Source organism: Diceros bicornis, chromosome 26 (genome assembly GCF_020826845.1).
Source record: "Diceros bicornis minor isolate mBicDic1 chromosome 26, mDicBic1.mat.cur, whole genome shotgun sequence".
NCBI classification, from domain to species: Eukaryota; Metazoa; Chordata; class Mammalia; order Perissodactyla; family Rhinocerotidae; genus Diceros; species Diceros bicornis.
The window spans coordinates 20,675,128-20,817,351 of NC_080765.1; the positions used below are offsets into that span (position 1 = coordinate 20,675,128).

At 46.5% G+C, this 142,224-nt stretch overlaps 3 protein-coding genes and 1 long non-coding RNA gene across 11 annotated transcripts in view; 2 read left to right on the forward strand and 2 right to left on the reverse strand.

Annotated features, from left to right (window-relative positions):
* Positions 1 to 7,956: 7,956 nt before the first annotated feature.
* Positions 7,957 to 12,372, forward strand: LOC131422944 (uncharacterized). The gene is made up of 3 exons (XR_009224154.1): positions 7,957 to 8,095; positions 9,020 to 9,129; positions 11,959 to 12,372. It is a non-coding gene; the product is annotated as an uncharacterized LOC131422944 (long non-coding RNA).
* A 5,527-nt stretch (positions 12,373 to 17,899) lies between these two features.
* Positions 17,900 to 18,552, forward strand: LOC131422945 (cytochrome c oxidase subunit 6A2, mitochondrial). Its single transcript, XM_058570565.1, has 3 exons — positions 17,900 to 18,034; positions 18,181 to 18,317; positions 18,429 to 18,552. Exons 1-3 carry the CDS (start codon positions 17,962 to 17,964, stop codon positions 18,510 to 18,512), a joined length of 294 nt encoding a protein of 97 aa, XP_058426548.1. The 5' UTR covers positions 17,900 to 17,961; the 3' UTR covers positions 18,513 to 18,552.
* An 842-nt stretch (positions 18,553 to 19,394) lies between these two features.
* Positions 19,395 to 87,443, reverse strand: LOC131422369 (integrin alpha-D-like). Of its 6 annotated transcripts, none has more exons than XM_058569533.1 (30): positions 87,312 to 87,443; positions 86,617 to 86,722; positions 86,027 to 86,130; positions 85,650 to 85,720; positions 85,384 to 85,498; positions 83,576 to 83,706; positions 83,312 to 83,457; positions 82,915 to 83,068; positions 82,453 to 82,603; positions 82,171 to 82,244; positions 81,877 to 82,006; positions 81,621 to 81,763; positions 81,295 to 81,435; positions 80,992 to 81,201; positions 77,659 to 77,789; positions 77,384 to 77,541; positions 77,087 to 77,241; positions 76,234 to 76,365; positions 76,072 to 76,145; positions 75,712 to 75,853; positions 73,244 to 73,360; positions 73,074 to 73,153; positions 72,900 to 72,983; positions 70,840 to 70,918; positions 70,617 to 70,724; positions 70,422 to 70,505; positions 21,033 to 21,146; positions 20,789 to 20,890; positions 20,421 to 20,531; positions 19,395 to 19,933 (listed from the first exon to the last, which is right to left on the reverse strand). In XM_058569533.1, exons 1-30 carry the CDS (start codon positions 87,346 to 87,348, stop codon positions 19,820 to 19,822), a joined length of 3,498 nt encoding a protein of 1,165 aa, XP_058425516.1. In that variant the 5' UTR covers positions 87,349 to 87,443; the 3' UTR covers positions 19,395 to 19,819. The 6 variants fall into 6 exon arrangements, with proteins under 6 accessions (XP_058425516.1, XP_058425517.1, XP_058425518.1 ...); XM_058569534.1 differs by lacking the exons at positions 70,422 to 70,505; positions 70,617 to 70,724; positions 70,840 to 70,918; ... (21 more) ...; positions 86,617 to 86,722; positions 87,312 to 87,443 and adding exons at positions 21,349 to 21,426; positions 21,530 to 21,637; positions 21,799 to 21,877; ... (21 more) ...; positions 42,075 to 42,177; positions 51,153 to 51,349; XM_058569535.1 differs by lacking the exons at positions 70,422 to 70,505; positions 70,617 to 70,724; positions 70,840 to 70,918; ... (21 more) ...; positions 86,617 to 86,722; positions 87,312 to 87,443 and adding exons at positions 21,349 to 21,426; positions 21,530 to 21,637; positions 21,799 to 21,877; ... (21 more) ...; positions 42,075 to 42,177; positions 44,600 to 44,973.
* A 13,046-nt stretch (positions 87,444 to 100,489) lies between these two features.
* Positions 100,490 to 142,224, reverse strand: part of ITGAM (integrin subunit alpha M) — a 46,740-nt gene continuing 5,005 nt past the window's right edge. For all 3 annotated transcript variants that reach the window (XM_058569540.1, XM_058569541.1, XM_058569542.1), the window contains exons 6-30: positions 137,513 to 137,643; positions 136,929 to 137,074; positions 136,013 to 136,166; positions 134,837 to 134,987; positions 133,879 to 133,952; positions 118,333 to 118,462; positions 117,904 to 118,046; positions 111,610 to 111,750; positions 111,307 to 111,516; positions 109,017 to 109,147; positions 108,759 to 108,922; positions 106,885 to 107,039; positions 106,657 to 106,788; positions 106,421 to 106,494; positions 106,070 to 106,211; positions 105,856 to 105,969; positions 105,231 to 105,310; positions 104,319 to 104,402; positions 103,939 to 104,014; positions 103,301 to 103,408; positions 103,022 to 103,105; positions 102,748 to 102,861; positions 102,560 to 102,661; positions 102,219 to 102,329; positions 100,490 to 101,548 (exon numbers count right to left, since the gene is read on the reverse strand). In XM_058569540.1, coding sequence (XP_058425523.1) covers positions 101,489 to 101,548; positions 102,219 to 102,329; positions 102,560 to 102,661; positions 102,748 to 102,861; positions 103,022 to 103,105; positions 103,301 to 103,408; positions 103,939 to 104,014; positions 104,319 to 104,402; positions 105,231 to 105,310; positions 105,856 to 105,969; positions 106,070 to 106,211; positions 106,421 to 106,494; positions 106,657 to 106,788; positions 106,885 to 107,039; positions 108,759 to 108,922; positions 109,017 to 109,147; positions 111,307 to 111,516; positions 111,610 to 111,750; positions 117,904 to 118,046; positions 118,333 to 118,462; positions 133,879 to 133,952; positions 134,837 to 134,987; positions 136,013 to 136,166; positions 136,929 to 137,074; positions 137,513 to 137,643 — 3,011 coding nt within the window. In that variant the 3' untranslated portion in view covers positions 100,490 to 101,488. The remainder of the gene's footprint in view (positions 101,549 to 102,218; positions 102,330 to 102,559; positions 102,662 to 102,747; positions 102,862 to 103,021; positions 103,106 to 103,300; positions 103,409 to 103,938; positions 104,015 to 104,318; positions 104,403 to 105,230; positions 105,311 to 105,855; positions 105,970 to 106,069; positions 106,212 to 106,420; positions 106,495 to 106,656; positions 106,789 to 106,884; positions 107,040 to 108,758; positions 108,923 to 109,016; positions 109,148 to 111,306; positions 111,517 to 111,609; positions 111,751 to 117,903; positions 118,047 to 118,332; positions 118,463 to 133,878; positions 133,953 to 134,836; positions 134,988 to 136,012; positions 136,167 to 136,928; positions 137,075 to 137,512; positions 137,644 to 142,224) is intronic.

The window sequence follows — 142,224 nt, forward strand, 5'->3', positions numbered from 1 at the left end:
CTTAGCATAATCTCCTCAATGTCTATCCATGTTGTCACAAATGGCTGGATTTCATCATTTCTTATGGCCAGCTTTCTTTTGATTAGTGTTAGTATGACATATCTTTCTCCATCTCTTTAGTTTTAATCTGTGTCTTTATGTTTTGTCTTAGTCCATTCAGGCTGCTATAACAGAATGTAACAAACAGTGGCTTATAAACAACAAAAATTTATTTCTCACAGTTCTGGAGGCTGGGAGGTCCGAGATCAAGGCGCCAGCATGGTCAGGTGAGGACTCTTTTCCTTGTTCATAGCTGGTGCTTTCTCACTGTGTCCTCAGATGGCAGAAGGGACTAGAGATCTCTCTAGAGCCTCTTTCGTAAGGCACTAATCCCATTCATGAGGGTCCTACCCTCACGACTTAAGCACCTCTCAAAGGCCCCATCTCCTAATACCATCACCTTTGGGGGTTAGGATTTCAACATATGAATTTGGGGGGGACACATTCAGACAATAATATGTTTGAAGTGGATTTCTTGTACACAACATATGGTTAGGTCTTATTTTTGTTTTTGTTTTTGTTTTAATCTACTCTGAAAGTCTCTGTCTTTTAATTGGTGTATTTAGACCATTGACATTTGAAGTGATTATTAATATAGTGGATTAATATCTACCATGTTTTTACCATTTTCTATTCATTGCCCTTATTCTTTGTTTTGTTGTGACTGTTATTATTTTTTGTTTTTTGTCTTCCACTCTTTCTGCCTTCTCTGGTTTTAATTGAGCATTTTATATGATTCCATTTTCTCTCCTCTCTTAGCATATAAATCATACTTCTTTTTTTATGTACCTTTTTTTAGTGTTTTCCCTGGAGTTTGTGATATACATTTACAACTAATCCAAGTACACCTTCCAATAACACTATACTGCTTCACAGATAGTACAAGTACCTTATAAGAGAATGTTCTCAACTACTCCTTCCCATCCCTTGTAATATTACTGTCATTCATTTCACTTTTCTGTAAGCTGTTATCACCAAACACATGTTGCTATTATTTTGAACAAACTGTTATCTGTTAAATCAATTAAGAATATGAAAAATAAAATACTTTATCTTACCTTCCTTTATTCCTTCTCTAAATGCACTTCCTTTCTTTATGTATATCTGAGCTTCTGACCTATATAATTTCCCTTCTTTCTGAAAAATTTATTTTAACATGTCTTGCAAGGCAGATCTACTGGCAACAAATTTCCTCAATTTTTGTTTGTCTGAGAAAGTCCTTATTTCTCTTTTACTTTTGAAGGATAATTTTCCTGAACACAGAATTCCGAGTTTTTTCTTTCAACACTTTAAATATTTCACTCCATTCTCTTCTTGTTTGCATGATTTCTGAAGAGAAATCGAATGTAATTCTTATCTTTGCTCCTCTACAAGTAAGATGTTTTTCCCTCTAGCTTCTTTCAGGGTTTTCTCTTTGTCTTTGATTTTCTACAGTTTGAATATGATATGCCTAGATTTTTTTGGTGTTTATTCTCCTTGGTGTTCTCTGAACTCTCCCTGGATCTATGGTTTTGTTTCTGTCTTTAATTTTGGAAAATGCTCAACCATTATTAGTTCAAGTATTTCTTCCCTTCCTTTCTCTCTTTCTTCTCTTTCTGATATTTTCATCACACATATGTTATACCTTTTGTAATTGCCCCACAGTTCTTGGATATTCTGTTGCTCTTTTTCATTCTTTTTTCTCTTTCCTTTTCGGTTTTGTAAGTTTCTATTGGTATTTCCTCAAGCTCACTGATTCTTTTCTCAGCCACATTCAGTCTACTGATGAGCCCAACAAAGTCATTCTTCATTTCTGTTACAGTGTTTTTTATTTCTAGCATTTCCTTTTGATTCTTTCTTAGAGTTTCCATATCTCTGCTTAAATTACGCATATAATGCATGTTGTCCACTCTTTTCCATTAGAGCTGTTAGCATATTAATCCTAGTTATTTTAAATTCCCAGTTGATAATTCCAAAATCTCTGCCATATCTAAGTCTGGTTCTGATGCTTACTCTGTCTCTTCCAAGTGGGTTTTGTTGTCTTTTAATATGCTCTGTAATTTTTAGTTGAAAGACAGACACGATGTACCTGGTAAAAGGAACTGAAGTAAACAGGCCTTTAGTGTAAGATTTTATGTTTATCTGGCTAGGAGTTGGGCTGTGTTTCCTGTTTCCTGTTTGCTGTAGCTGCAGGTGTTTGAGGCTAAAATTTTCTCTGGTGCCCTTGTTTTTGTCTCCTCTTGTCCTTGAGTATTCCTAGAGAGTTCTTCTTAAGTAATGTCTAAGACATGCAATTCTCTAATTTGTATTCCGTTGTTGTTATCCAGGAATGCTATTGATGAAGTGATAAGGTGTGGGTGGGGAGAGAAACATTGTATCCTCCTATGATTAGGTCCCAGTCTTTCAGTGAGCCTGTGCCTCTGGGCTGTGACCTTCACAAGTGCTTCTCTGTCCCCCTTCCTATAGCTGTAGTTGAGGGCAGGCCTTGTTATGAAGAACAGAATGCTCTGAGTATATTTCAAAATGGCTACTCCCTACCCCAACAGAAGCACAAGAGGAGTTTTCTCTGACCTTTGCTAAGAGAGCTTCTCAAGGTAAAACTCATGACAGCGTGAGGGACCCTTAAGACTGGGCCCACCTCGAGGTTTTAACTCTCAAGTTTGTGGACACTGAGCCTCCAGCAATTTGTCAGTTACAATTTAAGTTTTCCTACCCCAGTGCCAGTTCCAGAGGTGCACTCCAGTAAAATGTGATTCTCTGGGTCTGTCTGTCTATCTTTTCAATTTTAGAGGCAGCAGTTTGCCCTGTGACTTCAATTCTTTGAAAGATCTAAGAAGAGTTGTTGATTTTCAGTGTGTTTAGTTTTTTACTTGTTGTTAGGACAGCGTGCTGACTTCCAAGCTCCTAACATGCTGGACAAGAAACTGGAAGTCACCTTTTTTTTCTTGTTAACATCCCCCTGCCTCCCATTCTTGGCCATATGGTTTGGGCAAGATTTATCCCACCTTTAGCTCCAAGGATGGGCCCTAATTAAGTTAAGCCTGTCAATGTATCCCATTCCCCTTGGTCAGTGTGATTGGTTCAGAGCCAGTAGTGGGATATGAGGAAATGTGTGCTAGGCCTTCTGAAACAGAGAAACTTCCTCTCTCTTCCATTGGGATTTGCTAGAAAAGGTGTTTTCTTCTTCCCTGGATGTGAGGCAGAGGATTTGAGTTCAGGACTTAGGGTACAGTCTGAGGGTGAAAACATCATGGAAGGCAGAGTGGAGATCAAGAAAAATCCTGGTAACATTGTTTGAGTGATTGGATTAAGCCTTGCCTGACCTATTGTTTTGGAAAGAGCACTAAACTGGACCAGATGTCAGATGATGCAGCCGTTTTATCTTGGACAAGTGTTTGGGTCCTTTTCCTCATCTGTAAATGAATGGACTATCCCTTCCAGCTCTAACCACTGAGTCTATGTAAATGTCTGTTAAGGATGCAGAAAAGCACAACACAGACCTGCCCTCAGGGAGTTCACAGTGCAAGCTGAGAGACAAGATATACACACATTCCCAGTCACAAAGCAATGATGGAAGAGGCACAATAGGGCAGATGACATGGGTATCAAAACAGTACTAGAGGAGGAAATGTCACCGAGGGTCAGAGATGGTCTCCTGGAGAAAGTGGCTTGAACTGGGCCTTGAAAGATGATGGTTACAGAATCATTTCAAGTCCCCTTCCAAGCTTTTTCACAACTTAAAGGGAAAATTTACCTAATCCTACTGTCTTAGTTTGGGTTCCCCCAGGAAACAGATCCAGAGACAAGGATTCAAATGGAAGAAACTTACTTGGGAGGTGATCCCAGAAACCCTGGTAGAAAAGTAGGGAAATGAGACAGGGAAGGGAAAGAGACAAGAGAGCATGTATTAACAAGCACATTACCACCATGGGCAACTAGGGCATAATCTCACTGGGCACCCCAGGAGATGATACCGAACCTCTTAATCTCAAATTCACGTGCCCAATGCACAGTAAGCCAATCACTGAGACATCAGTGCTTGGAGATGGAGAAAGATTTATTCGAATTGGCCAAAATGAGAAGGCAGGAGGATAGGTTCTCTCAAATCTGCCTTAATAAGAGAAGAGAGCAGGGGGTTTTATAGAGCTAAGGGGCTTGGCAGGAGGAGTTTTGGAGAAACAAAAGGGTATTCCATGTTTCTTTCACTGTAGATAAGCCCCTGGGCAATCTGACTTCTGGATGTCAATGGCAGCTGGGGGCTGGTTATCTGGTGATCCTGGAAGGCATTCTTTTTCTTCTGTAAAACAAGCTCATAAACACTTGTGACCCTTGAGTCACCCCTCAGGTTGAACAAGAAAATAGCAAATTGACTAGATCAACTTCTTTTAATAACAAGGGAAAAAGGTAATCTCATTGAATATTTACAGTAAGCCTCAGGTACCCGGCTTCAGACAGCACAGAACTTGAGCCTTATGGTTACCTGCCCTGAGGAGCAAGGGATCCGGATTATTAATACACCAACTCCTAGCACTCATGGCTTTCAAGCCGCTCTCAGGGGCATTAATTGTTTGGCACTTCTGGCCAACCAAGTAGCAGGCAAAGCTGACTCTGGAGTCCAGAGAGAGTCTTCAGTCAAAGAAAACAGGTGCTGGCAGTTAGAAAGGTGGTATGCACAGAAGTCGGTAACGATGAGGGGTTTTGAGCAGGGGATCAAAGCCTCAGCTACCCACTGAGCCTGAGTATGCCATTCCCCACTTTTAGGCCTTTTCTGAAACCACCATCAAAACACCTTCCCCATCTCAGTTCCCCAAGTTCTTCTGACAAGTAAACAACTCCCAGAAACTATTTTCTCAAAGAGGTTTTCTTGAATTTGTCAAAGAATACTATCAGCCAGACTATCATAGCTTTGTTGGCACAAAAGTTAGCCCAAACACTTGTGCCTTCCACACAATGATGAAGCTGTTTTGGGATCTTGGGTAGACACCAACTCTCATAGAGGGGCACGTGCAGTGCAATAGGATGCCAAGGATGCAGGATGGGTGGTCATGGAAACATTCCCCTCTCCACCCCTACTCTCCACCCCAAGGTCTACACATAACCCTCCCAGCTCCCAACATTTCCCTCCAGGCCTGCTGGCTCTCCACTTTCTCAAAGAGGCTGATACCTCTCAGTTTCTCTGATGTCATTATTATCTGATGACAGCAACTTTCTTAGAAATGTGAACCTTCTGATAAGAGCAAATAGCTGATAACAGATTGTTATCTTATTAAATTCATTTACTGGGTAAGCTTTCAAGGGGATTTGCAATTTGGAAAAAGTTAACCGAAATGTAAACTTCTCTAAGGAGGGGCCTGATTCTTGAGCATTCCCAGGACTGAGAGGCAGGCAGAAGATAGTTCTGAACAGGAGGACTGTGGAACCTAATGGGCCCATCAGGTTCAGTCCTTCCCTGGTCTTCACCTAACTGCCCATGTCCACTAATGGGTCATCAACCCAAGAGGACTGGGCAGGGAGAAAGTCTGGTCATTAAAATCCAGTGTGTGGACAAAGTGAAGAAGCCGCTGATGGTGAAGTAAGGAACTGCACCAAGACCCCAGATATTAGATCTAGATGATGTGGCAGTTTCTGTAACCGTGTAAAGTAGTTGGGCTGGAATTTCAGGATCATGTGGTTAAGGGATAAGATTTTTAGTAATTCCCCTCTTCCCCACCTCAAGGCTTCCTGGCAAGACCTCACCTGGACACCAACCCTGACGCATCTGTGGTAGTAAGGACTTGAGAACGCTTGCTCTTTGCGCTTAGTGCAGTAAAGTTTCACTGCTCTGCAATTTTCATCTTCACCAAGCTTCTGATCCAGGCCTCTGAGCAACGACTTCAGGGCTGTCCTGATTCTGCTGCTTACTTCATGACCAAGGGTCTGCTACAGCACCAGATTATTTCATTCATTTTTCAAATATTTATTAAACATCTACCATGTGCCAGGCACTGTTCTAGATACTTTCCTATCTTTTCCAGCATTTAAAAAAAATGTCCTACATACAGAAAAGCACATAAAACCTACGTGTGCGTTTTAAAGAATAATTAAAAGGCAGTATCTCTGTAACCACTACCCAGGGCAAGAAATGTTATGCCCCAGAGCATCCCCTCACACCCTCTTCTCTCTCCTAGGGCTATAAACACTACCCTGACATTTGTGATAATAATTTCTTGCTTGTCTTTATTGTTATTCATCTATATATGGATTTCTAAACAATAGTCTGTGACTTTGCCTGATTTTGGACCCTATAGAAATGGAACCAGAATGTATGTATTCTGTCTTGTTTCTTTTGTGCTACAGTGTTGGCAAGCTTCATCCCTATAGTTGCATATGGTGGCAGTCATTCATTTTGTTGTTGTATAGTATTCCACTGTTTGAAATACTATCAATTTATATATCCATTTGACTGTTGATGAACTGATTGCTTCCGATTCTTGGCTACTAGAAACAATGGTTCTAGGACCATTTTGTACTCATATACAGGTTTGTGAGCTTCTAGTGAAATTTCAGAGTCTTCATCTTTTGTTCCATCCTGTGAGAATCACTGCTTTTTAGAACCACCAGGACTCTCAATCATCTAGTTGGACTCTCCCTAATTTTACAAGGGGCAACTGAGGCCAAGGGGCAGTGGTGACTGGCCCAAGGTCACTCAGGAAGATGGTGGCAGAACTTAGATGACAATCAGGGTCCTTTCCAGATTAGTCCACTTCCATGTGCCAGCGAAGACATGTGGCTCCCAAAGCTGAAGGGACTTGGCAGAGGGGCACTAGGGTAAGATGAGTGAGGCATTAGCCTCTAGTGCAAAATTTAAGGGGACACAAAAATACTTGGTAATCAAGATAAATAATACATTAATGCAATTTTTAAAAAAATCTGCCAAGTATAGCCTGTGCCAGCCACTGGTTTTTGTAAGGTTTTATTGGAACCAGAGCCATGATTATGGTGAGGTGAGTCAGGCAGGGTCCTGAAAATACTGGGTTGAATCCCGTCTTTGTTTAAAATTGAGATATTTTTGTTCACCATGAATTTTTTGTATTAATTTTGATTTTTTGAAATATTGCATTAAAATGTTGTTTATGTTGATTACTGAGTTTTGGGGCACCTCCTTAAATTCTGTGCCAGAGGCCAGCGTCTCACTCGCCTCACCCCCATCCTAACCTTGGGACTCCTCTCTCTTCAACCTCGCCATCTTAACCCTCCAGCGCTTTCCAGCCCCGGCCCTGCATCACTGCCTCCTGCCCCTAGGGGGCGCTGTCGTCCTGCCCTCGGCACATCATTCCCTCCCTCAATTCCCAGGTGAGGCGCGCGTCCGGGAGCGGAGGGAAGGGGCGCGCTCGGGGACAGGTCCGGCGCGTGCGCGCTCAAAGCCGCTGGGCCCGGATGCCCGGGTGAACCCTCACCGAGGGTACCTTGCCTAACGCGGGGCATTGGGCTCTGACACCTCTCGCTTTAGGAAAGCTCGCCCCTAGCCATTTCCTTTCTAGTTGGGGACTGGAATGGCGGTTCCTACGCGGCTCTCTGTGGGGTGCTCACTTTGACCGTTTCGTCCCCTTCTCGGGAAGGCCAGGGCACAGGTAGGGGCAGTTTTTTTGGAAGTGAGAAGCAAGCAGGGCGGGCCAGGAATAGAGCGCCCCCTGGCCGAGGCTGGGTAAGGACGCCTGGAGCCCTCGGCATCCCGGTCTCGGGGGCTGGGGGGACTCTCTCGTACCTGGCTTCGTGGGCAGGGGTCAAGGCACCTCCTGCTCCTGGTGCCCCTTGCGGGGGACTACATTTCCCAGCAGGCCCCGCGGAGGCTGCCGGCGGAGGCGCCTCAGCGGAGTCCCTTTCCCAGAGCCCGGCGCCCAGCTGCGAGGCCTCGGCCTCGGAACCGCCGCGTTCCCTTGGGGGTCGGCCCTCGCGGGGCTGGGGCCCTCAGCAAGGCTTCGGCTGGCCTTCTCGGAGTTGGGGTCTGGCCCTCTTTGGAGAGTGGGGGTGACCGGCCTCCGCTCGTCTGCACCCCCGGGTGTCATGCAGGAGGCAGGCGGGCATGGGATCTCTCTGGGTAAGAGCTAGCGAGCGGCAGCAGCAGCCCGGGCCTGCTGCCTCCTACCTGGAGTAGGGGGCGTTTCTGAACACATGCTTCCGCGGAACCCTTTTGATGGGGAGCTCCATGACCCCCGCAAGCACACTGGTGGTATCAGGGGTAGAAGGGGCAGGACAAGCATCTCCACTGCCCTTTTCAGCTTTCCGCTGTCCATTCGCATCCTGGAGTCCAGTCATTCGATCAGCTAGCTCATCTCCCAACTATTCCCTCAAGCGACACTTGCTGCACTGCAGCCCCTCCCCTAAGAATCTAGGTTCCTACTATTCCCAAGGCCTCCCCTGCATTCTGCCTTTAACCACCGCACCACACACAAAATGTCATAAACACTCAGCTCCCTCAGGTCTAGGTTTCTCAGAACTTTCCACTAAGCCGCTGTGACTAAATGCCTGAATATCCCCAGCTCAGAGACACTCCTTTAGGCTTGGATGATTTGGTGAGGTTAGATTTTATAATGTAATATTGAGTCCAGCTACAGAGAGCTGCACACTCCTCAGTTCAGGGCCTTGACTTTAGTTTATTAATACCCTGGACCCATTCCTCAGAAGGAAGGAACTGTAGTGAAAGAAGGATAAGCTGTGGTTACTGAGGATAAACTGAGATATCCCTTTAGTTCAAAGGTTCTCAACCTTGGCTGTATGTTAACCCTTGTTACTCCTGGGTGCACCCTGGGCAAAAGAATTTTTTAAAACTCCTGGGTAATTCTAATGAACAGCCTAGGTCAAGACCCACTGCTTTAACCCCTAGGGCAGGCAGGGTGGGGCCTGGGAGGGCCAGAAGCACTGGGCCAGGCGCCTCCAGCTGGCAGCAGCCTCAACTTTTTATCCCAATGTGCTGCACAAATTGTTTTTAACATTTTCTGTGTGTCCCATGCTGTGAAAACAGGAAGCACTGCCCTACAGTAAGAAGCATATCTGACAGCCTTGTGCAAGAGAATTGGAGAAAAATAGTGAAACAACCAAAAAGGCCAACAGGAAGCACAATATCAGGAAGAGGTAAGGAAAGCCTGGACTAGATTAGTGACAGGAAATGTAGGAGGGGACAGCTGTGATAGTCACAGAAAGAATGATGGATTATGGTGGCTAAATAGATCAACGTTTTTGGAAGCCTGTGGTGCTTTTAATTGTCACAAGGGCTAACTGCACTAACACGTCCCAGCTGACTCCCAGAGGAGAGTTGCCAGGTCTGCTGTGGTCTTCCTAGGGCCCTCAGGAGCATGAATGGGCCGGGGTCATTGTGGCTGGCCAATCTCAGGCACTAGCAAATTGAACTGCAGCCGTTCATACTGTTAGAAGAGCTGCCTTGTGGAGGCCAGAGGCCCTTTCTTATATGAGGCAGCAGCTGTGCTCCTGGGATGATTCCTACACAAGAGATTCAACAGGGGAAAACTAAGCTCTGTGCATGGCATGAAGATGCTCATTAGAGCGCTATCTATAATAATGATATATTCCAATAATAAAGGAAATGAATAAAATATATTTTAAGCAAAAGAATTGTATGTAGCCATTAAAATATGATCATCATGAAAGAATATGAATGAACCAGGAAATGTTCATAAGTTAAAAAAGAATGCACATCTTCCTTTTAGAAAGCAAATTTAGATTCATCTTTTGCTTGGAGTAGTTGCCTCTTGCTCAGTATCTAAACTATGATTATAGAGTAGTTAAAATATGTAGGCGTGTTGGCAAAGCCTGAAGAAACATGCAAACATGAAAATATTTTTCTTAGGGGAAGTGGAATTATGGAGGAAAGGGGGTTTCTTTTTCAAAGTTGTCTTAATGAAAGGCATGGTGGCATAGAAATTAGCAGGCATCTCTCGAGCCAGACCCTTTGGGTCATGGTTCTGCCACTTACCATATAGATGACCTTTGGCAAGGTTAGGACCTTTCAGTGCCTCTGTTTCTTCATCTGTAAAATGGGGTAATAGTCTCTATCTTAGAGAGTTGTGAGGCTTAATCAATATGTGGAAACTCTTAGAATGGTACCTGGCACATAGTAAGTACTCTATAAGTGCTAGCTATTTAAACTGTTACTGTTTTATTTATAATTTAATAAAATCTTTTCAACATAATTGGCCGATCAGCATCGATAACTCCTGTCCACCCTCTACATCTTGGAAAAAGCTTAGCATATTTGTGCTGACAACTTTATTGAAGTTACATATAATAAAATGCACCCTTTTTAAGTGTACACTCTGGTGATTTTTGATAAATGCATAGACTAGTGTAACCACCATCACAATCAAGATATGACATTTCTATTACCCCTCCAAGTTTTCATGTCCCTTTGCAGTTAGCCACTCCCTCCCCAACCCAGCCCCATTGATGTGCTTTCTGTCCCTATAAATTAGTTTTGCCTATTGTTGAGTTTCATATAAATGGCACACAGTATGTACTCTTTAATGTCTGGCTTCTCTGATCTAACATAATTTCACCTATTTGTTGCATGTAACAATAATTGTTCCTTTTTGTTGCTGAGTAGTATTCCATTATCTGGATATCTCACAATTTGCTTATCTCTTCACCAGTTGGTGGACACTTGGATTGTTTCCAGCTTTTCCCTCTGATGACTAAAGCTGCTGTGCATCTTTGTAAAAACGTCTTTGTGTGGACGTGTTTTCATTTTTCTTGGGCAAATTCCTAAGAGTAGAATTGTTGGGTCATGTGGTAGGTGGACATTTAATTTACTGTGAACAAACTGTCAAACTGTTTTCCAAAGTGGCTGGACCATGTTACATCTCACCAGCAATGTGTGAGAGTCCCAGTGGCTCCACATCCTTGGCAACACTTGGTATTGTCATTCTAGTTAATTTTAGCCATTCTAGTGGGTGCGTAGTGGTGCTCCTCATGGTTTGTCATTTGCATTTCCCTGGTAACTGAGGATAGCACATCGCTTTTAAACAGTAGCTCACTCCTAGGGAAGAAAGGAGAGACATGAGTCAAAAGAAGTTTCTCCATTTCACGCTTAGATGTCCAAGAGAATGAAAACTAACGCCACTGACAAAGAAGAGTGAAATTGGGAATCAGCGATTACTTGGCAGAGGGATATTAAATCTGAAGTGATGGCAGGGCATTAAGGGGGAAGTATCTGGGGAGCAGCATGAGTTGCAGGCTTGGAGCTCAGGTGAGAGGTCAGGGCCAGATAAAGCACAGGCAGGGGGAGCACAGGGGGTGAACTGAGGGCCAGGGATCAAGTCTTGGGGTTCAGAGTGGCCAGAAGCAGCGTCCCCCAGTCCTCATTTCCAAGTAATGGGAAATCTAGACTAATAAGCTTGATAGGCCTAAAAACAGACAAAATTAGCATACTTCTGTATGAGCCACTGGGATATTTACTAGTCCTATTGCAAACTCTACTCTTGGATAATTTGATTATTGAGATTTAAAATTAGAAGTTTACCTATAGCCTCCTTTTAAAAATTAGACTTTCCAGTCTTGTTTGTGGCAAATTGTTTAATTATCTTCTTGACCTGAGTGCCTCCCTTCTATTAATCACCTTAGCCAATAAAACAATAATGTCTTTCCTTCTGCTGTTGAAGTTGATCCTTTCTTGATGGTTTGTATTCAGATGTTCCAGGCTAATATGAATGATCCTTCCTTGCAACACTTTCATTCAGGATGAAGATGACAAAGTCTAAGACTACTAAAACTCTTACAACCCCAAGTGATATTTTAAATTACATCTTACTATCAAGAAGCACTGACTAGTTGATTCTGAAAGGAAAGTCTCCTTTACAGTTTTATAGCAAAACTGTCTTCTGTGGTTTATTCTCCCTCTCTGGGGAGAATTATGGTGCAGGAATCTGAAATCTCCAATTTCTTTCACAGGAACTGGGAACAAGAATGAGGACAAGCTTATTCAAGAGGATGGGCCCAGTAATGGGGAACATCAAGAGATATGCCCAAGAACAGTGTCATCTACTTGTGGATTCAAAGAATCTCAAGAAACACCTTCAGGTGACATTGCCCAGAATCTTAAATTAGAGAAATCTCAAGACAACCCCTTGAAGATTGGGGGCTGGGTACCTCTCCCAGACTGTGAACTCACTGGCCACAGGAAACCTGTGCCTGGTGAGAGACCCTACAGCCACACTGACTGTGGCAAGAGCTTCCAGCATAGTTACTCTCTGACTCGTCATCTTCAAACTTCACAGTTTACAGAAGGATTTAGGGAGGTGGTAGGCAAAGGTACGTTACTGAAATGCGGGTATGTTCTCGGCATGGACAACGATAATATTAAGTGATGTCTTAATATCAGTGATTAATAAATTATTTCTCTTATGCTTTTTAAAATGTTATTTCAAAAATTATTTGTTGGTTTTCCCAACAATGTGCTATTAGAGTGAAGAAAAACTGAGTTCCTCTATGAGAATTCAAAGGGCATAGAAGTCCTTAATATCCAGTTTCCAAGCTCGCTACCCCAGTCCTTGATTCCTTTTTCTCCCATTGCTCTGCACCTCCAACTCAAGTCCCATCAGGCACCACATCCTATTTGTTCTGCTTCAGAAAGTTTTCTCAAGTTCACCCTCTCCTCTCTGTTGCCAGTTCTTCTGCCGTGAGTGCAAATCCTTGTCATCATTTGCCTGGATTATTGCAAAAGACTCCTAATCAGCTTCCGCTGCTTCCAGTCTCTGCGTTCCGGTTCATCATCCATAGAATCCACCAGTTAGATTCCTCTCTTAAACCCCAGACTCCAACACTAAATCTGAAGTCACTCCCCTGCTTAAAAGCATCGGCCCCCCAACATGGCCCACAGAATAGAGTTCAAATGCTTCCGCACTGCATCCGTGGCTTCTCAGTTTGGTTTGCCCAACCTCTGCAGCTGTACTGGCCATAGCCCTTCACACTTCTGGGCCTGAACACTTGTTTTGTTTCCCTCAACTGCCCAGAATATGCTCCCCCCCTTTTCTGTCCCCCAAATTTGTCCTACTGATCATGTGAGCCACAGCTCCACTGAAAGCTTTCCCAAACTCTCAATCACACTTGGTGTGGTAACTGCTGCAGTGGCATTGTGAACCATCGAGAATGTCTGGTCACATGTCTGTCTCCCCCAGTAGACTGAGCTCCGTGAGAACAGAGACCCTGACACAGTGCCTGACTCCCTGCAGGTGCTCAGTAAATATTAATCGAATCAAGGAACCACTTCCAGTTGCTCAGGTTTCTTTTAATTTTTTTATTTATTTTTTCCCCCAAAGCCCCAGTAGATAGTTGTATGTCATAGCTGCACTTCCTTCTAGTTGCTGTATGTGGGACACGGCCTCAGCATGGCCAGAGAAGCGGTGCATCGGTGTGCGCCCGGGATCCGAACCCGGGCCGCCAGCAGTAGAGCGCGCGCACTTAACCGCTAAGCCACGGGGCCGGCCCATCAGGTTTCTTTTATCCTTGTTGTCCTCCTGAGATATAATGTGGACATACTTGGAAAATTAACCAAAGTGACCATGAAAGTGACCACCCCGATCATTGATTCGCCTGCCATTCAATGATTCGTGGTTATTTCTACAGTGATAACAGAGAAAAGTAAATGAAAACAGTGCTGTTTACTTGAGTCCAGTGCATTTCATCCACACATTTGCAGTAATGAGATTACCACAAATTGTCAGAGTGGTCTCATCAAATTTTCAGCATCATTGATAGTACAGACAGGCCTCCAAGTGTATTTTCAGTAATCAGCATTTGTGGTGGCAAAATACCAGTTTAGAAAATATCTAAGATTAATAAGTCACCATTTGGGGGCCTCTTTATATACCGGCTGGCCTGGTGAACACAGCACGTAGGATATGAGATGAAGGTCTCATAATGAAAGCAGCAACTTCAAACTCTGGGGCGTGGTATAACTGCTGCCTGGGCTTGAGTTACAGCAGTCGTGCGGCCAACTGAGCACAAGTGTGCCTGGCTCAGCTAAAATCTTCAGTGTCTCAGCATTAGATACATATTCCAGAGAAATCAGGTCACAGCATATAGATTTATTTATTTACTTATCTGTTGAGTGAGTGAGTGAGGAAGATTGGCCCTGAGCTAACATCTGTTCTCATCTTCCTTTATTTTGTATATGGGACACTGGCACAGCATGGCTTGATGAGTGGTGTGTAGGTCCACGCCCAGGATGCAAACCCCGGGCCGCCAAAGCAGAGCGTGTGACCTTAACCACTATGCCCCCGGGCAGGGCCTGCGTATAGATTTATTTTGATACATAACACTACACTATTATTAAATGGAAGAAGAAAATAAAAGTACAAAGACTCAGCCATTAAACCTTTAGCAAGTTGGGTTATATCTCAATGTGTAATTTATTTGACTACATTTTAATAAATACTAGATCCCTTCACTTCAAGAGCCCATTAAGTTTAATTCATTAAAGCCGTACATATTCCAGAATGTTTATTAAAGACATTTATATCTATCATATCTACAAAAGAAGGCAAAAAACTTTCAATAAAACATGGATCACAGTACAGGGGAACAGAAATTGAAAATTTGCTGGTAAAAGTTTAGAGATGTGCTGTACAAGCTTCACAGAAAACGTTTTGAAATTAATGAAGACTTAACATCCCAACTCAAACTGCCTTTTTGTTCTTTCATGAAACTGAAAAGTCTAAGGGTACAGATCTTTCTCAATTCTGGCACATCTTGATCCAGGGGTTCAAATAATATTAACAAGGCTAGATCTCTCCCCAACATTCAGGTCTGCTCTGAAAAATGGCTTCAATATTGGCTTCAATCTGAGTGTCCAGCAACTCCAAGTCTAGCTGAAGTACTACTGTGTCTCAATAGTCCAAGAAAGAAGTCCCAACATTGAGACTCATGGACCTGCGCCCCTCCCAAACCAATCACTATGGCCAGGAGAACAGAATGCTCTGATTGGCTAGGCCTGGATCATGTGGCCCCTCTTGGAGCTGGAGGAGAGAGTAAACCCCACCTGAACTGAAAATGAGAGGGAGTGGAGGTGATTTCACAAAGAAAACCTGGGTTGTTATTATCAGAAGAAGGCATGCGTATGTTGGACAGATGACACAAAACAATAGATGTCCATTTTAACAAGCTTCTAGCCCCTTCCAAGGGCAGAGGGAGCTAATAGCCCCTCTTTAGACCCTATCATACTGTTGTCATTAGCCCACTGGTGGGTTCTACCCCGATTCTGTCTTATCTTCAACTCCCTTTACCATTCACCATAGCTAACCCATGTCCTGTATCATCGTTCAGTTGTCTTTCTGGGACAATTCCAATTTCAAATATTCTGTCCTAGAGCAACCATAAACAAAATTAACATTTAGTAGATCACATGTTGGATTGATCTTTGCTTTGGAAAATATGGTCAAGGTATGTAGCATCCCAGGAAAGTGGCACAAGAGAAACTGACTCGGAGTCAATACCCTTCACCACCAACAGCTGAGGAATGTCTGAAAAGGGGCTGGGATGCTACCCACTGGGGTTTACTTAACAACTGGTAAGTTTGTTCTTCCCTCTGCCTAAGGCAAAGAAAAACCTAAACATCTAGAAACTGGAAGCTTTGGCAGCAACTCAATTAATTAATTATATAAGCGAGAACTTATGAAACAATGATGGGTACACAGATGGCAGGAGCTGGCTCTGACTGCCTCTACAGAGAGGCAGCTAAGACAAAACCACGATCAGCCTGGACAAGCAGACTGCCTCACAGAGGTCTCTGGGTACGTGGGCTGGCGCACCACGTGAGGGCGAGAGCAACAGAGGATGGTGGCAGCCCTCAGGGCACTCACCAAGTACTAGCAAGAAAAGTTCTTAGCGGGAACTTCCAGCTGAGACAAAGGGGTGGGAATCCCTAGGGAACTGAGTGGAGCGAGGGGAGTTTTCAGGTAAAAACACCCCTCTTTATTTCTGTTTTCTCCAAGAGCCATAATCATAAGTAGGGAGGGGTTTGAGGGGACTGTGTGTGGAGGGAGATGCCAAGGAACTTTAACCAGAAAAAGGCCCCATCTTCTCAGCAGCAGTTCCAAAGTTCAACTGGGAAAAAGCAACTGTAGCAAGAATTCCATTATAGCTCACTGAGGGCTCAGGAATAATTTAGCAACACTGTATAACATCTGACTGTACAACATTGTGTAACATCTGACTGTACAATACTGTATAACGTTTGACTGTTCAATGAGGTTCCTAAAACAAGAAAAAAGCCAAAGAAAGTTAAGTAGAAGCTAAGATCAGTTTAGAACCAAGAAGAGGAAAAGGTATGGAGCCCCATCTTAAAATGTACTTTCCTCATTTTTCTTTTATATATTTAGATTAGGTATATAAAATTCATTTTTCTCATATATTAAATTCATGTCAGGTACACCAGCTCTTGATCAAAGCTGGAGGCATCCTATTGGATTGTAGTTCTGAAAAGGCATTTCTATAGGGTTAACCAAAGTAACATGGTTCAAGCATTCATTAAATACATATTTTTAGAATACCTACTTCATAACAGGTTCTGCGCTGGTGCTGAGGACAGAACAGTGAACAAGGCAGACCTGCCCTGTCTTGCAGCTTTCTAGCGACCTGTTTTGGTAGAGGGTTCATACAGGCCTGCCTAGGTTCCCTTTTTTTCCTCCAAGTAGTCAGATTTTTTCAGATTGAAATAACACATGTACTTGGCAGTAGATATTTGTCAAGTTTGTGGCCGTCCAGCATCTTTTGAATACTCTTCCTATATTCGGAGATTTTCTCGAAAGATACAATTCCTGCCTCCCTAAGGCAGAAGCTAGAACTCAATTTCTCAGCCTTTCTCAAAGCCAGGACACAGGCAATGACGTAGGTGTCACCAGTTGGTGCCCACATAATCCTCTGATTCAGAAGAGATGCCAGCTTCATGAAGAATCCATTTTCAAGAGGTGGGGAGGGTGGAAGAATCTGGCTTTCCAGGGCAACACTCACGAAGTTTCTGGCATCCAGCATCCAGCAATCTGAACTGTGGTGGTGTCTCACTGCAGCTGGCCCACAGAATGGTTTGTTTCTGGCGGTACAGATCATACGCCTCTCTAGCCACACCAGGGACACTGTGAGCTACCTAAGATTTTCAATTGCTTATCTTTTTTTTTTTTTTTGCAGGGAAAGATTCACCCTGAGCTAACATCTGTCGCCAATCTTCCTCTTTTTTTTCCCCCTCCCCAAAGCCCCAGTGCATGTTTGTATATCCTAGTTGTAAGTCATTCTAGTTCTTCTGTGTGAGCTGCTACCACAGCATGGCAACTGACAGACAGGTGGTGTGGTTCCACACCTGGGAAGCGAACCCAGGCCACAGAAGCAGTGAGCACTGAACTTTTAACCACTAGGCCATCAGGGCTGGCTCTTGCTTATCTTTTTAAAACTACTTAGAATGAGTTCTGTTCTTTGCAAAGAACTGTGGCTAATACATATACTGAGCTACTGTTAGGTGCCAGACTCTAAGCTGGCATATTCCTATGTTACTTTACTTAAACTTCATAAACATCATTTAAGGTACGAATTATTATACATTTTACAGATGAAAAAACTGAGATTTGAAAGGACACTTAATTCATTCCACAAATATTTAAGGCCTACTGTGTGCCAGCCACTGGGAATAGAGTATTGAAAAAAATAGTTCCCTGCAACCGGAAAAAGAAAGGCATATTGTGTTTTAAATGTCCCCTTACCAAAATAAGAGGCACAGCATAGCAGCTGTCTGGAGAGAAGGCCCTCATGCCAGTAGGCCCCATTTTAAATATAGAAAACCCCTAAAAATAGCCACCCATGTTACAGACTCAACAGGTGATTGGCCCAAAAAGAGGGGAGGGGAACCTAGGCCTCAGGGAAGGAGACTGAAAGGACAGTCTGCTGTTCCCAGCTTCTCTCACAGCAATGGCTCTCCCTCTGAGGTCCTTGAGTCGGGGCTTGGCCAGTGCAGCCAAGGGAGACCACGGAGGGGCAGGAGGTGAGTGGGGCCGGGGCCTGACCCTGTGGCTTCTTGACTTGCCCACCTGTCCCCCCAACCCGCCCTCCAGGGTCCTGGCAACACCCCCACTAGCCAACTCCCCCCGCCCCCCCCAGCTTCTCTCACCCCTGCCTTTCCCGCTGCAGCCAGCACCTGGCGCCTCCTGACCTTCATGCTGGCGCTCCCGAGCGTGGCCCTCTGCACCCTCAACTCCTGGCTCCACTCGGGCCACCGCCAGCGCCCCGAGTTCATCGCCTACCACCACCTCCGTATCCGCACCAAGGTACAAGGCCCCAGCACTGGGACGGGAGCGAGAGGGCGGCCAAGGGGGTGCAGGGGGACCCCGAGGCCCAGACGGTGCTGACAACTCGCTCTCCCCCCCCTCTCTCCACAGCCCTTCTCCTGGGGAGACGGCAACCACACCCTCTTCCACAATCCCAGAGTCAACCCTCTGCCTACGGGCTACGAACGGCCCTGAAGCCTGGGCGGATGCCCCCAGGTGCAATAAAGGTGTGGAAGCTGTGTGTGTCGGCAGGCTCTATGGGGACCACCGGGCAGGTGGGAGCCGGGAGGACCGGGGCGGGGGGGGGGGGACGTAGGAGGAACGGGGGAGCAGGGGGAGCAGCGCGCTCCTGCTGAGCGCATGCGCACAGTGCAGCTGGCGCTCCACGTGCTCTTCTAAGGCCCTGACTTGGGAGGTGCTAGAGGGAACATCCCTGATGAACAGGTGGGAGATTGCTGCTCCTTCTCTCTCACCTATTAATAATAAGGGCTCTAGACTGTAAATGGCTTTCACATACACAGTAACTCTGGGAGCAAGATATACTTTTTGTTCCCCTTTTCCAGAGGGGGAATTTGAGATTCTCAGAGATTAAATGACTTAAATTTAGGCAGCTCATCAGAGGCCCTGTGGGAACACAGAACTGCAGACCCTGAAGTACCACTTTTTGCCTGACACACATTGACAGCACCTGGGAATTCCAGCTATCTGGAGACAACCATGATTTCAAATATAGGATCTACTGCCCTATGTGTGAGGTTTCCTGACCTAATTCTGGATTTGGAATAATTCAGGCATTCTCTATGACCACCTTTAATGGGTCTTCTGTATTAGTTTGGGAAATCAGATGCTCCTGTCTGGAAGCCTGGCTCTCCTAGCTTCCCGGGACTCCATTCAAGGGGAACATTGGTTCAAACGAAGCCCTGAACATTTCCTTCACCTTCTAGGACAGTCTGCTCACTTGCCATTACCAAGGAGCCTGCAGCCCATGCTGAAACTCACACGCAACACACACACACACACACACACACACACACACACACACACAGAGCCTCCTTTGGCCTCCTCCCCTGACACGACTCACCGCACCATTAAGAAAAAATGATCACAGGCCCCAGTCACCTGAGAAAGTGAGAGAACATTTCCTATACCCACAAGCAGGTTCCCCCAGCTTTTCTTAGAACAGCACTCAGGTCCCTGAATTAGAGCTCTTTCATACGAGGAAAATGTGTGTAAACATCATTTTCATTTAATGTGACAATTCTTATACATATGAAAATTCATGCTGGCATCATGCCTGCTTCTGTAAATGTGGGTCATCATTGAAGACATCTGGCAGCTATGTAAAAATGTAAAAATCTTTCAATGCCTTGGGAAGGTGGCTTAGCACTTGGTAAGTTGCTCAGGCCAGTCCAGATCTATGCAGAAGTTATTCCCATGGAAGTAGATTTGTAGTCTGAGGCAAGACTGCCCATGGGGGCGGAGATAAACAGGAAAATGGATTATTACGACAAAGGCAAATCTGTGGCCTCATAGCCGAAATCCTCCCCACTGAATGTGGCAGTGTCTTCGGGCTTGTTATGCAGCATCTCTTTGTACTGACGTTTGAAGAAACCAAGCTATGAGGGGAAGTAAATTGGAAAAGCTGGGTAAGAGGGCAGGGAACAAAGTTGGGAGTAGGAAGAAGCTGAGAGAGAAGAAGGGAACTAAGCTGACTTGTATTTGTGCGCCAGAATGCTTATGTGAACAACAGCTGTTGTGTACTGAGACTCTACTGTGTGCCGAGCACAGTGGTTCTACACACAATCTATAGCAGAAAAGCATAGATTCTGTAGTCAGGCAGGCCTGTGTACGTACCCTGGCCTCATTTCTGTCTCACTTCAGCTACTCTGTGATGTAGGCATTATTATCATTTCAAAAATTAGGGAACAGTTTCAGAGAGGTTGAGCAACTTGCCTGACATTAAACAGTGAGTAAGACAGAGCCAAAGTGTGCACCCATGCCTGCCTGACTCCACTGACTGAGTTCTTCCCACTGTACTATCCTGTCTGTGGGAGGGCTTGGGTCGGATGCTGGTGGTGTCAAGAGTGGGATGAAAACACTCACCTTGTACAGTGTAGCTGTGATGAGAGCCAGAAGCAGCAGTCCTCCCACAGAGCTGCCCACAATGAGGGGGATAGGATCATAGACCTCATACTCTTCTAGCACCATCTCCATCTGATTTGGGGATCAGAAAGTATCAGGCCTCTTGCTGTCCCAAACTCTTCCTGGTTTCCCCAGTTATTAACTCCCTACCCTCCTTCATCAGGCCCTGGGTGAGATACAGAAACACTCATAGGCTTAGGGACAACTGTCCTGCCCAGGGACCTTCATCCTTCCTCCCTCCAGGCTTGCGAGCCTCCCACCCAGAATCACAGATTTAGCAGCAGGAGCCCTCTTACCAACCTGACCACTGCCTACCACACAGTCACTACCTGGGCTCTCAAAAATGCCTCCTGTCCTGGAAGCTGGGAATACACAGATCTGTCGAATGTGATTTCAGCCACACTCATGACCAACACCTTCTTCTGCAATGTCTGCAAAAGAGAGGGAGAGAGCTGGAGAACTAGCTCTGAGGAAGGCTCAGAGTTTGAGAAATGTCCTGACTTGAGGATGGGCACAGACGTATCAAGCGCCACCTGAATCCGGGGGAGGGACTCTGCTGTTGGGCCCACACACCTGTTTGACCCAGCCGAAGCTGAGGTTGCCTTTCAGGATGAAGTCAAGTTCCTCCTGGATGCTGAAGGAGGGGATGTCACAGCGGAACCTCAGGCAGTCAGCAATGGAGCAGTTCTAGGGACAGGAGAGGAATGAAGTTGAGCAGGGTCTTAACTTAGGGAGGAACCACAAGAGAAAATAAAGTCTGTCAGATTTGGGGTGAGGAATAGATGGACAATTACAGGCCGTATATATAGCTCTGAAACCTGGCAATACTTTTCCCTGTATCCCCCAGTGCACAGCTGGTCCTGCAGTGGGAGTCCAGGGCCTTTCTCACCAGCATGGAACTCCTTGGAATTTGGGTCTGGAAGTCAGAAAGCTGGGGAGGTTCCCTCTCTGACACACAGGGGAGACTCTAGTGAGAGAGAGAAATAGCAACCAAGTGATCAAAATTTCACTGGTAAGAGGCTGTGAGGCACTGTGGGATCAGACCCTGGAGATTGAGGAAAGGCAGGCACCTGTGAAGGGGCCACCACAGCCACTTCCCACACAGCCACACCATTCAGCAGGATGGGAACCCAGAAATTAATGCTGATGGCCAGATCTCGCTGACTCAGGTTATTCACCTGCAGAAAATTGAGACAGAACATTACTGTGGTCTGTGGAGCATCCCAAATCCCACTTCTTTCCTGGCACTAGCCCTTGGTTCCTCTCCATGTTTCTCCACCAGCTTCCAATGTTTGCAGCCCCATGGGAGGGCAGACATGGCTATTCCCTGGCCTCTTACACGATATCGATGCTCAGCTTCTCTCCTGCTCTTCTCATCAGAAGTTGAAAAGTTGAAGTACTTGGTGGATTCTTCCTGCCTGGAGAGAGAAGGCTTGTTGGTGAAAAACAGCCCTGGGATCATCCTCAGTTGTGCCCCAGCCTGCTGCCGAGTGCTCTGTTGGGCCCAGGAGATGACCCAGGGAAATAGTGATGGTCCCCATATGCCTCTGCAGCCTCAGCTTCAGCTCCTCTGCCCCCATGTCCTTCGCCCCGGTCACACAGAACTGGTAGATCGTCCCTTGATACCTCAGCTCTTTCATATCACCATGACTTTGCTCAAGCTTTTTCTTCTGCTTGGAATGTTTTTACCCACTCCCCTTCCGGAAATTTTCACTTAAAGGCTCACCTTAAACATCACCTCTTCTAACATTTAAACATTTCCCATGGGAAAAAGGTGTTCACATTGCTTTGTCTAGTATTACCTGGCCTCAGGTAATGCTTGCAGAAGCTGCTGCCAGAACAAATAAGCCTAAGAGGACTCCAGGGGATGATGGCTGGATCACTCAGGAAAAAATGGAGAGCAAGCCCCTCCATGATGGAAATGAAGAAAGTGGATGTGGCTATCCTGGGGTAGTTAAATAAATGTGAGGGAATATAGTGCATGAACACAAGCCCATGGAGAGGACATAAATATTCCAGGCTGAAGGTGGCTTTCCACCCATCCACCCATCTATCCATCCATCTATCCATCCATCCATCCATCCATCCATCCATCTATCCATGGCCTCCTTCAACAAACATTTACCATGTGCCAGGCTGTGTGCTTGGTCCGGAGAGTCAACAGTTAATGAGCCATAACCCCTGCCTTCGCAGAGCTTAACATCTAAGGTCTCAGTGGAATCAGGCAAACAAGCAGAGGGACCTGCAGGTTTCACCAGCAACTAGCGTACAGAAGCCAGGCCAGCCATACGGAAACTCCATGGGCCCCCCAGTTTCCCACCAGATGTGACGGTCAGCTTGATGATTAAGAACATGAGGCCAGACCGCCTGGGTTCACATCTCAGTTCCACCACTTCCTACCTGAGTAACTTGAGGCAAGCTGCGTAACCTCTCTGGAGCCCTGTAGTTTTTTTTCTCTTTAAAATGGGGATGCTAATAATAGTGCGTACCTATAATAGAGTTGTGATGAGGTCTGCAGCAGTGCCATAAATGTTAATATTTTTTTTTCCCTTAGTATGCTAGCCTTCCCCCTGCCTCCCCACCCCAACCCTTTCTCTCTCTGCTTCAGTTTTCTCACCTTAAAACCTTCCAGTTCTAAACCTCTTTTCATATTTGAGTAAATCACTCAGCTTCCCCTGCCCTTGCAGAGGCGTGTAGTATATGACCGTGGGCACAAGCTCTAGAGCCAGACCACCTGGGTTTGATTCCTGATTCTGCCACTTACCAGCCGAATGACAGGGCAAGTTATTTAACCTCTTGATTTCTTTGTTAGTGAAAAGGGGATAACAGTAACTATATTATAGAGTTATTAGAGGATTAAATGCATGTAAATACATGTAAAGTACTTAAAACAATGCCTGCCACATCATAAGTATATATAACTGTAAGCTCTTATTATAAGTTTCAGTATTTCCCAAGGATAGAAGGGGAAATTCACACATGGAGTTTGGAAGGGGATCATTGCTTGATCCTCCCCTCCCTAGTTCCTCTAAAAATTTGTACAGTAGCAGCAGCAGCAGCAAACTCTGTCCCATGGCAATATGATAAGCTTCTGACCAACTCTTTAAACCTCTAGAGTTTAGCCAGGTGCGTGGGGCTCCTTGCTCTGCCTCCAGCCTAGCCCACCCCTGCTCCTCCCCCCACCTTCAGAACCCAGAACAGCAGCCCTACACTTGCCTTTCCTGTGGCCTGCCTCGGCCTTGGGCTCTTAGTGACCTTCCCGACAGTTTCTCACATCTCTGCTCTCCTCTGAGTTTTGTGAAAACCTGACCTTTTCTTTCCTCTGTGTAGTGACAGACCATATCCTGTGGGGCACATGCTCCCCGCTTCAGAGTACTCAGAGAAGCCTCGGTCTCAGTCTGGTAGCTTTGCTTCAGCACATTTGTGTTTAGCACAAAGGAAAGGACTGGCTTCCTGTTAAATGAGCTTGCATCTTGGAGGGAGAATGGGAAGTACATGGTGGTGGCAAGGTGTGTGTGTCTCATCAGCAGGCCAGTTCATCAGAGAAGCAAGAATTTCGGTATATGGTATTATGGTATAAATAGATGGCTGGTCACAAGTATTCTCATGTAAGGAATCAGAGGGGCTGGCTTAGATACCCAACCACAAAAGAGCAAGCTGGGCCGCCGGAGGAGATACTAGGCTTAGAAGAAGGTCAGAGGTCCAAGGGGAGGGCTGGGGATTAAGCACCTGCTGATCACTGTGTAGACGGCGTATTTCACCGGGAGCTCCAGCTGGAAGGTAGTCTTGCTGCTTGTAGGCTTATTATTCTCACTGGAGAAAGAGAGAGAGAGCGGAGCCCAGTTGGAAAGGAATCCAGGAGAGGAGTCTCTGGCTGGGGCATGTGACCAGAGGGTGTGGGATGCATCATACCTCGCCTGGGCTCACCTGCTTGCATTGGCCATCAGAAGCAACTTGTCTCCCAGGTTGGCCTTGTAGGAGACATCAAATGTGACAATGAAGGTGCCCTGAGAGAACAAGAAGAAGCAATGGGGATAGGGAAGGTCATAGGGGAGTGAGGGGAGGAAATGGGTCAGGACAAGGGAGAAGAGTGACAAGGATTTGGGGGGAAGTACTGACCTTAGAGCCCTCACGGAAGATAGGGTGGTTGATGCTACAGCTGCAGTTCCTCAGGCCCTTGTTCTCAGTAGGCACTGCCTCACATGCCAGGCGCAGTGGGCGCTGATGGAGTCTCTTCCAAAGGAGGAGAATGAATTTTAAAAAGTTACCCGCATGCATATATGGGCTTGATATCTAACAGTGGTGGCACTTCAGAGCAGTAAAGAAAAAACATATTTTTCATTAAATGGTCCTGGGGAAATTGGCCCATACCACAAAAAAACAAGAAAAACATTGGATTCTCTACCTTACTCCATACATTAAAATAAATTCCAACTGGATTAAAGACTTAAATGCGAAAAGGCAAAATTATATAGCTTTTAGAAGCTAATATAGCAGAATATTTTCATAACCTTGGGGTAGGGAAGTATTTCTTAAACAAGATCCACACACAAAACCACTAAATACAAAGGAAAAGATTAGTAAAAATAAACCACAATCAAATTAAGACATTCTGTTTATTAAAAGACACTAAAAGAGACTGAAAAGACAAACAGCAGGATTGGGAAAGATATTTGAACATGTATAACTGGAAAAGGACTAGTAACAAGAACATGTAAAGAACTCTTACAACTCAATAAGAAAAAGATGGACAACTCAATAGAAGAATAAGAAAAAAACTTGGATAGGCACTTCCTAAAGAATAAATTCAAAGGACCAGGAAATATATGAAACGTTGCTCAGCCTCATCAGAGAAATGCAAGTTAAAACTGCAAGGAAATATCATTACTCACCCACCAGATTGACAAAAATTAAAAAGTCTGACAATGCCAAGTGTAAGAGTGGATGGAAAGCCATAGGAACTCTCAGACACTGCTGATGGAAGTGTAAATAAGTGAAAATGGTTTGGCTTTACTTATTAAAATTGAAGATACACATACCCAATGATCTAATAATTCCACATGTGGTATATACCTTCCAAATATTATGCATAGGTGCACCAGGATACATGCTCAAGAATGGTCATGGCCAAAATCAGGAAACAACTCAAATGACCATCAACTGTGGAATGGGTAAATAAATTGTGGTATAGTCACACAAAGAGATTCCATATAGCAATGAGAATATTCTAAAGCCACAAGCAACAACACGGATGAATTTCACAAACATAATATTGAAGAAAAGAAGAAAGACACAAAAGAACATACAACATGTTTCCATTCATATAAAGCTCAACTCTTGGCAAAACAGAACAGTATTATCTAGGAATACACTTCTGGATGGTAAAACTATAAAGAAATACAAGAAATTGATTATCACAAAGTCAGAATAGTGATTACTTTTGGGTGAGGTTATGATGAGGAAAGGCACATAGTGACAGGGCTTCTGGGGATGCTAGCAGTGTTTTTTCTTGACCTGGAGGCTACTTGTATAGACATTTGCTTAATATTATTCATTAAACTATACATAAAGCATAAAAGTGCTTTATGCACTTTTCTCTGTATGTGTGTGTTTTTTATATTTCATCATAGAAGAATTAAAAGAAACCTACTATAACCCAGGCCAGGGGAGAGGACCCAGCCAACTAGAGCCCAAAGGAGCTGTTTACCTGGGATCCTAATACTCGTCGATAGGACAGCCCTGCTGGGTAGTAGAAGTTGATCATGCTTCCATAGGAATCCTCGCCCTCATTCCACACAGTCACTGTCACATTGAGCTCCAGGGAGCTCCCCACCACCAGGGTCTGCAAGCTGAAGGAGGAAGGACAAGACTGGGAAAGAGACTCCATTGGAAATAGGTTGGAATTGGTTCAAGGGTGGGGGCAGGACTGTGGGAACACATAAGCTGTGGGCTGATAACATTCTAATCAAAATCATGTCTTTGTTAGAAGGAGAGCCAAAGGGCAACACAAGCACTTCTCATCCTACGAGGATGGGAGTCCCAAAAGCTTGAGTGTCTGGATATGAAAGGAGATAGAGCTCACCCTGAGAAGCTGAGGTTGATACTCAGATCCCCTTCACAGAGACGATCTTGCCCACAGTTCTTCTCAAAGGGGAGCTGCAGCAAAATAGTATATTCTCCTCCCATCCATGTCTTAATCCATCTCCAATCCCCCTCATTAGGAGCACTCATCAACATTGAGTATTACTGAGCACCCCCCTGCACCCAGCACTGTGCTAGACACTGGCAAATAGTGGGGACAGTGGGGGAAGGGCAGTTAGACTATAAGTGAAAGAGAAGACAAGATCCATGGCTTCAAGGAAGATAAAGTTTAGTTGAGGAGTTAAATCCAGCTCACACTGGAACAACTACTCAACAAACATTATTAAGTGTCAATAATGAGACAGGTTCTGGGTTGGGTGGGGGGTTAGGAAAGGTGGAAACTACAGGTGAATTAGACATGGTTCTTGTACCTCAGGAACCTACAGTTCCAAGAGAGCCACAGAAGTAGATGCAGATTGCTAGGATTCCAGTCATGTGATATTTGGATGGTATCCCTATGATATGATTAGGAGGCCAGAGAAGAAGTGACAGATGCTGAGTGTGGTTTTCAAAAGAGAGGGAGATAAGACTGGGGCTTTGGGGACCAGAGAAGATCTTTGAGGTGGAGAGAAGGAAATGTTTTCCAAATAAGAGATACAACGTGGACAAAGGCACAGAGGTAGGAATAAGAAAAGTTGGGAAGGATTTGCAGAATGAGAACCAAAGAGTTTATGTTGGGATAAAGTGGATAACCAGCTGGGGTGTGTGTAGGGGTCCAAGTTAGTCAGGGCCTTGGTAACTGGATGGTGGCATTCTGGACTTGATATGGTTGGTGGGCAATTGGGAGCCACTGTAGGTTCTTAAGCACATGGAGACACAGTGAAAGTCAGCACAACCCTGGAACTTCATTAGAAGACTTACAGAAGCAATGAAGAGGTCCTGTGAGCCCACAGCCAGCACAGGGCGAAGGTTCTGGAATGGGGGATTGGGCTCCCCCATCAGGGAGAAATTGAGGCGCAGAATAATGGGGCTCACCACGTCCTCCACACAGTCCTGAGAGAGAACGGGCTTTCAAGAACCCACTATCCTTCTCCTTACTTTCCACCCCTGAGGCTTCTCCTCCAAGGCATCCATTCCCCGCTGTCAGACAGCGCCCCATCCAAGCTGTGGAGCCCGGTTCTCTGGCCTCAACTTTCCTTTCTCTAGCCCCCATCTCCCCACCCTTCCCACCTCACTCAGCAGAGAGAAGGGATGCTAGAGGCTGGCCCTGGGCTCCTCCTCACTTTCCCTTTCCCAGAACCCAAAGTCCTCACTGGTAAAAGCAGTTTCATGGTTTTACAGTGATGCCCCAGCCCCAGGGTTTCTCTTCGAGTCAAAGTCCGGTTCTTGGTCTCATCAAAAATGGCACGAGAAATCAGACGGCCTGGGTCCAATGCCAGATCATACGTGACAGAGCTTTGGAGATCACCTGAAGTGGAAGGGGGAATGGAAGGCGGAAAGTCAAAGAGAATCTCAAATGTTGTTTTCATTTATTCATGCAATAAATATTTGCTGAGCACTTTCTACGTGCCATGAACTATAGGAGATGCTGAGGATACATGTGGAGAAGAAGATAGAGAAATACGGTGCCTGCCCTCGTGAGGCTCACAGCCTAGGAAAAGAGACAAGCGTGTAGGGCATAACGTCACAGCATGAGCAATGCAAGGGCGGGATCCTCAGACCTAGGGGACCGTGATGCCTTCCTGAACGGGCCTTCTGAGCTCTGCCCTGAAACATGAGCAGGAGTTGGCTGAAGAGTGGGGAGGAGAAAGTCCCAAACTGTGGGAACAATGGCTAAGACCAGAAGGGAGAGGGAGGCTGGAACATTTACAAAAAGTGTATGGAGTAAGTGGGAGTGGGATGAAGTGAGGCTGGAGTGGCAGGGAGGGGCCAAATCAGCAAGGCTGTTGTAGGGGAAGATTTGGTCTTTATAAATGAAAGAAGGGAGCAGTTGAGGGGTGTTAAGCAGGGAAGTGAGGAGCCTAGATTTGCATTTTAGGGCTGATCACTCTACTTCCTATGTGGAGAATGGGTGAGAGGGTGCAAGAAAAGATACCAGAACAACTCAAAGTGTAGCTAGGAAAGAGAAGCCATCTAAAGGGAGGCAGTGGCTGGGACCAGTGGAGAGAAGTGAGCAGACTCCAGATCTATCCTGGAGCCAGAACCTACAGGCCTGGGTGTGGGAAGAGGGGGAGAGAAGGGACCCAAGCTTCCAGTACCGGCAGCTGGTGGATGTGGAGGCGAGATTTTGGATTCCTGGCCCCGTTCTGTCCTGAGGATGGGCTGGAGGCCTCTAGGAGAATGAAGGACAGGGTCCACTGGGAGGAAACTTACCTAGCTGGTCCAGTGAGCTTTTGTGAATAGTGAGACAGACTGTGGCGTCTGCAGCTTCCAGGGTGGTGGGCACCTCTTCCCAGCACTGGTAGACAGCCTTCGCCACTTTTGAGGGCGTGAATCTCATGGCTACCCCCACGTTCAGCACTGGCAGGCTCCTGAGGGTGTATGCAGAGGCTGAGGACAGGACTCTGGCCTCTTGGAGGAGAACAAGGGAGGGGGCAGCTTGGTGAATCAGACACACAGCAGGCAAGGGTGGGATGGGGGGAGTTGTCACCTGAGCAGCAGCACGTGTCCCCGGGCCCCCACGGCCAAGTCCACCAGTCCATCCTGGGTGAGGTCCTGACCCCCACTCAGCGACTGCCCAAAATACTGAAGCCTGGGGGAGAGCTGGGAGCCTGTGATCCGCTGGCCGGAGAGGGAAAGAAGTGGAAGTCAAGGGGAGGTGATTGGAAAGATTTGAGAAGAGAGATCTGGAAAGGAGACTGTAACGAAAGCAGATCTGAATCGAGAAATTGAAAAGGAGAGATGATGGGGTATGAACGGAAAGCAAGCAGAGTGAGGACCTCAGGGACCCCGGACAGAGAGAGCCGAGCTCTTTTGGCCCACCTCAGCATGAGGGTGCACGTTAATGACTAAAGCATAACAATAGGAATAAAATAGATTCATTTATTCATCATGTGTATGTTCATTCATAAATATTTGATGAATGGAGTGCTTAGTGCTCCCATTGAGTTATCTTTACAAGAAGCCTGTGGAGCTGGTTTATCATTTAATGTTTCATGGAAGGAAACTAAGGCTCACAGAGGCTAAATCAGTCACTTGCCTAAGGCCACACAGCTAACATGGCTGGCCAAGCATTTGACCTGGGGCCTGTGGTCTCTTAACTATTATGCTGCCCACAAAAGATTGAAGTCTGTTTAGAGCCGAAGGAGAGAAGAGAGAGAGTTTGTGCTTAGCTGGGCCTGGTGAAATTCAGGGAAGTAAATCACTAAAAGAAGGAGGGGAATGGCTGCTGCCATGGCCAGTGATGGGAGGTGGCATCAGGTGAATCTAAGACATAGAAAAGGAGGTGAAACTAGAAGAGGCCAAAGACAGGGGGCCTCACCTGGCTGTGGGAGGGGCTGATGCCCGGTCCTGAGGTTCCATGAAATAGATAGACGGCACCCTGGTTCTCCTGCTCTCCTGGGGCCCCAATGGCCACATCTGTCAGCTTGTCCCCATTCGCATCCCCCAGCACCGTCAGGGCTGCCCCAAAGCGGCCCCAGGGGTGGCCCTGCTCCCCATAGAGAACAGCCTCACACTGCCACTTAGCCCTCTGCAGAACAAAACCAGTGTCAGGACGCAACTCAGGCAACCCCTTCACCCCACACCCAGGCCCCACCCAGCCCACTCTCATCAGCTACTCACGTCCTGGGGTAAAGAGCACACAGACACCTGGCCCCCCCGGGTTGGCTTGTAGTAATGGGGAGCCCCGATGAGGACCAGGTCGGAGCTGCCATCTCTGTCCACATCCACAGAGCACAGGGAGGCCCCGAAGTAGGAGCCGATCTGCAGGGCAGAGCCTGAAGTCATCCTGCCTGCCCCTGCCAGAGGAACCCCTTCTGGGCCAGGACCCGCCTCTACCCAGCCACCAGGACCTCCCCCCATGGGCCCCAAACCCCCTGCGTCTCCCCCCTCTCTGTCCCTGGAGACCCTGCCACCATCATGTTCCACTCAGCTTCCTCCACACCAACCTGGGTGCCTGTGATGTTAGCCTTCAGCATCCATTGCCTGGACACCTGGGTGAAGATGCCAACCATCCCGGTGTGCTGATGGCGGGGGGCCCCCAGGACCAGGCTCTGCACCCCCTTCCAAAGGGCCAGCTCGGTGGAGTAACCTGAGGGGGCCAGGCCTCAGCACAAAGGCTTTCCCTCTTGCCCCCTCCCCTGGGCTCCTGCCCCCCCAGGCAGCTCATCCCCCACCTGTCCCCCAACCACAGCCTTTTCTCACCCAGGTAAGAGTCTCTCATGTCCACATTCTTCTGAGACACGTAGATGAAGGTGGGGCTCATATTTGGGGGGTATAGGAAGGCACCTCCAGACCAGCCAAAGCTCCCCACAGCCCCCAGAACGGGCCCATCCTGGGAGGAAAGGATTCCAGGGCTGAGCAGGCCAGAGTGAGACGACAGCCTACTCCAGAGCCATGCCTGACGCCAACTCCATGATTTGGAATTCTCCTACTCCCTCTTCCCTAGCCCTCACCACAGCCTCTGAGTCCCTGACTCCCTATTTCCCTCAGTCCATCCCCACTGCCACTGTCCCAGTCAAGCCCATCGCCTCTCACCCACTGCCCCTTCTGCCTCCTAGCTTGCTCTCCTCTGCTCCACCTTCTACTGCCCAAGTTAGGTTTCCTCAAACCCAAATGTGCGGCACCACCCTGCTGGCAAACCAAGATGGCTCCCTGTCACCAAGTCCCTTAGGATGGCATCTAGGATCCTTCCCAACCAAATCTGTGGAGTTACCCTCGGTTCCAAAATGTGTCAAGCCTTTGGCCTGGACACTTCTCTTTCTTCTCTTTTTCTGGCACTCCTCACTGGAAGAGTCAACCTCAAAGGCAGGTGTCTCTGTGAGGTCCTTCCTCGGCTCCCTCAGGGAGCAATGGGTGTTTCATCGTTTGTATACTTTGTTTATTGCCTTTTTAAACTTTTGATTATGGACAATTTAGAATGTATACAAAAGCAGAAGGAAATGTATAATGAACCCATAATTACCCATGACCCAGCTTCAGTGATCAATTCATGACAAACCTTGTTTCATTTCTACTGCCCCCTTGCTCACCCCTCAAAATCCCTCTGGATATTTTGAACACACATCTACTTTCAGACAGGTCATGCCATGTTGTCATTTCTTTGGTCTGCATGGTCTGGTCCTTTCCCCCTCTCTGGCCCTCTCCTTCCACGCTGCCCCTCGCTCACTCTGCTCCAGCTATGCTGGCCCTTCTAGCTCTCTAACGCAGTAACCTTATTCCTGCCTCAGGGCCTTTGCACTTGCCTTTTCCTCTACCTGGAGCAGTCTCTCCCCAGATTTTTCCAGGACTGGCCCTTTCTTATCATTCAGCCTCCGTTGTTACTCCTCAGGCCTCCTCTGATCACCTCTCTTTCTCCCTCCCAACACTGAGCAGAATCTGAAAGTCTTTTGTTTGTTGTTTGTCATCTCTCCTACTAGATATGCGCTCCATGAGAGCAGGAACCTCAACTGTCCTGTTCTCTGCTGTGCTCCCAGCACCTACATACACTGCCTGTATGTCTCTCCCCCACTGGACAGTGAGCGTGAGGACAGGGTCTGCTTTCTTATTTACATCTGGGCCCCAGCTCCCAGCCCAGGGCTGGCCCAGGGTTGGTGCCTGAGATCTGTTGACCAAGCACATGCTCCACCCACCGCTGTGAGTACTGAACTGAAGCCTTCTTGTGACATCTCATGCTGGAAGGAACTACTTGTCGTCGACTGGGTTCCTGTGGGGAAACAGGTCACTTAGGCTTCCAGAGGCCATGAGACCACAGGACTCAGAACAGAGGGAGGAGAATGTGGTCTGGGACTTGGGTTCCGGGAACAATTTCGAGTGAGCTGTGAATAGGGATGGACACTCAGGACTGTGGAGGACAATGGGTCAGGGCCCTTTCAATTCCAAGACCCAAGCTTGTTCCCCATTTACCCTCGACTGCAAAGATCTTCTCCTGCAGCCGCTTCTGGATGCTGCTGAGTGCTGCAAAGTTGTCCACCTTGAACACGTGGTCCTCAGAGCGCTCTGAGCCAATGGTGTCCAGCTCCTGCCTGGCAGTGGGTTCCTGGAAAGCATCTCCCACCTGCGACAGAGAGGCAGCTGAGGAGGAGGAGCCTGCCAGCCTTTCTGCCTGGGTGAGGTGCAGGCTGAGTCTGGGGGAGACACGAGGAAGAGGACGCACCCCAATGGCATAACGGATGATGCCAGCTTTCTCTGCCTGAGGGATGACTTCGCTGTATTCCAGGGGGTCTTTGTATTTCTGCCCATCCGTGATGACAATGAGGATCTTCTTGGCACTTTCGCGGGCCCCATTCTTACTATTAAATAGTTCTTTCCTGTCAGGGAAGAAAGGGAGATGACTTTACTGAGATGGCATTGATTCTGGAAGGAAATCATTTGCTGCGCTAGAAGCTAATCTTGAGAGATTGGGGAGTCCTGGTGCCCTCAGACTCTGCCAGCATGTTAAGAAATCAATTCAGCCCTTTTTGAAAGTCATACTGACAATAATTAGTAAGACCAATAATAAAGGTACTCATATTTCTTGTTCCTATAATTCCATCCACTACGAAACCTCATTCCCAGGAGGCAGTATGGGTCAGGGTAGAAGCTTTGGAGTCAGACACCCTTGGGCAAGTTACTTTACCTCTCTGCACCTCTGCTTCTCTCCATGCAATATGAGAAGAACAATTGTGCCATAGCTGGTCTCCAAAGATGGCCCCCAACGAGCCACACCTGATTCTCTTCCCACGATGCCCCTGGCCTATGACTTGCTTTAATCAGTAGCATGCAATGGATGACACCATGGCAGTCATGGGCCTAAGAAGCCTAGGTAGCTTTCACACTTTTGGGAGCCCTGAGCCACCACGAGAGAAGTCAAGCTACCCTGCTGGAGGCACCCCATGGAGTGACCACTTGGAGAGAGAGGCCCACCCATCCCCGCTGAGCCCAGCCTTCCAGCCAGTCCTGCCAAGGCAGCAGCCATGTGAATGAAGCTCTCATGTTCCAGCCTCAGATGCCACCTAACCACAGCCACACTAGAGACACTATGCAAGGACAGTAGATGAACCATCCAACTGAGCCCCAGGATCTTGAAAAATAATAAGAGTTGTTGTTTAAGCCGCTAAACTTGGGAGTTGTTTGTTAGGCAACACTAGCTATCTGAGACAAACAGTGTCCGGTTATTCTGAGAATTAAATGAGGTCAAGTTTTTACAACACTGAATGGCCCACAAGTAAGCATTATATCTATGGCAGCTGTTACAAATGATTAAATCTAACTATGGGGGCCGGCCTGGTGGCATAATGGTTGTGTTCATGTGCTCCACTTCGGTGGCCCAGGGTTCACAGGTTCAGATCCTGGGCGCAGACCAACGCACTGCTTATCAGGCCATGCTGTGGCTGCATCCTCCATATAAAGTAGAGGAAGATGGGCACGGATGTTAGCCCAGGGCCAGTCTTCCTCAGCAAAAAGAGGAGGATTGGCAACAGATGTTAGCTCAGGGCTAATCTTCCTCACCAAAAAAAAGTAACTATATGCTCATGTAGTTCTACAAACTCAGAATAAACACACACACACGCCAAACAACACACACACACCAAGTATAATACTGGAAACAACCTAAATGTCCAACATTAGGGAAAGGGTTTAGCAAATCATGACCCAGCCCCTTGGTGGAAAAGCACACAACCATTTCAAAGGAAAACAACAAAAGCTGTAGAGAAACATGGAACAGGTTTATATAACCTGGATGGAAAAAAAGTTGCTGCCCTGATTATGACTATATAAAATAACGTCTGAACAAAGACAAAGATGGAAATGGCACTGTGCTTTGCAGGTGGGATTTATTTATTCATTTGTCTTTATCCCTTCTTGTTGCTAAAATACTGTGAGGTGGTTGGCTAAAGGGACTAGAGGTAATACTTCTTTTTTAAAAAACTTTCCTTAATGTTACTGCCATTTTGTCTTTTTTGTAATGAAACTTCTATAAAAAAAAGAAAATAGTCAGTGGCAGGGAGGGGCTGAGTCCAGCCCTGAGATGGGCTTGGCTCTGGGGAGCGGGGAGGCTGCTGTGCTGGGAGATGGGGAGCAGGATGGTCACACCATCACCCACCACTAGGAGGAGCCTCGGGGGCTAGGAAGGGACGCCACTCCAGTGTGACTTTCAACTGAAGGGAGAGACTTTCTTCCTGGTTGTCCAGTCCCACCAGTGTTCAAGGCAGAAAAGCTACACAAGAAGTAAAGAGGGTGCATTTTGTGGGAGCATCCTTGTTCAGCATTCCTCCAGCACCACCCCCAGCGAGGCACCCAGGGGTGTGCAGGTAGTCAAAGATCCCAGACATTCAGCCCAGCTCCTTCCCACAAGAACCACATCCTCTTCTGTTCTGGCCCCACCACCTAAGCCATTTTTTTCATGGACCACCTAGCACCCAATGCTGGGCAGGCACCTAGCAAGCACCCAGTTAACATTGAGGGCACCCATGGATGAGGAATGAGGGGAGGGAGGGAGGTGAGTGGGGAGAAAGGCACAAAGAAGACACTTGGTGACAATTCCTGAGTCCCCGCCAGGAGGTAAAGAGAGGCTGCACCATCCTGGATAAAACCCCAACCAATTATCCAGCACTTCCTGAGCAGAAGCACCTCACCTATGTTATCCCATTTAATCCTTCTAACCGCATTGTGAGTTTATCCTCATTTGAAAGACTGAGACTCGGAAAGAGTCAGTAACTCCCAGGGCTGCCCAGGTAGCAAGCAGGGAGCCAGGAGGGGAACCCAGACGTGTCTGAAGCAAAGCCCAGGCCCCTGCTGCCCCAGGTGGGCTCAGGGTCCAGCCAATCCAAGGCCAGGCAGAGGGGAAACGGGTGCAGAGGAGTCCCATCCTATGTCAGGGGGCACGCAGTGAGCAAGGGGCCCGGAAACACTCCCGGGAGGACTCTGCCTGCAGCCCCTGCGCTTCCCTTTTGAGTCCCTTTCCCCAGAGCCTCCCTCAGCCTCGCAGAGGGGCTGCAGACCAGCATGAGGAAGCCATGCGGCAGCGTATCCGCAGGCAGCAGGCGAGGGAGCTTACACCACTGTCAGGATGCCCGTGGCTGTGTACGTCAGGCCCATCAGTTGCTGGATGGGATCCACCAGGCTCAGAGGGCTCGAGCTGCTCTGGAATTTGGAGAAGGTGAAGTGGATGTCCTGGAGGTTTGAGTACTGCATCAGCGAGAACTGCGAAGGCCAAGAGGAGGGCCTAGGGCTCAGGACTTGCTTTATAATAAACTTTTAATTTGGGAATAATTTTGGATTTACAAACCATGTCCCATGTGTTTTTGAGGCCCTACAAATAATATACTGAAACCCAGAAAAAAATTTGGCCCCAAAAGAAAACTGGAAAATGGAAACCAAATAATGTTTCTTTCGTAATTTACAAAGAATAACCTTGCCAACTGCAATATTTGTTAAACTTAGACTTTTTTTAATTTTATAACACATGAAATCAATTTATAGGCTATATTTCCTTACGTAAGAATTTGTACATACATATCCACTAATTACTGGGAAATAAAATAATAAGATAAAGAAATCATGAGTTACATGGAAAACATAATTAAAAAATCAGCAATTATTTGGCCGAGTTATCTTCAGTCAAATTTCCCACAAAACAGCAGAAACATTGTATCTCCTGTGGCATGTGGGGACGAATTAAATACCATGGGGGAACCTCCAGGACCATACCTTGACCATGGACCCTAGCCTCATGTTGGCACAGATCCACTGAGCCAACCCCCTGGGATGCCAGGCCCCCTCCCAGGTTGACCTTCCCCAGAGGAACACCCGCCCCCACCGCACTCCCCAGGCCTCGGGGGCGCAGTCTTCACCAGGGTGTCGGTGCCCTCAAACTGGCCCATCATAGCTCTGACAAAATCCTTCATCTGCTTAAAGTCATTTGGGGTAATGCTGCCAGAGCCGTCGATCAGGAAGACGATGTCCATCTCTTGAACTGGACACTCTGCAGAGACGGAGGGAGGGGTCAGAGATGCACATGTGGGTCCCAGCCATCTCCTGGGGCCCAGAAACCCTTCCTGTTCCACACAGTCAGGGGGCCATTCTTGGCATAGGGATCAGTTCCCAAGGGGTTTCCAACACCATCCACAGAGGAGACCCAAATCTGTTGCCCCAGCCCCTTCTCCCCTCAGTGGGGTCCCTGTTGCTCCCCTCCTCCCACAAGGCCTGGAAAAGGGGAGGAAGAAGTAGAGGATAGGGGCTGGGTGGGCTCCTCATTCGTTTAGTCAGCAAATATTTATCGAATACACACTCTAGGGGTGCCGTAGAGCCCAGGGGAAGGCAATTTAGCAAAGTGGTTCAGAGTGTGCATTCTGGAGCCAGCGTGCCTGGGCTCAAATCCCAGCCCCACCACCTACTAGTGGTAAATGCAGGCAAGTTAACATAACTTCGCTGGGCTTCAGCTTTCCCCATCCGCATTAAATGCGGATAATAACAGTGCCTACTACATGAGATCGTTGCAAGAATAAAAAGAATTAATCTATACATAAAGTGCTTAGAGCCTGCCCTCGCATAAGGGATAGCTGTTATCACCATTCTCACCACATGCCAGACATTGTTCTAGGCCCAAGGACACACCTGCAAGACCCGCCCCTATCAGGATGGAGGCACGGATACCCAGCTGCAGGGAGTTGGCTGTCGATGGCTCCCAGCCGACTCTCTCCCCGCGCATTACCCCAGTCAAAAGGCAGCTGCCTTGCCCACGATTACACCTCCTGCTCCTGGGAGCAACTCGTATCCAGCCACACTCCAAGCTCCCCGTGGGTCGACTGAGGCCTCTGTTCTGATCGCTTTGCCATCCACCCTCTCCTCTGCCCAGTGCTGCTTCCCTCACACTCTCACAGGTACTGGTCCCGAGAACATTCCCAAAGGAGCCTCAGTCTGCTTCTGGGAAAATCTGATCTAAGACTATAGCTTAAAAAAAAAAAGATACCATCCCTGCCCTCGTGGAGTCCACACCGTAATGGAAAGACACACCATATGTACAAAACCAAATAAGACATTTCAGATTGTTCCCAGACTCTCGTGAGGGGTTGTGGCTTGTGTGCAGGACCCAGTTGGTGCCTCCACCAGCACCCCACATCCTGTGTTGCTCCCAGGGTGGTGGGAGATCAGGCCATCACAGCGCTGAGGTGTGAGGCTGAACTGTGGTAGCAGCTGCCTCCGGCCGCTGAAGCCGAAACGCGTTCTCCTCGCTCCCCGCTCCTCCCCCATCCCACCTACTCAACCAGCTGGCGCTTCACCGCTGCTGAGAAATGGAAGATCACTTCCCTCCCTGCTTGGTCGATGACTAGGAAATGCAGCCAGCCACACGCAGGCTGAGAAGCCCTCGAGTGCTCCCCTTCTTACCCGTTATCCCCACATAGCTAGGTAGCTGGAGTTCTCTGTCACCGCATCTTGCACTTGTGCCCACTTTGTTAGCTGTGTCACAAAACCACCCCCCACATCCTCTCTCAGGCCAGGCCTGTGGCAAGCTCCTCCATAATGTCACTTCTGTTTCTTGCTCCTTTTACTGTGGCTACTGGGCTTCCAACAGCAGGCGCCTGACTGTAGCTGAGCGCCATCTGAAAAAGGACCAAGCCAATGAGGCAAGGTTGGCTCAAGCTCTGGGCTCTGCCACCTCCTAAGAGTGGGAACTTGCCTCTCTGTGCCTCAGTTCTCTGAGGGAATCAATGGGGATCATCCTGCCCACCACCCAGGATCTTGTGAGGATGCAACATGGTGATGCACACCAGGAATCCAGCACTGCCTGGCACACGGTCCCTTCCACTTCTACGCAAACCTGCCACACCTGCCCAGGTCTACACCTGCCTCTGTCCCATTTTCATCAGGCATTCCACCCCACGAGCCCTGGAGACATCTAAGAGAAGACATTTACCTCCTAGTGTTCAAATGCCACAGTCCCTACCCTGGCCACAGACATCCCCATCTGGGCATGATACTCCGAGTCCTGGACATCCCTTCTCCACTCTCCCTGTCCCCTCTGTAGACCCTGCTCTCACAATTTGGTCTAGGGGTGTTTCTGCTGCTGCTTCGCCTTTGGCTAAAAGCCCACCACGCCTGGCATCGTGGCTTCTCAGGTCCAAATTATTGTTCTCAGTCAGCACCTTGAGCACCCAGCCCTCAGTTGGGGTCCATTTTCCCCTCTGATGCCACAGACAGGGCAGTTTATATCTTCCTCCTAGTCCAAGCGCATGGTCCTCAGCTATCACATATTATGTGTCAGGCAGGGGTCTAAACATTTTACATATATATTAAGTCTTTTAATCCTTGTAACGACCTCGATTATTAAGCCCCATTTTACCAATGAGGAAACTGAGGCCCAGAGAATGAAGCCACTTGCCCAAGGACACAGAAGACAAACTTAGGCAGACTGGCTCTCAGAGAGATGCTCCTGCTGTGTCCTCAGGCACCATTCTCAGTGGAAGACATCAGTGCTGGTAAAACTGTGCATCACACTTTCCACGGCCCTGTGTCTTCTCCCCTTAGAAGGGGAGGAGTTATTTTGGGCGTCCTGGCAGCTTAGCAGTGAACCATCCGAACTGCCTCCCTCTTGGATCCTTGGATCTATAATCCTCACCACACATTTTCACCAGCCAAGGCCCTTCCTCTGAAAGCCCAAGAAGCGTCCCTGCACCTGTTGGCAACTCTGAGACCCTCACACCTCCCGCAGCCAGCACACTGGGGCTTGCTTCTGCCCCATCAGAACTTTTATCCCGCAAACAGTTTAGGGCTCCTGCCATGAGCTGCCCTCCCTGCCGAGCCAGACCATGTTCCTAGCCCTTCTTGGGCTTGCTGAGGCCTCTGGGAAGGAACCATGGGCACAGGAGGCCAAGACCCAGGCCTGAAGCTCTGCCCACTCCTCAGTGCCAGCACGTGCTCCAGGCAGAATCGCTGTCTTTAAGGGACCTACCTGGCAGGGCAGCGGGGATTGTCCGGATGACCTGCAGGTGGGAGCCCAAAAGGAGGCAGGAGCCTTCTGCATGCATGTTCTCCCCACAGGCTCTGTGCATTGTCGGGCCGCAGGCCTGGAGGCAGAGGCCTGTGTGAGCAAGGGAGCCTCCAGAACACCCCTCCTCTTCTCCCCCAGCCCCAGCCACCTCTGGCTCCTCCCCTCGCAACCCTCCTGTGACCCAGGAAAACTCACCAGCAGCCAAGAGAGGTTGGTGGAGGCCACCAGCGACAGGCCCAGGGACATGTTCACGGCCTCTGGAGGGGCTAAGAGGGCAGACACACATGGTCACACTCACGGGCACACTCTTATTTAGGGAAGGAAACCAGGCCGGAGCTGAGGAGCGAGCACTCTGGTGGAGGAGGGTTGAGGGCCCAGGTCCTGGGTCAAGTCACTCACTGTGCAGCGAGATGGGCTGACATCGGCCTGTGGCAGCCATGCACTCGTACAAGCGTCCTGTTTGGTTGACCGCCACCACCTCGAGAGGGGCTCCCACCACGAGTCTGAAGGCACAACCATGACATACAGTTGCAGGAGGGGTGGGGGCACAGGGCGCTTTGGGCAAGGAAGTACCACTGTGTGACGGGAAGGCGAGACTTTGTGAGGGACACTCCTGGCATTTGCCACTTGTGAGGCTACTCAAACACCAGGGCCTGAGTTTAAGCCACAGATGCTGAAGGACCATGCTGGGCTTTTGGTTTATTTCTGTGCGTGCGTGTGTGTGTGTATATATGTAAATATATGTATATTTATGTATACAGATGGTTTAGGTTTGGTTTGGTTTGGTTTTAACATTCACCAAAAATAAAACTATTCAAAACAAAAACAGCATTCCTCAACCATGGGTAAGTACATTTGTTTCTGGGTTGCCATCATTCTGAGCCACCTAAGAAACATCACCTCAAGTCAAATGGAAAAATTTACTAGGGCGGGCCCCGTGGCATAGTGGTTAAGTGCACGCTCTGCTGCTGGCGGCCCAGGTTCTGATCCCGGGCGCGCACTGACGCACCACTTGTCAGGCCACGCTGTGGTGGCGTCCCATATAAAGTAGAGGAAGATGGGCACGGATGTTAGCCCAGGGCCAATCTTCCTCAGCAAAAAGAGGAGGATTGGCATGGATGTTAGCTTAGGGCTGATCTTCCTCACAAAACAATAAATAAAATAAAATAAAATAAAAAAAGAAAAATTTCTGAAGCCATAAGCTTTCAAAACAAATAGATGATTCCATAGTTAATTGGACAAATTAAATATAATATAAACAACTTAAATTGGACTATTTAAAGCAGCTGTATCAGAATCTATATCTATATCTTTAGTCACATAAATGCAACACTTCGTTTGCAAAACCTTGAGGGGAGAGAATTTTTTAATTTTGGAAAAATTTTATCACTAGCAACAACCGCTCCACTCAGATGAGAAAACTAGACAAATACCAGTGTATTTTAGTTAATTAGCTAAGCAAGTCTCGTTAAATTGGCATTTAAAGTTTCCTTCTAGAGAGCCATTTCTTCCTGGGAAAATGAAATCCCTGTGTGTCTAGACTTGCTGATGAAAACCTAAGCAGATGGCTGGAGATGTCGCAGTTTGGGACCTGCTGGCATAGATGGGTAACCAAACTCTTAGTCTTAAACTATTGATCTACATGTTTTTCTTTACATCAACCCATTCCTTACATGTAGTCTCAATCTTTTCAGTATTTGGATTACAATTCAGCAGAAACCAGGAAAAACAATAACTTTGTAGCAATCAGAATATCATCCAATATACAGTATTTACTTTCTTGTAAATACAGGTGACCAGTGGTTAATCAATAATTTTATACTCATTTTTTAAGAAATAGGGCCTGAACACAAATTGATGGCGAGGGAGAAAGGACAGTGGGTATCTCTGGATTTGTTGAGTCTTGGGGGATCAGGAAGGGCCCAAGGAAACCCAGGGGTTTTTCTCATGCCAGTGTCACTGGGCAGGGGGCAGGGGCCGGGCAGCTGAGAACCCTTCCCTGGGAGGCAGTAAGAGGCTGGGCCGCATGTGAGCCAAGGCTGTAAGCCCCCAGCGGGGTGGGGCATCTTTACTTACAAAACACGATTGCAAAGATGAAATCATTAATAATTTCAAGAGGGAGACTGCAAGTGCCAGAGCCCAAGCGCACGGGTGACTGCGCTGTCACATGCCGGGAAGCCAGCCCTGCTTGGAGGGCAGATTCAAGGCCTCCCTCCCAAGGCAGTGTCTTGCCCAGAGTTTGTGGCCCTTCCTGGGGTTCGTAGTGTCAAAGGCCTTGGAGGAGTCGTGGTCAGGCTTATTGCCCATGCTGCCCTTCCTCCAGGACACCTCCCGGGTGTGCCACACGCAGCCACCAGCCTGCAGGTCGAGGGGATGGAGGTGGAGGGAGTCGGGGGGCCTACCTCGATCTGCCAAACTGGGCCACACTCTGCCCAAAGCCAGCTCCGTCCTCCTGGAAGACCTTGGGCTCCTCCACATCCAAGTTGAATCCATAAGAAGCCAGGACTGAGGAATATGGGGAGGTGGGGTGGGAGGGGCAGTCAGAGAAGCCCCTTCTCCTCTGGACCCCTGGCTGCTTGGGGTGTTGATGCCCACCCCACCCCAGCCTTGGTTCCCCATCTGCCCTGGAGAAGGGTGTTCTCTTCTTTGTTTCCTGATTTGCCATCTGCGTGGTTCCCCTCTCTCTCCCTCCCTCGAAAAGAATCAAACCACAAGGCAAAAGGCAACAATCCAGAGAAATGCCCCGTCAAGGACACTTTAACAGACATCCACCATTTGAAATTAGGCCAGTCACCTCCTGGTATGTTAGCTCAGGAAAGTCTCTTAAAGATAAAGTGACCGGGGTTCAGCCCGGTGGCATAATGGTTAAGCTCGCGCACTCCGCAGCGGCGGCCCAGGTTTCACTGGTTCAGATCTTGGGCGCGGCCCTACGCACCGCTCATCAAGCCATGCTGAGGCAGCGCCCCACATAGAGCAACTAGAAGGATGTACAACTATGACAAACAACTATCCACTGGGGTTTTGGGAAGAAAAAAGGAAAAAAGGAGGAAGATTGGCAACAGATGTTAGCTCAGGGCCAATCTTCCTCAAAAAAAAAAAAAAAGATAAAGTGACCTTACAACTTACTGTCTAAACTGGGACCGTCTGAGAATGAATGGGGTACCATTAATAATGACACCAGGGACATTGGCACTGCCCCAGGCAAACCAGGACGTATGGTCACCCAACTTAAAGGCTGTCCTGCTCCATCTTTTTATTATACGGAGACCCTAAGGTCCAGATTGGGGAACAGCCTTAGAGCTCTGTGATTAATTGTTTATAATTACATATTTGCTATGTCCCCATCCCTTGGCACCAGGCTCTGACAGCCAAGGACAGCATCTGTCTTGTCTCGGTGCCTGTGCAATGCCTGGCCCTCGGCAGGTGACTAATTACTATTTGTTGTCTGACCCAGAACCACACTGACACAGCCAGGATTCCAACCCACTCTCCTGATCCTTGACCAACCACATGCCCCTCCCTGGTGGCTAAGCTTGAAAGCCTCAGGGGAAGATTTCTACATTTCAAGGGCCTTTTCTGACTCTCCTGCTGCCAAGTGGCCACCTTTCCTCCCCATTCCTCTTAGAATTCCCAGCTGTCTCTGGATTGAGGAGTCAACTCCAATCCAAGAGTAGGGAAGCTCTAAGGAGGTCAATCATCAGGCCAGGCAGTGACAGGGACGGTCCAGACACCTGAACCAGGGGTTCTGAGAAGAGGCCAGGTGTTTAGGGTGTCGGGACCCTACAATGGCCAGATGCAAGGGAGCCTCACGTCCTACGTCTTCCTCTCAAAGAATCCTTCTGTTTCTGAGTCTGAAAGCAGCCCCTATGATCTGACAAGTAGCAGGACACCAAGGGTCTCAGACCCAAGTGCCTCAGGGTCCAGGCAGGTGACCTCAGTGAGTGAAGTGGGTGGGTGTGAGCACCAGGAATGATGGGCACTTAGAGCTGTGGCCCTTCTAAAGGAGGGAGCCATCCCCAGGCTCTAGTACCCAGAGCCGCCAGCCCTTCTCATTTCTCAAGAGAAGCTGGAAATCTGGATTTCTGTGTGAAATCTGATTTTTAACTGACAAACGACTGATTTTTTTAAATGACACACAAATGTGGTCCCGATACAGTTTTCAACTTCTGGGTTATTCTCTTGGCAGCGGTGGGACAGCCTACCTGAAATCAAGACTTGGAGGGGGTGGGGGGAGCCAGCCAGATGGTGTAGCGGTTAAGTGTGCGCTCTGCTTAGGTGCCTCAGGGTTCACTGGCTCGGATCCCGGGCACGCACCAACGCACCGCTTGTCAAGCCATGCTGTGGCGGCGTCCGTATAAAGTAGAGGAAGATGGGCACAGATGTTAGCTCAGGGCCAGTCTTCCTCAGCAAAAAGAGGAGGATTGGCATCGGATGTTACCTCAGGGCTGATCTTCCTCACAAAAAAAATAAATAAATAAAACAACCATTAAAAAAAAAAAAAGACTTGGGGGCAATGCAGGACAAGGAGATGCTATCCAACCTTTTCCCTCCCTAATGACTTCTGTGGCCTTCCTCTCCCAGGGTGCTGAGGCAGACTCCTCTCACCCGCACAGCACCCACTCCAGGGTCCCCACGGGAGGAAGGGAAGATGGAGGCCTTGGAGAACATGGAGAGGCAGTTCATCCTCCGCCCAAGCATAACCCACGAGCCCATGTCCCACTGCTGCCAAGAGAATAGCTCAGGCATGCCCCTTCCCAGATTCCAGGCCATTCCTCCTTCCATACCAAACCCCAACCGGACACTAGTCCCCTTCCCTGCCTTCAGCTCCTCTTGAGAGCTGTATGAGCTGACCACCAGCCCCTAGGCTGCCCTACCAGAAAGAGACCCCCCACCAAGGCTTCTCCCAGCCCTGAGGACCCACACTCACCACCCAGGAGGAGCATAAATCCAAAGGCCACCACTGAGCGGTGCATTGGAGGAGAAGCAGAAGGCTGGGTAACAGAGCACTGAAAGGTGCTCAGTGTCTCAGGGGAGAGTTAAAATAATGACTCAGGGCCCCGAAGGGTGGGAGGAAGGCACAATGAGGAAGTCTTTGGTTAATCATAGAACAGAGGCAGGGGCAGGAGGCCAAAGACACCCTTGGGGAGGATCCCCCATACTCTCCCACCATCATCACCTCCAGGGATCTGGCTTCCTTCTTCAGGGCCTGGCTGTCCCAGAAGACCACCTTCCCCCAGCCCTTGAGGCCCAGTTGGTACCCAGGGGGTCCTGGTAGCTCTCGGATAGGTCCCTGGTAGCCTCAGAAGCCAAGCTGCGTATGAGTGGAAGGAGCAGAACAGATGGCTATAGAGGCCCCACTACATGGATGTGAGCCTGGAGAGAGGCAGACCACAGCCTCAGATGGCAGTGTTGGGGGGGTGGGGGGAGGAACGGCACAGGTGAGAGTGTTGTTTGAAAAAGCAGATGCCATCAAGAGGAGAACAGATGACCAAACTGGTAAATTTATACAATGGACTTACTAGTCAGCAATAAGTAACAGATCTATGTAACAACATGGATGAATCTGAACCTATCATAAGTGAAAGAAGCTGGACACCAGGATGCATAACGTATGATTCCTTTCATATGAACAGGCAAAACTAATCTATGAAGATAGAAATCAGAAGAGTGATCGCCTCTGGTGGAGTGGGGAGGGAACTAACATTTGTTAATTTTAAGATTCAACACTTAGTATTTTAGCATTTGTTAATTTGGGGAGGGTTAAATAAATGAGAGGTTGTTATTTACTCTCTGTAACTTTCTGCGTGTTTTCAATATTCCACAGTTAAGCATAATTAAATATTTCCCAGAAACGTGAAAAAAAATCCAATGTCTGAAAGCCCAGGAGTAGACTTGGACGGTTAGAATATATGACAAAATCCCTAACTATGGCATAAATTAGTTTAAGTGTATATGTGACAGTTATTTAAAACACTTAAAATGTATATTGAATGTATAAGTATAGACAATATAAAATAGTTTTCTAAACAAAAATTCTAGCTCAGTTTACTCGAGCTGATATTTAATGAACAGAAGAAACTAATTAGACACTTGGGAAAGGTATTGATGGTGCCCTTGTAGGGAACGGGGCCCAAGGTTGTGATTACTGACTTTGAGGCAGACTTATCTACTTTCTGCAAAGATTGTCAAGGCCAAGTTGGGCAATAGTCTTCTCCCTCTCCTGCTGAGGGATCTGTAACAAACAGCATCCTGTCATCAGTTCTGTGGATCTGTGAACAACTCTCTGTGTTTGGAACCACAAAATAATCTTTTAATGGTTCTCCTCAATCCAAATTTTAAAGACCTCTTCATTTCCTCCATCTTCACCACACTTCATCTTTTAGACACGATCTTGAATGATACCACATTTCATACATAATCCTTTTTTTTTTTTGGTGAGGAAGATTAGCCCTGAGCTAACATCTGTTTCCAATCCTCCTCTTTTTGCTGAGGAAGATTGGCCCTGGGCTAACATCTTTGCCCACCTTCCTCTGTTTTATCTGTGGGATGCCTGCCACAGCATGGCTTCATGAGCGATGCATCGGTTTGTACCCAGGATCCGAACCTGCGAACCCCAGGAGCCAAAGCAGAGCGTGTGAACTTAACCACTACGCCACCGGGCCAGCCCCTCTTACATAATCTTTAATTTTGGACTTCCCTTCATAAGCAAGGCTTGAGGCTAACATTTTGCTGATTTCAGCAACTAAAAAGATTTCCAACTTTGCCTCAATTGTATTATCACTTGTCTCAGCAAAAGTTTTTTGTTTTCCACTCATTTTTAAAGAACAATAAGGGCAAATTGCAGAAAGATTTTCAAGTACTTGCAAAAACCACACACTGCCATGAAAGTGTCTTTCTCCAAACCCCGGTGCTGAAGCTGCCAAGACTCGGACTCCTCCGACAGCTGCTGTAGGTGATGTGCCTCAACTCTGGACATCCTCAGGGCACTTAATGAGGTCTCCACACAGGAGAACCACCAACTCTCAGGAGATTTTTTTAAAGCTGGTGATCTTGTAATTTATAGTCAGAAATGTTTATTTGGTCTTAATCCTCATTTCTGGCACAGAGCTCCTAAACCTGTTGAAATTTTCTAAGTGATGAGAGCAATAAAGGTGTCTTTTGTTACATTAATGAGATGACTTTTGGAAAGTACCTAAGGATGGAGACTGGTTGCCAGTAGAGCCAACCATGTGATTGGAACTTTCAGTCCCAACCCTCCTCATCTTCTGGGAGGGGACAGGGGCTGGAGGTTGAATCAATCACCAATGGCCAATGATTTACTCAATCACGCCTATGTAACGAAACCTCCATAAAAACCCAAAGGGACAAGATTCAGGGAGCATCTGGGTTGGTGAACATGTGGAGATTTAGGGAGAGTAGTGTGGGAGATCAAGATTTGGCCACCCTGAAATATATCTCTTTATCTTGATTGTTTTCTCTGATGGACATTTGACCTCCCCCACTAACTGTCTAAAGAATTTGACATAGAAGATCTGTTCCAGGAAGGAGTTACTATCTGATGGCTGTAATATAATGTAAAATAGATGTTACAATAGGAAAGGCACCAACAAGCCCATCTTATCAAAAATTCTGTCTCTCTGGGCACATTCTCTAGATGGCCTTGCAAGGAGTTGCCAGACAAACATTTACATTTAAAAGGGAAATCTCCATTTGTAAAGGTATCTCCCTCTCTGTATTGGGAAGAGGGGAGATGACCTCATTTCTAGAAACTTATCAATGTGGAAGGTGAGGCCTTAAATCTGCATAATAACCTTACTCGTGTTTACTGTGCTTTAAGTGGTAATCTCCTGTAACTGACTCCCCATACCTCCAACATCCTCCTTTGTCTTTAGCTGAAGATGATATTTAAGATGAGAATCTCTGCTATTGTGTTAAGAAACTCAGTGTCCCTGGTTTCTCCCATGTATACATGTTATTAAACTTGGTATTATTTTCTCCTGCTAACCTGTCTTGTTAATTATTTGGCCAGCCATAAGAACCTTAAGGGAAAGGGCAGAGGGGGATTCTCCCTCGTCCCCCACAGTAGCATTCTTGGAGAGGACATGGAAGCTCTCACCCTTTCCCCATGCCTTGCCCTATGCATCTCTTCCAGGAGTTACACCCTTTTGTAATAAACCAATAATCTAGTAAGTAATATTTCTCTGAGTTCTGTGGGCCACTTTAGCAAATTAACCAAACCCAAGGAGGAGGGGTGGCTGGAACCTTCAATCTATAGCCGGTCAGTCAGAAGCACAGGTGATAACCTGGCCTTGCAATTGGCCTCTGAAGTGGGAGTGGGAGGTAGTCTTGTAGAATTGAACCCTTAACCTATGGATTCTGATGCTATCTTCAAGTAGATAGTATCAAAATTGAGTTGAATTGTAGGGCAGCCTGCTTATGTTAGAGAATTGCTTGGTGGTGGGGAAAACCACACAGACACACACACACACATCCCTCAATGGAACTGGGGTGTTCAGAACCCTTAGTTGTGTCAGGAGTGGGGTTTGCTAAAATGGCCCTGGCTCACAGAAACATGTGGTTTGGAAAAAGAAAGGATAAAAGGGCAGGGGTGAAGAAACTTTGATCCCTGGATGGCTCCCCTAGTCACCCATACTATGAAATTGCAGCTGTGCTGTGATTGGTTACTAAAGGAAAAATTTACCAATAGAATTTAGAAATGGTAGTAAACTCGACTCCTGAGGAGTTGGCTTGTTGAATATGTAAGGAAATGCAAAATAATAAGAAGCATGCCAAACATACAATCCCTTGGGTATTGTTATCCGTAACAGCTAAAATGAAAGTAAAAGAAAATTGTTTTGGGCCTTGATGCTAAACTCAGCTCAGATTTCAGTGAGTCTGAGCTTGGGCCACTAGCCTCAAAGCAGTCCCCCAATCTAAAAATTGTGCAGGGACAACAGAAAGTACCTCGAAGACCTCTGGTCACCAAGAAGATAGTCAATGCGGGGGAAGAACAAAACCAAGAAACTACTGAAACCAGGGGGTACAGTGTGAAGAAGTTGTTGCATTTCGCAGATTGGTATCATCATCAGCTTCCTGAGGGACCTTCACTAAAATGGACGGTGAGGGTAATGAGTTGGGGCTGTGTCTTTGGTTTTGGGTGCTGCAGAGTGGAAGAGCATGTTTGGGCTGGTGTAGGACCCGCAGCTCCCTATGGAGCAATCACCAAGGGCTATAGGTCACCCAGACACACAGGACTGTTACTGCCCAAGGGGGTTTGTCTGCCCGGCGCAAGACACGCCAATAGTCAAGAGGCAAGGTGGTAGGAGAAAAAGGACTTTTTATTACAGCTTGCTAGCAAGAGGGAAGATGGCTGACTAATGTCCGAAAAAAACAACTTACAGAACAAAGACTACAGGCCAGTTACATAGAGGGCTGGTCTCTTGTGGGAGGAGGCATCTGGTCTCAGGGTGGGGGCATCTATCTGGTCTTAGTTCCTGAGGCGATAATCCTTTTTGAGATAAAGGGACTGGGTGGAATCTGAACTGCCTCTACAGCTGCATTTCCAATCTTACAAAGATTTTTTAAGGACAATTGCTCTTGATTTCTCAGAAATTGGGTTGTAACTCAAATGACATTATAGGTTGATCTACCTGTCCAACTATATCACGAAGGCACAGAGAAACCACTCATGTTTTCTCCAAGATGGAGTTTTGGGGCATAACCCATCCAGTTGAAAGTGTTTCCAACTAGTTAAAATGCACCCAAGGGGTGAGTCTCTAGGGATGCTTGGGACATTCCCCATGGCAGTAAAGCCAGTGTCCCACTGACAGCAGGCCCAGAGAAGGGTGCAGAGCCCCACTGCAGGCATAAATATAGCTATAAGATTTAGTCAAGTCCCATTCAGCCCGGGCACTTAGTCCCTGAGCCAGCACAAGGCAAGCCAGGGAGGCAAGAAGCAAAAGCCCGGAGCAGGCTGGGGGCCAGGGCTCTCAACGCTGGGGTTGAGAGTTATGTCCCTGGCAAAGGTTTTCAAGTTTTTGATTTTACAGAAGGTCCAGGTTCTGCTCAGGTCCAGCCTGAACTTAACCTCTACTTGGTGACAACAGAGGAGGTGACGAATGAGACAAAGAAGGGAAAGAGGGGATCAGGTCTCTCCCTCATGGCCTCTTCCCAAGGATTATCAAGATAAGGGTCACACAAACAACAGTTCCCGTGCCGGGGCACACAATCCTGGCAGGACAGTTTACAGAATAAACTACAGGTCTCCTGTCCCCATAACTGACTCAGTAGGTGCCAAAAATTGCTCAACAGGTTTTTGACAGGAGACAAAACAGGGTTCCAGATTTCAGTCAAATGACCCAGAGCCAACCTGGAATAACTCCAGGTGCCCTAAAACCAGAGAAGAGTACCCAGGGGTGGAGCGTGGACTCTCTGAAACCAGAAGCCAGAGGAGAGCTCCCAGGGGTGGAGCGTGGACTCTCCAAAACCAGAAGCTGCAGCCTTGTCAGTCAAATGACCCACGGGCCAACCTGGAATCACTCCAGGTGCCCAAACAGATTAATAGAGACCAGAAACCAGAACCACCAAGAGAGGACCCTCTCTTGGTGTCGCCGGGGTGATCAGGCCTGGAAACCAGAGGAGAGCTCCCAGGGGTGGAGCCTTTGACTCTTTAAAGATTTCTTTCGGGACGGGCCCTGTGGCTTAGCGGTTAAGTGCGCGCGCTCCGCTGCTGGCGGCCCGGGGTTCGGATCCTGGGGGTGCACCGACGCACCGCTTCTCCGGCCGTGCTGACGCCGCGTCCCACATACAGCAACTAGAAGGATGTGCAGCTATGACATACAACTATCTACTGGGGCTTTGGGGGAAAAAATAAATAAATAAAATTATTTAAAAAATAATTTTTTCGATTTTCTTTCGAAATAATCTTTCTCGATTCCAAAACTCAACAGGAGCCCAAACTGGCCACTCTAACTTTAAATTATCCCAGGTTATCTTGCCAGCTGTTTACAGTTATCTCCATTTTAGGGGAATTTTCCCACGGTGGCCATAAAAAACAAGGTAATTTGTAGAGAGTTTGTTACGATCACCCAGAAACTCAGTCCTCAAACAGCCAATTTTAAGCTATTTACTGACACAGACACGGACACAGACACAGAAAAACCAGACACCAGCGAACTAGTTCCCAGATTTGGGGTATAAAGTCCTATAACTGTTCCCACTCCAAGTGAGCTCCCAGACAGTCCTATTGGACCCCAAATGGCCCTGCTGTAAGTGGAAGGACCCCAGATGGAGGGGAAGAACGTTCACGAGCGTCCTCAATGCGACTTACCCTATTCCAGATTGAGCCTGTCGACTCACCAGATGTAGCCATTTCTCTTCCTACCACAATCAGCATTAGGAGGCAGCAGGTGTCGGTATGGGAAAGCAGGAAGGGCGGTTCCCCGAGACAAAGAGAGCCTCACCAGCCACTAGGGACTTACCAACAGGTTGCCCGTCCGAGGTCAGCTGGCAGCGAGCAGGACTTAACATCCCATCTGGGTCGTCAAATTGTTACTGCCCAAGGGGGTTCCTCTGCCCACCGCAAGATATGCCAATAGTCAAGAGGCAAGGTGGTAGGAAAGAAAGGACTTTTTATTACAGCTTGCTAGCAAGAGGGAAGATGGCTGACTGATGTCCAAAAAAAGCCGTCTTACAGAGCAAAGACTACAGGCCAGTTATATAGGAGGCTGGTCTCTGGATGGGGAAGGCAGCTGGTCTCAGGGTGGGGGCATCCATCTGGTCTTAGTTCCTGGCAGTCCTTTGTTTTACTTGATATGCATCAGAGACTGGAGCAACGCCCTCTACCCTGACCTTTCAGTTGTCATTGATGATGGCTATCAGCATAGACTCTCTGCCCAGGGGTCAGCACATTCCTAAGGAACTCAGAAGAACAAAGTTATCAACTTACAGCAGCTGGGAGGGGCCATAAAGTCCAGAGTTAGTCAAAGGTCATCCAAAGTTACAATATGGTTTCTTTTCTACCATATGGCTTCCCTTATGTCAACTTTGTATTGAGCTGATATCAGGAGGTTAGTCCCAGGGGAATAGCCAGCCTGGTGGACTGGATAAAAGCCACCATACGGTCTGTTTACCCTGAGAATTGGGACTGTCCATCTCCTTCTACAAATGCCAAGTGAAATACGCGAGATAAAGCAGCTGATATGCTTCATACGCAAGCCACGTGGGACCGGCTTTATGATGACCGGGATATTCACCTGCTAAATATGCCCATTACCCAGGTGATGGTAAATGCTGTGGTTAAGGGGGCCCTTTCACATGGGCACCCCACATTACCTCAAGGTTGGAAACTGAGGGACTGTTTGGGAAGCTGTCTCATGGGTCTTACAGATGCTAATAAAAACATTAGTTTAATTAACAAGAGAAGGGAAGAGGCTGAGGGGAGAGTCACGGGACTTCCCAATAAAGTGGAAATTTTTAAATGGTTATTAAGAAATAAGGTGAATAAAGCAAATATTGATAGGAAGGAAACAAGGAGGAAACAGAAAGGGGAGAGTCACGGGACTCGTCCCAGCAGGGGGAAATCTTTAGATGATTTTGGAGAAATTTAAAAAGCCAGAAAGCAGAATTTACAATGAGAAATCTGACCAGCAATCGCTTGGGCAATGGTTAGACAGATTAACCAGGTTAAAGATTGGCAAAAGGGCCGGGGTCCCTTGGCTCAACCCTTCCCTGAAGACCCAAAGCCTTTTGCCCAAGAGTGAGTAAAATGGTCAGGGGGTGGGGAAGAGAAGTCTCCAGGACTCCTTGATATCGGAGTCCCATGAACTGTGATACCAAAACCCACCAGTGAAGCCCTCACTCGGGCTACAGTTAGAATGAGAGAATGGAAAAATGTAATGGTTGATGGGATTATGAAAGTTGGAATGTTTAAGCAGATATTATGCAAAGAAGTTATGTCAACTTTACCCGAATGTTTTATGGGAGTGCATATTATGTCTGGCTGGGGAACAATTCCCCTACCAGTATTGTAAGACCAAAACCTGTAGATGAAGTCCTAATAGAGGCTATGGTTAGGAAAGTAAGGGTTGATGGAGGTAAGGTAAAAGTTTGGGGGCCGGCCCTGTGGCTTAGAGGTTAAGTGCGCACGCTCCGCTACTGGCAGCCTGGGTTCGGATCCCAGGCGCGCACCGACGCACCACTTCTCCGGCCATGCTGACGCCATGTCCCACATACAGCAACTAGAAGGATGTGCAACTATGACATACAACTATCTACTGGGGCTTTGGGGAAAAAAGGAGGAGGATTGGCAGTAGATGTTAGCTCACAGCCGGTCTTCCTCAGCAAAAAGAGGAGGATTAGCACGGATGTTAGCTCAGGGCTGATCTTCCTCACAAAAAAAAAAAGAAAAAAGGTAAAAGTTTGTAGGAGAATTGGTATTGTGAAAGATGGCATGAGTAGAGACATATTAAAATAGAGCCAGGGTAGCCATTTCAGAGGAATTGCCTTGCACATTTTGTTTTCTTTATCTTCCAAACTGAACCAAATCACCAACATTCCAAGAAGTCAGTAAGGACAAGAATATCCTATTTGTAAGAACTGATGAAACTGAACTTTGCTGATGACTGAATCACTAACCAATCAATGAAGAACAAGTCTAGCCTTTTGCCTGATGACCGAATCTCAAGCCAATCTATGAACCAGAAACCTAGCCTTAGCTCATCTAGCACTAATGAACTCTTCCCTAATACAACTTACCTCATCTTCCTCTCTTTTTCCTGTAAAAACCCTTAGTGCCTCTCCTGTAATCAGGACATTATTTGGGTTTCTATCTGAATCTGTGCTCCCCGAATTGCAATTCTTTGATCCCAAGTAAACGCTTTGCCTCTTAAACGGGTTTCTGGTTTTGTAGGTGGGCAGTATGTTTGAACAGGCTTTGTGTGAAGTGGTTGCATCTGTTTTACCTGACTGTATTATGGGGATGGATATTGTATCATGCTGGGGAAGGTTTCCTCTACCTAACACTGTAAAACAGAAGGTATGTAAATCCACCCTTCAAGCAATGGTGATTGCCCATGCTAAACGGGAACCAGTAAGATTGCCCGGACCCACACAGTGTGGAAGAGAAGCTGGAGTGCTGGTAGGGACAAATTCTCAGTGCAATGGCCCTATGTGGAGCACAGGCTGGAGCCTATGGCAAAAGCCTGTGAGCACCTCCCAGCAATGGCTACTGGAACTTCGGATTCGAAAATTGAAACACTTTAATGGGGATGATGGTGCCCAGAAAAATTCCATAACAAAATGGAAATTTGTCATACAGAGTCTTGTTATAGGGAGAATGCAAGGAGGAGATACTCGTGAGCAGGGAGCCTCTTTTCCCCTAGGACTGACTCTGGAACCGTGTGAGGAGCTGCTGGATTCTGGTGTCACGTGGACAGTGCCCTGTAAGCAGCTCTTGACTGACAAAGAGCTGCTTGGCTGGTGGACGGCAATTCCACAGTGAATGGACAACATTCTGTTTGGAAGGCCACCACTCTGATCCAAGAAGGTAAAAACAGATCAGCCTGGTGGGTTGAATTGTGTGCTGTTTTCCCAGCAGTGATGGGAGGATTGAACAGTGGAAAAAAGCTCCTATGTTTGGGTTTTTACTGACTCATGATAATGGCCAACAGCCTGGCAGGAGGTCAGTGGAAACCTGGCCTATTAAAGGGATGCCCGTATGGGGAACGGCCCTTTGGAAATTAGAGGGTGCATTAAAGTAGGAGATGTCGATGCTCATCAGAAGAACTCCATTCCAGGTTTGGAAGGTGACTGGAATGGACAAGCAGACATCCTCGTGTGCTCCCTTGGGATGGCCACGTGGGTCCATGAGATGAGTGGACATGGGGGCACTGCCACAATGCAGAGACGGGCTGAATCAGACACGCTCCTCTTGCACCCTCTGAGGCACAAATGCCAAGAAGAACTCTTCTGTCTGCCAGCGAGAGAGACAGATCCTGCAGATGGCGATGTGGCAGATTCCCTGGTGGACGGCCCTGGACATAGCTGGCAAGTGAAACTGATGCCGGCAGCCCTCGGGGGCTACATATGGGTCCCACCAGGAAGAGACTCTGACCCGGGACTGGGCTTTGCTTACCGGGTGGTAGATGCAAATGCTCAGAGTATTAGGAAAGATCCAGAACAGAAGATATTGCAGCGATTTGGATGGCCGACCATCATTTCTTCAGACCAAGGAACTCACTTTACAGCCTATAATGTCCAACATGGGGCAGAGAGAGATCCTCCTCAGAGTACTAGTCTGATAGAGAATTGGAACGGGCAATTAAAACATTGGCTGTCTAAAAAGGGGAAATAAAGGCATGAAGGGCTGGCTGACACACCTTCAGGAGTGTGTGCCCACACCCAACACAAACATGAGTGGGGCTAAAGGAGTGTCCCCACTGGATAGATTTCTCTGTTTTTCTGATGGATCTGGGGAAGAGGAGTGGGAGAAGGTGCTGGTATTCTCTCTTCCCTGCATCACTTCAACTTTTTTCCTTTTTGCCCCTACTTGATGCAGTGGTCACAGGACCAGGGCTGCAACTACAAGGGCTGGAAGCAGGGATGACTCCTAAGCAAGAAACTTTAACTGTGTTTTTAACCTTTATGTCAGAATTCCTAAAGGCCTGATGGGGCAGGATGGGCCTTCACCACATCTGGCAAAATTGGGTCTAACAGTGAATACAGCTCTATTGCCTGGTGCTAAAGATAGCCCACTGGTTCTGCACCTGTGTCCCCTCACCCTATGTGAACAGGAGTGGACTGAGGGGAGGTGCTTGCTAGACTAGTGTTGCTGCTGCGATCTAGACCAACACAGTGGCCGAACCTCTCATCTCTTCCAAAGATGGGAAAATTCGGGATATAAATGAGGAAGGAAAAATAGTAGCTGAGGGTAAGAGAATGAATAAATGGGTTTGTAATGAGGGAGATCCAATATTACATTAACGCCTTGAAAGAGGCTCAGAGCTAGAGATGATACTGTCTCTCAGCTCGATTATACCAGATGTCTGAGAGGATGAAGCCATGTATTGCTGAGACTGCTTTTGGAACCTGACAAGATTGAACGGAAGCTGCAAACCTGAGTGGCCTCACCCTGGGAGACATTTTCATACCATATGATGATGGACTGAACAGTTATTACTGACTAAATGGGATTCTAGTAATGTACCAGTATCTTTTGACTTTTATGATTGTTTTGCTGTAAGGGATCCACATCCAGGAGTTGGACTGTGATATTGTGACTTATAATAAGAAATATTTAGGATCCGCCCCGGTGGCGTAGCAGTTAACGTGCACGCGCTCCGCTTTGGCGGCCGAGGTTCTCAGGTTCAAACCTGCTTGTCAGGCCATGCTGTGGCGGCGTGCCATGTGAAGTAGAGGAAGATGGGCACGGATGTTAGCCCAGGGCCAATCTTCCTCAGAAAAAAAGAGGAGGATTGGCATCGGATGTTAGCTCACGGCGTCTTCCTCACAAAAAAAAAAAATGGGCAAAGGACGTGAATATATGTATATCTAAAGATATACAAATAGCCAACAAGCACATGAAAAGATGCTCAACATCACTAATCACTAGGGAAATGTAAAAAACAAAACAAAACAAAACAGAAAATAAAGGAGCCAGCCCAGTGGCGCAAGCGGTTAAGTGCACGCACTCCGCTGCGGTGGCCCGGGGTTCCCCGGTTCGGATCCCGGGCGTGCACTGATGCGCTGCTTGGCAAGCCATGCTGTGGCGGCGTCCCATGTAAAGTAGAGGAAGATGGGCACAGATGTTAGCCCAGGGCCAGTCTTCCTCAGCAAAAAAAGAGGAGGATTGGCAGATGTTAGCACAGGGCTGATCTCCTCACAAAAAAAAAAAAAAAAGAAAAGAAAATAACAAGTGTTGGCAAGGGTATGGAGAAATTTGAACCCATGGGCACTGTTAGTAAAAATGTAAAATGGTGCAGTTGCCATGGAAAACAGTATGGTGGTTCCTCAAATAATTAAAAATAGAATTACCATGTGATCTAGCAATTCCACTTCTGGGTATATACCCAAAAAGTATTGAAAGCAGGATCTCGAAGAGTTATTTGTACACCCGTGTTCATAGCAGTATTATTCACAAAAGCTGAAAGGTATAAGTAACCCAAGTGTCCATTGATAGACAAATAAAATGTGAATGGAATATTATTTGGCATTAAAAAAGGAAGAAATTCTGACGCCTGCTACAATCTGGATAAAACCCGAAGATAACTATGCTAAGTAAAATAAGCCAGTTACAAAAAGACGAACACTGTTATGATTCCACTTATGTGAGGTACTTAACAATAGCCAAAGTCATAGAGACAGAAAGTAAAATGGTGGTTTCCAGGGACTGGGGTAGGTGGGAATAGGAAGTTGCTGTTTAATGGGTACAGAGGTTCAATTTTGCAAGGTGAAAGAGTTCTGGAGATGGACAGTGGTAATGGTTGCACAACCATAGGAACATACTTGACACTACTGAACTGTACACTCAAAAGTGGTTAAGATGGGAAATGTTCTGTTATGTGTATTTTACCAGAATTTAAAATAAAAATCAAAATTAAATTGGGGCCAGCCCAGTAGTGTAGTGGTTAAGTTCACCTGCTCCGCTTCAGCGGCCAAGGGTTTGCAGGTTCGGATCCCCGGCGTGGACATACACAGCGCTCATCAAGCCATACTGTGGCGGCGTCCCACATACAAAAAATAGAGGAAGATTGGCACAGATGTTAGTTCAGGGCCAATCTTCCTCACAGGAAAAAAAAATTATGTGACCATATTTCTCCCTGACATTGCTTTAGTATGAAAGTGATCCCCTGCTTACCTATTTCTCCATACGGCACTGCAAAGATGAATACCTAGTGGCCATGATTTAATCAGATTCACTATTCTCTCTCCTTCAGCACTGAATCAAGGGGGAAGGGCATATTGTTAACTCCCCCAACCTCTACGAATAAAGTGCATGTAGACTAGCCGCTTTAGGCTGGTGCTCCATCAGCAATGATCCCACCCCCTTTTCTGCCACTCACAAGATGAACATTAATTACACACAAGCAACCAATCTCCTTTTCAGTTATTGGAGTATCGGTAATAAACAAAAAATCATCAAGCACTTCTCCCCATATACGCACTGCAAAGAGCCTAGGGCTGCCTCAGACTTCCCACATCAGTGACTGAATCTAAGTGTAAAGTGACATGTTTACTCTGCCACACACGAGTTAGCCATTGCTATTCCACTGTGTACACAATGTCCAAGCTGTCCCTTGATAAAGGAACTTTGCCAACAGCTTATTCTTCAAGCATAACGTTTGCCAAACACTGCGAGTAGCCTACCCAACAGACACTAGCCCGGCCACCTTCTTCCTGGCTGTCGCAGATACCTCTACTATTAAGCCTGCAAAAAGCAAATACTCACTTTCTCAGCGCTCTATGTGATCAGGGAATGGAATTTGATTCAGTTCTGGTCAATGAGACCTAAGGGGGAATCAGAATCTGTGAAAAAGATTTACCTCCCTGATATACAAAGATATGAAGAGAAACCGTGTTGGTTCAAACTTTGGGAGTCCCCCGGGTGAAATTTGAAACTGGGCCCAGTATATGGAGGACAAAGAGAGAGAAAAAAAGGCACACTCTGCCAGATTGGTAGGTGGCAGGTTTAATAAACAAGGGGATTTACATACATACGAGGCTTGTCTCGGACAGCTGCAAGACAAGTAGAATCTCTCTGCACCTGCTCACCAAAATCTTGCAAGTTTATATAGAGGCCTTAACTCGGTTCTACTCATGTATATCGTCCAGATGGTCTCAACAACACCTTGCTCTCTCAAGGCTACATCCTTGAAAACATCTCCCACTTTGGAAACAGTGGGCAGGACACACATTCCAAGGAGAGAGGGGTAGTGAAGAGCCTCCTATTGCCTGGGTCCAGCTCGTGGGTCAACTGGTGGTCACATCCTCTTGATGACCTCCTCCAACACTCCACCCCTTGTGACCAGCTCTTGCGATCTTATGTGCCCCCCTCTTCTGCAATGTGCCTTGAGCGGTCAGCAAGGGGTTTCACCAGCATGGAGGTGACTCATTTGGCAGCTATCTGACTGCACTGGAGGCAGATACCACAAAAGTAAGAGGTACATGCAAGGGAAAATACAGATCAAGATAACGATTCCCAAAATAAGTCATAATTTTTTTCACCAAGAGCCCCATGATCCAAACCACTGATTTATTAAGTCCCATGAGCTGGGGGTTGGATCACTCAGGGCATTCACTTATGTCTTCATGTGATTTAATAAAGATGATATATTAGCAGACTCATCAGGTACGAACACTCAGCGATGTGTTTGGGTAATGACACGAGTGCTTCCTTGTGATGCCGTAATAACGCCCAAGGTCACTCTTCTTTGGAGGACACCTTTTCTCATTTGAGACATTTCTATGTTCAATAAAGATAGACTTTGTCAGCTATCATTTAAGCCTTGCTGAGTGAGTTTAGTAAGGACTTCTATGTGTGCAATGATGTCCTCCAGGCCAATGAAGGGAACAAAGATGGTGGACAAATGATCACACCAGTGGAAAACAGAACACGCCCATCTGGCCTTGAGGAGAGGGAGGTTGGCAATTTTTGTTACCATGGGGTGGATTCTGCCCTGTGCCCAGGGAAAACCCAGGATGCAGCGGCCCAACCACCCAGGTGGAAGCCACAGCCAAAGATTTGTGCCAGACAACTATTGGGTCCCATTTGGGGCTACCCAATAAATACCTGGGCAGTGCGATCAATCAGTGCCAAACCAGTTGCTATCCTTTCATGTGACAGAATGACTACAAAGTTCCAGTGATATCCATCCCATATCCCTGGTGCAATTGGTTCATTCTGTTTAGAGTGATTTTTCTATTCCCAACATAGAATTGCCCGGGTGCTCACATGTTCATAACTGAGGGTAAACCATGTGAACTCATCCCAAATCTGAGCATAGTCACCCATGGCTCTAATGGTGGTATTTTTAGGACTCTTCCAGTTAGCAGTTTGATGGGCTGCCTGTGTAGTTTGATTGACAGGAAAAAAAATACTCATGCCCAGCGTTACTGATAGTTTTTGCTACAAGCCAGGTTTCTGGATCAGTATTGGTAATATCAGTGGAATTAAGAGTACTAGTCCTAGCTTGTTCTTCTTTAATATACTGCTTTAGGGCCTTCCAATCCCCTCCCTGGAGTGGTGATACCCATCATGGCAATCCTGAAGAGCTAGAGAGGGGCAGCTGCCCGTATACTCAATGATTGGATTGATTCCTTTTCTGGGCATATAAGTGGGCCCACTGGAGAAAGATATTTCCATCAGGTGCCCGTCCTGTGACCACATACCACAGGAGCAGTAGAGGTCTAAGTTCAAAAAGATAGATATTTAGTAGGAAATTGTGTGGGAAGATCTTCCCCTTCTATAACAATTATACTTGTGGCCTTATCCTTAGATATTAATGTGGCTGCAGCTCTAGGAATTTGACCTGGTTGTGCATACCACACATGTTGGCCAGGGAAGGCAGCACTGTCAGGTGTGAGGAGATGGACTAGAGGCGGGATATGCCAGACCAGGACCCCCATCTCCTCCCCTCTTCCAATGGTATGTGTTCCATTCTAGATATAGTGTGTTTCAACAGGTTCGGCTTACAGCAGGACAACGGGATTCCAGAGGAGATTGAGTAGTTCCCCTTCACCCAGGGGTGCAAAGTCACTCACCCATCCCAGTGGGACATCCCATTGCCAATTCCAGTAGATAATGCCTCACCCAGGCGTGATGGGGCTTGGTGTTCTCAGCAGCACAACACGTTGATCCACAGTGAGAGTCAGGGCAATGGTTTCTTCCTGTGACTTCCATACCTTTATGGCATTGGGTGTCTCAGCAGGGGTCCCCAGTCTGGCATATGGGGCAACGGGCCCTGCTGGTTGGTCATTCAAATGTATTGAAGCCTGGGACAGTGCTTTAGTTCACCTGGTTTAATCTGCTGCTTTAATATTCCACTCTTTCTTTCTACCAATCTTGCTATTTATGGCTTATAGGGGAGATGGAATCTCCATTCAATGTCGTTTTCTTTTGCCCAGTCTTGCACATCATAACCTTTGAAATGTGACCCCTGATCACTGTCTATTCAATGAGGGTATCCATACATGGTACTCAGCATCTCTAATCCCCTAATTGTGGCAGCCTGGTTTGCATGGCAACAGGGGAAAGCTTGAGTTAAACTGGATGCAGTGTCCACACAAACCAAGGCATGTTTAGAACACTCACTAGGAGGAAGGGGGCCAATGTAATCAATTTCCCAATCACTCACCAATTGGGAGCTCCAGTGGATAGCCCCAGACTCCTTTGGCAGTTGCCTTAGGTGTTGTTTAGAACACACAGAACATGCTGTTACTGCGTTAAGTCACTGTATTTCAAGGGCAATCTGGCATCCTTGGCAATACTCCACCCCACCAGGTGCTACAGTGGCGGTTCTCTACGCACCCAATCTGCTGTATCTACTGAAGGGTCAGTTGCTAGGGCTTGTACCCAAGCTAGGGCATCAGCTCCCCGATTGCCTGGGGGCATCAGTGCCGTATGAGCTGGGATGTGGAAGACAATGAGGACTGCCTCAGGACCTTGCAGGTGAACCCAAACCTTTCCACGTATCCTGACCCCACAAAGGCTTATTCATGATCATCCACCCCTTGGCTTCCCATTGTCCAAACCATAGGGTTAATCCCGTTAGAACAGCCCAACCGTCAGTGCAAAGGGTTAACGACCAGGGCTTATGAGCGATCACCAGCCAAACCGCTCTGAGTTCTGCCCGCTGGCTGCTACAATTTGTTCTTGTTTTCATCCAGGTGGTATCAGTGTTGGGCTGAATAGCGACTGCAGTCCACGTGGACAGGTTGCCCCGACTAGACCCATCTGTATACCAGGTATCAGTGGGAATGTCTCCCAATCCCTCTCTACAGGGCCTAGTAGCACCCGCATTTCTAGAGACAGTGGGCTGGCGAACAGGGTGCTCCTCCGCTGCAAATAAGCATGGCACTTAGTCAACATGGGAGTATGAGGCACCCCTTAATAGGAAGGGAAGTTCTTACCATGGTATTCTGTTCCTTCATGAGAGGCTCTACCTGGAGGAGCACTGTGTACACTGCTAGGAGCTGTTGCTCTATGGAGGTATAGTGGGTTTTGCCCCTTTCCAGAGCTGGGACCAAAATCCTAGGGGTACTCTCTCCTTCTGTTATCTCTGCCCCAGCACCCAACCCATGCCTTCCTGAGTCACAGACATCAGAGCTTTAATCTGCTTCACTAGTATTTTTTGCTTTTTCAAAGGCAATTGTTGTTTTGATCCCCAGTCTCACACATGCCCTTTCTTCACCAGGCAGTATAACGGACTGAGGCACTGTGCCAGGTGGGGAACAAAAGTCCTTCAAAGCCCAAAAATCCCTATAAAGGCTTATATCTCTTTTACATTCTTAGGGGTTGGATAGGCTTGCCTCTTGTCAGTCACAGTTTCTGGGACAATGTGTGTCTTACGTGACCATACAATTTCCAAAAACTTTATGGCAGTGCCTGGGCCTTGAATTTTCTGTGGGTTCACCACCTATCCTCTTCCTCACAGATGTTCCAGCAAAGACTGCAGAGTATTCTGCAGCAAAGGCAAGTCTTCACATGTTAACATTATATTATCAATGTAATGGGCCCATTTTACTGAGGTGGGGAAGAACATGGACAGATCTTGGGCTACCATCTCATGATTTATTGTGTGGCTGTGCAGGTAAGCTTGGGGAAGCATTCGAAAAGTCCACTGTTGCCACTTCCACATGAAGGCAAATTGATCTCATGACTCAGCAGCCAGGGGTATACTGCAAAAAGCATTTGCTAAGTCTTGCACAGCATGGTACACTCCTAGGACCATGACCAAGGTATCTAAGATGGTGGCAACGTTGGGCATAGCCGCTTGGCTGGAGGATGGCTTTGTTCAATTCTCGGTAGTCATTTGCCATGAACCATCTGGCTTTTTTACTGGCCGTATTGGGCTATTGAAAGCACTATGGGCAGGGCATACAATATTCACCCAGTGTGGTTCTTGGATAGTTTCTCTTATTTCCTTATGCCCCCTCCAGGCAATTTATATTGTTTGACAGTTACCGCCTTCACAGGGGCGGCAGGCTTACTGGTTCCCAGTTGGTGTTTCCCCTCAGCACTGGTTTGATTACTCTAACCCGGAGGTGGAATTCACCAATAGAAGTTCGCAGAGTTTGACCTTGTAGGATATCAATGCCCAATATGTTCTCTGGTATTGGAGAGACACAAACCTCATATTCTCATGGGGGAGAACACATAATTTGCAGTGTCAAAGGGATCTTCCTGACCATAACTGTTTGCTCTCTGTAACCATCGATGGCACTGAGGGGGCCAGAAAACTTCTGAGGGTTACCATGTATTAGAGAACATTCGGCTCTGGTGTCAACCAGAGCCATCATCTTTGGTTTACTTCTGGAGGATCGGTGAATAGTGAGCTCAACATGAGGCCTCCGATAGTCTCCAATGGCCCTCACCCGAAGGCAATCTTGGCCTGCATCCTATACCCGGAGCATGATAGGCACCCACCCCAAAGAGTACTGTATCCCTGAGGCCTCTGCTGGAGCAAGTGGGGCATTAGGGAGGGTAGGGGCAAGTGGGGCAGATCTGAACTGTTGTTCAGGTTTTAAGGCTCTCCACAGGCTGACCAACACAGTGTTGGATTGTGGTCTACCTTTTCAGGTGGAGTCCCAGCCACAATGAAGTCAAACCACATTTGCTTCCGGGTTACTTTCACCAGACCCTTTACAGCTGATTGGGATAGCTTTTTGGCTTTTCTAGCTCTCTGTCTATCTTGAGTCTTTCCCACGGTTTGTACCATTCTTGGAATTTGTCAGTCTCCCATAATCAGCTATAGATTACCCAACATCATAAATGTTTTGTCCAATGGCTGGGCTCCGCATGGATATCAGCGTTCCATACCAGGTGGAGGGGGTGGACTACGGTATCTTGGCTTTCATTCCTGCAGTGAATGCGGCCTGATCAGAGCCTTCAAAGACAGGGATGTAGGTGGCCTGTCTCATTCTGAACTCCCTAAGGATTCGTTGTACCTCCTTTATAGATTTCCAGGGTGCCATATGCTCAGGGAGATCCCCCTCATTGGGCCAAGCTTTCCTGCAGGCTAGAATAATCCAATCTATAAGGGAACAAGTACCTTGAAACCCCCGAGCACCATGCAGGCACTACCAGAGGGCAGGGTGTGTGGTTATGTTGCTCATTTTCTCTGCCTCCTGCCCTCTAAGAGAAATGCCATTGCTCTCCCCCACCACGCCCCCCTCCCTCATATCCCATAGCCTCACTAAACTTGTCTGGGTACTTCCCCTGGCCTTTTGCCGGAACTTGGCAGCTATATCAATAAGCTCAGCGGGCATATATTTTCTCACATGAATCCTTCCCGGATCAGGGGCTGCCCTGCTGGCTGAGGTCGTTGTTGCTATGCTTTCGCTTTTCTCCGTATTAGGTGTCAGATGGCACATGGCGTTTCCTGCGTTTTACTGTCAATAACCACAACATCCTCCTCTTCACTCTCTTCACTTTCCCAGGGATTTTACCTCTTTAGCATCTCAATCAGACTTTATCACAAGCCCCAAAGCTAGCACAGTAGTGGACCACCCCACTGAAACTGGTAAACAGTTAGCCACTGATGATTAGGCAGCTAGTAGCTAAAGTTTTTTTGCAATTACTAATTATAGCTTTTAGTTGTTCACCCACCCATTGTTGACTGTGCTGCTTAGGCAATATACTATCAGACTCCCACTAGATTCCTCTAAGTAACGTCTCCTTGATGCCTGGGTCATCATAGTAACGGATGTTTGAGCTGTTTTTCAGGAATTAGGACTCCTTGTCTAGTGGCCAGTAGAGACCACCAAGCCATCAACCGGGCCTGCACAAATGCTTGACAAATGACGTTTTTGAGGTCAAGGAGCTAAAACTCCACCCTCAAATGATGAGGCTGCTGTCATTTTGTGAACATGCTTTATATGAAGAGGCACGAAGCTTGGCTACACTTGCGCAGAGCATCAATTACCTCACGCCTCCTTACCTCCAATCATCTGTTCTCACACTTCAGACCACCCCACCCCCTTATCCCGTGAATATCCCTTAGTACCCCTTTTTCAGGCGGCAGATTCTCCCACCTCCTCGCTTGGCCGCCTTGTGATTAAATCCTTTCTCTTTGCAAACTCATTGTCAGGGTGATTGACATAATCATGTGGCGCGCAAAATGAACCTGGTTCTGTAGCAGTGCATCCTTTTCTAACCTCAGTCTTCTTCCAACTTTCTAACTCAAGCTTTAGCCTCTGGTTGCGCCAGCCAAACTGCCCACAGTAGAGGCCAGTCCACTACAACAGCCATTCATTTCCCTTCTTTGCCTCCAGGCACTCTGTGCAGTTCCTCAAACAAGTGAATCAAACCAGCCAGCGTTTTCAGGGCGTCCCTGTACTCACATGGTGGTCCCCAAGCATCTAACACATGGGCCACCCCTCCTCACACAGAGGTCTATGGCCAACTCGAGATTTCCCCCACAGATGCCTCTTTCCCAAGGCCCATTTCTTTGGTCTTCTGGCTGGCTCACCAGTTGTTAATTTGCAACCTTGGGAGCTCCCTAGGGTGAAATTTAAAACTGGCCACCATACACAGAGGGCAAGAAGAGACTGAAGAAAGAGGCAGACCACTCCAGATTGGTAGGTGGCAGGTTTAATAAGCAAGGAAGTTACATACGAGGCTTGTCTTGGATGGCCACAAGACAATAGACCTCTGTGCCCACCTGCCATAATCTTAAAAGTTTATATAGAGGCCTTAACTGGGTTCAGTCAGGTGTTCAGTCCAGATGGTCTTAACAACACATTCCCCTCAAGGCTGCGTCCTTGAAAATGGCTCCTATTGTGGGAACGGTGGGCAGAGCATACATTCCAAGGACAGGGGAGGGGTTGAGGAGCATCTGATTGCCCGGGTCCAGCTCTCAGGTCAGCCGGTGGTCACACTCTCTCAATGACCTCCTCCAATGAACTGCCCTTCTTGCCTTTGGGCACTGTTATCTGAGGACAAAATGCCTGGAGCTATGGCAGCCATCTTGCAACGATGAGGGGATAGTCTAAGGACAAAACATCGTAATGATGGCCACATCTTAATGTCATTGTTGAGTCACTGAATTAACTAACGACTGTATCTGGACCTCTTGTGTGAAGGCCTTTTGTACCTCCTTATGCAGTTTGATTGTCTCCTGTTACTTGCAGCCATAAGCAACCTTCTAATACGGACGTTAACCTCACTGCTGGTTTTATAAGCTTCTTGGCAATTATATGACTCGTACATGCTTTTGCTATAAGAGCAACTTTGATTTATGCCACTGTAGTTTTGCTGTCTTCTTTGTATTTAACGACAAAATTAATTGACTTAAGATGGGAAAATGATATGTTGCAGTTGTTCTACAAGATCTCTGTTGCCCTATGTTAAGAGGTCATAATGCTCTGTTTGAAAATGACACAAAAGCTTTGATAGCTTATGCCACTATTTGACAAAGTTTCATAATGGACAACAGCCTAGCAACAAATAGATAGCTGACCCAACCTGTGCAGATAGCTGCACACCACCTGTTTTCAGATGGTATAATATTTTCTAGATATATTTTAATTTTTTGGCTCACAATCACTCACCCCAGCATTCCTACATCCCTATATTAAATGTGCATGGAAATCTCATTCAATTTTAATTTTGATGACATTATTCTAGTTGGAGCAATTATGTTTTATTTTTTTAATCATAACTTTCATGCTTTGATGAATAATTTTTGAGCCACTGATCTATTTTTGTTATTTGGGGATATAATACAACACAAAAGCAACCCTGAAAAATGCAAATATAATGAATGTTAAGCAATAACTCACAAAGGAAAATTGTGTGAAAACAGCACCTCTTGCCTGCATGTCAGACAAGAGCCCACTGCACTCCTTGGAGTCCATAGACAGCTTTAAAAACACAATTATTAAGGTTATAGCAGGATTTCTGTGAAAGTCACCAGTTTCAAATGTGTGAGATCTATGGGTTTAAAAGTGTTTCTTGCTTTCTTTCTCTAAAACTTAGCACTTAGGAGACCAACAGAGACCACCAGTGGTTCATAGAACACATTTTAAGAAACAACACTGTAGGGCCGGCCCAGTGGCTTAGCAGTTAATTGCGTGCGCTCCACTACTGGCAGCCCAGGTTTGGATCCCGGGCGTGCACCAACGCACCGCTTCTCCGGCCATGCTGAGGCCACGTCCCACATACAGCAACTAGAAGGATGTGCAACTATGACATACAACTATCTACTGGGGCTTTGGGGAAAAAAAAGGAGGAGGATTGGCAATAGATATTAGCTCAGAGCCGGTCTTCCACAGCAAAAAGAGGAGGATTAGCACGGATGTTAGCTCAGGGCTGATCTCCCTCACAAAAAAAAAAAGAAACAACACTGTAAAGATGGATTCTCATAAAGTCTAATCTGAAGCCCTACTTGTGGCTATTGCGTGATAATTGGTTTTTCTGGAGACTCCAAACCTTCAAAATCCAAAGGCATTTTGGACCCTATGATGGTGGATGGGGGAGATATTTTGGGGTGGAGGAGAAGGGCCACTTTCCAGCTTCCCCTCACATCACAGGGTCAACTGCCTCCCCCTTCTGTTTTTCTAACTAAAACATCAACGTGGCCTGAGCATCACGGTGGTGGCAGCAGCAGCGGGATCTCTCCAGGGAAGGGAATGGTCTGCTATGTATTGGTTCTCAGCTCAGTGCCAGGCACCATTTTGAGCTTTATGCTGAGATGAGTGGCATAACAGCAAGAATGAGCTTATTGGGAGCGGCAGGTCCCTGATCTAGGACTTCGAAGTGCCCTTCAGTCGATAACCATACGCAAATAATGTCCTCTTCACCACATCCCAGGATTTGTAAGAAACATCTGTGTATTGGTTCACTGCAAGGACCTTTCCAGCTGAGAGAACAGCCACTGAGAGCTTCCCCTTCTCCTTGTCCCCCACCCACAGCCCCATCAGCTTCCATCAGTGAAAGCCCTGAGAATGGAGTGAGTAGATTAAGGTCAGTTTACCCCCAAATAAAGGGGTGTTCAGGGTCCACCATGATTAGGGGACACCATGAGTGTCATTGTACAGGACTCACATCCATAAAACGCCTTAATTTTAGACCTTTAACATATTTCCCAATAAAAGTACATACATCTTTTTTGTGCAATATGTTAATTTATTAATTTTAAAACATTCAAAATACACAATTTTTATAATAATGTTCTGGCATTTCTTCACTTACTATATTTGGGACCTCAAAAAATGGAAGTGACCTGGGCCTCTTGATCTCTGAAAGATCCTGGAGCTGGTTGAGCCAAAGTCGCACTGGGGCAGTGCCCCTCCTGGGGTTCCACTCCTCCCTCCTAGCCAGCAATGCTGACCAATGCTAGAAGCCAAGGTTACAAATTCCAATGTGCAGACATTTCACTCTCAATTTCGTTTGGGAAATATGGACTGAGATTCCCAAGATGAAGCTAAGACCTAATACTGACAGTATTTTACTAGAAATGGGGATAACAGGGAGGCACAGAGCAACTCACGGTGTGTGCATTGAAGCCTACCTTCTAGAAATGGAATTGGATTCCTAACATCAAGCTAGAGAATTCAGATGTTATCCTGTGAGTAATAGAGAGCCACTGAAAATGGATGAGGATATGTGGCTTGTTCAGGACTGTATTTTAGAAAGATCACTGGTGGCTAGTGGGGGAAGAGAGACCAGGGCCTGAGGCTATTGTCAACGTATTTCTAGGAAGAAATTCCAAGTCAAGTCTTCCAGGAGGCATAGCAGGGATCCTGTCCTAGGGTTTCCAACTGGAGACTTTACAAGACAAATGGCCTTTCCCAGGCAAGACACTTTATGCAAACATGCTGAATCCTCCCAAAGGGAGAAAGCAGCCTGATCCCAGCCTCCTTTAATGGAACATTTCTTCCCCCCGCAGGCTTGTCTTAGGTGAGAGTAAGAGGGCCAGGAAACCTCTCAGAGAGTAGATCCAAAGGAGAATAGGAGGTAGTTTCTTATTGCGCAACTTGGGGGTCTGATGTCCCATTTTCTGGGACAGTCTGTCCATTTGCTTCCTCCATAATTTCCTTGTACTGACGTTTGAAGAAGCCAACCTGTGGGGAAGGAAAGAGGAGAAAATCAGGAAGTCCAGTGGAAAGAGGAAAAGAGATGACTGTGGGAGGGAGAGAGATCACCATTTCTGGAACCCCTATTATGTTCAGGCACTGCACTAGGAATTTTATACACATTGTGTCATTTAGACTTTACCACAATTCTGTGAGCTGGGTAGATCACCTTCAGAATGAGAAATCAAGACCCAGAGTAGACAAGGCATTTGCCTACAGTCACAGAAAGAAGCAGTGGTGGTGTCAACATCAAATCCAGGGCTGTGCTTTTATGTTATAATTTGCTGTCAAGGGAAATGTAGAGAGACAGAGAAGAGTGGAAAAGAAAAGGAGAGAAATTAGAGGAGTCCTGAGAATCAGATAGGAAGCCACAAACACGGGGGACAGCTGGGGACTGGTGATGTCATAGGTGGGAAGGGATCTCTCACATGAAGTGACTTGGCAAGAATGTGCATCTGTCTCCAAGGTAAGCTCTTTCTTACACTGCAGAAAGAGTGGAATCAAATGCTGTTGGTGTCAAGAGTGGGATGAAACACTCACCTTGTACAGTACAGCTGTAATGAGAGCCAGAAGCAGCAGTCCTCCCACAGAGCTGCCCACAATGAGGGGGATGGGGTTGTGGACCTCATACTTCTCCAGCATCATCCCCATCTGGAGTGAAGGTGACCCACCAGAAATTATCAGGCCTCTTGCTGTCTCAGTCTCTTCCCAGGTTCCCCAGTCTTTAACTCCCACTCCTCCTTCCCCAGGCCCTGCTCCAAGGGGTGAGATACAGAAGCATTCATGGGTTTAGGGACAAGCCCTCCCTCCAGGCTTGCAAGCCTCCCACCCAGCATCACAGATTTAGCAGCAGGAGCCCTCTTACCAGCCTGATCACTGCCTACCACACGACCACTACCTGGGCTCTCAAAAATGCCTCCTGTCCTGGAAGCTGGGAATACACAGATCTGTCGAATGTGATTTCAGCCACACTCACGACCAACAGCTTCTTCTGCAATGTCTGCAAAAGAGATGGGGAGAGCTGGGGAACTAGCTCTGGGAAGGCTCAGAGTTTGAGAAATGTCCTGGCTTGAGGATGAGCACAGACACATCAACTACCACCTGAATCCAGGGAAGGGACTGGATAGACCTACACACCTGTTTGACCCAGCCGAAGCTGAGGTTGCCCTTCAGGATGAAGTCAAGTTCCTCCTGGATGCCGAAGGAGGGGATGTCACAGCGGAACCTCAGGCAGCCAGCAATGGAGCAGTTCTAGGGAGAGAGAAGTAGCACCAGGCCAGAGAAAGATGGGTTTGAAGGTGGAAGACAGCATTAAACTGTCTAATTTGAGGGGAGCAGCCACATCACAATTCAGGAGGGATGTTCAGCAGATGGCCATCTGAACGTAACAGGGATTCCTGAATTAAATTCCTCTGATGTCTGGCTTAAAGTGGGGGACAGCGCAGAGCTCTCCTCACCAGCACAAGATTCTTCTGAATGTGGGTCAGGAAATCAGACTCTGTGGGCACTATTTTCTCCCAAGGGCACTGAATGGATGGGTTCTAGGAAAAGACAGAGAGCAAGCACCTCAGGGGGGCCGTCAGGGATTCATGAGGGACAGGGAATCCAGGTAAAGGGTATTAGTGGAGGAGCCATACACAGTCCTTGAGTACCTGGGGGTGGGAGACCTCCACCTCTGTCCACACGGGCACTCGGTTCAGCTCCACAGGCACCAAGAAGTTGATGCTGACAGGCAGGTCCCTTTGTCCCAGGTTGTTTACCTGCACAGAGGGCAGTGAGAGCAAAGACCATGCCAAACCCCACATTCCCCCCCCCGCCAATCTCTGGCTCCTGGGCCCCTGCCCCAGCCCACGTTCCTGAGTCAGCATCACTTGCCTGGTATCTATGCTGGACCCTGCTGCTTTCCTTCTCCTCTGAGGCTGAGAAGTTGAGGTACTTGGTGGATTGTTCATGGCTGGGGAGAGAAGAGACATGGGTAGATTTGAAGTTCTATGGGGGCCTCCTGAAGAGGCTCTGGCTGGGAGCATGACAAGACGGGGGTCACTGGGGCTTTGGAGTGGCCTAGAATGAGGTCTGTGGCTAACTTGGGGTAATGAGAGGGTGTAGGGACCAGGGCTACGCTTCCAGCTAGGCGCAAGGTGCTGGCAGAAGGTGCCAACAGAGGAAAGTACCAAGGGGGCTGTGCAGAGGGTGGAGTGAAAGGGACTGAGAGCTATGCCACTGACTCACTAGGGGAGCAGGGGCCAGGGCCTGCCCTCTCTGTGCCTCAGTTTTCCTTTCAGCCCTTCACAGGCATGGAGGATGTTGGATGGGCATGTAGGACACAACAAAGATTTAGGAAGACTCAGGCTGATGCTGTTGACAAATGTCTACTGGACACTGCCCCTGTCTGGTGTTTCACAGGCCTTCCCTGGGGCCCTTCTCTCCTGTTTCTTTGGCTTTTCTGGGGTGGGGCTTGGAGGTGAAGGAGGGCCCAACAGCAGATTCTTCACTGGGTTTCAGTGTAACAATTCCCTCTGAGGCCTGCCTAGGCCCATGCCTGGAGACTCAGTGGCCAGCCTGGCCCCTCACACGAGCAGCTGGTCTCACTTCTGCCCCTCCCTGCTCCTCTCCTTGGGTACCTGTCCATTGCCTGCACAGTCCAAATTCTAGACCACCACTCCTACTCTGAAGTCTCATCCTTCTTCTGTGCGGGACTCCCCAAAAGTGCCCCAGCCTCATCCTGGGGGACCTTCTGAGTGCCCCCACCCACAGGGTCACATCTGCAGAGTACAGCTATGCTGTAGGGTCACACACGACTACATGTGGTGTGCCCTGCCTGTGAGTGCCCTGCAAGGAAGTGTGCTAATCCCAGTGCACACTGCAGCAAGCAAGCTCAGAGCATGCACCTGGCTGGGCTGCTGAGAGCCCACAATATGAAGATGTGAATGAGCATGTGAAACTCTAGGCAGGAGGAAGACATCCAGTGAGTCATGTGGGCCAAACTAGCAGAGGAATGTACGCAGGCTAAGCCACATGGGCCTGTTACACCTCACAAATGCACACATCCCACAAGGGCAAGGGTTTACATCTGGTTTTGATTACACATAATAGAGGCTCAATAAATCTTTGCTGAATATCAAATGAATGCATGGAAAACAACCACAGCACTGCGTCTGGAACATAGCAAATGCGAGGAAGGTATTTGTTGAAGGAAGGCATCTGCTCAAACACTTGACTTGACTCCTTGGTTTCAAACACCTCGCCTATCCCTCCTTGGGCAGCATTATAGGGCATTTTCCTTTCATCCAGCTTCTCCCTGATATCCAGCCTCTGCAGCAGGCAGGTCATTTCTCCCTATCCTTCCCAAAGGAGACTGGGAAAAGGAGGAGTAGTGGTTCTAAAAGCCCTGCAGGGTGTAAATCTACTCCTAGCAATGAAGAATTGTACTGCCCAAATGCCAAGGGCCAAGTCAAATGCCGTGGACCCTTTAACCCTTAGCTGAGGCTCCTTTGACAGGAGGCCCTAGCCTCCTGGGAAACTCACACAGCTTCGGGGTGCAGAAGCACAGCCAGGCCCTTGGTGAGATTCTGCCTTGGATCGTGGTAACCTTGCTCCCCACTACGGCTGTAGGAACCTTGAAGACAGGGACATGTCTCATATCTCTTAGGGAATGTAGGACAATATTGGGCTTTTGAGAAAGCCTTCTGAGAACTATAGCCTCTATTAAATGTAGGAAGTATGATGATAATATCACAATTATTAGTATCATAGCTAGTCTGCAATAAACACTAGATGATTGATGAGTAAGTACAGCTAGCAGTATCATCTATTGATTGAAAGGGTGGCAATGAAACCTAAATATCCCAGATGGTTAGCTGCTGCCGGGAGTGAGAATCTCCCCCAGCCCCACCAGAGTGATGGAGAAGAACGCTTTTGAGGTCGTGGTTTGGCACCTGCTGATCACGGTGTAGACAGCGTACTTCACTGGGAGCTCCAGCTGGAAGGTGGTCTTGCTGGTCCTGGGGGTGTTATTATCACTGAAGAAACAGAAGGATCTCGGTTGACAAGTGCTCCAGAGGAGGAGGCTGGGCGTGAAGGGGCACTGCCTCAGGCCTGGCCCAGCTCACCTGCTCACATTGGCTGTCAGAAGAAGCCGATCTCCTAGCATGGCCTTGGAGGAGACGTCAAAGGTGACCATGAAGGTGATCTGAGAAAGAGGCAGGAACAGGGGGGAGGTCACCAAGGATTGAGACAGGGTAGGAGCAGAGGAGTGGGGGTGGGCAGAAGCAAGGCTGACCTGGGCGCCCTGGCGGAAGACAAGGTAGTTGATGCTGCAGCGAGTGCTCTGAGTGCCCTGGCCCCTGGATGGGGGACTGTCACAGGTTAGGCGTGGGGAGTGTGGCTGCAGCTGGCTCTAGGCAAGCACAGTTGAAAAAAGACAGGTGAGCATCTGTTAGTGTTCCAAAGAGACTCCATGAAGTAGTGAGAGTTTCCTGGAACCTATTTTAAGGTTATGTTTTACAAAATCCTTGGACACTACCTAGTCAAACTTCCTCCTAATGTAGAAATCCCAGATTTATTAGAGTTTCCCCCTTTTTTATTTATTATTTTTTAAAAGAATTTTTTATGGAAAATTTCAAACACACTCAAAAGTAGAGAGATTAGATAAATCAACCCCCATGTACCCATCGCTCAGCTTAAATTATCAACATTTGCCTACTCTTGTTTCATTCAGCTGCTCTCCACTTTTTTTTCTGAATAACTTAAAACACATTCCGAATATCATATTGTTTCACCCAGAAATATTTCAATGTATACCAACAACAGATAAGGGTATTTTTTACCATAACCACAAGACTCAACAAATCACACCCAACAAAACTAACAACTCCTAAATATCAGCTAATATCCAGGTCATGTTCAGTCTTCCTAGATTGTCTCCAAAAATGTTATTTTATAGCTCATTTTTAGATCAATATCCAACGAAGGTCCACATGTTGCATTTGGCTGATATGTCTGGAAGTACTTTCAATGACAGGGCGCTCACCCCTCACGCCTCTGGAGCTTGCCATTCCCAGTGCATTCCTTCAGACATTAATCAAAATATGTCTTCATTGGGAATACTAGCCTAAGAGAGACATAGGAGACCAACCAACCAAATGTAACATGTGGACCTAGTTTATATGCTGATTCAAATAAACCAGATGTAAAAAGATATTTTTGAGACAATTAAGGAAATTTGATTATAGTCCCCATACGAAGGAATCATTCATTTCATTGGGTGTGATAATGGCATTGGGGTCATATAAGATATCCCCACTATCCAGAACTATCTAGCAAAATAGGGAGGAGCACAATGGCATGATGTCTAGAATTTGTTTTTGTTTTTTTTTGTGTGAGAAAGAGCAGCCCTGTGCTAACATCTGCCAATCCTCCTCTTTTTTTGCTGAGGAAGACTGGCCCTGAGCTAACATCCATGCCCATCTTCCTCCACTTTATATGGGACGCCGCCACAGCATGGCTTGCCAAGCGGTGCGTCTGTGCACACCCCCGGGATCCGAACCGGCAAACCCCAGGCTGCCACAGCGGAGCGCGCGCACTTAACCGCTTGCGCCACTAGGCCGGCCCCATAGGATTTGTTTTAAAATACTTCAGCAAAGGGGGAAAAAAAAAACAGATGAAACAAATGTGGCAAAATGTTGCTAATTGTTGAATCTGGGTGATAAGTTCTCGGGAGGTTTGTTGAATTACTCTCTACTTTTGCAAATGTTTAACATTTTTCATAATAAAACTTTGTTAAATCTCTGTTTCTCTTTGACACCGGGCGGTCCTAGTTCTGTCTTCTAGAACAGGGATTGCCAAACAACAGCCCACCACCAATTTTTATAAATAAAGTTTTATTGGAACACAGCCATGCTCATTCATATACATATTGTCAATGGCTGCATTCACTCTACAGCAGGAGAGTTGAGTAGATGCGACGGACCCTGCACGGCCCACACAAGTGAAATATTTACTATCTAGCCCTTTATAGAAAAAGTATGTCAAGCCCTGATCTAGAGTAACCAATAAATTCAACTCCTACAGAATGGTGTTTTAAAATATTTGGAGGCTAAGATATGTTTTTCTTTTTTTTTTTTTTGTGAGGAAGATCAGCCCTGAGCTAACATCCATGCTAATCCTCCTCTTTTTGCTGAGGAAGACCGGCCCTCAGCTAACATCTATTGCCAATCCTCCTCCTTTTTTTTTTTTTTGCCCCAAAGCCCCAGTAGATAGTTGTATGTCATAGCTGCACATCCTTCTAGTTGCTGTATGTGGGACGCAGCCTCAGCATGGCCGGAGAAGCAGTGCGTTGGTGCGCGCCCAGGATCCGAACCCGGGCCGCCAGCAGCAGAGCATGCACACTTAACCGCTAAGCCACGGGGCCGGCCCTATGTTTTTCTTTAAAAGAGGAATATTGATATGATGTGGAATACAAAGAAATTTAAAGCAGGGTGCCCTCTTTCTCCACATTAACAGCCTCTTGGGTATTCCTTCTTGATAGCCAGTGTCCTTAAAACGCAATGCCTAGAGCTGAACACAGCTTTAGCCCACCCAGGTAAGTCCCAGACAGCACAACCACATCCATCCAACCATGAGCAGCCCAGACCTCTTGGCTTATGAGAGGCTGCTAAGCGATGGCAGCCCCAGCCTGAGCTTTGAACCCCACACAGGAGTCTACTGATCCCCAGTGGTCAGCCACTTCCTCCCCCAAGGGAATAATACCTGGACCCCTGCCACACGTCGATAAGACAGCCCTGGAGGGTAGAAAAAGGTGACTGCGGTTCCATAAGAGTCCTCGCCATCATTCCTCACTGTCACTTCCATGTTCAGCTCCAGGTTATTCCCCACAATCAGGGTCTTCAAGCTAGGTGTTGGGATAGAGGGCAGGATTCTGTGACTGGGGCTAGAAATGGTCTGGGGATGAAACACAGAGCGGGGAGGTCGGGGAGAGACGAGGGACAGGATGTCTGGTTTCCGAGCACAGGATAGAAATGGTAGTGAGGGCCGGGGCAGGAGCTCCAGGTTCCATGAGGGGGCTGGGGGACCAGGGCAGATCTAAGGAGGTCTAAGGTGGCTTCTCACCCTGAGAAGCCAAAGGAGATGCCAAGGTCGTCCTGGCAGACATGGTCGGCTCCACAGTTCTTCTCAAAGGGGAGCTGAGAGGGAAGGCAAAGCCGGGTTTTCCCTAAAGTCTGGAGTCCACACCCTCCACCCTCTCTGGAAGATCCCAACACGGGGACTCACAGAGGCCGTGAAGTATCTCTGAGCATCCACAGCCAGTATAGGCCGGATGCTTCCGAAGGAAGGGATGGGCTCGCCCACCAGGGAGAAGTTGAGACGCAAGATGATGGGAGTCACTGAGTCCTCCACACAGGCCTAGAGGATGGACATTGAAGACAGCAGGTGACTAAGGAAAGCACCCTCACATTCATTAGCTGTGTCCCATCTCCTCATCTGTGGAATGGGGTAACAACAATACCTACCTGCACTCTATAAACGCTCATTGCTACGATCCCACCGTGCAGAACCTCTGCTGTGCTTGTCGTCTGCCTTGAACTCCCTTCCCCCAGCCTCCCACAGGCTCACTCACTCTATTCAGCATCTTCTCAAACTTCACCTGCTCCAAGAAGCCTCCCAACACCCTCTTTGTTCTCTCCCTGGCTTTATCTTTCTTCATAGCATTCATCGCTACCTGACATCTATTATCCAGGAACCTGATTGTTTTTGGTCTTCCCCCAGAGCTCCCTATGGGCATGGGCTGTTTTGTCCACTGCTGTTTCCCTGGCACCTAGGATGGGGCCTGTCTCAGAGGAGCGGCTCGATGAAAGAATCCCGGCCCACCACCCCATAGTTCTTTGAAGCAACTCTCTTTCTTGAAATCCAGCTGTGTAGCCTCTGGCGATTGCAGCCAACCCATCCATTCATTCAGTCACTCGCTCTTTCATTCAGCTAACAAGTTTTAAGCACCTCCTGCATGCCAGGTACCGTGCTGCAGATGAGCCACAGCAAGGACCAGAACACACCCTGTTCTTTCCCTGCCCAGCCCACCGCCAGCCTCAGAATTGCCTCCATCCCCAGGACTCCGAGGTCCCCTCACCGGGAGGAGCAACTTCACAGCCTCACAGTGTTGCTTCAGCCCAAGCACTCGGACACGAGTCAGATTCCAGGTCTTTGTCTCCTCGAAGATGGCACGGGGACTCAGGCGGCCAGGGTCAAGGGTCAGGTCAAAGGTCACAGAGCTTTTGAGGTCACCTGTAGGGGAAAGTAAGGGATGGGGAGGGCTGAGAGAGCCAGGAACTCCTCAGGTGGGCAAGTGGCAAGGCAGGAGACAGGAGTCCTAAGCTGGAGGACTCCAGAGGTGAGGATGTCCTGGACTGGAGAGGAGAGGACTCACCCAGCCGGTTCTTGGGGGTTTCATAAATACGAAGGCAGACATTGGCGACACCCAGTTCCCGGCCAGAGGCCATCTGCTCCTGACACTCAAACACAGACCTGGCAATCTCTGCAGGTGTGATGCGGATGTTCGTCCACACCCTGAGCACAGGTCTAGTCCTGTGGATAGAACGCTGAGCTGAGGACAGGCTCTTAGTCCCGGGAGGACAACATGGGATGGGGAGTGGGGAAGCTGGTGTCCCACGTGGACTTAGGACCACCTGGGGAGCGTCTCACCTGAGCAGCAGCACGTGCCCCTGGGCCCCCACGGCCAGGTCCACCAGTCCGTCCAGGGTGAGATCCTGACCCCCGCTCAGCGACTGCCCAAAATACTGAAGCCTGGGGGAGAGCTGGGAGCCTGTGATCCGCTGGCCAGAGAGGGAAAGGCAAGCCGGGTTGAGAGGTGAGGGAAACAAGTTGGAAATCAGCAACAAGAGGAATAAGGAGGTAGGAATGTGGGAGACAGAAAGAAGAGGTAAGTAGTGAAAAGATGTTGCCAAGAAGTGCCTAAAAAGAGGAGGTGGGGATGGGGAAATGACGACTAGAGAAAAGGAAAGAGTCCTGAGACATAAATGAAGAAGTAGAGATTGAAAGACTGGCCTGGTGACCTGCTTCATTCGTTACTTATCTAGTTAGTCTCAGGTCCCAATTCTGGCTCCTCCACTTATGAGCCATAAGGCCTTGGGCCAGGATTCAATCTTTCTGTGCCTCAGTTTCCTCATCTTTCACGTGGGGATAATAATACCTCAGAGTTCAGCCGTGAGTAGTAAATGAATTAATTCATATAGTTCCTAGAACAGCACTTAGAATATGGTCACTAGTCAATTACTTATGATGATGAGTATTAAGGCCGGAAGGGACCTCGGAGCTCATCCAGGCCCACCTCACAGACAGTGCCAAGACCACACAGCCTTTAAGAGGCTGACTCCAGACCTGAAATCAGATCCTCTGACCTCATGCCCAAGGCCCCTTTTTGCTCCCCATGGCCATCCTGTCTCTTCAGAGGACTAGGAGGGGCCAAGTTGGAGTGGTAGCGCCCATGCACAGATTCTACACGCCCCTTGAGGTCCCTGCTCTTTTATTTCCATCGCTCCTATAATGAGGAGCAATTCCTTGCAGAATGTGCCCTTTAAAACTCTGGGTGCTACTGGGACTGGCAGACATTAAGAGTAGTAATAATAAAATGAAAGAGAAATTTACCAATTACTAAGAGAGTCTAGAAACGAAGGGCCGGCCCAGTGGAGCAGCAGTTAAGTGTGTGTGCTCCCCTGTGGCGGCCCGGGGTTCGCAGGTTCGGATCCCGCGTGCACACTGACGCACCACTGGTCAAGCCACGATGTGGAAGCGTCCCATATAAAGTAGAGGAAGATGGGCACGGATGTTAGCCCAGGGCCAGCCTTCCTCAGTGAAAAAAAAAAAAGAGGAACATTGGCATCGGATGTTAGCTCAGGGCTGATCTTCCTCACAAAAAAAAAGAAAGGAAGAAGGGGGTAGAAATAGTACAAACACAGTCAAGTGGCCTCACGCTCTGGGAAATTGATCTCACAGCCATATCCTCACATTGGTGTATGGGCCCATGGGGAACAAGGCAAGTCCTTCCCAGTCAAGTATGTGGTGGGATATGTCATGGAGGGAAGAAGGAAAATCATGGCGGGCCAGCGAATCTGGAAAGGTCTCCTCTTGGAGTCAGGCTTTGTGGGTATAACTCAAGTGATATTTGCAATTGGGGGTCTACGGAAATATGCCTCTAAGCTGCTGCAGCCAGGGGAAGATCAATAAGTTGGTGTGGACTGAATGTAGTTTCATGACAACAGGTGGCCTCTTGTTATTCTCAGAAAAGCCATTCACTCTCTTCCTAAAGTTCCAAGTTCTTTAGAACCCTTGCAGTTGTTCAACTGTATTAACAATAATGGATTTAATGATATAACACATATTATGTGCTAGGCACACGTGTATGTATGTGCTATATATGTACTCACTTCATCCTCACAGCAGCAGCCCAATGAGGTTGACTCTACGATTATCACCATTTTACAGATGAGGAAACTGAGCACAGAGAGGTAAGTAATGACCACGATCATGTAGCTGCAAAGTGACAAAACTGCACAGATTGTCTTTGACATTTTTTTCCAACAACTTTTTGAGACATAATTCACATACTGTATAATTTACCCTTTTAATGTACACAAGTCAGTAGTTTTTAGGATGTTCACAGAGTCATGCAACCACCACCAAATCAATTTTAGAACATTCTCATCACCCCAAAAAGAAACCCCATACCCGTCAGCAGTCACCCCCTTGTCCCTCACTTCCCCCTACTCCCAGCCCCCAGCAACTACTAATCTACTTTTTGTCCCTATGGATTTACTTATTCACATAAATGGAATCATACAATATGTGGTCTGTTGTGACTGGCTTCTTCCACTGAGCATAATGTTTTCAAGGTTTATCCATGTTGTAACATGTCTCAGTACTTCATTCCTTTTATGGCTGGGTAAAATTCCATTGTGTGGGTATACCACACTTTATTTATCTATTCATCAGTTGATGAGCGTTTGAGTTGTTTCCACTTTTTGGTTATTATGAATAATGCTGCTATGCACATTCATGTATAACTTTTGATGTAGAATATGTTTTCAATTCTCTTGGGTGTAATTGCTGGGTCACACGGTAACTCTCTGTTTAACTTTTTGAGGCAATGCCAAATTGTTTTCCAAAGTAGCTGCACCATCGTACTTTCCCACCGGTAGTGTATGAGGGTACCAAATTCTCCACATCCTCATCAACACTTGTTAGTATGTGTCTTTATGATTCTAGCCATCCTAGTGAGCATGAAGTGGTGTCTCATCGTGGTTTTGATTTGCAGATGACTGACAACTTATGTTGTTGAACATCTTTTCATGTGCATATTGGTCCATTGTATATTATCTTTGGAGAAATGTCTATTCAGATCCTTTGCCTGTCTTTCAATGGGGGCTTCTTTGACTTTTGCCAAGGGTCTCTGCCACATTAGTTGAAGGGCTCCTGCCTATTTGGGCATTTGGCAGGATAACTGACGGCAGGAGAGAAGAAAGTCATATAACATCTGAGGATGAAGGAGTGAGTGGACAGGCAGACTGAGCAGCCGGACCTAAACTGATTGGCAACAGGGAGCCACCAAGAGACCGAGTACTGGGTTAGCAGTCAGGAGATTGGAACCTCCCTAATTACCATTCCTGATCCACTATAAACCCTAGACAAGTCAAGTCACTTATGTCTTCCGCGCCCTAGATTTCACCTGTAAGATGGGTTTGCTAACGTCTGGCCTATGTACCTTGTAAAGCTGCTGCAGGATTAAAAGGTCTGGGTGGAGAACCCACTTAAGTATCAAGTCCCCACACAAAGCAAGGAACCTACCAGTCAATGTTTTCATTTCTCAAATTCCGCAGATTTTGCTTGCTGCCTACAAGGTGCTCAGTGCTGGCAAAGGAGGTAAGATGAGCTAAAGGAGAATTTCCCAGGTGCAGTGTAGAAGATGGGGAGAAGCAAAAGGAGGTTGTTGTAGGGACAGGATCTGTGACCAGGCCTCACCTGGCTGTGGGAGGGGCTGATGCCCGGTCCTGAGATTCCGTGAAATAGATAGACAGCACCCTGGTTCTCCTGCTCTCCTGGGGCCCCAATGGCCACATCCGTCAGCTTGTCCCCATTCGCATCCCCCAGCACCGTCAGGGCTGCCCCAAAGCGGCCCCAGGGGTGGCCCTGCTCCCCACGGAGAACAGCTTCACACTGCCACTTAGCCCTCTGCAGAACAAAACCAGTGTCAGGACCCAACCCAAGCAACCCCTTCACCCCACACCCAGGCCCCACCCAGCCCAGGTCTCACCAGCCACTCACCCCCCGGGGCAAAGAGCACACAGACACCTGGCCCCCCTGGGTTGGCTCGTAGTAATGGGGAGCCCCAATGAGGACCAGGTCGGAGCTGCCATCTCTGTCCACATCCACAGAGCACAGGGAGGCCCCGAAGTAGGAGCCGATCTGCAGGGCAGAGCCTGAAGTCATCCTGCCTGCCCCTGCCAGAGGAACCCCTTCTGGGCCAGGACCCACCTCTACCCAGCCACCAGGACCTCCCCTCACGGGCCCCAAACCCCCCGCATCTCCTCCCTCTCTGTCCCTGGAGACCCTGCCACCATCATGTTCCACTCAGCTTCCTCCACACCAACCTGGGTGCCTGTGACGTTAGCCTTCAGCATCCATTGCCTGGACACCTGGGTGAAGATGCCAACCATCCCGGTGTGCTGATGGCGGGGGGCCCCCAGGACAAGGATCTGCACCCCCTTCCAAAGGGCCAGCTCGGTGGAGTAACCTGAGGGGGCCAGGCCTCAGCACAAAGGCTTTCCCTCTTGCCCCCTCCCCTGGGCTCCTGTCCCCCCAGGCAGCTCATCCCCCACCTGTCCCCCAACCACAGCCTTTTCTCACCCAGGTAAGAGTCTCTCATGTCCACATTCTTCTGAGACACGTAGATGAAGGTGGGGCTCATATTTGGGGGGTATAGGAAGGCACCTCCAGACCAGCCAAAGCTCCCCACAGCCCCCAGAACGGGCCCATCCTGGGAGGAAAGGATTCCAGGGCTGAGCAGGCCAGAGTGAGACGACAGCCTACTCCAGAACAATGCCTGCGCTGACCCCACTCACTCATGATGCCCACCCTTGCCTTCCCTCCTCCCTTCTCTCCCTCATTCTACATCAGTGGCCTGAAAAGTGCCCCACTCACAGGCGTGAACACAGCACTGAAGCCCTCCTGGGCCATCTCCAATTCGAAGGAACTACTGCTTAGGGTCTGTGTACCTAGGTGAAGGCATGACACTTAGATTCCAGGGGGAAAGACAGGCTTTGCCAGGTCCAAGAAGTACACCTCAGCTGTAAGAGGATCTAATGTTGGAGACTAATACTGAAAGGGAAGGGTTAGCGCCCATGACATGGGTGTCTGGGTTCAAGAAGGAAAAGCGTTTATGGGTGAAGGTTTCTGAAGTGAGTAGTTTCATCTCGGACTTACCTTCAACGGCAAAGATCTTCTCTTTCAATTGGTTTTGAACGTCTCTCAAAGCATCAAAGTTCTCCACGGTAAATATATGTTCACGGGAGGGCTTCGACGCAATGTCATTTAATTCTTTCCAGGATTGTAGCCCTTGAAAAGCCGATCCCACCTGTCCCCAACAAAGACCAACTCCATGAAAATTATCAGAAATCTAATATGCCTACCGTGTGCTGGGTGCTGATATCCTCCAATAACCCAGCAAGGTCAATATTATTACACCCGATGTACAGGTGAGAAAAATGCGGTTCAGACAGCATCAAGGAGTTTAGGGAAAAGGATCATGGGTCCCCCAGGCTGGAATAGAGTTTTCCCCCTGGAGGTAATAGAAGCTGAGAGAGCTGGGGTTTCTGTCCTTGAGGGGGAAGTTGCCTTAAGAGGAAGAAAGGGGAGGAAGTGGTTGGAGGGCATCCCACATCCTACCCCGACTGCGTAGCGGATGATGCCCGCCGCCTCAGCCATGGGGATGACAGCCTCATAACCCAGGGGGTCGCCTTGTTTCTGCCCATCGGTGATGACGATGAGGACCTTGGAGGCATCCTTTCGGGCCCCACTTTGGGCACTGAACAGTTTGTTTCTGTCAGGAAAGACGAGAGTCCTGAGGCCTGTGAACAGAACTACTGCTAGTCCCTGTGCCTGTGCGAGAACAAGGAGATGCCACTTCCTCTGGGAAGCCCCAGTCCCATCCGGAGGGCCCCAGCTTGGCCAGGAGACCACAGCCGAATTTTGGTCCCCATCTGTCCCTTTCTCATGGAGCTAGATGAGGCCCAAAGGAAGACGAGATGCTTTGGGGAAGGATGTGGGAGAAGTCAGGACTCACGTGACCTCTCGGATGGCTGAGGCTGTGTGAGTGAGCCCTCCCTGCTGCTGTACAGATTTCAACAGGCCTAGTGGGTCTGAGCTGTGCATGAAGAGTTTGAAGGTGAAGTGCACCCAGAATTTGCTGGCGAACTGCATCAGGGAGAACTGGAAAAAAAACGTGGGGCTGGGAGCCAAGGCCACCCCACCAGAACCCCTGGGGCTCCTCCCACCAGCCTCCCCCAGCAGGCCCTGCATGCTCGCCTTCCCTCCCCCGAGGGCGCACCTGGGTGCTGGGTCTCTGGAACTGGCTCATGATAGCTCTCACGAAGTTCAGCATCTTGGTAAAATCTCTGGAGTTGATGCTGCCTGAGCCGTCAATCAGGAACACAATGTCGTGATCCTGCTTCGGGCACTCTGGGGAAGGAGGTGGCACCATCGGGAAGGACAGAGTCAGAGCCCAGGACCTCAGCCTCCTAGACTCAAAACTAACCCCCTCACCCCCACAGTGGCTTCCCTAACCCCGACCTAGAACAGGGCCCTTCCATCTCCTAAAATCTCTAAAGAGGCTACATCTGTGATTCAGCTGCTCAAACCTGCACAGCCAGCCTGGTTGATAAAAAAAGTGCAAGTTCCTCCAATCCAGATGGTAAGAAGCTGAGGGGCCCTCCTTCTACCTTGGCTGTCCATGCCCCTCCCCCTCGGCCCTACCCCACCTCTTCCCCCAACATCCTCACGATCCAGCATGAAAGGACCCTGCTCTTGCCCCTGGCCAGGGTCTGTCTTCATTGGTGAGTGCCAAACTGTACTTTTTTTTTTTTTTTTTTGCTGAGGAAGATTGGCCCTCAGCTAACATCCATTGCCAATCTTCCTCTTTTTGCTTGAGGAAGCTTCACCCTGAGCTAACATCCATGCCAATCTTCCTCTATTTCATACATGGGTCACTGCCGCAGCACAGCTGCCAACGAGTGGTGTAAGCCCACGCCCAGGAATCGAACCTGAGCCACCGAAGCAGAGTGCACCAAACTTAACCACTAGGCCAGGGGGCCGGCCCATTGTTAAATATTTTTAAGTCACCCATGTTGACAGCCACACACTGGCCCTATTCTGTTTTCAGCATAAATACGGGCCCCTACTCCCCTTCTGGATAAGTGTAGAATCTGTCCTCAGAAGAGGAAGCTCTCCCAGCTCCCAGAGAGGAGACCCCATTCCATTCCTAGCTCCCAGCTTCCCCTTTCTGCCCCAAAGGCCTCCCACCAGGTAGAGTGGTGTCCTGGGTGTTCTGACGGGAGCCCAGGCGCCTGGGGGTGAAGTCTAGAGCCCCATTCAGTGGCCGGATGTCCATCTCGCCAAGGGCCTGAGTGTGAATGTGAAACCAGGGAGGGGCCTTGGTCTGCTGTGGGCTGGATCTGAAAAGCTCACATTCCACCTCATCTCCCATCCCCACCAGCACAAGGGAAGCCAGATCCTATGTCTCAACCTCCACACACACACACACACACACACACACACACATACGTGTGCGTGCACACATGTGCACGTACACATGCATGTGCACACGCTTGTGTGCTTACACGCGCACACACATCCCTGCATCTACACACATGCACATGCACGCACACACTGTTTAGTGTCTGCACCGTCATCATCCTTTCCCAGGCTGCTGCACAAACCAATTGGTTACACCCCAGGGTGCACTGGGTGGAAATAAATTCCCTTCTCTCTAAAAATAATAGCAGCTGGCATTAATTGAGCCCTCACCACATGCCAGGCACTGTCCTAAACCCTGGCCATGGATCATCTCATGTTATTCTCAGCGCTGAGTGTGTTATTATCCCCATCTGACAGACGAAGAAACTGAGGCTCAGAGAGGCTAAGGTCATAGAAAAGGCCTGCAGTGGGATGGTGATGGGGCAGTGGGGAAGCAGGCGGTGACTCCCAGCCCGTGTTTAGAGCCACTACACCATCCAGTAAATATTTTTTTCCGTGTCTTGCTTTTTTTATCCACTCTGGCAAGAGTGCCTCTGGCCCCATTGCACCCCTAGTCAGCCATGCGTGGGCTCCTCAAAGGACCAGATGGCCCCGAACACTCACCCTGCAGGGCAGCCGGGAGCCTCTGGGCCTGCCAGGATGGGGAGGCCATCAGGAAGCAGAACCCAGTCAAGTACACGTTCTCCCTGCATGCATGGTGCACGGTAGGGCCACAGGCCTGGGGACAGAGGGGGCTGGTGGGAGGGGCTTCCCTGCTTCTGTCCCACCCTCCAACCCCAGCACCTCCACCCTAGACAAGACCCCAGCCCCAGCAGCCCCAGGTCCCCACTCCTCCCCTCAGGATGCTCTCGTGACTCAGGGCAACTCACCAGCAGCTGAGAGGGGTTGGTGGCAGCCGCCAGGGACAGGCCCAGAGACATGTTCACAGCCTCTGGGGGGACTAAGGAGACAGATATTTGCACGGTCACCCTCAGGACAGAGGAAGCTGTGTAAGATCTGGGCAGGGGGCACCTCAACCCTGGGAGACAAGGAGATCTAACAGGTCAAGAGGACTTTCAGGTCTTGGTGAAGCTGCGGGGGGGCAGGGGTATGTTGGGCAAGGAGGCCTTGAGGGGGTCAGGAAGCCTGTCTGAGGGTAAGGGTCTGCAGACAGAGCTGAAGCTGGGAAGTGGGTCTCCTATGCTCCGCTCAGGCCCCCAGATCATGGGAGCCAGGACCTGGGTCCCGGGGAGGGGCAGCGACTCACCCTGCAGGCGGATGGCCTCACACCTGCCCGTGCTGTAGTCACACTGGTAGAGGCCGCCTGTTTGGTTGGCAGCCTTTATCTCCTGGGGGGCTCCAACCACCACCCTGGGGGGAAAGAACACTACAGTTAAGAGTGTGGACACTGGAGTCAGACTTCACCTCTCTGAGCCTCCATTTCCTCATCTGTGGACTGGAGATTAACAACAATTTAAGCTCCAGTGGGACGGATTTTTGTCTGTTTTATTCTCTAGTGTATGCCTGGCTCCTGAGACATACAGAAGATGCTCAACAAATATCTGTTGAATGATTGATTACTACCTCATAAGGTTGTTGTGAGGACTAAATCATGGCCCACTAAAGGGTGCTTGGCACAGCGCCTGGCGCTTAGTAAGTGCTCAATAAACATTAGCTGTGATTGTTGAGATGGCAAGGCAGCGCCTGCTTTCAGTCCAGCTCTTCATGACCTTGGGGGAATTGCCCTACCAGACAGAGAAGAAAGTTTGTGAATATATGGAAGGGCATGGGGAGGAACAGGACTCTGTGCAGCGAGAGGCGTTGAGAGCCAGATGCCAGTCACCACCCGGGCCTCACCGAGAGTCGGCGTACTGGACCACGCTGTGTCCAAAGCCAGCACTATCCATGTGGAAGGTTGTTGGCTGGTCCGTGTCCAAGTTGAAGCAGAGAGAGGAAGCCAAGGCTGGGGAGAAGAGTGAGAAGAGAAGCTTTGGAGACGGGTCTTCCTCCTGCTCTATCTCCCTGGCCCCCAGCCCCCTGCTCTCCTCTCCAGGCCCAGTGTCCCAGCCTCTCCTGGTCTTCTGGACTCCCAGGCTCAGACCTCCCTCGGCCTTGCTTCTCCCCTTCAGATAGTCCAGAGACAGCACTTCACCCTGGCTTGCTGGCAAGTTTCAATTCTCCATTTCCACAGAGCAGTACACAAGCTCTGAAGATGCTCCTTCCCCACCCCCACCCCTGGGGTTCCTAGGAGGGAGAGTCCAGGAAAACTTGGGGCCAAAGGGACCCTGTGGACAGAACACAAGGTTGACTTGTTTTGCCTGCTTGAGAAATCTCTGGGTTGTCCAGGCAACCGGCATCTCTTCCAGCATCTCTTGAACTTCCGCCAAATTGGTTCATCAGTATTCTCTCCCTCCACAAACTAAAGACCCCAAACCCTATGTAACTCCAGATCCCTCCCCTAACGTCTTAGTCTAAAACATGTGCATTCTCAGCTCTCTCCATTACCTGGACCCCAATCCCCTTTTCCTCTTTCATCAGATTCCCCAGCTTACCCATCAGCAGAAGGAGAGATGTCCTGGTCCTGGTCATAACTGGAAGGTCAGACAAGTTCTTCTGAGCTCCTAGCCACTGGAGGCACAGCCGGACCAAGGTGCCAAAGGAGGAAGCGAGCAGAGAGGTGGTCAGGAGGCTGGAGGCAGGGAGGGAAGTTGTCAGCATGACTCAGAAGTAGAGGGTGGAGAATACAACTAACTAAAATAAGCAAAGAAAGGGGCCGAGGCAGCCCATGCACTTCAGGTCTAAGAGTCTTTCTAACCACAGATGACTTGGCTTGCTTCTCTTGCCTCACCAGTCTAGGCTTGTGTGGATGCAAATCCCCTGCCCTGTTCCACCTCTCCCAGGATCCTTTGACCTTGAAACTTCAGTTAGCCTGGGCAGAAGAAAGAGGCAGATGCCAGGGTGGGGTCAGGGCCCTAATGGAGACCTTGGTGGGAACCCTCCACTTCTGACCTGGAAACCTCTGGGCCAGGGAGTCAAGCATCTGGCTCCTAGGAGGAGTACAGAATGGATGTTCACTCATTTATTCAACAAGCCTAACTTGATGCTGATTATGCACAACTTCTGTTAGCAGAGGGAGAAAACACAAACCACAAGGCCCCAGCCCTGGGGTCAGAGGAGAACGCGAATGTGTAAACAGCAAGTCTCACTATGAGGGGAAGCCCATTGACCACAAGGTGCCTTACCCAGGGTAGGAAGGTGTGGATTTCCAGGAAGGCTTCTTGGAGGAGGTGGCACTTGAGCTGAGTCTTGAAGACAACTGACTATAGGGGAATGTGTTTCAGAAGAGGTAGCCAAATGTGGAAGAAGCACAAGACAGGAGGGCCACTGGGAAGATCAGTGATAGAAACCAGAGAGTGGGAGGTGGGAAGCGGCAAGAGATGAGGTCAGGGCAGTGGGGCAGGAGAGAAGGGGAAGCAGTCCCCCTGCCCAGAAAGCCACCTTCAGGCATATTGACTATATGCTGAGGGTAGAGGGAAGCACTGAAGTGAACTGGAAAGACAGACCTTCAAATTTATGTTTTAGAAGGCTAGAAAGAGGGGCTGTATGGGGCATGCTTTCTTTGGAAACTAGCTGGAGACAGATCAGTCAGGAGGCAGATGGTGGGGGCCTGTGGAATGAGCTAATGGCCATGGGAATAGACCGGAGGCAGACTGGTCCCTGAGGAGAGGACAGTGGTGATGGTCCTGAGCTAGAGAGTACTGGAGGAAGGGAGGAGAGGTGCGTTAGGCCAATTTTAGTTTTAAGAAAACCAAAATATAGTGTTTAAGAGCTTGGCTCTTTCAACCTCTCTATGCCTCAGTTTCCTCATCTGCAAAATAAGGGTAATAATAAAAGTATCCACCTCCTATTGTTGCTGGGAAGGTTGAGTTAGTCAATGTGAAATGCTTAGAAGAGTGTGTAAGAGCTTTAATTATTGGCTCTTATCATTACCATGCTGTGATGATTATTGTGTTAGATAAGAGGGGCCTGAAGGGCTTCCAAGAGGAGATGTCCTGGAGGCAGTTGGGTATGTGGGGCAGATCTCAGGAGACAAGTCTGGGCTGGAGATGAGTTTTAGAACCTTCAGCAGAGGTGCTGGATGAGATCCTGGTAGGAGTGTGAAGAGGGAAGAGAAAAATGGAGCTGGAGTAGGTCCCAGGGAAATGCCAATGTTGGTAGCAGAGCAGAAGCCCATGAAGATTGAGAAGGGAGGGGTTCTCAAAGAGGGAGAAGGAAACCCAGGAGAGAGAAGGGCCTTGTGGAAGGCAGCCTAGAGAGCCTGGAGAGAGTGTAAACAATGTCACAGGCTGCCAGACATCAAATGAGGTAAGAAACGAAGAAGGCCTAGGATCTGGCAACAGAGGCTGGCAGTGACCCTAGCGTGGGCCATGCCAGGATAGTGGGGGAGGGGCTGGGGCTGAGGAATGTGGGCAGCAGTATCACCTGGAGGTAGGCAGCCCTGAAGAGACCTCAGACACAATATGGCTGGAGAAAGGCCCTGAAATTCTCCCGAGATGAAGAAAATTTGAGAGAGAGAAGAGAGGGTGGGGTGTTCAATTCCAAGAAGGAAATGATGACAAAAAATCCCAATAAGGAGAAAGAAGAAGTTGCTAGACTCTAAAGAAGATAAAAGATGAGCTGAAAGTGACTCAAGCCAGAAGAAGTCTAGGAAACTCAAGGCTAGTCTTACAGACAAGGCGAGTACCAGAGAGGGCCCCAGCCCTCAAAGGTGCCTTGAATCCCCTAGCCTTTCCATGGCTCCCTTTCCTCAGGCTTGGGTTCCACCCTCGGTGGGTGAGGGTGGACAAGGCAAGAATGCTGGATGAATAAGACTCCATCTCTTCTTTCAAGCTGCCTGACGCACTTCCATAATACTTCAGAGAAAAGCCAAGGTAAGACACCTCACCTTTGGCAAGGATAACTTAGATCATAAAAGTGTAGACCAAGATGTATCCTTAGTTCAACCCACTCATTTTACAGATGAGGGAAGTGAGGCTCCAGCCGGGGACCTTAGGGTGTCTAAAACTCACAGCCCCATGTCAATGAATCATGGCTGTGACATTTCCAGAAAAAGGATGGCAGCTGAAGGGGATGATATAAGCAAGGAAAGGGTGGACACCCAAGTTACCCATCTCCTCAGCCCAGTTGGCCATGAGTCAGTCACGTCCAGCTCTGTCCATCTGGCACCCCTAGTGCTCAGAGCCCAGGCTGAGCCTGTGGGAAGAGATCAACGGCAGAGGGAAGATCTGGGGAAATTTGGAGAGGAGCCAGCCTTTACCACTGCCAGCATTCCTGACTCAATAAGTTTCTGCTCTGTCCCTGAGCTTAGAGGTACTGACTGAAGAAGATTCTGGCAGGGTGGTGGGGCAGAAGGAACTGCATCTGATCTGCCACACATTGGAGGTGGGGGAAGAGGGTGGAGAAACCAGGACAGAAGGTGCTTTAATTCAGGTCTGATTTGCCTGAGCTAAGTGGAAGTAAATAATTTGGGGTCTGTCTCCTGGGTTGCTTCTTTTCCACGAGAAGAAGAGAACAGAAATCTGGTGGGCAGAAACTCTCAGATTTCTCAGTCCATTTCCACACCCCCCGCCCCCGCCCACCCATGGGGCCTGAATAAACTTCCCCTAAAGTTTCTGCCCTTCCTCTTGCTACATGCAATCTGTCTCACTTCTCTGTCTTTGAAGGACAATTCCCTACTCCACCCTCAAAATTTCTCAAAACATAATGTATTTTAATTCTACACACATGCAGAGGTACTCAGGCAGAGGCTCCCCTCCAAAAGCATCTGGTTCTCCCTGCACACCTGGATCCCTGGGCATGGACTTCTGGTGTGATGGATCATTTGGGAATCCTGGAGGGTTTTAGCCAATGGTTGAGAAGCTTGGGACATGGAAATGTTGACTTAGAAAGTAAATTGGGAGCCCGGCCCAGTGGCGCAAGTGGCTAAGTGTGCGCACTCCGCTGCGGCAGCCCGGGGCTTGCCGGTTCAGATCCTGGGCGCACACCGATGCACCGCTTGGCAAGCCATGCTGTGACGGCGCCCCATATAAAGTGGAGGAAGATGGGCACGGATGTTAGCCCAGGGCCAGTCTTCCTCAGCAAAAAAAAAAGAGGAGGATTGACAGATGTTAGCACAGGGTGATGTTCCTTACAAAAAAAAAAAAAAAAACAGAAAGTAAATTGGCCAGTTGTTTTACCTGCAAAAGAAGTTTATGTGGGAATAGCCATGAGAATTGCAATTCACGATAAGCAGGGTATGGTTGACCATAGGCAAATCCAAAGAAACAAAGGAAGGGGCTTGCTTTTATAGAGGAAAAGGGGGAGTAAGGAGGGGCTGTAATAAACAAAGAGCCTTTGGAGGAAACTGGGAGCCCAAATGTTAAGATTTCTCATTGGTTGGATTGCTACAGTCTCTCATTGGCTGGGCTGTTGCCAGGTGGGAAGAGAAATCTTCCTTCCTTCTGCTGTATAGTAAAGTAGTAAACACCTGCCTGTCGGAGATGCAAGCTTCCATCTTTTCCTCCTTGGAATAATTGAGGACGTATGACAAGGTGTGAAAGCTCCCCCTACAGACCTTCCATTGGTCGAGCTTTCATTTATTAATTCACAGAAAGGAGAAGCAAGCACAGGGTAACAACCTCTTGATGACAGAACAAAGGAACTGTGGCAATACTAACATTGATATCACTGTGCACTTTGTGTCTATTAGCTCAATGAATCCTCACAACAGCCCTATGAGGAGGGGGCTGCTGTTATCTGCATTTTACAGATGCAGAATTGAGACACAGAAAAGTTGAGTCATTTGCCTCAGGCTGCCCAGCTAGTACAAAGTGAGCACAAGTTTCAAGGCACTGGAGTCTTTTTTTTTTTTTTTTTTGGTGAGAAAGATTAGCCCTGAGCTAACATCCAATGCCAATCCTCCTCTTTTTGCTGAGGAAAATTGGCCCTGGGCTAACATCTGTGCCCATCTTCCTCTACTTTATATGGGACGCCGCCCCAGCATTGCTTGACAAGCGGCCCGCCCACAATCGGAATCTGTGAACCCTGGGCCACTGAAGTGGAGCTTGCGAACTCAACTGCTGCGCCACAGGGCCGGCCGCGGCACTGGAGTCTTAATCGCACTGCTAATGATCTTACTTCCTCCTCTCTACCCCACCTGCTGCCTGGGCAGCATTTGTTCATTCAACCATTCATCCCACATAGGAGCTGCTCACATGACCCAGGCTGTGGGCAGGCTGCTGGGAAAGCAAGACAAGCAAGAAAGGGTGTGAGTGCTCAAGGAGATCATACCCTACAAGGGAGACTATTCTGATGCATTCGAATCCGAAGTTTTACCAGACAGCACAGTGACCCAAGTGACCTGAGTCACCCAAGGGAGGAAGTGATTAGCTCTGCTTTGGTGAGTCTCAGAAGAAGATGGTTGGGGCAAAAACATGGAATGCCTTGATGTGCCAGGGACTGGGGTAGGGACTATAGACTTCTTCAATCTAGGGCCTATGTCCTTCTAACCCCCTTATACCCAGCACTCAGCACAACACCTGACACATAAGAAGCACCCAATCAATACTCGGTGAATGAAAGAAGCTAAAGAATGGCAGAGCTAATCCCAGGCACGAGCACGAGTCTTTTTGTACAGAAGATCCAATAGTTCCAATCTCAGTCACTGTTGCAGCTCAGTTATGGGCCTGGGAAAGAGCACTTGCTGCTGTTTGTTGCTGCAGTTGTTAAAAGCTGAGGGCAAGGGGAGAGTTAATAATCAGCCTTCCTTGGTGAAGAATAAAAGGTGACACCCTCTCGATGAGAGTCCGCTGAGAGCAGTTACTCATTTCTCCTTGTCTCTCCAAGGATGCGCATTAGACCTGCAGTAGACACAACCAGGGGCATACACGTCCGTTGGGTGTATGGATGGACGGGTGGTGGGTGGGTAGATGAGTTCGTGTATGGACAGGTGAGCGGGTGGATGGATGGGTGGGTGAAGGGGAGGCTGCACAGACTTGAAGTCAATGGACCAAGTGCTCAGCCCAGATCACCCTGAGGCCTGCTCAATAGTTGCATAAATCAGACAGCTGCCTCAGAACGTGGCAGAAGCAGTCTTTCTAGGAGGCAAACTAACTTGAATTGGGGCAAATTTAGGATAAAACAGGGATTTGTTTAGGTTGAGTAGAAGGCCGCAGGAGATAAGGAGAGGAAAGCAGAGGGACATCAGGATGCACAGTGAACGTGTATCTGGTGGGTAAGGAAAATGAGGCAACGAGTGAAGGGAAGAGGACGAAAGAAGCACCAGCTGGCTCATGTACATCCATTGGCAAAACTTCTGAGAGAGCTAAAGATTTGTGATTTAGCCAAGCGATTTAGCCAGAATAAGAACATAGTACTTATTTTTATTTATTTACTTATTTTTTGGTGAGGAAGATCAGCCCTGAGCTAACATCCGATGCCAATCCTCCTCTTTTTTGCCGAGGAAGATTGGCCCTGAGCTAACATCTGTGCCCATCTTCCTCCACTTTACATGGGACACTGCCACAGCATGGCGTGACAAGCGGTGCGTCGGTGCACGCCCAGAATGAGAACCCACAAACCCCGGGCCACCGAAGCGGAGCGTGAGCACTTAACCGCTTGCGCCACCGGGCCAGCCCCCATAGTACTTAATTTGTACTTAAATTCTGTGAAATAGAGACAGAGGAGAAGAGGGGAAGTGAAGACCAGTGACTGGGAAACAGGGACAGAGAGCAGAAACAAGGTGGTCAGAGTCAGGGGTAGTGAGTCTGAAGTGTTAGTGACGGGCCTTATCTCCTTCTGGGTTTCTCTCGGAGAGAACACTCATGCTTTCCATCTGAAGACTCCACGGCGCTGCCCTCAGTTCCCAGGTGCCCACAGAAGTGAGCGGACAGATCTGGGCTGGAGCCCAAGCTGTGGGATGACTGCTTGGTCTTGGGCAAGTCACCGTAGCCTCACTGATCATCAGTATCCTCTTCTGCAAAATGGGGACAACAATATCCACCTCACTGGGCAGGTGTGAAGAATTTCATGAGAACTGGATTGGCCTTAAGGATAGGACTCATCCAGCCCCGACTGCACTAGAGTCTAGCTCAAAAAAAAAAAACCATGAACAACGGGCCGATTCCACCTGAACCGTGGCATGTAGGCCAAGACGCCCTTAAACCTGAGAAGACTGCAGCTTTCCGCCTCCTCCTCTCTCAGTTTGTAATTCAAAATAAACACAATTCTAAATTTTAAAAGTAAGTGCAAGAAAGGTCTTCACAGGGCTGGTTTTCCTTCCAATGATTACTTTGATATTCCTTTTCAAAAAAATTTTCCCTCCTTTTGTTGATGGCTCGACTTTGACGGTGCCTTAAGCACAGGGTGACTGCGGGTTCTGGTTTCCAACTGTTGTCCCGAATAAGTATTACCAGCGCCCCTTTCATTCTCCAAAGCTGCCCTGCCTAAGCATACAGTGAGCTGGGGGAGGCAGCCGGTTTAAGCAACGTGGGGAAAAAGCTGAAAGCTGTCATAGGCTTCTTGACCAGGGACTGCCGAGGTCCCCAGAAGGGCACCCCTCTCTCCCCACATACATATACCCACTTCCCCTTTCCAAGTTTGTACAAGATTTAGCATTCATAAAAAGCTGTCAGCTCCCTTAAAAAACGGAAAAAGATAAATACGTTTCTGAAAACGCAGAGGGGGTAAGTTCTCTTGCGGCTGCTGCAAGACAAGCATCAGTCAATCGTTCCTTAGTAAGTATCCAGTGAGCGACTCCTCAGTGCCAGGCTTTGTAGCCAGGGAAAGGACACAAATAACTCGACCTTGTTTTCAGAGAGCGATAAGGGTCATAGAGAAAACGAAACCACACACGGGCCAGAGAGTTCTTTATAATGGCAATTGCCTTGGGTCTGGTTTCCTAGACAGAATCTGAGGGGGGAATTTGGGTGCTGGCGGTTTGTTGAAGGAGGGTCTTAGGAGAAGGGGATGAGGGAAGCAGGATGGAGCAGGGAGAGAAGCCAAATGATGAGACTGGCATCTAGCTTCAGCCTGATCCCAGGGGGTGCTCTGCGGTAGGAATTGCCCCACAGAACAGGTCCCCCCTAAGGCCGGGGTCTGGTCCTTGGCACTTGCTGCGTCTGTCGGTCATTGGCCGCTGGCTGCTCCTCCACCCTCTCCCAAACCCAGGGACAGAGGCCGCTCCTGTTCAGCCGAGGACGATTCTCCAGAGAAGGGGGCAGTTGTGAGCCTTTAGCAGCCAACACAGCAACTGCGAAATTGGTGTTAACCCAGTAGAGGGATCTCGGAGGGGCAGAGACAGCATCTAGCGACTATAGAATGGTTTCATCTTTTTTTTTTGGAGGGGGCGGGAGTGAGGAAGACTGGCCCTGAGCTAACATCCGTGCCCGTCTTCCTCTACTTTATATGGGATGCCGCCACAGCATGGCTTGACAAGTGGTGCATTGGTGCGCGCCTGGGATCTGAACCTGTGAACCCCAGGCCTCCCATGCAGAGCGTGCACACTTAACCGCTACAACACCAGGCCAGCCCCAAGGATGGTTTCATCTTAATCTCTTTTTAGGGCAAAATGAAGGAGCAAAAGGTTCCTAGGGAGGTGGGGTGGGAGCACAGAACAGCAGACATCCAGTGTCTCAGGGAGAACGTGGGCCAAGAGGGGCTGTGCCTGGGAGGGGCTGGGCTGGAGATGACTGTGGGAATTAGGGAAAGGAGAATTCCAGACAGGAGGGGTAAGGCTGGGTCATGGCACTCAGCTTCTATATCTTAGCCTTGGCCTGATAGCAGAATTGTTCTTAACAGGCAAATGTATGTATGGAGAACCTGGCAATCAATGCATTCAATTCGTGTTTACTCAGAGGGATCTGGAACTTCAATGGGCAGCAGAGGATGGGGACAGATAAGGGGAACGATTTCAGCAATCATTTGTCAAAGTCTGTGCCAAAATGGGAATGCCCACAAAGAAACTGGAAAGAAAACAGCTGTATTTATTTTTTATCACAGTCGCTGGACCAGAGGATTGTGGAAATAAACGAAGACCAACCAAATGAGAACAGCAAAGTCTATTTATTCAGAGCCTGCTCCAGCGAGAAAGTCAGACACTATCACTTGCATCTTGACAGAAACTGAAAGGCAGGAAGAAGAGTGGATAAGTTTTATAGCAGAAAAAATGGAAAGCTTCAGATGTGCCCTAACTGGAGACTGTAGGTATGGGAAAGCTAGGGGTGGGCTAACTAGAAGGAGAACATCCTGTGATTAGTTAGGAGAGCACATTTGGCTTTCTGTGGTTGGTCCTAAAATTAGGACAGGGACGAAAAATTAGGGAAGCTGTGAGTTATTAATCGAGTCCTGGTCATTTTGAGCCAATTATTACAGGGGCTCTTGTTTGGCTTCCTGGACCATTTGCTAGAGATAGTAGCTGACCACCTACAAGTGTGACTCATAGAGAGCAGGCTGGTCTCCTGGTTAGTAAATGAGTTGGTTCCCTGGGCTGGTTGCTGCAGATGGGGGTCAGAGCTCTGTTTCTATATATGGTCTGCCCATTGTCCATTTACATATTCAGTCTCTCAGGATTTAGAAAATGTGCAGTAGTCACATATAGTCAGATACGATACAGTGCTGAAGAAACGTGTTGGGATGTAGGGAAACAGATTTTGGAGAGCTCTGTCTTCTGGTAGAGGGCGCAAAGATAACAGGAAATTGGGAAACCCAGCCTCTTCATTCATTCACTCGTTCATTTACTCAACACGTACATTCATGTTCCAGATATCGTCCTCGGGGTTCCTGCCCTCCGGGAGTGGACAGTGTCCAGGGGAAAAAACACAGGTTACTGGGGCAGTGTATGAGAGGTGGAGCTTCTCTCAGCTAGGGACTCGGGAGGATCTGGAGGAACTAACACTCAGGCTAAGACAGAATCAGGCGAAGGAGGAGAGGAAGTGAGTTCTAGGTGGAGGGTACAGCATGGGCAAAGGCTGGGAAATGAAAGGGAATGTAGGGAACACAGATACATCCTGATCTGTCCTCGACAGGTCGTGTGTAGGCCTGACATCCCAGTGTAATTATTAATCACACTCCGTTTCACTTTCAAAAGGGTCCTGGTTGGTCACCCTAAATATGGTGCACTTGAGAAATACGAGGCGGAGACAGACGGGCAGGAGCAGAAGGTGAGCTGTAGAGGTAGGCAGGGGCCATATCACGCAGGGGCTCAAAGGTCACCTTAAACACGGCCCTGGCCTCAGGCAGGAGTGCTGTATGGAGTGAACCTGAGAGCCACATCCTGCCTAACAAGGTGGCTCAGCCTTGCTGTAGCCTCATGTTGCCCAACGCCCTCATTTTTCAAGAGAAACCATAGGTCTGGATTTCTCTCAGAAATCTCTCAATTTTAAAATGTCAGTAACGAATCAAAAACAAATAAATAAATAAAACGATGTGGGCTAAATAAAACCTGAGGGCTGGATTTGGCCCAAGAATTGCCAGTTTGAAATCTCTTTTCTAAACTGTAAGTGGTTACGAGCTAAGGATTAAAAAAACAAAAAAGCCTGTGAGCTTTCTTTGGGAAAGGGCAATCCACACCATCAGGACACACATCTCTGGGTAATCTCTCAAGAGAGGGAGGGGAAATGCCTGCCTAGGAACTTTCTCCTGCATCTTTCTCATGCATCAGGGAAAACAGGTCAGTTAATTTCTCTATCGGGTCATTTTGTCACCAGGAAGGAAGAAATAGAGGGATAGACCCTCCCGTTGGTGCTCTCAGAGGTTGAAGATAAATCCTTGGAGATCAAACCAAGTGGGCTCATCAGGAAGGTCCCACAGATGGAGAAAGCATAACTAAAGCCCGTGACCATCCCAAGGATGGATAGAGGGGGACACTCCCAGGCCCTCCATTTTGGGTGCCAGCCATATCATGAGTTGTGATAAGGAGGGCACTGAAATGCTAGGAGTTGGGTAGAAGCACCATCAAGAAGCCTTCAGGCTTTACCACAAGGTTAGCTTCTTGGACCAAGTAGGAAAACAGAACCTTTGGGAAGGTAGTGGTATTAGTTACAACACAGGGGCAGTTACTGTATTGGAGGCTCAGAATACCAGTGTTTTAAACAAGATCAGTGTTCATTTTTCTCTTCTATAACAGTATGACAGTATGGAGTCCAGGGCTAACGTGGTGGTTCCGCAGAGTTAGAACTCAGGCTCCTTCTCTCTCACTCTGGCATTCTTGGGTGTTGCCCTCATCTGCAAGGTCCAAAATGGTGCACCATGACATTCACACTCCAGCTGGTGGAGAGATGGTAAGGATAAAGGGAAGACACTCCTTCTCTCAAAGGACCTGACTCCAAAGTAGTTCACTTACTCTACTCACATCCCATTAGCCAGAACCTAGCCACCTGGCCATCCCTAGCTGCAAAGGAAACTGGGAAATGTGCTCTTTAACTGGGGGGCTATATTAGTTATGCATTGCAGCATAATAAACCACTCCAAAACAAAGTGGATTGAAACATGAACAATTTATTATTTCTCAAAGTTCTGTGAAGTGACAATCTGGGCAGTTCTGTTGGATTTGCCTGTGGCTGCAGTCATCCAGTGGCTGGACTGGGCTGGAAGGTCCATGATGGCCTCATGCACGCAGTTGTGCTGCCTGTCAGCTGTGGGCCTAGTTGTCACCCCCACGTGGCTACTCATTCTCCAGTAGGCTAGACAGGTCTCAGCATGGTTGTCTCAGGGTGCTGAGAAGGTGAGAGCAGAAGCTGCAGTGCTTCTTACAAGCTAGATTCTGGAACTCACGCAACATCAATTCTACCACATTCTGTTGGTCAAAGGAAGCCACAAAACCAGCCCAGACGCCAGGGGGTGGAGTGATGGGACCCATCACTTGACGAGAGGAGCAGCAATGTCACATTGCAAAGGAGTGGGACTTCATTGGGGGTCATAGTTATAACAATCTTTCATAGCGGCCCAGATAAGAACCACATTACTAAGTATGCAAAGGAGGGAGGAGACTGAAGGAATTTATTCTGAAGCAAGGGACCCCACAAAGTGAAAACAAGGGCAGATCTTCCTAGGTCTGGCTGCTTATCACCAGAGATTTATGGCCCTGTTTATTAGTAACTTTGTGGTCATGCTAGGGTAATTTGTCACTAGAAATGATTTACTTTCTAACCCATCATATCTGGCTGAATTCTACACAAGCTCCCCATTTAAAACTGCTGATGTGGACTCTGAGCTCATAGGACCTTAACTGCCCATTCAGGGACAGATGCCTGCAGATACAGAGGCCCCCTCCTTTCCTGGGTCAATTAAGAACTTCTAGAGATATTGAGGTCTTTTGTCTTTCAACCCAAGGAAGAAGAAAACCATTTTTAACCCATTTTAAAGTCAGGAGAGGAAATTGTGTAGAACCATCTAAAGGTGACATGTGTTGTGGCACCCCCAAGGATACAAAGGGCCATTGTCTCATTAGTCACCCTTTGATGACATCTTATTGCACTGTGAATAAAACTGAAACTCCTCACTCTGGGTAAGTGCATATGTCTAAGCTCCTGCCCAGGCTTCTAGCCTCACCTGTGCTGCCCTCTGACTGGAAAATTCCTGCCCCTACTTGAGTCAGGTGTCGCCTCCCCTGGGGACCCTTCCCTCACCTTCCCAAGCAGGATAAGTTCTCTCTCCTTCGTATCACATCTGGAACATATGTCCCTCTAAGTCATAATTTTCTTGTATTTCAGTGAACCACATGACATTGCCATTTTTGTCAACAAATGTGTCAGCAATTTCATATGGTTCACCAAATATTATAACAGCTAAGTAACAGGCTCTGTCTCCCCACACCTCCCTCAGGCCTGCTGCAGGGCCATTCCTCTGAGGCCATCAGGACAGTAAAAGAGAAAAGCTTTGGAGCCAGAAAGAGCTGGGTTTGAATTCCAGCTCCACTCCCTTCTCAGCTGTATGACGTCAGGCATTCGGTATGATCTCTCTAAGCCCCAGTTTCCTCATAAGTGACATTCAGATACTATAAACAGCAAGTGGTGCCCACTTGGCAGACTGGTGTGAGAATTAGATAGGATGCATGCTAAAGCCAGAGTAGTGGTTACTGCATTGGAAAAAGTATGGGAGATGGGCACTGGGGGTACCCCCTTGAGAAGTGAGGGCTACCTAGATGCAGTTATCAAAACTTGACTTGCACACACCCTTGGTAGCAAGTGCTGTTGGTGCCCTGCCTGGATCCCTGTAGGCCTTGCCAGGGCTATACTCCCTGTCAGACTTCCAACTGGCAGCACCTATATCCCTTTCTCTGGCCACCAGAGCCCACTGCCCACATTCAGGGCTGGCCAGAGGTGCCAGGGAATTAATACCACCCCCACTCCCTCCCAAGAACAGCCCTCAGCCAATAACTACGTGGAATTGGTGTATACATACTCCAGCTCCTTCTCTCCTCAGGCAGGACAATGCCGAGGTGTGCATTCTACTCTGTCTCCCAGAACTCCCCATGGGGTTATGGTCCAGGGGCTCACCATGGTACCTCTGTTGATAACACACCCTTGAGCACATGGCTGCCTTCCCTTCCCCAGCTCACATCCCTCCCCATTGGTATTTCCTGGGGCCACTCTTAAATAAATTTTCACTCAAATTCTTATCTTGGCTTTGCTTCTAGGAGAACCTAAACTTCTGGGAATATATCCTATAAATTATTCTTACACATATGCAAAAATGATATATATTCAGTTTATTAATTCACCATTATTTGTAATTGTGAGAGGTTGGAAATAATATATCAAAAGGAGACTGGTTAAATGCATTATAATCCACCCACATAATGGAATACTATGCAGCTGTATAAAAGAATGAAAAAGTATTTTAAGTCTTGATATGTAACAATGTCTGGGCTATATTAATGGAAAAGCAAGATGCAGAACAGTATAAATGACATATGCTACCGTTTGTGTAAAAAAGCTTGTGTGTGTGTGTGTGTGTGTGACCCAAAAACACATAATCTTGACTGTCCTTTAGGAGGGACTTGAATGGCCGGGGGGACCAGGATGGAAGGGAGACTTTTCACCACACACCCCTGCACATCTTTGATTTTTGTACTGTGATAGTTTTATCCATTCAAAAAATAAGAGTAACATTAAAATAATAAATAAATGGATAAAGGGAGGTGCATCATTGCTCATTGGACGTATTTAGCTCTAGTGTGGAATGAGTTGGACAGGCCCCTCTTGGCTGACCAGATCCTGGTTCCAACACGGATTCTCCATGTGGTCTCAGTCCCAGCTGCACAGGCTGCTGCAGGTCTGCGTGCTCACTCACAATAGGAGGTCTCACTTCCTCCAGCAGGGAGAGGATCTGTTGCATCTCCCTTTCTGTTCACCCACAAGAGCTGCCATCACCTCTGTCCCAGAGGAAGGCCCAACGGCACCTTCACCCACACACAAAGAAGCCCAAGCAATTCCCTTCTGCCTGAGAGGTTGTGCTGAATGCACCTGTCCCCATGCAAGAGACATCTGAGTCACACATACAACTCACACAAACACTCATGCACACACTTGCACACACACACGAATGGAAACCCAAGCAGGTCTTTCCTGAGTGAGACATCACCGCCCCCCTCTCCTAATGGATGTGTCTGTCCAGCAGTCTGGGGACCTGCTGTTGGTCTAACCAAAGTCTTGCCTGCTGCAGGAGAGGCCACTCAGTGGGGAAGGAGCCGTTACTGGGATGACGAAGCTTCACTCATCATGTCCTTGTACTGCCGTTTGAAGAAGCCAAGCTGTAGGGGCAGAGACAGAGGAGTAAGGGCCACCGAAGCTGGTGGGTGGGGGGGTGGTATGCAGACCAGGAGCGGAGGCAGAGGGACCAAGAGGTGCAAAGAGTAATGTGGCAGAGTGTAGAAGAGACCTGGGAAAAGTGGGGCATGGAGGGAGATGGCATCAATATTGGGATGGAAAAAAAGGGAGGAAAAAAATATGAGAAGAAGAAGAAGAACTACTCCTTATATGGTGGTCACTCTGTACCAGGGACCATTCTAAGTGCTCTATATATATTAACCCAATTACCCTCACAAAATAGTTACAGTCATGCATCGCTTAACGACGGGGATACATTCTGACAAATGCATCGTTGGGCGATTTCATTGTGTGAACACCACAGAGTGTGCTTACACAAACCTAGATGGTATAGCCTACTACACACCTAGGCTATATGGTACCAATCTTATGCGACCACCATCGTATATGTGGCCCATCACTGACCAAAACATTGTGTGGGGCACATGACTGTATTTATATTTTCATTTTACGGCTGAAGAAATTGAAGCTCTGCGACTCGCCCAAGGTCACACAGCTGGCAGCACTGCTGGGAGTCAAACCCAGTAATGAGCAGCGGAGTGAGAAGCAGTGCGGGGGGATGGGGGCGGGCAGGAGGAAGGCCACAGGGAGTACCTTGTACAATCCGGCAGTGATGAGGGCCAGGAGCACCAGCCCCCCGACCGAGCTGCCCACGATAAGCGGTAGAGGGTCATGCACTTCATACGGCTCCACTTTCGTCTCCGTCTGGCGTGGGGGCGAGGGGCGTCAGGGGACATAGACTTTGGATTTCTGGGGGTTCCCCAGTCAGACCTTGTGCACTCCCTGAACCCAATGACTAATCCCTCCCTATGTCCCTAACCTCAGCCCTCACCCCTCCTCCACACCCCTCTCTCTCTAACTCTTTGCCCAGAGATCTCCACAAGCCCAGCCTCCCCTCCTCCCTCCAATAGTCCCTCTGTGTCTGAGACAAATACCTGAGCCCTCACAAATTCCTCCTGTCCTGGAAGCAGGGCAAATATCAAATCATTAAACAAGATCTCCACTGTGCTCACAACCTGAAGGTAGTTATGCGAAGTCTGTGGGAGAGAGAGGATGGGAGCTGGACCCGTGGGCCCTCGGAAGTATCATGTCTGTGTCTGGCTGAGCTTAGGACCCCATGTACCTTGATATACCAGTCAAACGAGAGGTTGCCTTTGATGGCGATGTTGAATTCTTGCTGGATGCCAAAGGACGGGATGTCACACTGGATTCTCTGGCAGACAGCAATGGAGCAGTTCTGGGGAAGGGAGGAGAGGAGAGAGATGACTAAGAAAGCTGGATGCAGAAAACACCTCGTGTACTCAGCCCACTTGGTTGAAAGACAGTATTGGGCACCAATAAGGGGACAGCACTGAGTCTTCATGTGGCCCGGAGGCTAGGGTTAGGCTTATTCTCACCAGCACTGGGGTCTTCTTAAGCTCTGCCAGGAAGTCAGAGACAGGAGGTTCCCTCACCTCGGTGTGGCACGTACTGGAAAAGTTCTGAGGAAAGAGTTTCATGGTGAGAAGAGAGAGAAATGAGGGTTCCTGGGTCCACCCTCAAGGAGGGCAAGATGGCCTAGGTCCAGGAGAGGTCAGATATGGCTCCAAAATCCAGCAGAGGAAACAGAGATTTTAGGAAAGCCAGGGCTGTGGAAGGAGGAGTGGGGCCCACTCCTCAGGCCCAGCTTGGCTTACCTGAGGGAAGGTAAGCTGGGGGTGGTCCCACACGGCCACCTGGTTCAGCTGGATGGGGACCCAGATGACCACACTGATGGGGGGGCTCCTCTGCCCCAAGTTTTTGAACTGCACAGTGGAGGGAGGGAGGGCGGCTATCAGGGCTCTGGCCTTTCTGCTCCCACCAGCAACTAGAGTCAGCCTGCCCACTCACAACAGCCCAGTACCACTGAGAAGGCCTCACAGACCCAAGCATCCCCCTCTTGATGTTTTGTGGGAGGCAGTAGAGTGTAGCAGTTAAACACACATTCAAGAGCCAGACAGGCCCATCCTAAGTAGTGGCTCCTCCACTTAGTAGCGTTGAGACTGTGGGCATGTTCTGCTAACCTCTCCAAACCCGTTTCTTCATCTGAAAACTGGGGGTAAAGATAGTGCCTCCATCACAGAGTCATTATGAAGGTAATATGAGTTAATTATGTACATGTGTGTACACACATACATATGTATGTGCGTGCTTGCTGTATAGGCAGTGAGAGCAAGCTTGGAACAGAGCCTGGCACATAGGAGGCACCTGATGCATGTTTCCCGTCATTATTTCTGCTTTCCCATCCCCTGGATATCGCCCCCCACCCGCCCCGTCCACCTTCTCAGCTCCCCACCTGATACTCATGGTTTATAATGCGGCTGATGTCCTCTGAGGCTGTGAAGTTGAGATATTTGGTAGAGACCTCACGGCTGATGAGAGAAAGAAGAAGGGGCAGGAGGTGACAGGACGTCAGGGGTGTCCTGGGAGGGGGTCTTGGGCTAAGCGTGTAAGGGGTGAATGGGCACATAGAGTAATGCAGCCCTGAGAAGGTGCAAGTGGGAGAGGGGCCACGTGTGTCAGATACACCGTGTGCATTTGGGCCACACACACACACGCACATATCCTCAGACACACACGCAGGCACACATGTGCACAGACGCACACACACAGGCACACAACGGGCCATGTCCAACCCAGTGGTGAAGGCAGAGCTAAAGCCCTGGAAACCAGCACCTGGTGACCACCATGGAGACAGCGTATTTCACAGGCAGCTCCAGCTGGAATTCAGTTTTGTTGGTCCTGGGCATGTTGTTCTCACTGAAGGGAAACAGAGAGCTAGGGCCAGCTCTTCAGAACCGAGAATCAGACTTTCCTTCTCCCTCTCCCTCACCCCCCACCTCCAACCAAACGCCAAGCCCTGTCCTGTCTGCACCCTAAACACCACTGGTCTCTCCCTCCTCCCCTACCAGCCCAGGCCCATCCCTACTCACCTGGATGTCTGCAGCACTTCTCTCCGGTCCCTGAATTCAAAACTACTCCCACCCCAATCCCCAATCCTCCTGGAGAGTGATCTTTCTAGCATGTCAGTGTGATCACTCCCAGATTAAACTGGAAATTTCCTGATAGCACCCATCAGTCATTTGATGACACAGCCCATATCTAACCAGCTCCCTAAATCCTGTAACATGTGCTTAGACCACAGTGAAACATAGCCTTGATATTCCAGTCTCCAGGCTTTGCTTGGTACACACTTACTTCTTTCTGTCCTCATGCCCACCCTCAATTCAAGCCTTTGCTTGGCTAACTCACAGCCTAAATACATCTTCTTCAGGAATCTTCTCTGAACACCAAGCTCCCAAGAACACTGGACGTAGCTAATTTCTGACTCTATTGTAGTCGCCAGCTTTCCCATCTGTCTTTGCCACTAAATTATAACCTCTGTGAGGGCAGGAACCACAGCTGTCTTGTCCATCGCTGTCCCCCAGCACTGAGCACAATGCCTCGCACATGGTGCGTGCTCAGTCAGTGTTTGTTGAATGAATGAGCTGAAGGGACAACCAGTGGGGAGAGGGCAATAGTCCACCCAGGGCAGGGGGTTGGGGCCTCAAAGGGGAGGATGCCTGTGGGAGGCCAGGCACAGCGCACCTGGTCACACTGGCCTTGAGGAGTAGTCTGTTTCCAAGAGATGCAGTAGAGTTCACATCAAATGTGATATTAAAGGTGACCTGGAGAGGGAGAAAGGACAAGAACAGGAGAGAAGAAACCACCAAAATGTCCATCAACTGAAGAATGGATATTAAAATGCTGAGCACCATACAACAGAATATCATTCAGGACTAAAAAGGAATGAAGTACTAACACATGCTGCAGCATGGACGATCCTTGAAACCATTGTGCTAAGTGAAAGAGTCACAAAGGACCACATACTGTATGATTCCATTTATATGAAATGTCCAGAATGGGCGAATATAGAGACTGAAAGTTGTTACCTAGGGCTGGGAGAGATGGGAGGACTGGGGCTGATGGCTAAGGGGAGCAGGGTCTTTTCTTGGGGTAATAAATTGTTCCAAAATTGATCGTGGTGATGGATGCACAACCCTGTGAACATACTAAAAGCCATTCAATTGTACACTTTCAATGCGTGAATTGTGTGGTACCTGAATTATATCTCAACAACGTTTTTCAAAGGAACCTTTACTTTGAAAAAAGAGGAAGAGAAGAATTCAGGAGAAGACAAAGGAGAGGAGGCGAGGAGGAGCAGCAGCCTGACCTCAGAGTTGTCTGGGATGATGGGGTGGTTTATGTTGCAGCTGCAGTTCTTCAAGGCCCCAGGCTCTTCGGTGGAGGTAGAGTCACAGTTCAGGCACGAGGATCGCTGTGAGAGCTGGTTGTGGAAAAGAAGGGAGGCAGAGGTGGTGATGTCAACACCAGCCATGGGGACGGGGAAAGTAAAGTCAAACAGAGCCTGAGAAGCATCTGGCTACCTGGATCCCTGACATCTTCCGATAGGACAAGCCAGACGGGTAGAAGAAGGTGACCTGAGTCCTGTAGGAGTCCTCACCCTGGTTTTTCACAGTCACTGTCACATTGAATTCCCGGGGACCACCCACCACCAGGGTGTTCAGGCTGTAGGGGGAACAAGACAGGTCATGAGGCGCTGAGGGCTCAGGTGGGAAGGAGGCGTGGACACCTAGACAGAGAAGACAATGGATGGGACAGCTACACAAACACCTCTGAAGCAGCCGTTCTGTGCCGGCTCCCTTGAGGGCCAGGAGAAGAACAGAGCACCGGGTCGTGGTGTGGGTTTGGAGGTAGCAAGGAGAAAAGAAACTCACCTCACAAAACTGAAGGTGATGCTGAGGTCATCCTGGCAGATCGTGTCATTGCCACAATGCTTCTCAAAGGGAAGCTGCAAAAAATAGAATATGATAAAATGAAAGGAAAGGAAATGCGAAGTGAAACAAAATAAAATATTGAAATAAAATTATGTGAAAGGAAATAAAATGAGCTTCAACAATCTTGACCTCTGGTCCCTTCCACACCCCTGCAGGACCCCAACTCCAGGACTCACCGAGGCTGTGAAGAATCTCTGAGCGTCCACAGCCAGCACTGGCCGGAGGTTCCCAAAAGAGGACAAGGGCTTCCCCACCAGAGAGAAGTTCAGGCGCAGGACGATGGGGGTCACTGGATCCTCTACACAATTCTGAGAGATAGTGGGGATTTGGGGGTCTGCCCTCCTCAGCTTCCCAAGCTTACCCCATGCTTGAAAGACCCAGGAGTGTGGTCACTGTCTGCTCACCTCTATCTGTAGCTTCAGAGTCTCACATTTCTTATTCAGCCCCAAGGTCTGTATCTGTCTGCGTGTGCTGTTCTTTGTTTCATCAAAGACGGCCCGGCGTTTTTGGCGACTTGGGTCCAGAGCCAGGTCATATGTGACGATGCCCTGGATCTCTCCTGAAGTGGTAGGGCAGCATGGTGGTGAGGAGCCCCGCTTTGGAGTCAGACAGACAGGGGTTTGAGGCCCAGCTCCTCTGCTCCCCAGCCGTATAACTTTGGGCACATTATCTGACCTCTTTGAGTCTCAGTTGCTTGTTTTTAAATTGAAGATAATAATTGTACCTTCCCAGTGGTGAAAATGAAATGAAATAGTGCCTATAAAGCATTTAGCACAGTGCCTGCCACATAGTAAGTGCTCAAGAACTAAATCGTAGCTATTCTGTTACCTACTAGAAAATTAAGTATATTTTTCCAGCTGCTTTTAGCTGTTTTCTCTCTGTGTCTGGTCTGCAGCAGCTTGTACCTTGGTACGGTGCAAAGTATACTGTTGTGTACATTGGTGTAATGTGCTGTGGTATGGTTTCCTTTATATTTATCCTGCTTTGATTTGGTGAAAAATCTTGATGTCTTTCATCAGTTTTGGAAAATTCTTTACCACTATTTATTTAACTGTTGCTTCTTTCTAATTCTCTCTCTCTTCCTTTTGGAATTCCAATTACGTGTTTATAGCTCTTTCACTATATCCCATATGTTTCTTATGATTTTTTTCTGTATCTTTCATCCTTTTTTCTCTCTGTGAGTTAATATGGATACTTTCAATTGACTTACTTTCCAGTTCACTAATTCTCTGTTCTGCTTCTAATCTGCTATTAAATCTATTTATTGAATTCTTAATTTCATTCAGTGTATTTTTCAGTGCTAGAGTTTCCATTTGACTCTGTTTTGTGAATTCTGGGTCTTTTCTGAAGTTCTCCATCATTTCCTCTTTTTTCTTAAAGATATTAATTATAGTTCTTTTTAAAATTCCTATCTGATAACTCTAATTTCTGAATCACCTGTGGGTCTATTTCTATTGTCTGTTGTTTCTTGGTTGCTGGTTCAATGGACATTGTCCCAGAGGAAAGACCAAAGTGTTTACCAAAACTCCTCTCAAATCTCTGTTTTCCCAGCACTGGGAAGTTACTGAATTTCTGCTCAACTCTCATTCTCCAGTTGCTGTCTTCTACTGAGTTTCTTGGAGTTTTGATCTGGATATGCATCACTTAGGAGTCAGTCAATGACTTGAGAGGAATTTCTATGTAGATTTTGGGGCACCTTCTCTGCAATTCTCTACTCTCCAAGACTTTGCTTTCAATTTCTAGCCATGCTGGCTGCCCCAAACTCTGCTGTCTCCTCAGCCCAGTGAGATTACTGCTAGAAACCTAATTTTCCCCCTCACCCTGTTTCTCTCTAGTTCCACCACTACTATTCCCACACCCCAACCACAACGCCACTCTTTGAGAATAGAGACAAGAGAGGAAGTCAGGCTAGTTGTAATAAAATGCACATATGAATGCTTCGTGAATTTGTGTTTAGTTTCATCAATTCAACCACCCCTTTAAATGAGTTATCTCTCAGTTTAAAAAAATCCTGGTTAGTTCACAGGTGTGGAGCCCTTGGTTCTCTGGAGAACTGAGAAAGTAAGGGAGTGCCACATGCTCACTTACTCGGTGGGCTCTGCTGGGCCTCCCCACCCAGCAGGGGAATCTCCTGCTCACTTCAGCCACACTTGGAGAAGGCTGTCAGAGCTTGTGAGAACTTTGCTCTGGACTGCCAGAAGGCTGGGAAGACTGCGCTGGGCCACCCATCAACATCCCCAGTCATTTACTCTCTTGAGACTTACCCACCAAGCCTCACCTTCTCTCAGCCGGTCCCGTGTGCTCTTGTGCACACGGAGGCAGACTCTGACCTCCCCAGCAGTCTGATTTCTCACCACCTGATCACGACATTCAAACACATTACTTGCCACTTCCGTAGGTGTGAACTCCATGGTCGCCTCGACTGTGAGCACTGGCTGGGACCTATAGGGACACCAGAGAGCCATCAGGGGCCTTCAGATGGCAAAGCCACTCCTAAAAGGGAAGATATCTGGTGTGCTCCAAAAGAAGTTCTCACCTGAGCAGCAGCACACGCCCCTGGGCCCCTACAGCCAGGTCCACCAGTCCATCCATTGTGAGGTCCTGGCCCCCACTCAATGACTGACCAAAATACTGGAGCTTAGGGACGAGCTGGGAGCCTGCAATCCGCTGAGGGTAGAAAAGAGGAGGGGAGAAAGGGAGTGGAAAAGAATAGGGAAGTGTGTAACTCAGTCACCCAGGGTGACCCAAGGAGAGGTTCTCTGGGCTCCACTCAAGTCTCATCTCCCACAGCTTCCCACAGAATTAGGGTAAATGTTCAGCTTTAGACCACGGCCTTGAGATGAGACTCAAAGTTTCCATTCATTACCTGGGTTTTCCAGGGAAAACAAAAAGTTTTACACACGGAAGAAGTGACACAGTGTACTATTTGTCTCTGCTGAATCTCATTTACATGATCAGGATAATGCAAACACTAAATATTGATCTAACCAAAATTGTCATGTAAATATGAGGAGTGGGGGGTGAGGTATGTGAATACGTGGCAACAGGGATCTGAGAGAGAACTCAGTCCTCACCTCCCATGGTGGGAAGTCAACACTAAAACAAAAATCAAGAAGCAGCAAAATAATCACGTCGTTGGGAAGTATGGAGAATCATTGAAAGAGCTGAAAGTGTATTCCTCAAGAGAAGGGAGAATGAAGAGGAAATCCAGTGTGGTATGGAAATTGTTGTTTTTCCTGACAAGCCTTTAAGAACTATTTTGACTCTTTAATCTATGTGCAAGAGTAACACTGAAAGAATAACAGCCAAATAATAAATTAAAGAGAAATTTTAAAAGTGATTTTGTCATGTACTTAACGCTACTGAAGTATACACTTAAAATTGGCTAAGATGGTAAATTTCATGTCATGTATATTTTACCACAATTTTGTGTGTGTGTGTGTGAGGAAGATCAGCCCTGAGCTAACATCCATGCTAATCCTCCTCTTTTTGCTGAGGAAGACCGGCTCTGAGCTAACATCTATTGCCAATTGTCCTCCTTTTTTTTTCCCCAAAGCCCCAGTAGATAGTTGTATGTCATTGTTGGACATCCTTCTAGTTGCTGTATGTGGGACGCCGCCTCAGCATTGCCGGAGAAGCGGTGTGTCAGTGCGCCCCCGGGATCCGAACCCAGGCCCCCAGTAGCGGAGCGCACGCACTTAACCGCTAAGCCACAGGGCTGGCCTTACCACAATTTTTTTAAGTGATATTGTCAACTGAAAGGAAGGATGAGGAAGCATGGGGCACTGGAAATGTGCTATATCTTAATCTAGGCGGTGTTTACTCAGGTTCACAGATATGTCAAACTTAATCACTTAAGATTTGTGTGTTTAGTGCATGTACATTATATCTCAATTTTTTTTTCTTTTTTATTGTTGTCATAATAGTTTATAACATTGTGAAATTTCAGTTGTACATTATTATTTGTCAGTCACCGTATAAATGCCTCCCTTCACCTCTTGTGCCCACCTCCCAACCCCCTTCCCCCTGGTAACCACCCAACTGTTCTGTCTGTGTGATAGTTTATCTTCCACATATGAGTGAAATCATGTGGTGTTTGTCTTTCTCTGTCTGGCTTATTTCACTTAACATAATACCCTCCAATACCTCACATTTTTTTGAGAAAAATGTATTGTATTCTGTTGGGCGGAAGTTTTGTTTTGAAATTAGGTAGGATGTGGTAGCTGGGAGATCCACAGTTTGTTTGCTTGTCCAAACACTGTCACCCCGAGCCCCATCATAGGAAAAAACAAGCAAAAATTGCAAACAGTAGAACAATAGGATAGCATGATCCTTTTTGCATTTGTTTTTAATTCCAAAGTCTGTGGGGGTGTGTGTGTGTGTGTGTGTGTGTGTGTGTGTGTGTGTGGACACCCTCAGTAGAGTGACCAACCATACGGATTTCCTGGGATGCAACTTTCAGCGCTAAAATCAGGGCAGATCTGGGCAAACCAGGAATATTGGTCACTCTACCAAGACTGAGATTTGGAAGAAAGAAAAGCCTAGATCCCAACACTTCCAGTTTGTCATTTACCACCTCTGAGCCTGTATATCCTCAGCTGTAAAGTGGGGGTGATGATGCCCCCATGTACCCCCTATAGGTGTGGTAAGAATTAATCTAGAATTGAGGATTCTTTGAGGTTTCTGTGAAGTGTGTGCAATTCTTTTTGAAGGTTCTAAAAAGGAGTACTGGGAAAATTGATCTGGCGGCTGTAGGAACCTTGAATTAGAAGGCAAAGATCAGTAAAGAGGCCACTGTTGTGATGGGGACAGTGACCAGGCCTCACCTGGCTGTGGGAGGGGCTGATGCCACGTCGTGAGGTTCCGTGAAATAGATAGATGGCACCCTGGTTCTCCTGCTCTCCCGGGGCCCCAATGGCCACATCCGTCAGCTTGTCCCCATTCACATCCCCCAGCACTGTCAGGGCTGCCCCAAAGCGGCCCCAGGGGTGGCCCTGCTCCCCACGGAGAACAGCCTCACACTGCCACTTACCCCTCTGCAGAACAAAAACAGTGTGAGGCCCCAACTCAGGCAAACCCTCCACCCCACACCCAGGCCCCACCCAGCCCAGGTCTCATCAGCCACTCACCCCCCGGGGCAAGGGGCACACAGACACTTGGCCCCCCCGGGTTTGCTCATAGAAATGGGGAGCCCCAATGAGGACCAGGTCGGAGCTGCCATCTCTGTCCACATCCACAGAGCACAGGGAGGCCCCGAAGTAGGAGCCGATCTGAAAGAGATGAGACCAAGATCACACACATCTTCCCACTTAACGCAGAGTGTAGGGGTTTTCTTCTTATGAAGAAAAACCATGCCTGCTGGGGAAAGCCCTCTGAAGTGGGTGCGATACTCTATATGATTCATGATAAATTCTCATTTGAATGTGCCGCCAGCTAGAGGACCATATTATAGAGTTGATGGGCAGTGGGTGAGGATTTACCCCCAAACGGTGCTCCAGGGAGATGACTGAGACAGTGAAGAAGTTGGATTGGAAAATACAGACAGAAAAGCCTAGAAGAGCAGACAGGATACACTTTCAATATATTGGAAGTCTTTAGAGGGGTACAAAATCAAAGCTGACAGTCTGACTAATAAGGAATTAACTAGCTTGGATTAAAAATAATGATTGCTACAGAAATTTTTTTGTGTTATACTGAGAAAAAATGTCTACGTTTTAAAAGGATTTTTAAAGTATGTTCAACGTCAATATGTAGAATTCATCCACAGGATTCATCCATTTAATCATCCACTTATTCATTTATTCATTCGTTCAACAAACAAGGGCTTGCTATTCGCCGAGCAGGAGGCTGGGTAGTAGAGACATAGTGCCTTCCCGGGCTCTCAGCGTAGCAGGGTGGAGCGGAGGGGAATAGCAACAGATAAACAGGGAGATGTACGAAGCAGTCTCAAACTGGGGCAAGTTCTAGGAAGAAAAAGCGCAGGGGGCATCAAGACATGACTCACTGCAATCTGATTTCTGCCCCACACACCAGTGAGGGAGGCCTCACTGACAGCCCAATGAAGGCATTTAAGCTTCATCCTAAAGTCAACGGGATTTTTTTGTTTTTAGGTCAAGTTTATTGGGGTATAATTTACACACAATAAATTTCAGCCTTTTTAGTGTACAGTTTCATGAGTTTTGATAAACACGTGAGCTCATGTAACCACCACCACAACCATAATATCGAACACCCAAATTATCCCCTCCTGCCCCACTGTAGTCAACCTCTCCCCTCAATCACCAGCACCTGACAACCACTGATCTGTTTTCTATCCCTATAGTTTTGCCTTTTCCAGAATGTTACATAAATGGACTTATATAGTATGTAGCCTTTCAGATACCTAGAATAACAAATTTAAGATTCACCCATTTTGTTGCACGTATCAGTTATCCACTCCTTTTATTTCTGATTAGTCTTCCATTGTATGGATATACCACAGTTTGTTTATCCATTCCCCAATTGAGGGACATTGGGTTGTTTCCAGCTTTGGGCAATTATGATTAGAGCCATTAGAAACATTCACATACAAGTTTTCATGCAAACACCTGTTTTCATTTCTCCTAGGTAAATACCCAGGAGTGGGATTGCTGGTATGGTAACTGCATGTTAAACTTTTAAGATATTGACAAACCTTTCCAAAGTAGGCATGCCACTTTCCATTCCTACAGCAATGAATGCGAGTTTTAGCTGCTACCCCCCTTGCCAGTTCTTGATATTGTCAGTTTATTTCTTGTTTATGTTAACCATCCTAATAGGTGTGTAGTACTATCTCATCGTGGTTTTAATTTGCATTTCCCTAATGATTAACATGGAACATGTTTTCCTGTGCTTATTTGCCATCCACAGATCTTCTTTGGTGAAGTGTCTGTTCAAATATTTTGCTTATTTTTTAATCAGATTGTTTGATTTCTTATTGTTGAGTTTTGAGAGTCCTTTATATATTTTGGATATATGTCCTTAGTCAGACATGTAACTAAAAAAGAAGGAAAAATGCAAATATTTTCTCCCACTCTGCAACTCATCTTTTCATTCTCTTGATAGTGTCTTTCACAGACCAAAACTTTCCATTTTGATGAAGTCTTATTTATAAATTTTTCCTTTATAGACCATGGTACAAAATATGGGTAGAGATATTTGTTTTGTTTTGTTTACCATGGATGTCCAATTGTTCCAGCACCATTGAACTTTCTATTGAATTGTCTTCATGACTTTAGTGAAGATCAATTGACTATGTGTCAGTCCATCTCAGGCCTATTCTGTTCCACTGATCTTCATGTCTATCCTTTTGCCAACGCCTTACTGTCCTGATTACTGTAACTTTATAGTAAGTCTGGAAATCAGGCAGTGTATGAATCCTCCACTAAATACCTAATGGTATTTATCTAAGTTGTTTTTCAAAACTGTTTTGGTTATTCTACTTTCTTTGACTTTCCATATAAATTTTAGAATCAATTTGTCAATTCTACAAAATAAACTTCTAGGATTTTGATTGGGATTGTGTTGAATTTATAGATCAGCTTGGGGAGAACTGACATCTTAACAATATTGAGTCTTCCAGTCCATGAACACAGTATACCTCTCCATTTATTTAGGTCTTTGATTTCTCTCATTAATGTTTTGTAGTTTTCAGCATACAAATAATGTACACATTTTGTTAGATTTATACCTAAGTATTTCATAGTCTTTGGTGCTATTGTAAATGGCACTTTTTTTTTTCATTTTAATTTCCAAATGTTCATTGCTAGTATAGAAATACAACTGATTTTTATCCTGAGGATGTAATTTATACAGTTGATCTTGTATCCTGAGACTTTACTGAAATAACATACTAGTTATAGTAGCTTTTTTGTAGAATCTTTGGGATTTTCCATGCAAACAATCATGTCCTCTGCAAATAGAGACAGTTTTATTTTTTTCTTTCCACTCTGTCAGCTCTTTTTCTTTTCCTTGCCTTATTGCACTTGTTACATCTTCCAGTATGATGTTGAATAGGAATGGTGCAAGTGGATATTCTTGCCTTGTTTCCAATTATAGGAGAAAAGCATTCTCTTTTACTTTTAAGTATTATGCTAGCTGTAGATTTTTTTGTAAATGCTCTTTCTCAGGTTGAGGAAGTTCCCTTTAGTTTCTAGTTTGCTGAGAACTAAACATTATGAAAGGACTTGTATTTTGTCAAATTCTTTTTCTGTATCTATTAAGATTATTATGGTTTTTCTTCTCTAGTCTGCTATTATGATGAATTACATTAATTGCTTTTTTCAGAATAGCTTTTTAAAATTGAGATAAAATTTACATAACATAAAATTCACCATTTTAAGGTACAAAATTTAGTGGTTTTTAGTATATCCACAATGCTGTGTAACCATCACCACTAATTCCAGAATATTTCCATCACCTCAGAAAGAAACTCCGTTATCTATTAGCAGTCACTCTCAATTTCCTCCCTCCCTCTATCCCCTGACAACCATTAATCTACTTTCTGATCTATGGATTTGTCTAATCTAGACATTTCAGATAAATGGAATCAAACAATACATGGCCTTTCGTGACTGGCTATTTTCACTTAGCATAAAGTTTTCAAGGTTTATCTATGTTGTAGCATATATCAATACTTCATTCTTTTTATGGCTAAATAGTATTCAATTGTATGGATATGCCACATGTTGTTTATCTATTCATAAGTTGAAGAACATTAGGTTCCTTCTACCTTTTGACTATTATGAATAATGCTGCTACGAACATTCATGTATAAGTTTTTGTTTGAAAACTTATTTTCATTTTGGGGGAGGGTATACACCTAGGAGTGGAATTTTTGGATCATATGGTAAACCAATATTTAACTTTTCAAGGAACTGCCAAACTGTGTTCCAAAAAAAGCTGTATTGTTTTACATTCCCACCAGCAAAGTGGGTTGCAATGTATGAGGGTTCCAATTTCTCCACAACCTCGCCAACATTTGTTATTTTTCATTTTTTTTACACAGCCGTGCTAGTGATATCTCTATTGTGGTTTTGATTTGCATTTTCCTAATGACTAATAATGTTGAATATCTTTTCATGTACCTATTGGCCATTTGTATATCTTTTCTGGAGAAATGTCTATTCAAATCCTTTGTCCATTTTTAAATTAGGTTATTTATCTTTTTATTGTTGAGTTGTAAGGGTTCTTTATATATTCTAAATACTAGACCTTTATCAGATATATAATTTGTAAATAATTTCTCCCATTCTTTTCATTTTCTTGATAGTACCTTTTGATACTCAAAAGTTTTTAATTTGATGAAGTCAACTTTATCTATTTTTTTCTTTACGTGCCTGTCCTTGCAGTGTCATATCTAAGAAATCGTTACCAAATCTATGGTTACAAAAATTCACCTATGATTCCTTCTAAGAGGTTTATAGTTTTAGTTCTTACATTTTGGTCTTCGATACACTTTGAGTTAATTTTTGTATATCATGAGGTAGGGGTCCAAATTTGTTCTTTTGCATGTGGATACCCAGTTGTCCCAGTATCATTTGTTGAAAAGAGTATTTTTCCCCATTGAATGAACATGGTACCCTTGTCGAAAATCAATTGACCATAGATGTATGGGTTTATTTCTAGGCTGTTGGTTCTATTTCATTGACCTATCCTCAAGCTGGTACTACACTGTCTTAATTACTGTAGCTTTGTAGTAAGTTTTGAAATTAGGAAGTGTGAGTCCTCCAACTTCATTCTTTTTCAGGGCTATTCTGGATCCCTTGCATTTCCATATGAACCTTAGAATCAGCTTGTCTACTTTTGTAACATCGTTGAAAAAGCTCTGCATTCCTGGGATAAACCACACTTGGTCATGATGTATTATCCTTTTTACAGATTTCTGGATTCAATTTTCTAATATTTTGTTGAGCATTTTTAAGTCTTTATTGGATACTGGTCTATAGTCAACAAACGGTCTTAAACTGAAGACTGATACAATTTCTCATCTAGAAAGTTTACCCCCCATCTACGGATTAGAGGGAGGTAAGAGTGGACTTTGGGAGACCAATAAAGAGGCTACTGCTGGACTCACAAGAAAGATGATGATGGTCTGGACTAGGCTGAGGGCAGTAGAAAAGGAAGGAGTGGATAGATTTGAAATGTATCTGTTTCCTACCCTTCTACCCAGTGTTTTCTCCCACCGCTCCCCCCACCTCCATACACACACACCCTGAACTCTGTCTCATGCTTGCTCCTTCCTCTGGCCCTTTTCTTTCCCCACTCTTCACTTCTCTAATTCTTCCACCTTCACTGTCACTTCCTCTGGGAAGCCTTCCCTAATGAGCTTCTGTGGGTGTCCCTCCCACTTGCTCTCACAACACCTACACTGTCCCCGTTCAAGTATTTAAGTATTTATTGTAATTTGCATGTGTAATACCTGTGTGTGGTGGGGAGTTGACCAGCCAGTCTTCCCCATGTGATCCTGGACCACACATTCAAACAGAGAAGTAGCATCACATTCACACTTGACTTCTTGGAATTCTCCTAAACAATCTCCCTCATCTCACGCCTTATATGTGCCAGGCCCTGATGCCATCAATGGTCAATATGTGTTGGTAAAACCTATGAAAAGACCATATGAAGAATTTGACTATTGGCAAAGAATTATGACAAGCTGTTCAGGTATCAGAGCAAAGTGGGTTTCATCCACATATGGTACATTAATTGCAGGCCAAAGAGAACCATTGATGACAATTAAAGGAATACACATAAAACTACAGGCACAATATCACAGGTGCAGTCCTGTTTCAGGAATTTGCAAAGATGACTTTGACTAGAGTTTTCCCTCACACACCACATAAGATGCCCCACACAAGACGCAATCATATTGCTTTTGCAGAGGTAATATTCAAAATATAGAACTACTGGGACTGCTCAAGCACTGACCAGGCACTTAGCTGGAGCAAGGTCCTAGAGGTCTCCTAAGGTGCCCTGCCTGACCTGATAGTTGCTGGATCATGGGAAAGTTCAAAGGGTACTGGGGAAGGGGCCAGAGTGCATGTTGGTGGTAGAGAGAAGGCATCTCAGGGAAGCAGCCATTCATCAACAGATATGGAATTATTTCAATATTTTAATATCTAATATGGCTATACTGGTTATATACTGGTCAAATACCAGCTCTGGGCACAGGCAGATAGAGAGCTCTGTACTGGTCAAGTGTTGTCAATTATTGTTGTTAGAAAAGTGAGGATGCAGTGTTCTCAAATGCAAAGCTGATCCCATGACTCTCCATTTCAAAGCCCTCTGAAGGCTCTTTTACAGAACTCTGCTAAGCGTGGCACCTAGTGATGCTCACTGTGGAATCTCTCAGCCCCCAGGGTGCCTCTGTTTGCACATTCATGCTCCACATGCTCTGCACTCACCTGGCTGCCCTTGATGCGACTGTTGGTCTGCCAGGCACCAGCATTCTGTTTGAACATCACCACCAGGCCAGTGTGCTGATGTCGAGGCGCCCCCATAACAAAGCTTTGCACTGGGCTCCGCAAGATGACTTCGACAGCATAACCTGAAGATGGTGATCTAAGAGGAGAAGTGCTTTCCCTCACAGACCCTGCCCCCTCTAGCAGGCCTATCCCTTGAGTAGGGGCAATGGGGCAGCCCCATGCTTGGTAGGTTGGGGTAACTGGGCCCTGCACTACATTTTTCTTTGTTAACATAAGTAAAATGAAATTTTGAAATTTCTGTCTTTAACACTATCTCAAGGGCCTGTGAAGGATCCAATAACATCTACACTAGTTGAGTTATGCCAGATCCAGGCCCCATCTTAGAGTAACCCCGCCCTCTCCACTTACCCAAGTAAGCATCATTCATGTCCGAATCTACCCTGGTTGTGTTGATGAAGGTGAATTTATCCTTTGATGTACGCAGAAAGGCTCCACCAGCCCAGTCAAAGCTCCCCACAGCGCCCAGCAAAGGACCACTCTGGGGAAGAGGACAGAACAGGATTGAGAAATCTACAGCTTCAATGCAATCCCTATCAAAATTCCAATGCTATTTTTCACAAGAATAGAACAAACAATCCTAAAATTTGTATGGCACCACAAAGGACCCTGATTAGCCAAAGCAATCTTAAGAAAGAAGAACAAAGATGGAGGCATCATGCTTCCTAATTTTAAACTATATTACGGGGGCCGCCCCGTGGTGTAGCGGTTAAGTGCTCACGCTCCGCTGTTGGCGGCCTGGGTTCAGATCCCGGGTGCGCACTGATGCACCGCTTGTCAGGGCATGCTGTGGCAGCATCCCATATAAAGTGGACAAAGATGGGCACCGATGTTAGCTCAGGGCCAATCTTCCTCAGCAAAAAGAGGAGGACTGGCATGGATGTTAGCTCAGGGATGAACTTCTCACAAAAAAAAAATTAAAATTAAATAAATATAATTAAAAAATAATAATAAAAATAAACTATATTACAAAGTTATACTAAACAAAACAATATGGTACTGGCATAAAAATAAACACATAAATCAATGTGTTTGGTTAGCAAGCCCAGAAATAAACCCACACATATATGATCAATAAATTTATTACAAAAGAGCCAAGAATATACAATGGAGAAAAGATTGTCTCTTCAATAAATGGTGTTGGGAAAACTGGACAGCCATATGCAAAAAAATGAAACTGGACCACTGTCTTACACCACTCACAAAAATCAATTCAAAATGGATTAAAGGCTTGAACATAAGAGCTGAAACCATAAAACTTCAAGAAGAAAACATAGGTGGTAAGTTCCTTGACATTGGTCTTGGCAAAGATTTTTTTGGATTTGACAACAAAAGCAAAACTAAGCTAAAAAGCTTCTGCATAGCCAAAGAAACTATCAACAAAACAAAAAGGCAACCTATGGAATGGGAGAAAATATTTGCAAATCACGTATCTGATAAGGGGTTAATATCCAAAATATAGAGAGAGAGAAGTCAAGATGGCGGCGTAGGCAGACTCTGAACTCACCTCCTCCCGTGGACACAGCCAATTTACAACTACTCGTGGAAAAATTACCCCGAGACAGAACTGAAAACTGGATAGGAGGAACTCCTGCAACAACGGACAATCCTAATTGAGGTGGAAGAGACAGAAACTCCCTTCTGGAGAGGAAAAATGCCACCTTCACAAGCCGCCAGCATCATGGCCGCCTGGGAGCAGCCCACAGGTACGCAGCCCTCCCTGGAGGAGCGGGGCCCCAGCCGGGGAGCACCCCAGCTGTGGGCATTTTGTGGACCCAGCACAATCCAGACGAGTGGCATAATATCTGACTTTGCCCGCAACTAAAACATTGGGGAGTACTCCCAGAAAAGCTGGTTCACAAAGAAATTAAAACCGGCTCTTAAAGGGCCCACACGCAAACTCACCCGTTTCAGAAAGCAACCTAAAATCAGTGCACAGTGCTTTGGTGAAAAGAGACTCACCTAATAGGCCCTGAGTGAATTTCGGTGAGAAGTGAGACCTCTCCAGGGACTGGGACATTGGTGGCGGCCATTGTTGTGGCCTGGTGTGGGCGTGCTGACACAGATGCCATTGGAGTTCTCCCTGAGGCCTGCTAGCCCAGGGTCTGCTCCACCCACTAAAGCACCGATTTAATCCAGCTCAGCCAGGGCAGGCAGCTCACCCTAGAGACTGGCCCCACCCAACGACAAGCCCTCAGGCAACTTGTGGGCCTGCATAGATTGGTGACTGGATTCTCTGCAGCCTGGCAACTGAGCTGACTTCAGTGGGGCAGGGCGGGCACAAGGAGCAGGTGGAGAGTGTGGGGCGGTGGTGGAGTGTGTGGGGATCCTGCCGTGGAGAGACTGGGTCTGCTTCGGGAGGTCGGGGTGCACACACAGGGCAGGACTGTGTTGATTGTGTGTGTGGACCTGTGGGCGGCAGGGCTTGTCAGCTGCAGAAGACTTGTGCTTCTCAAAGACCCACATAGGGGGTTTGCCCCACCTTCCACAGCTTGAAACAATTGGGTGTTCCCATGCCTGAGGCCAGCCCCACCCAGCTGCAATCCTCAGAGAGCTGACAAGAGACCTAAAGGCTGGATGCGTATAGCAATTGTAAGGCCCTGAGCCTAACAACCTGCCACGCTGGGGGCCTACTCACTTAAAAGAAATACTGCAACACAAATGTGGTATTAGAACTTGCAGCCAACTGTGCTGGGGCTCCCCACACCTGATAAAGAGACTGAAGGGCCCACAACAACTACAAGCAGCTGAGCATTACAACAGCTGGCCAGGAGCATAATTCGGCCTCCCTGGGCGCCTACAGGGAGAGCAAACAGGCCACAACAAAAGGACACACATAGCCCACATAGGGGTCACCCCTGGAACATTGAGAACTGAGGGAAGCACACTGCAGGACTCCTAAGGCATCACTTACTTAAGGTCACCTATCCAAGAGCAGGAGACGTAGCTGACCTACCTAATATGTAGTCACAAGCACAGGGAAAGAGGCAAAATGAGGAGGCAAAGGAATACATTCCAAGTAAGGGAACAGGACAAAACCCCAGAAAAGGAACTAAGTGAAACAGAAATGAGCAACCTACCCGACAGAGAGTTCAAACAAAGAGTGTTAAGGATGCTCACTGATCTGGGGAGAAGAATAGATGAACTCAGCGAGAATGTCAACAAAGAAATGGAAGATATAAAAAAGAACCAATCAGAAATGAAGACTACAATACTGGAAATGAAAAATTCACTAGAGGGACTCAAAAGCAGAGTAGAGGATACAGAAGAATGGATCTGTGAGCTGGACAAAAGACTATAAGACATTACCCAAGCTGAACAGGTAAAAGAGAAAAGAATTAAAAAGAGTGAGGACAGTCTAAGGGACCTCTGGGACAACATCAAGGGCACTAACATCCATGTTATAGGTGTCCCGGAAGGAGAAGAGCAAGACAAAGGGGCAGAGAATCTATTTTAAGAAATAATAGATGAAAACTTTCCTAACCTAAGGAAGGAAACAGACATCCAGGTACAGGAAGCACAGAGAGCCCCAAACAAGATAAACCCAAAGAGGCCCACATCAAGACACATCATAATCAAAATGTCCAGAATTAAAGATAAAGAGAGAATCCTAAAAGCCGCAAGAGAAAGTCAAGTTACATACAAAGGAAACCCCATAAGGCTATCAGCTGACTTCTCAGCAGAAACCTTACAGGCTAGAAGAGAGTGGCATGATATATTTAAAGTGCTAAAAGGAAAAACTTACAGCCAAGAATACTCTACCCAGCAAGGTTATCATTCAAAATGGAAGGAGAGATCAAAAATTTCCCAGACAAGCACAAATTAAAGGAGTTTGTCACCAAGAAACCAGTGCTACAAGAAATGTTAAAGGGACTGATTTAAGGGGAAAACAGAAGACCACAAATAGGAAAAATTATCTATTTCCATGATAAGAAGGTAATGGATACAAATGCACAAAAAAGAGGTTAGATATGATATCAAAAACATAAAAGGAGGGAGGAGGGGAGTTAAAGAGTAGAGCTTTCAGACAGAGGTCAAACTAAAGAGACCATCAATTCTGTATAGAAGAAGAAAGGACCAGAGAAGGACTACTAAAACACTGAGAAAAAAAAAGTTAAAAAATGGCAGTAAGTACATACTTATCAATAGCTACTTTAAACGTCAATGGACTAAACGCTCCAATTAAAAGGCATAGGGTGGCTGACTGGATAAAAAAACAAGACCCATATATATGCTGCATACAAGAGACACACTTCAGACCTAAAGACACTCACAAACTGAAAGTGAAGGGATGGAAAAAAATACTCTACGCAAATGGCAATGAAAAGAAAGCTGGGGTAGCAGTACTCATATCAGACAAAATAGACTTTAAAACAAAAACTGTAAAAAGAGACACAGAAGGGCATTACATAATGATCAATCCATAATTCATAATGATCAATCCAATCATTACATAATGATCAAGGGAACAATCCAACAAGAGGATATAACACTTGTAAATATCTACGCACCCAATATAGGTGCACCTAAATATATAAAGCAATTATTAACAGACATAAAAACAGAAATAGACAGTAACACAATAATAGCAGTGGACTTTAACACTCCACTTACACCAATGGATAGATCATCCAAACAGAAGATCAATACAAAAACATTGGCCTTAAATGACACACTAGAACAGATGGACCTAGTAGATATATATCGAGCATTCCATCCAAAAACCGAAGAATACACGTTCTTTTCAAATGCACATGGAACATTCTCCAGGATTGATCACACATTAGGCCACAAAACAAGTCTCCATAAATTTAAGAAGATTGAAATAATACCAAGCATCTTTTCTGACCACAACGGTATGAAACTAGAAATCAACTATAGGAAGAAAATCAGAAAAGCCACAAATACGTGGAGATTAAACAAAATGCTACCGAACAACGACTGGGTCAATGAAGAAATCAAAAAATACCTGGAGACAAATGAAAATGAAAATACGACATGCCAGAATTTATGGGATACAGCAAAAGCAGTTCTAAGAGGCAAGTTTATAGCAATACAGGCCTATCTCAACAAACAAGAAAAATCTCAAATAAACAATCTAACAATGCACCTGAAGGAACTGGAAAAAGAAGAACAAACAAAGCCCAAAATCAGTAGAAGAAGGGAAATAATAAAAATCAGAGCAAAAATAAATGAAATAGAGACCAAAAAAACAATAGAAAAAATTAATAAAACCAAGAGCTGGTTCTTTGAAAAGATAAACAAAATTGACAAACCTTTAGCTAGACTCACCAAGAAAAAAAGAGAGAAGGCACAAATAAGTAAAATCAGAAATGAAAGAGGAGAAATTACAACAGACACCTTAGAAATACAAAAGATTATAAGAGAATACTATGAAAAGCTATATGCCAACCAATTCGACAACCTGGAAGAAATAAATAAATTCTTAGAATCATACAACCTTCCAAAACTGGATCAAGAAGAAGTAGAGAATTTGAATAGACCAATTACCAGTAAGGAGATCGAAACAGTAATCAAAAACATCCCCAAAAATAAAAGTCCAGGACCAGACAGCTTCCCTGCTGAATTCTACCAAACATTCAAAGAAGACTTAATACCTATCCTTCTCAAACTCTTCCAAAAAATTGAGGAGGGGGGGAAGCTCCCTAACTCATTCTACGAAGCTGACATTACCCTGATACCAAAACCAGACAAGGACAACACAAAAAAAGAAAATTACAGGCCAATATCACTGATGAACATCAATGCAAAAATCCTCAACAAAATACTAGCTAATCACATACAACAATACGTTAAAAAGATTATACACCATGATCAAGTGGGATTTATTCCAGGTATGCAGGGATGGTTCAACATTCTCAAATCAATCAACGTAATACACCACATTAATAAAATGAAGAATAAAAATCACATGATCATCTCAATAGATGCAGAGAAAGCATTTGACAAGATACAGCATCCATTTATGATAAAAACCCTGAATAAAATGGGTATAGAAGCAAAGTGCCTCAATATAGTAAAGGCCATATATGAGAAACCCACAGCTAATATCATCCTCAATGGTGAAAAACTGAAAGCTATCCCTCTAAGAACGGGAACCAAACAAGGATGCCCACTATCACTACTTCTATTTAACATAGTACTGGAAGTCCTAGCCAGGGCAATCAGGCAAGAGAAAGAAATAAAAGTGATCCAAATTGGAAAGGAAGAAGTGAAACTGTCACTGTTTGCAGATGATGTAATTTTATATATAGAAAACCCTGAAGAATACACCAGAAAACTTTTAGAAGTAATAAACGAATATGGTAAAGTTGCAGGATACAAAATCAACATACAAAAATCAGTTGCATTTCTATACACTAACAACGAAATAGCAGAAAGATAAATTAAGAATACCATCCCATTTACAATTGCAACAAAAAGAATAAGATACCTAGGAATAAACTCAACCAAAGAGGTGAAAGAGCTGTACACAGAAAACTGTAAAACATTGCTGAAAGAAATTGAAGAAGACACAAAGAAATGGAAAGATATTCCGTGCTCTTGGATTGGAAGAATTAACATAGGTAAGATGTCCATACTTCCTAAAGCAATCTATAGATTCAATGCAATCCCTATCAAAGTTCCAACAACATTTTTCACAGAAATAGAACAAAGAATCCTAAAATTTATATGGAACAACAAAAGACCCCGAATAGCTAAAGGAATCCTGAGAAAAAAGAACAAAGCTGGAGGTATCACACTCCCTGATTTCAAAATATACTACAAAGCTATAGTAACCAAAACAGCATGGTACTGGCACAAAAACAGACACACAGATCAATGGAATAGAATTGAAAGCCCAGAAATAAACCCACACATCTACGGACAGCTAATCTTTGACAAAGGAGCCAAGAACATACAATGGAGAAAAGAAAGTCTCTTCAACAAATGGTGTTGGGAAAACTGGATAGCCACATGCAAAAAAATGAAAGTAGACCTCTACCTTACACCATACACAAAAATTAACTCCAAATGGATTAAAGACTTGAATGTAAGACCTGAAACTATGAAACTTCCAGAAGAAAACATAGGCAGTACGCTCTTCGACATTGGTCTTAGCGACATATTTTCAAGCACCAGGTCTGACTGGGCAAGAGAAACAATAGAAAAAATAAACAAATGGGACTACATCAAACTAAAAAGCTTCTGCACAGCAAAGGAAACCATCAACAAAACGAAAAGACAACCTAACAATTGGGAGAAGATATTTGCAAACCATACATCTGATAAGGGCTTAATCTCCAAAATATATAAAGAACTCAGGCATCTCAACAACAAAAAAACTACCAACCCAATTAAAAAATGGGCAAAAGACCTGAACAGACATTTCTCCAAAGAAGATATACAGATGGCCAACAGACACATGAAAAGATGTTCAAAATCATTAACTATCAGGGAAATGCAAATCAAAACTACAATGAGATATCACCTCATGCCCGTCAGAATGGCTATAATTAACAAGACAGGAAACAACAAGTGTTGGAGAGGATGCGGAGAGAAGGGAACTCTCATACACTGCTGGTGGGAGTGCAAACTGATGCAGCTACTATGGAAAACAGTATGGAGATTCCTCAAATATCAAGGATAGAACTACCATATGATCCAGCTATTCCACTGCTGGGTATTTACCCAAAGAACTTGAAAACACCAATGCATAAAGATACATGCACCCTTGTGTTCATTGCAGCGTTATTCACAATAGCCAAGACTTGGAAGCAACCTAAGTGCCCATCAAGGGACGAATAGATAAAGAAGATGTGGTATATATACACAATGGAATACTACTCAGCCATAAGAAACGATGAAATCCAGCCATTTGTGACAACATGGATGGACATTGAGGGTATTATGCAAAGTGAAATAAGTCAGAGGGAGAAGGTCAAATACCGTATGATTTCCTTCATTAAGTAGTAGATAATAACAACAATAAACAAACACATAGAGACAGAGATTGGATTGGTGGTTACCAGAGGGGAAGGGGGGAGAGGGGAGGGTGAAAGGGATAATTCGGCACATGTGTGTGGTGATGGGTTGTAATTAGTATTTGGGTGGTGAACATGATGTAATCTATGCAGAAATAGAAGTATAATGATGTACACCTGAAATTTATACAATGTTATAAACCAATGTAAAAAAAATAAATAGACTATAGCCTATAAAAAATATATACATATACATATATATATATATATATATATAAAGAACTCATACAACTCAAGAGCAAAAAAACAAACAATGCAATTAAAAAATGGGCAGAGGATGTGAATACACATTTTTCCAAAGAAGACATAAAGATAGCCAACACATACGTGAAAAGGTGCTCAACATCACTAATTATCACAGAAATGCAAATCGAAACTACAATGAGATATCATCTCACATCTCTTAGAACGACTATCCTCAGAAAGACAAGAAACAACAAGTGTTGGCAAGCATGTGGAGAAAAGGAAACCCTTCTACACTGTTAGCGGGAATGTATTTTGGTACAGCCACTATGGAAAACAGTATGGAGGTTCCTCAAAAAATTGAAAACAGAACTACCATATGATCCAGCAATTCCACTTCTGGGTATTTATCTGAAGGAAATGAAAACACTAACTTGAAAAGATATATGCATTCCATGTTCCTTGCAGCATTATTTACAACAGCCAAGACATGGAAACAACCTAAGAGTCCATCAATCGATGAATGGATAAAGAAAATGTGATATATATAAATACAAAAATATATTCTATATGTATATAAAATCCATCGTGTGTATATATAGATTATTTTATAATCCATATATAATTATATAGAGAATTATATATAAAATTATATATAATAAAGTATATTATATAAATTATAAAATACATTAAATAATTATAAAATAATCTATATATACTGTATGTATATATATATACACAATAGAATATAATTCAACCATAAAAAAGAAATCTTGTCATTTGCGACACGATGGATGGACTTTGAGAGCATTATGCTAAGTGAAATATGTCAGAGAACGACAAATACCATATGATCTCACTTATATGTGGAAGCTAAAAAGAAAAAAACAACAAGCTCACAGATACAGAGGACAGATTGGTAGGTTGCCAGAGGTGGGGGCAGGGGGTGAAAGTGGCCAAAAAGTACAAACTTCCACTTATAAAATAAATAAATCCTGGGGATGTAATGTACAGCGTGGTGACTATAGTTAATAATACTGTATTGTATATTTGAAGGTTGCGAAGAGAGTAGATCTTAAAAGTTGCCATCATGGGCCGACCCAGTGGTGTAGAAGTTAAGTTCACACACTCCACTTAGGTGGCCCGGGGTTTGCAGTTTCGGATTCCAGGTGCAGACCTACGCACTGTTTATCAAGCCATGCTGTGGCAGGCATTACACATATAAACTAGAGGAAGATGGGCAGAGATGTTAGCCCAGGGCCAATCTTCCTCAGCAAAAAAGAAAGGAGGAGGATTGGCAACAGATGTTAGCTCAGGGAGAATCTTCCTCACTAAATAAATAAATAAAGTTTGTTTAAAAAAAAAGTTCCCATCACAAGAAAAATAAATTTGTAACTATGCATGGTGATAGATGTTAACTAGACTTATTGTAATCATTTCACAATATATACATATATCAAACTATTATGGTGTATACCTGAAGCTAATACCATGTCACACATCAATTATATCTCAAAAAAAAAAAAAAAAAGAACAGGGAGTGACGTCAGCATCATGGCGGAGTGAGCTTTCCTGTAAACTCTCCCCAGATAAGATACAACAAAAATGACATTCACATACCAACAAAGGACATTCACACAACACAAAAGGAAGTCTGAGAGACCCACGCAGCCACACATCTGAGAGTGGCCGTGCTGGAGCCCCAGGAGGAAGTGGGGAGAGGTAAGGAGAAATCCTCCCCATCCCCAGCCGATCAGCAACTTGGGTCCGCGCGGCTCCCAGAGAGGGGGGAGGGGGGGCCTTCTGCAGGAAAACTGTTGCTCTCTAAGTTCTCTCACAGCCTGTGGGAAACTCCCACACAGAGGAGTCTGAACTGTTGTGGGGGTGTCCTCAACATCTGAGTACCCCAAGAGAGCAGATAGCAAGGGAAGAAGGAGGCAAAAGAAAGAGCCCCCCCCCCCCCCCCCCGCACAGCCAGCACTTCAACTGAGCCAGTGAGCCAGAGTGCGTGCGAATTGCAGTGGTCTCAGAATACACAGCCCTTGACCCCCACCCAGTGGCGGCAGGTGGAAACTGCAACCAGATATTGTTAGGATGAGGAGAAACAAGCTAAATTCAGCAGGCATGAGGCAAAAATATATTAAATCTCCAGACCAGGAGGAAAATGACAGGCACCCAGAAATCAACCCTGAAGGCACAGAAATTTATAACCTAAATGACAGAGAATTCAAAATAGCTATCATAAAAAAGCTCAATGAATTACAAGAAAACACAGATAAACAATTCAATGATATCAAGAATTTCTTCACAAAAGAGATTGAAACCATTAAGAAAAACCAATCAGCATTGTTGGAGATGAAAAACACAATGGAGGAGATAAAGGAAAATCTTGAATCTTTAAAGAACAGAGCTGACAATATGGAGGAAAGAATTAGCATTATTGAGGATAGGAATGCAGATATGCTCCAGATGGAGGAGGAGAGAGAACTAAGACTAAAAAGAAATGAAGAAATTCTCCGAGAAATATCTGACTCAATTAGGAAATGCAACATAAGAATTATAGGTATTCCTGAGGGAGAAGAGAGGGAAAAAGGAACAGAGAGCTTATTCAAGGAAATAATAGCAGAGAACTTCCCAAATCTGGGGAAGGAGCTGGAAATACCAGTAAATGAAGCCAATAGATCACCTAAATATATCAACAGGAAAAGGCCCTCTCCAAGGCATATAGTAGTAAAGCTGGCGAAAGTCAATGACAAAGAAACAATATTAAGGGCAGCTAGACAAAAACAAAAAATAACATACAAAGGAACTCCCATCAGGCTCTCAGCAGATTTCTCAACAGAAACTTTACAGGCTAGGAGAGAGTGGAACGATATATTCAAAATTCTGAAAGACAAAAACTTTCAGCCAAGAATACTCTATCCAGCGAAAATATCCTTCAAATATGATGGAGAAATAATAACTTTCCCAGATAAAGAAAAGCTAGGGGAGTTCATGGCCACAAGACCCCCACTACAAGAAATGCTCAAGAAGGCCTTCATGCCTGCAAAAAAAAAAAAGAGCAAGGGAATACAAAGCTTTGAGCAAGAAGAAGAATAGGTAGACAAAATCAGAAAAAATAGTAGCTCTCTATCAGAATAGGTTAGCAAACAATTAAACACCAAAATCAAAGATCAAAGGAGGAAAACACCAAAAATAAATATAACCTCATCACTTTAAACACACACTCACAACACAAGATGGAATAAGTTGTGACAATAATAACTTAGAAGGGGAAGAGGAAAGGGATCAAATTGACTTAGTCCACGGAAATACCAGGTCATCAGATAACGGACTATCTCATCCACGAGATTTTTTATACAAACCTCAAGGTAAGCACTAAACAAATAATCAGAACAGAATCACATATAATAAATAAAGAGAAAACTAAAAGAGTCATCAGACAGAACTACCAAACTGAATTGGTAGTCCGAAACACACGGGACGAGAAACAAAAGAAGTGCAAAAGAATCAGAAAATAAGTGATAAAATAGCAACATTAAGCCCTCATATATCAATAATCACTCTAAATGTAAAGGGATTGAATTCTCCAATCAAAAGACACAGAGTGGCGGGATGGATTAAAAAGCAAGACCCAACAATATGCTGCCTCCAGGAAACACATCTCAACTCTAAAGACAAATACAGGCTCAGAGTGAAAGGGTGGAAGACAATACTCCAAGCCAATGGCAAACAAAAGAAAGCAGGTGTTGCCATACTTATATCAGACAAAGTAGACTTCAAGATAAAACAGGTAATGAGAGACAAAGAGGGGCAATATATAATGATAAAAGGGACACTCCACCAAGAAGATATATCAATTATAAATATATATGCACCCAACATAGGAGCACCAAAGTACATAAAGCAATTATTAACAAACCTAAAAGGAGATATTAACAACAACACAATAATAGTAGGGGATCTTAATACCCCACTTACATCAATGGATAGATCATCCAGACAAAAAATGAATAAGGAAATAGTGGACTTAAATGAAAAACTAGATGAGATGGACTTAATAGACATATACAGAGCACTCCATCCAAAAACAGCTGACTACACATTCTTCTCACGTGTGCATGGAACATTCTCAAGGATAGACCATATGTTGGGAAACAAGGCAAGCCTCTACAAATTTAAGAAGATTGAAATCATAACAAGCATCTTTTCTGACCATAATGCTATGAAACTAGAAATCAACTACAAGAAAATAACTGGGAAAGTGACAAAGATATGGAGATTAAACAACATGCTACTGAACAACCAAGTGATCATTGATGAAATTAAAGGAGAAATCAAAAAATATCTGGAGATAAATGAAAATGAAAATATGCCATACCAACTCATATGGGATGCAGCAAAAGCAGTCCTGAGAGGGAAACTCATAGCAATACAGGCCCACCTTAACAAACAGGAAAAATCCCAAATAAGCAACCTCAAAGTACGCCTAGCAGAACTAGAAAAAGAAGAAGAAACAAAGCCCAGAGTCAGCAGAAGGAGAGAAATAATAAAAATTAGAGCAGAATTAAATGAAATTGAAACCAGAAAAACAATAGAAAGGATCAATGAAACAAAGAGTTGGTTCTTAGAGAAGATAAACAAAATTGACAAACCCTTAGCCAGACTCACTAAGAAAAAAAGAGAAAAGGCTCCGATAAATAAAATTAGAAATGAAAGAGGAGAAATTACAACGGACACCACAGAAATACAAAGGATTATAAGAGATTACTATGAAAAACTATATGCCAACAAATTGGACAATCTAGAAGAAATGGATAAATTCTTAGACTCATACAACCTCCCAAAACTGAACCAAGAAGAAATAGAGAATCTGAATAGACCAATCACAAGCAAAGAGATTGAAACAGTAATCAAAAATATCCAAAAAATTAAAGTCCAGGACCAGATGGCTTCTCCGGAGAATTTTACCAAACATTCAAAGACGATTTAATACCTATCCTTCTCAAACTATTCCAAAAAATAGAGGAAGATGGAACACTCCCCAACACATTCTACGAGGCCAACATCACCCTGATACCAAAGCCAGACAAAGACAATACAAAGAAGGAAAACTACAGGCCAATATCACTGATGAACGTGGATGCAAAAATTCTCAACAAAATATTGGCAAACCGAATACAGCAATATGTTAAAAAGATCATACACCATGACCAAGTGGGATTTACACCAGGGATGCAGGGATGGTTCAACATCCGCAAATCAATCAACGTGATACACCACATTAACAAAATGGGGAATAAAAACCACATGATCATCTCAATAGATGCAGAGAAGGCATTTGACAAGATTCAACATCCATTTATGATAAAAACTCTCAACAAAATGGGTATAGAAGGAAAGTACCTTAACATAATAAAGGCCATATATGACAAACCCACAGCCAACATCATACTCAACAGGGAAAGTCTGAAAGCCATTCCTCTGAGAACAGGAACAAGACAAGGGTGCCCACTCTCGCCACTCTTATTCAACATAGTACTGGAGGTTTTGGCCAGAGCAATTAGGCAAGAAAAAGGAATAAAAGGAATCCAAATAGGCAACGAAGAAGTGAAACTCTCATTATTTGCAGATGACATGATTTTATATATAGAAAGCCCTAAAGAATCCATTGGAAAACTATTAGAAATAATAAACAACTACAGCAAAGTTGCAGGGTACAAAATCAACTTACAAAAATCAGTCGCATTTTTGTACGCTAATAATGAACTAACAGAAAGAGAACTCAAAAAGATAATTCCATTTACAATCACAACAAAAAGAATAAAATATCTAGGAATAAATCTTACCAAGGAGGTGAAAGACCTGTACAATGAAAACTATAAGACATTATTGAAAGAAATCGATGATGACAAAAAGAAATGGAAAGATATCCCATGCACATGGATTGAAAGAATAAACATAGTTAAAATGTCTATATTACCTAAAGCAATCTACAGATTCAATGCAATCCCAATCAGAATCCCAAGGACATTCTTCACAGAAATAGAACAAAGAATACAAAAATTCATATGGGGCGCCAAAAGACCCCGAATAGCTAAAGCAGTCCTGAGAAAAAGGAACAAAGCTGGAGGCATCACAATCCCTGACTTCAAAACATGCTACAAAGCAATAGTAATCAAAACAGCATGGTACTGGTACAAAAACAGACACACAGATCAATGGAACAGAATTGAAAGCCCAGAAATAAAACCACACATCTATGGACAGCTGATCTTTGACAAAGGAGCTAAGAACATACAATGGAGAAAGGAAAGTCTCTTCAATAAATGGTGCTGGGAAAACTGGACAGCCACATGCAAAAGAATGAAAGTAGACCATCTGCTTTCGCCGTTCACAAAAATTAACTCAAAATGGATCAAAGATCTGAAGGTGAGACCTGAAACTATAACACTCCTAGAAGAAAATATAGGCAACACACTATTTGACATTGGTCATAAAGGAATCTTTTCGGATACCATGTCTACTCAGACAAGGGAAACTAAAGAAAAAATAAACAGGTGGGACTTTATCAGATTAAAGAGCTTCTACAAGGCAAATGAAACCAGGATCAAAATGAATAGACAACCCACCAGCTGGGAGAAAATATTTGCAAATCATATATCCGACAAGGGGTTAATCTCCACAATATATAAAGAACTCATACAACTGAACAACAAAAAAACAAAAAACCCAATCAAAAAATGGGCAGAGGAAATGAACAGACACTTCTCCAAAGAAGATATACAGATGGCCAATAGGCATATGAAAAGATGTTCAACATCACTAATCATCAGAGAAATGCAAATCAAAACTACACTAAGATATCACCTTACACCCGTTAGAATGGCTATAATCACCAAGACAAAAAACAACAAATGTTGGAGAGGTTGTGGAGAAACGGGAACCCTCATTCACTGCTGGTGGGAATGCAAACTGGTACAGCCTCTATGGAAAACAGTATGGAGATTCCTCAAAAAATTAAAAATAGAAATACCCTATGATCCAGCTATCCCACTACTGGGAATCTATCCAACTAACCTGAAATCAACAATCCAAAGAGACTTATGCACCCCTATGTTCATTGCAGCATTATTCACTATAGCCAAGAAGTGGAAGCAACCCAAGTGTCCCTCAACTGATGATTGGATAAAGAAGATGTGGTATATATATACAATGGAATACTACTCAGCCATCAAAAAAGACAAAATCGTCCCATTTGCAACAACATGGATGGACCTGGAGGGTATTATGTTAAGCGAAATAAGCCAGACAGAGAAAGACAAACACCACATGATCTCACTCATATGTGGAAGATAAACCAACACACAGACAGGGAGAACTGTGTGGTGGTTACCAGGGGCAAGGGGGCTGGGGGGTGGGCACAAGGGGTGAAGGGATGCATTTATATGGTGACTGACAAACAATAATGTACAACCAAAATTTCACAGTTATAAACTACTAAAACATCAATTAAAAAAAAAAAGAACAGGATTGACGAGGAAGGGAGAAAGGACCACTGCTATACCTCCCAACAAGTACCCATCACAAGGAAGAGCCTCCAAACCCTTGTGCCTCTTCTCTCCCTTCTTTTTGCCCCCTCCCCCCAATTTAATGAAGGACCACTTACAGAGGTGATGGCAGCACTGAACCCTTCCTGAGACATCTCATACTCAAAGGAGCTGGCACTTCCTGTCCGAGTACCTGTGAGGAGGAGAACTTTCTACATTAAAGAAAGCAGAAGAGGGCCGGCCCTGTGGCTTAGCTGTTAAGTGCGTGCGCTCTGCTGTTGGTGGCCCAGGTTCGGATCCCGGGCGCGCACTGACGCACCGCTTCTCTGGCCATGCTGAGGCAGCATCCCACATGTAGCAACTAGAAGGATGTGCAGCTATGACATACAACTATCTACTGGGGCTTTGGGGGAATAAATAAATACATAAAATTAAAAAAAAAAAAAGAAAGCAGAAGAGCCTAGAATGAGCTGGAAACTCAAATACTATGGTGGCCAGACAAAGAGATTCAGATAGAAGCTATGTTGAACTACACAGCATATGCCCCTTTTAAAGGGATGGTGGCTATTCGGCTCCAGCCACTTTTTGCCAAGTAGTAATGTGGCCCTCAAGGTATCTGATCTTCCAAGTTTTCAAAAGAAGCCATGAATCTAGATTGTATATGAACCTTCCCTCAATTTTTAAATTCTTTTATTCAACAAACACTTATTGAGCACCCTCTATATACCAGGCACTATTCTAGGCACTGGGGATACAGCAGTGAACCAAACAGACAAATGTTGGCAACACATCCAAATTTTTGGAAAAATACTGTCTGGGATTTGGCTCCGCTACCCTCCAATTTTTCAGCCTATAGCCAAAACTTGCAAATTTAGAGATAAAAGTCTAGATCCTTCAATTTCAAAGGAATTGCCCAAGAGAGGCCCGAGTTGCTGGAAACTGGAGGAAGTGGAGAGAGAGCTGATGATGAGGGTGAGAATACCAAGGATTAGGAGGTTCTAGTTTCTAGAGGGGAATACGTTTTGGGGTAATGGGCTGCCTCTGGAGCTGCTCCAGGAATACAGAACCCTAGCTCACCTTCGACTGCAAAAATCTTTTCCTGAAGTTGGTTCTGAATGGTCTTCAGAGCTTCAAAGTTATTCACTCGGAACACATGATCACGAGATGGCTTGGATGCAATGGTATTAAGCTCTTGGCGGGATTTCTCACTGTTGAAGGCATCTCCCACCTGTTACCAAGGAACAGAGGCTCAATCAGACACTGTCTAGGGGTAGAAGTCTCATCCAGCAAAGAAAATTCTTCAGGAAAGGAATCTGAAACAATATTTGTCAAATGAGGGAATACACCAGAAGGCCCCGGGGACAGGGCTGCCAACTATAGTAGAGCAGGTTGTACACTGCACAAGGCATTCTGTCAAGGGAGCAATTGGGGGCTGAAGCCCAGCCTTTTGTCCATTTGCTGGACACACCCAGGAGGGTGTGGGGTTGGCCTCTCCCAGAGAAAGGGAGCCTTTTTCTTTACATGAAGGTGTTCCCTACTTGCCACCCCATATACCTTTTTCTATGTCACACAAGGTACTGTGGTAGTTTGATTACACTGATGATCCCAACCCTTTACCACTTCCTGTACCCAAGCCCTTTTCCCACAACTTTGCTGTGCCCTCCTACTCTTGGCAGAGTAATCTGCCCCACTCATTGTCTCTGGGCTCAGCCATGTGTCTTGCTTTAGCCCATGGATGTTATCAAATGTGATGCTAACAGAGGCTAGAAAAGGTGCTTGCCACATTTCCACTTGCTCTTTTATTCCTCTGCCTTCACCATGAGGACATGCCCAGGCTAGCCCACTGGAGGATGAGACACTGGGAGCAGAAGAGCCAAATTATCCCAGCTGTTCCTGCCATTCCAGTCCAGCAGACAAAGCTGGCAACCCACAGAAATGGAGAGAGCCCAGCGAAGATCAGCAGAGTAGCCAACCAACCTGCAGCTGATCACAGACGCACGAGGGAGCCCAGCTGAGACCACAATTGCCCAGCTGACCAACAGACTCACTTACTGTTTTAAACCACTGAATTGGGAGATAGTTCGTTACACAATGATAGCATCATTGTGACGATAGTTAACAAATACAAGCACATGTGGGCTAGCAGTGATCCGTGCCCCACTTTGATTTCATCGATATTTGCAAATTGAAGGGAAGGTATATCCAACCGGAAACCCTCCACAGAAGCATCAGGCAGACAGCCTCATTTCCTACCCCAATGACATAGCGAATGACTCCCGCTTGGTCTGCCTCAGGGATGACATCCTCGTAACCCAAGGGATCGCCAAACTTTTCTCCATCCGTGATGACAACTAAGATCTTAAGAGCATTCTCCCGGGCTCCACTGCTGCTGTCAAACAGTTCTTTTCTGTCAGGGGAAAAGGAAGGACAAAGTAAAACGCAAGCAGACAGAGATACTCTCAGTGCCTGGGAGGGAATGTGGGTGTCCCAGACGCAGAGGCAGCTGAGCTCTCTCTAGGAGGGGCTTGGGATCCCATGGGATGAACACTGAGATGTGGCTGCCCCAAGACCTGGAAAGGCAGCAGCAGAGGGAGGGAAAGGAAGCCTTCACTGACTTAATATACTTTTGCATAGGTTGATTTTTTTTCAATTGAGTATTATCCCTTTTAAATTAAAAAACATTTTTTTAAAGAAGCTTAATTGGGCCTTCATCGAACCTCTCCTGGAACACTGCAACTGCTCTCCAGCTCATCTTCCTGCACTTTTGTACCAAACCCTACCCTCACCTCTACACACACACACACACACACACACACACACAGAGTGAACTTTCCAAAACAAGATGTGGTGACATCTCCCCACTGCTTAAAACTTTCAGTGGATCTCCACTGGCTCTTCAGTTGCCTATAGTGACCTGGCCTCAACCGATCTTTCTAGCCTCCCTCCAGCCTTCTCCTCTCCTCCCGCCTCTAGTCCCATCTTTACTTACAACTTGCTTTTTCATGAACATACCACGCATAATCCCTCCTCCAAACCTTTACTCATGCTGTTCCCTCCACGAGGAATACCCTTTACCCCATCCCTATCTAAACAACTCCCCTCATCATTCAAAACCTAGCTGAAAATATCACCTCCTCCTTCCATCCTAAGCAAAGAGGGAAGAGCTTACACTACTTTGAGGATTCCTGTGGCAGTGTGTGTCCTCCCAAACAGCTGTCTTATGGGCCTCACCAGCGCTCTCGGGTTAGGGTTGTTAGCGAAATCCTTGAAGGTGAAATGAGTCTGGAAGTCTTCAGAGTACTGCATCAAAGAGAACTGGGCAGAGGCACCTGGTGTTACACTGGAGAAGGTGCCTCTCCTCCCCCTCCACCATCTCCCAGCAAGCCCTACATAAATCTTGAAACACTCCAATCTCCCAATTCTCACTGCCCCCAATCCTTCTGCCCCACCAGAACAGAGATCTGCCATCAGCTCCCACTTCTCAGTACTAGAACTCAGCCAGAGAGGACAGGTGAGTTTCATCTCCCATGCCAACCCCTATCAATTAGTCTGAGCTGCCTATTTATGGAGGACTGGAAGAATCGTGACACTGCATCCAGACACGGCAGGAAAGAGAATCGGGAAAGAAAACCAAGATGGATTGGCAATTTGGCAATGTCTGCAATTGAAGTAGAAGGGGAAAATGGCGGCCTAGTTGCCATGTACTTGCCAGCCTTATATGGACTATTCCCTAAACCACCCGTTGCCCCTCACCAAGGTTCTGGACTTTTCGAATTGATCCATCACAGTTGAGACAAAGTCCTTCATCCGCTGAAAGTCTCTTGGGGTGATGCTACCAGAGCCATCAATCAAGAAGGCGATGTCACTGTCCTGCTGAGGGCACTCTGGGGAAAAGGAAAAAGAGCATGAATTGATTAAGAACGAGAGTCTTGGGGTTTATTTTGTGCATGTCAGCTCTCTGCTGAGCAATGAGAATAAAAGGTAAACGAGATTCAACCCATGCTCCAAGCTAAATAAAAATATGGACAAAGTGGTATGGAAAAATCTGGTTAACTCTGCCCAGAGGAGTCAGGGAAAGTGGTGATATCAGAGCTGGCTCATGAAGAATGAGAAATAATTGGCCAGAAATACGAAAGGAGAAATAAATTACAGAGAAAAAGGAAGAACACATACAAAGGTATGCTGGATGTCCTCCTCCTTTCTGCCCCCAGCCCCAAATCCACTCACTACCCTCCTCCATTCTGCTCTGCCACCCAGGAAGTCAGCCCACATGGACCACATCAACAAGGCTCCTTTGCCCTCTAGCTTCTAGTTGGATATGCTCAATTAGCATTCTCAACAGGAGACTGGAGGGAGGGAGGAGAATGAGATCACAGTGTTCTCCCCTCAGCTCCCTCCCTGCAAGGTTGCTTTGGGCCAGCTGTGTCCCTCAACAGAAGATCATTGCTCTTCTCAAGAAGTCCCACTTCACACGATGCTCTCTCCTTCCGGATTCTGGTGACTTCTCCCTCTCCTCGTCCCATCAGCCTAGGGGTGGTAACAGCTCTGCTGCTGCTGCTTGCCCAGGGTTCCTGGACCATACTTTGTAGTTTCCTTAGACCCCACCACACCTTTATAATTAGTGCCTTTGTAAAAAAAACAAAAACAAAAAAACTCTCCTCAAATTATCCTAACTGAGGTGTGCTGTCTGTTCCAGTTGAGACTCTGACTAATACGAAGGGGATGGGCCTAAAAGGATTCTGGCAGAATCAAGGAATGGAAATGGCACTCCTAGGGTAAATCTATGTGATGGGGATGGAGATGAGGCTATGACATTAAGCAGGGAACAGTTGGGAAAGGCCTTCCCAAAAAGAAATTTGACTTTATCCCTTAGGCAGTGGGGAGCCACCGAAGGTTCTTAGAAGGAAGTGAGGTGATCTGTTTTGTATTTTAGAAAGATTGCCATAGCAGTGAAGAGTTTCTAGCAGCTCTATTCATGATTGTCAAACATTGGAAACAACCCAAACATCCTTCACTGGGTGAATGGATGAATTGGTGAATGAGACTGTGGTAAATCCATGCAATGGAATACACTCAGCGATAAAAAAGGAAGGAACTACTGATACACACAACAACATGGATGAATCGCAAATGCATTATGCTAGTGAAAGAAGCCACTTATGAAAAAGTTACAATGCCATTTATGTAGCATTCTTGAAAGATAAATATAGTTTTTAATATACAACTATATGTTATATATAGTGATGGAGAACAGTATCAGTGGGTGCTAGGGGCTCAGGGGGAGGGGGAGGAGGCAACTAACCATAAAGGGATAGCATGAAGTATTTTTTAGGAGGGTAAGAGAACTCTTTTGTATCTTGTTCATGTTGTTGTTTACACAAATCTATACATATCTTAAAATTCATAGAACTGTACACTAAAAGAAGAAAGGTCAATTTTACTGTATGATCATTGAAAAAAATAAAATAAAATTACCCAAAAATATTATTGGTGGTTTTTTAAATAGATAAGCAGATTCTAACATTTACATGGAAAATATACAAAGATCAGCCAGAAAAATTTTTGAAAATCTCCAATATATGTTAAGTGAAAAGAATCAAGGTACAGGGGCCCACCCCATGGCTTAGCGGTTAAGTGCGCATGCTCCGCTGCTGGCGGCCCGGGTTCAGATCCCGGACGCGCACCGATGCACCGCTTCTCCGGCCATGCTGAGGCCGTGTCCCACATACAGCAACTAGAAGGATGTGCAGCTATGACATACAACTATCTACTGGGGCTTTGGGGGGAAAAATAAATAAATAAAATTATAAAAAAAAACAGGGATTCTAGTATTAAAAAAAAAGAATCAAGGTACAGTACGGTGTGTACAGCATGCTACCATTTGTGGCACAAAGTGAGGAATATGGATATGGATATATTTGTAAGACATGTAGTTATTTCCAAAAGAAGACACAAGAAATTAGTAACAGTGGCTGCCTCCCAGGAAGGAAACAGGAAGCTGGAGGACCCAAGAAGGAGAGATTCTTATAGTATATCCTTTAGTGCTTTTTGAATTTTGAACCAAGTGCATGTTTTATCTATTTTAAAAGAAATGAAAATTTTTTGTGTGTGTGTGTGTGTGAGGAAGATCAGCCCTGAGCTAACATCCATGCTAATCCTCCTCTTTTTGCTGAGGAAGACCGGCTCTGAGCTAACATCTATAGCCGCTCCTCCTCCTTTTTTTTTCCCCCCCTGGAAGTCCCAGTAGATAGTGGTATGTCATAGTTGCACATCCTTCTAGTTGCTGTATGTGGGACGCGGCCTCAGCATGGCTGGACAAGCGGTGCATCGCTGTGCACCCAGGATCCGAACCCGGGCCGCCAGTAGCGGAGCGCGCGCACTTAAGCGCTAAGCCACTGGGCTGGCCCTAAAAGAAATGAAAATGTTTTTAAAAGAAGAATCTTGAACTCCTGAGAGTGAGGACTAAAGAGAAATGTAGGGTTGGGAGCTGAAGCCACAGAACTGGGTGTGATCAGGAAGGAAGAAGAGATGGGCAAGAATAAAAGCTGTAACCTGATGCCCCAGGCAGGAAAGGCAGAGGAAGACGGCTGGGGGATAAAGCTTAGCAGAGGCCCTCACAGTGGGAGAAGCAAGGGGAAAGGAATGGGAGGGGACAGGGCAAGAGGGGAAGGGAGGAGAGGGGAAGGGAGGGGAAGAGATGTCTGAGGCCAGGTGTTTGGAGAAGGAAGAGGCGATCTGCAGGTCACATCGGAGAGGTCAGTGAACATGAGGACAGAAAAGAGATTTAGCATTTAGAAGGTCACAGATGCCATTTGCAAGAGCAAGTTCTGTACAACAGGCGGGCAGAAGCCAGATGTCACAGGGTGAAGAATCCTGACGTGGGGGAAATGGAGACAAGAGGAGAGAACTCTTTCAAGAAGTTTGGTGGTGAAGGGAAGGAGAGATGGCGGAAGATGGGGAAGAGTCCAGGCAGAGGGAAAGTTATTTCCATTGCTATCAAATTTGGCGGTTGATTGCTTTTAAGATATAGGTAGCATGAGCATGTTTACACTTGAAGGAGGTGGAGAAATTTAAGCTCCTGGAGAGAATGAGTGATTGAAGATGCGGGCCCCAGAGTTGGTGATGTGAAAGAGCCTCAAAAGCCCAAATGGAAGAATTACTCATGGAAAGGTGGAGAGATGGGTCTTCCTCTAAAACCGGTGAGACACTGCCAAGGGTGGTGCCATCATGGAAATTTGGACAAGAATAAAGGGAAAGTGTAGGGAGTTCATGCCTGGCAGCCTTGGTTTTCTCTGTGAAGAAAGAGGGAACATTATCTGTTGAGAGTAACTTACAAAGGAGCAGAGCTTAAGAAAAAAAAAAAAAAAAAAACATCAAAGGAAGACAGGTCTTCCCTTGGTTCCAGAACCGACTTGGAGACAAGGAAAGATGGCCAAGCAGTTGAAGAAATCAATGGCAGAAAGTAGCTTGAAAAAAAGATTCATTCACTCACTCACTCTCCTTCAACCAACAAATGTTTGGGGAACACGGGTGTGGTAGGTAGCCAACAAGATGGTCTCCAAGATTCTCACCTCCTGGTAATAATATCCTTGCATAGTGCCCTCCTCTTGAGTGTGAGCTGGACTTTTTGACTCACTTCAAAGGAACATAATATGGCAGAAGTAACGAGCTGTTACCTCTGAGATTAGATTATAAAAAGACTGTGACTTCTGTCTTGGGTGCCCACTCTCTCTTGCTCTCTCACTCTTTGTCACTCACTCAGAGGGAAACCAGTTACCATGTTTGAGCTGCTCTATGGGGAGGCCCATGTGACAAGCAATTGAGGGAAGCCTCCAGCCAACAGCCAGTGAGTACCGAGGCCCTCAGTCCAACAACCTTGTAAGTGAGCTTAGAAGTGGATCTTCCCCCAGTCAAGCCTTCAAATGAGAACACAGCTCCAGTTTGACAAGTTAACTACAATCTCATGAGAGACCCTGAGGCAGAGGCACCCAGCTAAGCCATGCCCAGATTCCTGATTCACAGGAACTATAAGATAATTAAAGCTTGCTGTTTTAAGCTGCTAAGTTCAGGGGGAATTTGCTAAGCTGCAATACATACAAGGGCACAGAGCAGTGCAGAAGCTAGACAATATCCCTGCTATCATGGAGCCTCTGTTCCAGAAGAAAGGACAGATAAGAAACAAGGAGAAGGGGCTGGCCCTGTGGCATAGTGGTTAAGTTCGCAGGCTCCACTTCAGTGGCCCGGGGTTCACAGGTTTAGATCACAGGTGTGGACCCATGCACCACTTATCAAGCCATTCTGTGGCAGGCATCCCACATATAAAATAGAGGAAGATGGGCACAGATATTAGCTCAGGGCCACTCTTCCTCAGCAAAAAAAGAAACAAGTAAAATATGTACGTATAGCTATGAAAATGGTAAAGTAAGGCAATGCAGTAGAGAGTGATGGTGGGAATGATTAGAAGG

What these genes read in the sequence shown, in the direction of transcription:
- LOC131422945 (XM_058570565.1), top strand. Translation starts at nt 17,962, where the DNA reads ATGGCTCTCCCTCTGAGGTCCTTGAGTCGGGGCTTGGCCAGTGCAGCC. An exon ending in AGACCACGGAGGGGCAGGAG is followed by an intron (nt 18,035 to 18,180) that starts GTGAGTGGGGCC and finishes TTCCCGCTGCAG; the next exon opens with CCAGCACCTGGCGCCTCCTG. An exon ending in ACCTCCGTATCCGCACCAAG is followed by an intron (nt 18,318 to 18,428) that starts GTACAAGGCCCC and finishes CTCTCTCCACAG; the next exon opens with CCCTTCTCCTGGGGAGACGG.
- LOC131422369 (XM_058569533.1), bottom strand. Translation starts at nt 87,348, where the DNA reads ATGACCAGGACCAGGACATCTCTCCTTCTGCTGATGG. An exon ending in TGAGGCCATCCGCCTGCAGG is followed by an intron (nt 85,721 to 86,026) that starts GTGAGTCGCTGC and finishes CTGTCTCCTTAG; the next exon opens with TCCCCCCAGAGGCTGTGAAC. An exon ending in AGGCATTTTTGAGAGCCCAG is followed by an intron (nt 20,532 to 20,788) that starts GTAGTGACTGTG and finishes TCCCCAAATCAG; the next exon opens with ATGGAGATGGTGCTAGAAGA.